The following is a 104,884-nucleotide window of genomic DNA, read 5'->3' as shown; positions in this document are numbered from 1 at the left end:
CGCGTGACGCAGCACCGGAAAGTCAGCCGCAGCCCGGGGAGCCGGGCACACGGGGCACCTTCTCGGCTCCCTGCTCCCACACCTGGCCCACACCGTCCCTGGGAGGAGGAGGAGGAGGATGCATCCCCAGGGATGCTCCCCAGGCAGGCGTTTCCATGAGGGTGCCTTAGCCTTTCTTGGTTGATGGGAGATAACTGTGGGAGTGGGGGGACACAGCTGCCAGGAAAGGAGCAGCTCTGTTTTCTCATATCTCCATGCTGCTGAGTCTGAGGCAATGAAAAGTGGGATGGGAAAAGCAGGGGCAGGAATGTGTCTGGCAGCTTTGGGGAATAAGCAGCGACCTTCCTGCAAACCCTGGGGGAGCCTCATGAAAGGGCACCGGGGGGGAGGCGGATGCATGTCTTCCACCCCCTTCCAGGACATCTGCTAGCTGGTGCCGGCAGCAGGCACTTTCCTCCCACCTGGAGGACTGCAGCCCATGACCTCCCCGAGCCTCCAGGAGTCATTTCTGCACAGCCCAGCTGCTGCCTGCATCTTTCCCCAGCACCTCTTTTCCAAGGGATGCTTCTCTGCTTTCCTATCCTGGTTTAAAAGTGCTAAAATCCTGGGAGCCAGCGTGAGCGGAGAGGAGGGATGGCTGGAAAGGGGTGGCAGCTTGCAGGGGGAGGCTGCGAAACGCCTGAGCTCTGACAGTTACCCTTTTGCAACCACGCTGGGAGGCAAAGCCCTGCGCACAGCAGTGCTCAGCTGGGCACACGTGTGCGTGGTGACACGTGTCTCTGCACAGCAGTGCCGGTGTGGCCGTGACACCGGACAGCGCAGGCACGTTGCGCGTGGCAAGAGGGGTGTTTGCACAGCAGAGCACACGGGGGGGGGGGGCGGGGGGGGCACGACAAAAGAGGCCTGTGCGCGGCGGCGCGGGCGCGTGCACGCCAAGAGAGGCGCGTGCACGGCGGGGCACGCGTGGGCGCGGCCGCGTCCCCACGAGGCGGCGGTGCTGCCCCCCTCCCCCCCCCCCGGGCAAGAGCCGCCCGCTCTCCGCCCCCGGGCCGCCCCCGCGGGCCATCGCCGCCGCCCGCCCCGCCGCACTACAACTCCCGGGGCGCCCCGCGCCGCGCGTCACCGCGCCCGCCCGCACCGAGCCGCGCCGAGCCGAGCCGAGCCGAGCCGAGCCGGGACGCGACGGGACGGGACGGGACGGGACGCGACGGGACGGGACGGGACGGCGCCCGCACCGCACCGCACCGCAGCGCCGCGATGCAGGTGAGGCTGCCGGTGCGGGCCGGGCCGAGGGCGCAGCGGGCAGCCGGGCCGGGGCCGCTGCACCGGGGTGGGGGCGGTGGTGGCAGCGGCGGAGGCTGCCCGGGCTCGGCCGCCCCCCCTCGCACACGCGCCCCGACGGCGCGCACGTCCCGTTCCCCCGCCCTGGCGCCGCGGCTCCCCGGGCTGGCGACGGGGCGGCGGCGAGGGCCATGACACCCCCGTCGCCCCCCCGCCGCGCTCCTGCCGCCCGTCGCCTTGGGGGGGGGGTGTCTTTGGCCATCAGGTGCGCCCCAAAACCGAGGGCGAGGGCTGTAACCCAGCCGTGAGGAGGGCCGGGGGCCCGCCGCTGCTCTGCTGCCTTGAATTCCCGTAACCTGCTGGTGGGAGCTGAAGTCCAGGCCGGTTTGCTATTACTCAAGGGAATTTTGGTTAAAACAGCGTTGTAACTTTTAACTAATGTCATTGTAGCTTGCAGCTAATATCATTGTAACTTGTAAAAAGTGCCAGGGAGGGGGGTAATGTGGATGGGAACCGAGGTGGTGCTTCTTCAGCAGCGGCTTAAAACAATTCGGTACAGGAAAGGGAGGGAGGGAGGCTGCCACCGCTGCCCCTCGCACCGAAAATTTGGTTTCCTGATTGCTCTTCTCAGCCGTCCCAAGCTTCCTCAGTTGATATTTATGAAAACAATACGTTAATCGCATTTCCTCTAATTCCTGTTGAACCAGCCGCCCCTAGCAAGATTTGCTTCGTTTATCGGCTGGAGAGGGTTTATTCCCAGCCCCTTCCCGGACGGCGCTGCTTGGCCTCTGGCAAGGCCCTTCCTCCTCTCTTGTTTACTGCTGGGGCTGGGGAGGGGAAGTGACAGCACATCTGCTTCGCTTAAATCAGCCCTTTCCAACTCCGCCGCTTTGCGCCCGAATCGCCGTGCAAACGAGCAGTGTTTAAAGGCTGCAGCCCCGTAATTCCCTTTGCCCGTCAGCGCCGCCCGTCTCCCTGCGAGGAGCCTCGCTCCGTCCGGTTCCTGTTTTGCCCCGTGCTTCGCCTCCGCGGCGGGGCTGGCGTTGCGCGAGAGCCTGCAAGCAGAAGCGGCCCCGGCAAGCTGAACGCGGCTTGTGTTGTTTGCCTGCCCCTCGCCCCCTCGCCCCGCCGCGTCCCCACCCCGGCGGCTCTCTCGTCGCCTACGCGGAGGCTGCTGCGGGCACGGAGCTACGGCAGAAACTCGCAGCGGGAGCTCCAGTCTTGCCACACGCCTTAAATCATCGCCTGCAGCAGTCTTACTTCATTTACTGAGCTCAGCCATGGGCTGATGTTGGCAGCTACCGTGTCTCGGCTGCTCCCAGATCCGCTGGCGCAGGCCCCCGCAGCTGCGTCCCTGCAAAGTCCGGAGGGTGGCTTGCACCGTGGGCTGCGTGGGCTCACAGGAGCCTCCCTGGGCATGGGGACACCTTCCCAGGCCGTTCCCCGTGCAGGGCTGTGGCTCCGAGCTGGCCACCATAGCCACAATGATGTCAAGCTACCAATGCTTTTTTGCAAATTTGAGGTCCGCTTTATGCACTGAGTCAGGCTGGTCCCGAGATGCAGGGCCCAGATGTCCCCGATGAACCGGAGCAGCTGGTCAGCCTCGCTGTGGGATGCACCAGCCAGGCGCTGGGGCTACGCAGCTCCACCACGGATGGACCAGACCAAGGTGCTCCAAGCGAGCAGTACTCTTCACTTGGTAGCAAAGAGCCACCCCAAACGGCGGTGGATTAAGCCATTCAATGGCTCTGTTGTGCACAAGAGCAGGTGCAGCGTAGGACGTTTTCCAGCAGCCTTGTTTACATGTATAAATACATGCAACGCTCCGAGGAGACGCCTAGATCGAGCCTTAGACAGCTGCCTGCTGAGTCGGTGCTGCGCGAGTGCCACTTGCAAGGTGGTGAGGACAGGCCCCAGTCCTGCTGCCCGATATTCCTTGGTCTGCGGTCGTACCTTACAGAGTATCGCCCTGGCAGCTTAGCTCACCTCTTGCAAAGGGGGATATTTTTTAGGACTTAACCCTCTTGACCTTCGCATGTCCTGTCTCGCACAGCTGGGTGTTGGCCGCAATCAGCGTGGCTGTTGTCTCCCTAAAAATTGCAGTATAGCGTCGCTTTAGGGACAGCCCACGTGGATGCACTGCTGTGTAACAGCAGAGCCTTAGGTTGCTGGATGGGGTTAAGCCTTGCTCCCCCCGCGGGGAAGCAAGGGAGCCTTCGCCAAGGAGGCTTTGAGGTATGTTGCCCCAACCTGGCTGCTGAGTCAGCAGCGTGCCTGTGCAAGCATCTCCAACCTGCACGGGGCCAAGCCGGCTCCCCATCCACCTAAGAGAGGAGAGAAATGAGGGGTTGTTGGCCCAAGGAGCATCGTTTTGGCCTCACAAGCGTGCTGGGTACCCAAAGGCACAAGGCTGAACTGCCTGGCCTTGCGCCGGGGCTAGAGGAACTGGCTTCGGGCTGCAGCAAGGTCTTCAGCAAATCACCTCTGTTCCTGCTTCCCTAAAACAGTGCTACCGCCTCATTGCACAGCACTGGAGATCAATGGGTGAAGCATGCAAAGCAGAAATATAGTCTCGTTTAAAGGCTAATTATCATAAATCTGTTGCCAAAGGAAGCTTGAAAGTGTGAGCCAATTGCACCTGCTAATATACTTTGGGTAATGTGTGGCCAGAGCGTATAATTAGAGCCCGTTTGCAGCATGAGTACCTCTGTTTATTGGATGATATTTCTGGCTCAGGCAGGTCCCCATGTCTCCCATGCACGTCTGGCTCATCTGCTCGTGTCAGTAACTCTGCAGTTATATGCGGGAAGAACCAGGTCTCTCTTGCAAAAGAAGGGTAGTGCCTCCATCGAGATGACTAACTTGGACTAGATCTGGCAGAGAAATTCTTCCTAGGGGGAGGGTAGGATTAGAGATCCTCCACCACCACCTCTGTGTTTTAGCCGGCATTAAGTACAGACCTGTGCTGAGCCCTCACTAGGCTCTTTACATGGAGAGATTTGCCAAAGGGAGGATAAAAACCCAGAACACGTTTTTGTGGCAAAGAAAACAAGAGTTGACAGTTGTGGTCTCAGCTCTGTAGGTGGTTTAGCTAGAGAAGAGCCGTGGGCTAATACTTTCACCTCCTATTTCAGCATGATAAATCTCTTTTCACCTTCAGACACACTGTAAAATGGTTCAAAACAGGGTTTGGTCACCGACTAAAAGCAAATATCACATGCACGTTCTTAACCTTCCCTTAAATGCCTGCTTTGGGTCATTTGGATACCTCCTTCGACCAATCCCAAGAGAGAATCCAGTGGTGTCACTGGCCAAAGGGGATTTGATATCTTCGTAGGTCTTGGGCAGACCCCATGTAAGACAGAACAGCAGCAACCTTATTTCTAGGTTGGAGAGAAACACCATTGGGACTGATATGTCCTTTGCCAGGGAGTTTTCCCTGGAAGAGCCGCCTCTGTTCTGGTAAAGTCAGGCAGTTACGTGTTTGGCTTCAGATGAAGTAGCTTGTCAAGGCAATGCAAGAAAAACTTGTGCAAATAGAGGCACGCACAGGGTTCCCGGGCTTCTGCTTTAACCACAAGCCAGTTTTGCTTTAGGCTTCAGACAGCACCCACCAGCCTCTGCGTCTCTCCCACATACTTATCATTTCAGGCCTTCTGAAGTCCTATCACCATGTGCCGGTTAGTAAAGTCTTGGGTTCATGTCACTGGGGAGAACTCAGGCTTTTTCTTGCCAGTCTAGACATATGCTGAAAGAGCTGCTGGAGGTACAAATGGTCCTGCTGGAAGTCAGTGTTACCATGCCCAGTTTGCACGGCCGAGATTTTCAGTCAGCTCAGGCAGTTCAGCTGACCCACTTCTGTTGAGGAAGATGTGTGCACACAGTAGCATCTCCGAGCCACCAAAGTTCCTCATATGATTTCAGGAACTGGACAAAAATTGCACAATTTGGCAAAACCCCAGCTCACCATCACCACCCCTTCTGGCCCTGTCACATCCACGTGCCTTCTTCTGGCTGGCAGGGGAGAGCTTCCTGCCAGCACTTTGTGTGTTCCACTGCAATCGCGGCATGGCCTCGGGTTTTTCCCAGTCTCAGTTGTGGACCCGGTGCTTTCCTCTGCCTGCCTGTTCTCACGGAGAAGAGCACCACCCTGGAGACCCTTCCTACACCTGGTGACCCAAAGGGCAGCAGGGTTGCAGGCTCAGGACAGGCTATCAGGGGTGTTGAGCGGAGCAGGCTGGCTGCCACCTAAAAGCCTCCAACCGCTATTCCTTCTTTGAGCAATTCGGTTGATTGACCCTCCCAGTAAAGGCCCGTGTGGCAGATAGGTTAGCCTTCAAATGCACGAGATGGGGCAGAAAATGAGCAACATCCAGGTTTCGTGGCTGCATCAGCGTACTTACAAAGCCCGAGCATTACCTACAGCCTCCTCCTGCCCCGAGGCTCTCTTGGACTGGATTGACACTCATAAAAGCTCCAAAGCTGGTGAGCGCCAAGGGCATCGTCTTCCACATTCCCCATGCGCAGCTCGTTACAGTGACCTTTCTAGGCCTGGCTTTTTGCAGTGGGAAGCCACTGCTGCAGAGCCACTGGTTTCCAACACCCTCGGAGAGCCCAGCGCGTTCCCTAACTCTCGCCTCCGCGCCCCTGCGCGAGGCAGCGTCGCAGCCTCAGATGCTCTCCGAGACCATGCGCAGCTCAAAGCCGAGCAGCGCTGGAATTTGCCCTTTGCAGTTTTCAGCTCAAAGAAGCAAACCTCATTTAAAAGAAAAAGAGAAAAAGAAGAAGAAACCTTGCACTGTGATTCAGCAAAAGTTGCACGTTCTTCATGTGGTTTGTGAACATGAAAAGGCCGGTCCCCAGCCGGGAATGCCAAACCTGCAGAAGGAGGGCAGACAATGGTGGTGGAGCTTGGCAGTGTTGCTTGGCCATTTGCTTCTGCTATGGGGCACCACCTCCATCACCTGACTCACACACAGGCAGTTTTTGGTTCACACTTTTAACCACGTAGTTATGGGGCTTCCTCACACCAGGTAGCCACACGCTGGGCTTAGAAAGCAGCTTTGTACCACAGTCTCTGCTGGTAGAGCTAGCCAGGGTTAGGGCCAGGTTGGCGTGGATGAACAGAGGCTCCCAAATCCCAGACTTTGTGCTGGAGACAAGGAACATGTTGCTCTGAGTTTTTCCATCTTTCACCATGAGTCGGTTACATGCTATGAGAGGTGCTGGAGAACCCTTGGAGAACAGCGGGGTGGTGATTGCATTGTCCAGCTGAAGATCTAGGAGACTCAGACAGGGGTCCTCATTTTCCCCAGACTCTGGGCGATGGTGAGGAGCTCACTTAGCAGCTCTGCTCCCCTTGTGCAGAGCCCGGGGTGGTGACACAGTGAGCGGGGTGGAAACAGCTGCTGGCGAGGAAATCCAGATGCAGCCCAACCCTTTCTTGGCCTTCAGGTGCCTTTTCTGTCCAGTAGCCCAGCTGTGGGTAAGCCGACGTCCCCCTCTGATACAAAACACTCAAAAAAGCTGCTGCACCACTTCTGCTGCTTAGTGCGCTTGCAACGCTTGTCTAGAGCAGGAGCTCAGCAGTGCCGGAGGAGGGGGACATTGCTCCTCCATCACCCTGAGCCTCGTTCCTAGCATTCCCTTTTCTCCACATCTCTTCCAGATGTCCTTCTTCTTCTCGGACGAGGTGGTGCTGCTCTTTGACTTCTGGAGCGTCCATAGCCCCACAGGTAGGCCATGAGCCCCAGCGCAGTGGGGTGAAAGAGCTCTCCCCATGCCGTCCCGAGCTGGCGGGTGCTGCCCACAGCACGCGGCGCCCAGCGAGGAGCCCTCCTCACCTGCCGTCAGGGTCGTGGCAGGCGCTCCCCGGTGCGTTGGGATGGCACCAAACGTTATTCGGAACTGCAGGTCCAGTCCTGCAAAACCCTGAATGAACAAGAAAACCTCCTACACGCAAAATGTATGCAATCTTTTTTCTAATGAGAAATGGATTTACAACTGAGGCCAAACTGTTCTTTTTGGAGAAAATAATGATGTTGATTAGCTTGTCCGCTCCAGGACCCAAACTAAGCTTTGAAACCAAGTCTCCCATTCACTCAGTGGCATAAGAAAGTCTCAGCTTCTCATTTCCTTTTGTCTTCTTTTTTTTTTTAATCTTTTCTCCCAAAGTCATATTTTAACCACCATCTTCATGCCGAGTTATACACAGATACTTTGTTTTCCAGAGCAGCCTTCTCCCCAAACGCTTCTTAGAAATGGAGAGGGTGGTGGCTCGAATTTGCCTTAATACCCTGGTTTCCAACACTACAAAGCTGCTGCCCGTTGCTCTAGCCCAGTCTCTGATCTCAAGAGTGCTCCGGGAGCCTCCATTCCCTCCATCCTACCCAACGACTTGCCCAAGCGCTCAGCACCAGATCCCGGCCCCTTCGCCCCACAGCGCTGCATAGGAGGGTCCTATCACACCAAGCATTTTGAAGGACCAGGCTGCCAGAGCCAGCTTGCTCTGCTGCATCCCTTCAAACTCACCTTCCAGCCTCCGTCCGGTGGGCGATGGGTAGCCAAGGAGTTTTTCTCTTGCAGGGATGGTGCTCTCCGTGCTGGTCATCCTGCTGCTCTCCGTGCTTTATGAAACTGTGAAGATCGGCAAGGCCAAGGTGCTGCACCGGACGATGCTGTCCATCCCGCACAGCCTCAGCCAGGAGTCCTTGGCAGAGCAGGACGAGGGGACCGTCGACACCAGCCACGGGCAGCACGGCACCACGCAGGGCAGGTAACGCACGCCTGGGAGCGGGCTTTCGCCTTGCTAGTGGTCCCGTGGGCAGGGGCCAAAGGGCTTTACAGGGGAGAGAGCCACCACGCTGAACTGGAGACGGGGTGTACAGCCCTGAGCCAGCATAATAGACCAGAAACCCTGTGAACACGCACCTATGGATGAATATGCTCCCGGGAAGGAAGCATCTTTATAGCCTCAGCACCTTGTCCTGGAGGAGTGTCCCAGCTCTTCCAGACAGCGATACAGGGGAAGGCGCCCCAGGAATTTTTCTGCTGTATTGAATGCTCACAGCCCCCCAGTAGGCACCGTGGGCACGGTGGGAAGGACAGGAGCACCACGTCTGCGTGGCACAGGGACAGGCACTGCTCTGCCGGTGCGTTGGCTCAGGCTCACCAAGCAAGGCTGGCCCAGGAGTCTCCCTTCCAGCACAAGCTGTTTGAGTCAAGACCTGGGTTTTTCATTTTGTATTTAATCCCAGACGATGCCTGAGGCTCCTCTTAATGCCAGCTCGTTAATAACATGCTGCTCATTAATTCAGCCCGTAGAAATGGGTTTCTATTTGCACCGCCGTTTGCAGCCTCACAGTTTGGTTCCTGGGCCCTGATCCCTCTCTGCACACTGCAAACAACCTCCCAGGCACTCGGGGTTGCCAACTGTGGGACAGCGTCGTCCCCTTGCTAACGGGGCTTTGCTTCCTCCCCAAACAGGTGGTTTCTGTACCACGTCAGCCAGACACTGCTCCACGTGATACAGGTGGTGGTGGGTTACATGGTGATGCTGGCTGTCATGTCCTACAACGCCTGGATCTTCCTCGGTGTGATCGTGGGCTCCGCACTTGGTTACTTCGTGGTGTTCCCACTGCTCAACATGGGCTAGATGGGCTGGGAGTTGTCCCCGTGTCACTGCTGTGGGGATGCAGCCCTCCTGCTGGGAACATGGCTGATAACGCTGGAGGACATGCTCAAGGCCTCCGCCGCGGCAAGTGAGCTGAGGTCAAGAGGAAATGCGACGTCTTGTCTTCTACTTTTCTGAAATAGCTGCTGTCACTTCTGCTGGGTCTGTCCTTGTCCCCTTGCTGTGCAGAACAGCAGCCCAAGGACCTCCTGCTGCAACCCTTGCTGCCAGCAGGACTGAGGTGGGGAGGGAGGCTCAGGGGGAGAAAAAATCCCAGCTGAACTGCCTGCCACTGCTCTGCTGCACTGCCACACTCCCTCCCCACCACCCGTGCTGGCCTCAGCCACGTGGCCATCCCTATCTTGGGGCCCTTTAGCCGTGGGACAGAGGGAGCAACTGCAGCTCAGGGTGCAGGTTGAGTGGGTGATGAGTCTGGCTGGCTCTTGGATGCTCAGTTTATCTTTATAAGATGCTCAGGGAAGGAGAAGCTTGGGGAGAGGCAAGGGAGGGGGGATGGCATGCCAACATCCCCCTGCGCAGCGTGGTCCTGCCACCAACCCCCTTCACACTGTGCCTTTTGGGGTCCCGGAGAGCAAGCCGTGCACAAGCATGCCCAGATGCACATAGCACTGCGGGCAGAGACGTGGGTGGACCCCGACTCACCTCTGCACTTCATTTTTAGCACTTTCAGGGATTGGGTCAATGTAGCCGAAGATGAGCTGCCGTCGCTGGTGCGTGCGTCTGCACCGACGCGTCCAGCACAGCAATGCCGATGCAACAGACTGCTGCTGGGTGCCTCTTGCTTCCTTCTAGAGATGCCCGTTTTAATAAAAGCACCTCAACACTTTGGCTCCTGGTTTGTGTTCGTGCTGCGTGGATGTCACCTCCAGAGATGCTGCAGGGATGCCACAGAGACGTGACACAGCACCCAGGCGATGCTGCCCCCAGCCACATCCTTCTGCACCTGGCCAGGGTCTGAGGTGCCGTCCCCTCCCCGGCGGGTCCCACCACCGGGGTGCCCATAGGTGCTGCCTTGCATGAAGGGCAACCAGCACAGCACAGCACAGCACGCAGGGGCTCGTGGCCTCAGCCCCTGTGCTCCTGACATGCTCTGGGACTTTGCATGAAACAGCCCCATTTGCCCTTGGATGAGTTTTGCATGAGCCCTGGAGCCATAGAAATTGCCCCCGATGCCAGCCCCAACCGTGCACCTCCATCTCACAGCCCTGCACCCGGAGTGAGCCGTTCAGGAACAAGCACAGTCTCCTCTGACTTTAAATAAAGCTTTTTTTCCTTTTATTAATTATTATAAGCATATTTTTAAACATTTGTATAACATTCTTAATAAAATATCTTGGAAGAGACAGGGTTTTTTTAAGTTCCCAAAGCAAGGCACTTTGGGGGGCCTCCCCAAGTGGTTTAGACTGGGCGTCCCCCGTTCAAAGACAGAAACAACGGCACTTAAAATACACGCAGAAGTCGAGATTATCTGCAGCAGGGGGAAGAGCTGGGCTCCCGGTCCATACGCCGCGCACACATCCGTGGTCTCAGCAGCCCACTCACGAGTCTTGCCAAGTCCCGTCAACTACCTCTCACATGCTTTAAGCACATCTGCATGGAGTTTGTGTCCAAATATCCTCTCTCCTTCCCCCACTTGTGAATCTCACCCGTGGCAGCGGCCCTGGGGCGAGCTGCTCTGGGGGCAGACCCGTTCCCTGCAATGCCCCACCTGCAGCTGGAGACTGGCCTGAGAGCCCTTTCCAGGAGCAAATCCATTTTTTCTCTCTGTGGTTCGAGGACATTTCACGTGCGTGAGGTCCCCGAAGGGCAGAGTGCAGCACGAGGAGCTTTGCCCGCACGGAGGGGTCGTTGGCCCATCCTATAAAAACTACCGGCTGGCTCCATTTGGGCACCCGCTGGGCACCAGAGCTGGCTGCCTCCTAAATGCTTCCCCCAAACAAATCTCTGATAAAGGCACTGCACCTCGGCCCAAACACCACTGCAGATGGCAAAACCTGCAAGCCGCAGAGGGCCCAGGAGAAATTCATCTTTGCAAGGCGCCAGGGAGCTCCGCTGGATGAGAGCCACGATCTCATCCATGGAAAGGCTGCATATCCCAGGCAAGAAACGCGTGGAGAGACCGAACCCGGGGCCACCCACGGCAGCCCAGTCCTGCCAGGCAAGGCTGGCGAAGCGACACCTTCCCCCACAAGAAAGCTTTTATGTTAGACTTTAGCTGCTGGAAAACCCTAGGCGCAGGCCTTGGGGCGAGCTGGGGGCACCAGCCCCGCTCCCGGGAAAGGGCAGCCTCGGCGCAGGGGGCTGCTGCGCGCCGTGGCCCGGCCACCTCCCACAGCGCTCCTAGAGCCGCGATTAGAGCTTGTTGCTGTTTCGCCAGTCACCGGACACACTCCTCCCTCCGACCCACGCTTCCACCACCCTCCTGGCCTCCTCTGTGCTCCCGCCAGACCTTTCGTCTCCCCCGATCGCTCTCTGCAAAGCCTCTCACTACCCTACCAGCACCTGTAGACCCCTCTGCCAGGCTTTTCATCTACCTCCTGCAGCCTCCTCTCCCATCAGCGCTATTCAAGGGAGAACGAAGTTGTCCGTGAAACGCCTTCCTTTGGGCATGGGTGCTTCAAAGCTCCCCAGCAAGCTGGGTCCCGGAGCGTCCCTGCCAGGCTGCCGGTGCAGGGAGGCTCCCAGGAAAAAAACCTCATGGATTTGGGCAGGGGAAGAGCCAAAGGTGAGCTCCTGCCCATCCTGGGGTGAGGGACAGGTTTGGCCCGGCCAGGGCCCGGCGTGCCAAGCAGACCACGTGGCCGGCCAGGGCAAGACACCAGGCGCCTGGGCAGCACCCTGCAAAGCCAGCCCAGCCCCGGGCTCCCATCCTGCTGCCAAAGTGGGTCTCATTCCCACCTCCTGGCAGCCCCTGGCACTGGGGCTCAGTCAAGGGATGCAGATAAAGCATCTCTGCAGTAGGAAAGAAGAAAATAGCACAGAAGAAGGATAGAGCAGAGTGCAGAGGGTGCCCTATATTGAGCTGGGGGCCTCTGGGGAGAGCCCCCCAGCCTGACCCAATGAGTCCACTTGGTTCTGGCCAGCCACACACAGCAGCAGAGACTCCCTCCTCAGTTAGGCAGTAATGTCTTGGTGTTTCCCATCCCCTCCCTCTCCCAGAGCCCTGGGCTCCAACCCCGAGAACGCAGTAGGTCCTAGCGCCGTGGCCGGACCAGCCTACAAGCATCCCCACCCTCCCCCCAAGCCCCCGGCATCACCGAGGCCAGTCCGCCCTTGGCGCCCCGGGACGTGCCCGCGCGGGGGCAGCCGGGCTAGAACTCAGTCTGCACCGCCTCGCCGCTCTCCGTCGTGCCCACGCTGCCCGTGGCGGCCGGCTCGGCGGGCTCCGGGCTGCGCTCCCTGCCCAATGCTGACACCTCCTCTCCTGTCTCCTTGTCGCTGGGTTTGTGGCTGTCTGCATTGGCCTGGTGCTCTGCCGATGAGGGAGAGGGCTCGGCGAGGGACGTGGGCGCTGATGGCACGGCACAGCACACCCCTGTCCCCGTGCTGGCTGGGCCCTCGGGGGTGGCATCACGCAGGGCAGAGCTCTCTGCAGAAGTGGCTTCCTGGGACCCTTCTGCTGCTGGCTCCTTGGAGGCACCGCTCTCCTGGGTGACAACGGTACCGTTCGTCAGCCGTTCCTCTGCCTCGACATCAGCAGGGCCTGCGGGTTCCTTGAGAACCTCCTTCTCCAGCATTTCCCGGATCTCCTTCACACTGTCAGGAGAGCCTCGTGTTGCCTGAGGGGCCAACTCCTCCGGCTCGTGCTCCTCTTGGGAGGTCTGGTGCATCAGCGCTTCGGTGCCAGACTCATAAGGCAGGGCCCCCTCGTCGTCTTGGATGACTGACACCACTTGCTTCGCCCTGCGGCGCTTGTCGGCGGCCGGCTCGGCGTCGGACTGGCTGCTGTACTCCTCTCCCCAGTCGATGGGGATGCCCTCACCCAGCAAGTGGAGGTTGGGATCGCTGTTGTGCATCACCATGCTGTCGCGGTATAGGTTGTGCTTCCTCTGCACGGCCGCCTCCTTCACAGCTGGGACAGCACGGAGAGAGGCATCAGATTAGCTGCCTACACAGGGCAGTGCTTGAGGGGCCCCCGGGCAGCCCCCAGGTGGGGCAGGGCCCCTCCTGGCCTTCCTAGCATGCAGGGTGGGTGCAGGAGAAGGTACCCGCGGCTGGGTGCCACCTCTGCGGCTGGCTCACAGCCCAGCCGGCACTCAGCCCAGGCAGCTGTGGCCAGCTGCGGTCGCTGCGATGAACAGGGTGAAAGAGGCTCGGGGAGAGATTTGGGAGCACGCTCTGTCTCTAACGCAAAACGCATGAGATGCCCACAGGAGATACAAAGGGCACGGAGTAACTGGCAGAGGGAAACATGGCGGTACACAGTGTGGGAAGATGGAGGCAGCAGCCCCAAGTGCCTTGGCATGGGGAAACGGGCAGGACTTGGCAGATGGCCCCAAGCAGGGAAGGAGACAGAAGGCAGGGGGTTGGGAGGATGGAGTGAATGTTTCCACCAGGCCTGGATGGGGGCAGGCCATTACAGTAGGATGGATTTGAGCTGGATGAGTATTTGGGCTGCCCAGATGGAAAAGAGAGGACATCATCTTCCACTCTTATAGCTCTTAGGAGGGGCAGATCTGAAACCACTTTGGAAGTAGGGGACCAAAAGGACCTGCCACAGCACCTGGCTTTGGGCACTGAGGCAATGCTGGCAGCAGTACGCAAGCAGGCACAAGTTGCCTGTCCCCAGGGATCAGCACCAACAAGGGAGCAGAGCTGTGCTCGGCTCTGCTGGCTGGACAGAGCTCTGACTGCTCACCCAGCACCCAGCACAGGGACCTCCTGCTCCTACACCATCAAGCAAGGGCATGTCTCACTCACACAGCACTCAGCATGGACCTCCCGCTCATACAGCACCCAGCACAGGGACCTCCTGCTCGTATGGTTCTCAGTACAAGCCCTCCAGGAGCTCCAGATGCCGCTAAACCCAGAGCTACATGGGTTCACAAACACTCGGCAGCCTCTCCACCCAGCATCCACTAACCACACCGGGGTGCAGGGATGCTGAAGGCCCTCCACATCCCTTCCCAAGGCAGTGGGGAGCTGAGCAGGGTTCAGGCTTCCCCACCACCCTGGAGCTACAGGGCCCTACCTTGCATGATGTCTTTCATCACTGACTGCAGCACAACCTCCTCATAAGTGTTCTCCACAAGGATAAAGCTGGCAAAGTCCTCAAAGATCAGCTCTTGGAACTTGGCTAACTCCTGCCGCAGAGAAGAGGTGAATCAGATTTTTGCCTGCCCAGCAGATCCAGTGACATCTGCCTCGGAGCATGGCCACAATGCTGGGCTTTAACCCACCAGGGCCGGGGAATACCACCCTCCCAATGGGCATGGCCATGGCCTTTAAGCTACCCCAAAGAACAATAAGCAGCAAATCTGGGTTAGCTGGGCGCAAGGTGGGGGGTCCTCTGAAATGCACCATCAAGGCAATTCAGTTACCTGATTATATATAGTCTTCCATGTTCAACTTTCCCACTCCTTTCCTACCTCTGACCAACTTAAGCCCAGTGAGGTCAAGGAGGAGGAAGAGATCAGGCCCATCCTTGGAGAGAGAGGGATGGTCAGCCCTGGTGCCCCTCCACAGTGGGGTCCTCTTTGGCTCTTACCCCCTTGCAGGTTGGTGCCAGCTTTTTCAGCAGGAAGGGGATGGTGATCTGGAGCAGCGCTTCCCTGAAGAACTTCTTCCGCACAGTGCTGCTGTCATAGTCATATTTCTGCGGGGCAAGCAAGAGGGCAGGATTGGGTTAATGCTGTGGGAAACAGTGCTGGCAGAGGCAGGTCTCACCCAGGACCATGCTGCCTCAAGGCTGTGTGCTAGCAGCTCCAGCTGCATCCATGCATTTAGGATCCATGGCCAGCAACGAGGCCCTGATGGAGGAGCCTGAATCACAAACCCCTGGATTTTGGCCCCCAACCCCTTCTCTCAGGAGCGTGTGGGTTCCTCTGCCTCTTGCTCTCCCACCCCTCATCTGTTTAGTTCTCAGGGGCATTTGAGCCAGGCAGCACCTGGCTCCTCCATCTCTTTTCTCCAGAAGCGTTTGGGCCAGTGTGAAACTGGAGTGGCTTTTACATTGACATATGCATGTAGTCAGAGGGGATCGAAGGCATCTGGTTCCTCCTCAAAGCTTTCCTACCCACCTGCCCCAAATCTCAGCAAAATACGTAACAGTCTCAATATACAGAACAGTTTTCTCAGAAAACTTGTGTTATAATCAGAAATGTGACTCTTGACCTCTTTCCCAGGCTCCCAGCCCTCTGATGAAGGCCACCTCTCGAGAAGGCACCCATACACCACAGGAACAGCCCACGATCTACCACTCTGCCACTTTCCTGCCCACCTCACCTTGAGCACCCGCTCGAGGATGCGCTGGATTGACTTGCACAAGTCGTCTTTGCCCTGAAGCTTTCCCAGCTCCTGATGGAGGAGGGTCTCGAACGTGTGCACAGCGTCGTCCATTTGCTATGACAAGAGGCATACCATCAGTACTGGGAAGGGACCCCAAAGGTGGCCAGCCATGGCGGGGGGGGGGGGGGGGGGCCTCCTTTGGGGCACCGTGATGCCAAGACAAGCCTTTACACTGGCAAGGCCCACAACATCCTGGTGTAGCATCTGTACCCTCCACCTTGAGGACCATGTGGGGAACCAAGAGGGCTGGGGCTGGGCATCAGCTTGGGGGCCGTTGGCTCAGCTACCTTCAGCAAGCCCTGGGCGCTATGGTCTGGTACACTGATCCCAGCCTGCTCACCAGCATCTCCCAGCACCACATGCATCCTTGGGGGATGCTCGGTGCACCCACCACCCCTGGGCCCGCAGACCTGTCCCAGCAGCAGTCCTGGCCCCTTACCCTTCTGCTGCCTTGGTCCACCCAAAAGTGCTGATGTGGGGGATGGAGGGTGCCCAAAGCTGGTTCACATCCCCTCTCTGGACCCTGCTCCAGGTTTAGCTGGGCTTGGCCCCATAGGTGGGCTACTGGCCTTGCTAGTGCCAGTGGGCTCAGAGGTAGGTCAAATGGGTCAGCAGTGCTGTGACAGGTTTCTTTGCCCAAGGGTGGGCACTGATGCCACACCGCAAGGGTGGCCCACACTGTTGTACATCCCTGGGCTCTCTCCTTGCAAGTGATAGACTCCCCTGCATGGCACGGGCTCCCCTGCTTGTGCTCCACACCACAGGGGACAGCCAGATCTGGCACACGCCGTGCAGGGCAGCTGGGTGGTAATGGCATGAAGGGCCTTCAGATGGATACAAATCCCAGTCAGATCTCTGCCTAGGCAGAGAGTTTGACCAGCCTGGTCTCCACATACATGGCTCACCACTGTGCCTCCCCTCGTGACTTCCCCAACCCCTCTGCTCTCAAACCCTAGGAAGACACAAGAGGACAGTGTAAGGCAGGACCACAACTGGTCACCAGGTGAAGCAGCTGTCCCCATCCTACCTGTCTCATGTGGATCTGGGCCCTCTGCTTGAAGACAGATGTGCTGGAGACATCAAACCGTTGCTGAAGACCCTCCAGTTTCAGCTGGTCCATCTTCTCATAGCATGACTGCATCTTGACAGGGTGGAAGGCCAGGTGCGAAAGCTTCTCCATGTACTAGGGACAGAACCACAGCTCAGCAAGCAATCAGGACAGCCTCTTTGCATGCTGGGGGCCATCCCCAACACCAGGCATGGCAGCCTGGACTGCCACAGGTCAAGCCCATGTCTCCAGTAAGCTGGGGACCTGAACCTATTTGCTGCCAGTAAAGACAGTCCGGTGACTCTGGGCTCCTTCACCAAAGCTGTAGGTGGACATTGGTGGTGCAAGGAGGTCCTCTGGGACCAACAAGAAAGCAGGGAAAGGGGTGGAGGTTTCTCTGCTTATGGCTCAGAGGGGCAACAGCACAAACTCCCCTCCCTCCACCACCTGCCGTGCTTGAGCCCCCTTGTCAGATGGGCTTGGTCCTGCTGCATGACCTGGCAATGCCATTCCCATCTTCTAGGAACACTTCCCGCATCTGCCAGCACTGCCAGGGGGCTATGGGCTTCACCCCTATGGGGAACTATTTTCTCTGCCTTGGGTCCCACAGTTCATCCCACAGTGCAGTCCTCACTGGGCATGGCAGCAGGACTGCCCCTCCACTCCTGAGCCCTGTCCTGCCATCCAGCAAGAAGCCTCCCCAGGCCTCACCTCTACCAGTTTCTCCGGGCCGCCCTCGTTGACAATGTTCATGTTCATGTCCGTGACCTCCTTGAAGAACACCTCCCGCACCTCGGCAAAGCCCTGGCTCGTGGGGGTCATCAGAGCCTCCAGGATGGAAGAGATGTGGGGCTGGACATGGTTACGGACACAGATCTCCGCTTTGGGGAGGACGAATGCTGGGCAGAGAGCAGGGGTAAGAATGGCAAGTCTCCTCCTCTGCCCTTTCAGCTTGGAGCCCTCAGACAATCCAGGCCCTAATCAACCCAGAGCATGGGGTCTGCCCCCTCTCCCCAAACCATTCTAGGAGAGGATCAATCTGCGCTTCCCCCAGATTTACGTGGAAACTCAAGGTGTTCTTGCAGATGACCTTCCAGTCCATATTAAATCTGTTCCACCCCCCACTGCTCTGGTTTGGGGTCACTACCCACCTTGTCTCTCAGCTCCTGGGTCCCTGCTCTTCCTGCAGCCCAGAAGTGCAAATCTTGTGCATGCACCTTGGCCACTCCAGCTCCTGGCCTCTCCTCCTGAGGCTCTATGTTCTGCTGTACTGCCTGATCCCACTTGCTATGCCAACATGAGTCATGCTCCACCCCAGAAACAGCTGCATATTGGTAAAATAGTTTTCACATCATACTGGCAACTGTTCGCATATATACAGCCCATCTATGCCTGCCACAGCCTCCAAGAGTTTGGAGGGCCCTCTCCCTCTAGGGCTGTACCTCGGATCTTGCTGGCCAAGTGCTCCTTTGAAGTGATGATCTGGTCCATGTCTGTACGGATGGTGCTCTCCATCTGGGGACGTTCCAGTTCACATTTGGTCACCATTGCATCATACTGGGCCTTTGTCTGGTCATAGACCATCCTGTAGACAGCATCCGAGATCTAGAGAGACAGACACTGTCAGCATGCCATCTCACGCATCCTGCTGCAGCCCAGCGACCATCACCATTAGCTTCCCTATAGGTAGTGAGATGCAGTGAGGGAACATACATCATTCTCCTGACCAGACCCATCCTTGCAGCCTGGCAGTAGGTCTTCCAGGTCAGGGATTCCCAAGCTGGGCAAGATGAAGCCCCGAGGATGCATAAGCCACTTTAAAGAGGTACCTGACCAGCACAGAGCTGGGCGCTGCCACCATCGGCAGAAAGGGCTGCAAACCTGCCCTGCCTCCAGCAGAGAAAGGCCATGGGATGCTCCAGGTCTGGGTAGCGGAGAACCTGGCCCCATTTGAAAGCTGTGGATTGAATTTAGCCCAGCAGAGCCCAAACATTCAGTAATTCTGTGTGGTCTTGTCCGATTCCTGCCCTGAACCCAGCCAGAAGTTTGGGGGCTGTTACTGATGCATGCAGTGGTTCTGGTCCAGCATTGAGCCCAGAGAAGCACCCCCAGAGCCCCCCAGAGCCCCCCACAGGTATGGGGACATAGCCATGGGTACTACAGGAACTGCACTCCCAGAGAGGATGCGTCCCTGCTGCTATACACTGCTGCTCTGGCGGCACAGCACCCTTCTCCATTTGGGCATCAGACACGTGAGTTTGCAGTTAGATGCCAGCCAAATCCCCCAGATAAAGCTGGTCCCCAACGGAGGACCCCACAGCCTCCTTGCACTCGTCACCGACTGCAGCGGCTCGCTGAGGCCTCGCAGGAGTTTGCAGCCAAACTCTGAAATTTTAGGGCCGGCAGGAGGCAGACCTGCTCCTCCCCTCTGTCTCTCGGGCTCCCAAGTTTTCCAGCAATAATCCAGAGCTGCACTGTTAAGACCAAAGCTACCAAAAGGGCAGCATTTGTGTATTTTCAGGCTGCTTCAATGGAACTTTGTTATGAGCCTTGCAGAAATTTTTCTATTGGCTTTAGGCTTTTAATAGGCAATTCTGAAGAGCATTTGCTCTTTCGCAAGGTTTATGATGGGCTGGATTTAGCCTGCCCTGGTCTAAAAATGGCTTGCTAAATATAGCCAGGACAGGCCGCGTCGCTGGCTTTGCCCGGGGCGTGTGTTTCCTAGCGCTTGTGTCCCTCGCCCAGGGGACTCGCCAGCACCGCAGACGTGCGTGGCGGAGCTGGCACGCTGGAAATGGCTGTTTACACTGCCACAACAGGGAGCTTTTAAAAACCAGCAGCAAAGAATAAGGACTGCTTCTTTTGCCGCGGCCCGGAGAGGGGGCGAAGCAGGGTGTGACGCTGAGTCAGCCGCCAGCAGGAAACCGGGCAGGCTCCGAGCGCCGAGTCCCGGCGGCGAGAGGAGAAAGGCGTGCTCGCCAGAGGCTCGCCAGCGGCCCCGGGACCAGCCCTGCCTCCCGGGGCATCCCCAGAGCACAGCCAGCCACGGGAAGGAAATCCCATCTCCCCTCCGTCCCGCCGGACCTCCGGTGCGGCAGCTCCCGTGCAGCGTGATCCCGCACCTGGATCCAGGTCCTCTGCCGCTCCTGCGTCTTGCCCTTCAGCCTCGGACCGATGGCACTCTTCAGCTCCGGGGCCAGCTCCTCCATCACCAGGTTACTCAGGATCTGCGAGGGCCAAGGCAGGGAGCCGTTAGTGACCCTGACCTGCCACCCCCGTCTCCCATCCCCAAAGCCACTTCCCGGTGGCTCGGGGCTGGTGTTGGGCCAGAGGAGGAGGTGGGCCCTCACCTGGGTTTCGTTGCCGCACAGCATGTCCCAGGTGCCGTACTGCTCCTTCGACTGGCGGTACATGCGGACGGCGTCCGTAAAGGCTGGAGCCTCCACTTTGGAGTCCTCAGAGATCCCTGGGGGAGGACGGGAGGGCAGCGGGTGAGCGAGCATGGCGGGGAAAATGGGCCTCTTTCTTTGCATGCCCCACGGCACGGGGGCCAGCCGCCTACGGCACCTCCAGCCCACCATCGCAGAGCGTTCCCCACTTCCCCCACACCCTCACGGGAGCCTGGGGCTGCCGCTGGGGCGGGGAGGACTCGTGTCCAAAGCCCCGGCTCTGACCAGGCAGGGTGAGCGGCAGAGCCTGCCCCAGTCCCACCAGCAGCTGCGTGGGCTCCCGCTTTGTCCAGAGAAGCACCACCGCGGAGCTGGATGCAGGACAGGAAAGCACCCAAGAGTGCCGGCTCGGCCAGACCGGGGGGATCAGCAAGCCCCAGCGGCGCAGCTTGACCGAGGGCTTGGCAGACTGGGGGCTCGGCGAGCCCCGGTGGTGCGTCAGGACCTGGGGGATCAGTGAGCCCCGAGAGCACGGCGGGACCAGGGGCGCTGCAAGCCCTGACGGTGCATTGGGACCTGGGGGCTCGGCGAGCCCCACTGGTGTGGCGGCATGGAGCAGGCTGGAGGAAGGGAGACCTACGGGAAGCGGTGCAATTTGGAAGGAAGAGGAAAGTGGTTGAAAGGAGTCAGGGATGAGTCACGGCCAGCGCACTGTTCCTGGAGCCAGCCTCGTGGGGAGGCGTATTGTGCTCCAGCCGATTTCACTCCCACCGAGATTTCATTGCCATGATTCACCGCGACACGGCTCACGGCTCAGCCCACGGCGGGCTGGGGCCGCCGGCACACGGAGGGGGTCGGGCATCCCCCCCCCCCCACCTTCCCCAAAGGTCTGCAGCCCCATCAGCAGGATAAAGCCCAAAGGGAAACAGGACCCGCCAGGAGGAGGGAGCAGCATGCTGGGGATCCGCTGTGATAGCTGGAGACCAAAGAGAAGAGGAGGAGGAGGAGGAGGAAGAGATGGTGCCAACCTTTCCTGAGCTACTTCGCCACGTGACAGCTCAAGCTCAAAGACAACGGGGTGGCAGACAGACAGGACAGCCTGGCTCAGCAGAGCCTGCTATTAAATGCCCCACGCACACTCCTGCCTCGCCCCCGGCCCGTCTGGGGTCCAGCTGCTGAACCGCGCGCCAGCCAGCCAGAAACGGTCACCGCTGCGTAACGGTGAGGTTTAAGCCCAGGGCAGAGGCTGAGCAAGTGCAGCCAGAGCTCGGGATCCCTCGCCACCCCTGGGCTGCAGCAGCCGCCGGTCTCTGCCCCACATATGCTGGGGCACGCGTGAGAGTTGCCCCTCGGAGCAACGACAGCGAAGGCACGAGGCGCATCCCCGTCAGCCACGTCCGTGGAACAGCGACGGCTCAACGCACGAGACCCCCCAGCAAGCTGGAGCAGACGGCGCCTTAGGGAGATCCAGCCAAAGGTGTCTTCTCCCTTTCCCAAGAAAGGCAGGGCCCCTGGTTTATTTAGCAGATCTTTTCCAACACACACAGATTTCTCTAAGGCGATTATATTTGACTCTAAGCCTAAGCAGCTTTTCCTAAGGGGCAGCTTAATACATGGGGAAAAAAACAGATGAGAAAGTTGAAGTCTGACCCTTTCTAAACGCTCGGCTGGCTGCAGCGTGAGCCCGAGCAGGGCCGTGCTTTCAGGAGCCCCTGTGGGCGAGCAGTAAGTATTTATCCTGCAGCAGCTCCTTGGAGCTCGTCTCCAGCTCCAGGCACAGTGTCGGTCTGGACAGGACCACCTGGCCACCGGCTTGACCTCGCATCAGAGCCACAGCAGCCATCCCATGTCTGCTGGGCTGCGCGGAAAGCAGGCAGGGCTGGCCCCGAGCGGCCACCTGGTCAGCCCCACCAGCAAGTAGGTCACTCATCCTTGGCACGGACCTGCCACAGGCACGAGGACTCAGCCCGGCTGCAGGGATCTGTCCTTGCTCATGTGCCCTGCCCCACCGATAAGGGCTGGGGCTGCCAAATGATAGCATTTCCTGCAAGGAGCCACTATACCGTTTCAAAGGGCACGTTCCAAGTGTTTCCTTATTAATATATTGCTGATAAAGCACTGCCCTGAGCCCACCTTGCCTGGGGTATGATGCGAACGCCCAAGCCTGGACTCTACCTTTGCAAGGCTCTCAAGCCACCAAGGCAACGGTGCGACATGTGCCAGAAATACCTAACGCCAGAGGGTGATGTTAGACTGCACCTTTTTTTTTTTTTTTTTTTTTAAGGTTGACCCCACTCAGAACTAATCTTGTCTCGCCGGGGAAATGGTCCTGAAGAAGAGATGCGAGTTCAAAGCCACTTTTGCCCAAAACACAGCTAAACTGGGCACCCTGCCTGCAATACGGGCAAAGAGCCCCGGAGGCCCCACCGGGCACTTAATGGGAACTGGGCACCGGCGCAGGGAGCGGCAATGAAGCAAACGGGGTGGGCGCTGCTCCAGCCCCACGCGCCGGTGCCATGGCGCCGTTTAGGACAAGGGACCGTTTCAGAGCAACGGGACCAGCCGAGGACAGGGGTGTCGCAGGCACCCAGGCCTGGCTGAGGGTGAGTCCAGGCTTGATACGCCCTGTTTGAGTAGCACTGATCCTCCAGAGCCAAGGAGCACGTGCCACGGTCCCTCAAGGATGCTCTGTTACAGAAATACAGATGCTTAAAAAGGAAGGTGAAAATTCCCACACTAATCACGAGCACAGACAAAAACAGAAACTCTAGTTTGGAAAAAAAAAAAAAAGAGAAAACAAAACAAAAAAATCTTTCATTGGATTTGAAACACTATCTTCAACCTTGGAAAAACAATGACAGGCAGAAATCTGTATTTTGAAAGGGAAGAAAGATCTCCCAAAGAAAAACAGTCTGTAAAAGTCAAAAAACCCCACCAGAGCTGATCCTTTCCTAGGAAACAGCCCGTTTCTGTAACTCTTTCCATCTCAAATTGAGAAGGAGAAAAAGTAAAAAAAAAAATGATTTAACAGCCCAGCTCCTGGCTGGAAGCAGGGCCTGGCACCTGGGAGCCCCAAAGCCAGGAAACACTGCAAGGGGCTTCCCGGCAGCACACCTCTCGTTTCGCCCACTGCAGAGCCTGGGCAGCCGGGGAGGAAAAGGGGAGGAAAAAAAAAAAAAATCAATAAATTGTCTCTTTGTTACTACCAGAGACTGATTCCTCCTTTATTAGGAGCTCCCAACTGGGGGGGGCCTGGAAATGCCACCTTGCTCTGCCCGCTGCCCCGGCGGCTCTCCCTCGGCAGCGACGCGCGGGGACGCAGCCGCCGGGGGACGCGCGGTGGCATGCAGGCGCGAGTGCCATGCTGTCGCTTTTTGCTCCCCGAAGAGCAGCTCTGGGGCTGCCCCCAGCTCCTGGCAGCGAAGGATGCGCTGGCCCTGAGCAGTGTTCATCACCAGCGCCGTCTTGCCCAGGAAACTTCTACGTGCCGTCCTGCACCCCGGAGACGCTTCGGCCTCATCCCCGAAACGACGGCCGCGGCTAAGCAGGAAAGTCACGTTTTTCTTGCCAGAGTATCAGTGATGTGGGAGGATGGGTCTGCCTCCACCCTGGCCGTTTGGAGACCGGCATCCTCCCGGCATCCCGCCGCCCTTGCTGCCACCCTGCTCGCTGCTCGGAGCTCACGGGTGGCACAGCAGCACCCTCGCAGCCGCTGCCGGAGCCCACCCACCCATCGCTGGCAGGCAGTCTCCACCGGGATAGACAGTGCAGATGGCTTGCAGAGCATGGGAGGAGGAAGAGCAGGACAGTGGCCTGGAGTTTTGATGAGTTAATTACCAAATATTTTCTGCCCGGGGGTGGAAAATAGTCATTAGATTGCCCTGCGCTGGCGCCTCTTAGCCGGCTGCAGAAAGGGCTGGCAGCCACGAGTGACAGCCCGTAATTAAAGCCGGGCAGCCCTGGCACTCCGATCGGCACCGTGCTCTTCGGGGGCAGCGGGACGAAGCCTCGCACCGAGACGGTGGGTCGCGCCAAGCGGCTGGGAGCTCTCGGCCTCCCGTGGGAGCTGAGCGAGGCTCCCACGCACGCCTCTGCTCAGGCTCCTGGGCTGAGGATGAGGAGCGGAGATGCCCGACAGCTCCCAGCCATGCAGTCCCCGTTCAGTTCCTCCTCTCCACTGCTCAACTGTCCCCCTTCGGCCCCAAAGCCCACCAGCTGAAGGACTTTCTGCATCCTTTCCCGAGCAGGACGCCCACTGCAGAGGCTCCCAACAACGGTGCAAGAGCGGGCCGTCCTCTCCCCACCCGGGCGCCGTCTCAGAGTTGCAAGCCCTCTCCATCCCTTCTCCACCATCCGCCACCGGCCTGCGCCGCCTCACCGTTGTTGCAGTGCCGCACGCAGTCCTGGAAGACGGCCCGCCACTTCTCCTGCTCCTTCCCCGTCATCACACAGAAGTAGTAATGCCGGGCGTAGGGGTGCCAGAGGATGAGGGGGAACTGGGTGGGACACTTCAGGATTGGGGTGTTCCCAGACTTGGGTGTCGCACCTGCAGGGGGAAAGGACACATTGAAGAGCAGGGCTGTGCTCCAGGAGGGGGAAGTTGCAGGATCTGTGGGATTTTCCATCGCGAGCCCTGTGCTGTGGAAACCTGCGCTGCCAAGTTGGACGCTGCTCGTATCACGCCAGGCTGGGGAGGGATTACAGCCACCAGGCAGGGAGTGCTGGGCGTCCCAGTGCACAGCCAGTCCTGAGCAGTGGGGAGCAGTGGTGCTCCCAGGGGTGCCCATGTGAACCTGTACACCCTCCTGCCTTCCCACTTACCATCCTCCTGGAGATACCACCTCCCTGACCTTTGGTAAATGGCATTCATTTGGCCTTGGCATGCATTTAAAAGGCAGCTCCCTCAAGAGAAGGCCTACAAGCATGTCTTGAAAATATTTCCTCCCTTGGCCCAATCAGAAGTGATGTGGCTCACATCACCTTCTTCTGGTCAAGGACTGTCCTGGGAGATTGCCTAGCAAAAGAGCAGTGATGACAGCCCAAAACCAAGGGATGGTTTCATCTTTTCTATGAAAGTGCAGCCACTGACCACAGGGAGGCTGAAAGGCCCCTTTGGCACACGTCAGAGCTGGCCAAGAAGCCCAAGGGCTTCCCCTGGCTGCCACATGGTAGACGGCGGAGGAGCGGGCAGTCCTGTTCCCAACCCATCTGGCATCCCTGGATTTTATTAGAAGCGGAGTGTCCTGACGGATGCAGCCACAAGGGAAGGGCGTGCAGACATCTGGAAGGCTTAGCATCCTTATTAAAGGAAAAGCCAACAAACTCGAAGCAGATTTCCTGCTGGGGAGTTAACAAGCCTCTTCCTCAAATTGTCAAGGTCAAGAGCAGGCTCGGGGGAACAGGAGGATTTGCGCCTCAGCGTTTGCAGGACAAGGGTCCTTTCACTGTGATGGATTGGGAGGCACGGCTCCCTGGGGCTACCGGAGACACAGGACATCCTGCAGGAGGAACACGTGAGACCCCCTCGTCTCCTTCCCAGAGCTGAGCTCTCCCATGCCTCATCCCATGGGGCAAAAGAAGTGCAAAGAGCCTAGCTCCTCCAAAAAGCAAATGGGAAGTGAAACAGAAAAACCCATCACGTAACCACATCACTGTTTCAGCACTCATGGCCTGATCCAGGAGTGTTTTGCTGAGGTTCTGCCCGGACTCACACATGGGTTCCTGCCCCGGCTCCCGACACAGCCCCGCTTACGGTGCAGGCCAGGCTGGGTCTGTGCAAACACTTTGCAGCGTCGCTGGGAGGTCACTGAACCGGCTGGGTTTTGGAGGAAACGTCTCACAGCGAACACAAAGGGCTCTCTGCCCTCCATGAGCTGTTTCAGCAGATTCCTGCCCGGCTCCCTTGGGGCTGCCCCGTCCTTTCGGAAAGGCATTTACGCCTCTGTTAACACTGCCCAGGATGTGATCGCACGGCGCAGGAGGAGCAGCGTATCCCCGCCCTGCCCCCAACCCCGAAAGCAAGGGTGGGCGTTTCAACAGCACCAGCCACTTCCACTACTCCTTTCTCCCCATCCCTCTTACTCCTTTTAGCAGGGAAAACTCAGTGGAGCAGAGAGAGATCAAGAGCAAGAGCTCCCCGCTCTCATCCCTTAGGGATGCGCAGCATCCGGGACACGGGCAGAACGGGCTGTGGGCCAGCACGGGAGTGTGGAAGATCCTCAAGCTCCAGCATCCCTCCTCACCTGGCAGGAGATAGAGGCCACCTACCAGGCAGGCTGCTGTTAACCAGCTCCAGGTACTGGTCAAGGGAGGTGAGGATCTTGTAGCCAGCGCTGTTCACCAGCACGCGGGGCTGCAGCACTCGGTCATAGGCCTGGGGGGGAAAAAAACCAGTCATTTTTTGGGGGGGGACAACTGAGAGCAGAGCCATGTTGTCACAGCTATGCTAGGGTCCAGAGGGGTGGTCCCATGGCTTTGTGCCCTTGCCCAGGAAGGCAGGGCTTCATTCGGATGTCCGAAGAAAGCAGCCGAAACCCCAGCTGTGCCAGGTGCAGCACTTCAGCCCGCTTGGGCTGGAGCGTGGGAAGGGCCAGTGGAGCAGAAGAGCTCTTTGAACGGCCTTTGCCAAGCGCTCCTTGACAGAAGGAGATCTGCTTCATGAGGCGCATGAGAGCCCACATCAAAACCAGGCTGTCTGCAGGGTCTGGGTTCAAGGACATGACCTTGCTGAGCAGGCCCTCCGTGTCCCCAGGCAGCAAGGCCACCCTGTGAACCCCACAAGGAGGGAGCAAGATGAAGGGCCACCGGCAAATCAGAGCAGAGAGGGAGTCCTCACCAGTTTGTTCTCATACAGCACCAAGCCATAGTTGTGCGGGACTACGCAGAAGCGGTTCCTCCACTTCTTGGTCTCCTCAATGTACTGGAAGAGGTTGCCCGAGTAGATGACATGGTCCTCCAGTGGGACCTGCAGGGAGGAGAGAGCACAGTGAGAGCGGGCTGCAGGAGGAAGAGGAGGGGAGCTGGGGAACACGTGGGACTGTCCTGTTGGGTGCTGCAGCCCTGCATGGGAAGGTCAGCAGCACCCACCTCGTGCATCTCAGAAGGATGAAGGGCACAAAGCAAGATGTGGGGACACCAGAACTTGGCCACAGGAAGGCCTGGGTATGTTTATGGTGGTTTGGCTCCTCTCATGGAGGCCTGGGGTTTTCTCAGGGAGGACTGATCCACACTAGATGTATGCTGAGGGTCCCTGAGCTCCTGATTGGATTAACTCCTATTACATCTCAAATTTAGGTGCCTAAATAGGTGCATCTGTGGCTCAAGACAACACTGGGAGGATTACTACAAGTACAGCCCTAGAAAAACTCTGAGTGGCTGCTCAAACATCAGCAGTAAAGTCACATGCAGCATTTTTCCACTGTGAAGGTGGTCAAACCTCCTTCCTTGAAGAAATCCAAAGCTCAGCTAGACGTGTCCTGAGCAACCTGATCTAACTTGCAGACTAGTCCTGCTTTGAGTGGGAGGTTGTACCAGAGACCTCCAGAAGTCCTTTCTAACCTAAATTATGCTGTGATTTATGCTTGGGGAGGGAGGTAGCTTGCACATTATTGCTCCATAGTGACCATCAGTCTGAAGGTACCACTGGGGTATGTGTCAGCAGCAAGCTGTAGAAGGCAAGAATCAAGTCCTGCCCTAGCATGCTACCTAGATAGGACAGGAAAGGGGAAAAGCAAAAAAGCCATTTTGCAACAGGCAATGCTTAAATGCTCGAGATTTCATGGAAGGCAAGTGACAAATAGGCTGAGGATATCCCACATCCTTGAACATGCAGAAGCCACCCTGGGCCAAGCAGCCTCTCACCAGCTTTCCAGTGTTTTTTGGCCTGCACGCAGGCAGCGTTTATGCTGTCTCAAACACATGCTTGCTGAATGAGCCAAGAATTTGTCCCAAGAATTTTTATGATCCCTGGAACATAAACAAGGCCCAAGAGCTCTCGTGAGGGTCTGAGCAGTCGATGGCCAGCTCTCCTGCAATGCCCATCCACCACAAGGATCAGCACCTGGGAGGGACCAAACAGGACTTGGGCTCCCCACCATGCCACAACGCTACCCCAAAGGGGAGCGTGGTGCACCTAACACAAGCAGAGATCCTCACGCAGGAGAGATTTTCCTCTCCTCTTTTCTTTCCAGACAGGCTCAAATGTAGCTGTTGTCAACTTCAAGCCCTACAGCCAGCTCAAAGGCAGGGCTGGCATACACAGACAATCCAGGCACCTCATTTGCTTCTCCAAAACCCGGACCACTTCACTAACCAATATATCCTTCTGTTTAAGAGAGAGCTGATAGAAACCTGGTTTAGTAAAAAAGACTCACAGCATCTTTCCACTCCCTCTCTTCTTCCAAAGCACTTGCAAAGAATAAAGGCAGCAGGTAGAAGAAAGTGTGAAGCAGATCCCGCAGGAGGTAGTGAGCAATGAGTTAATGCCAAGAGTCCTAACCCAAAGGCCACCAAGAGGGATAGAGACAGCGAAGGCAGTTAGGGGCCATGAAAGACGAGGTGGGAGAGGACCTGGAGGTGGCAGCTGGCACCCAGTGCTGCATGGGGAAGGGTAGCTGTCACAGGCAGCCCTCCCTCCGGTGCCAGCTCCAAGAGTCCCCCATCAGCATCTCACAGGGCAGCACAATTACCAGCCAAACACGGAGAACTAGCCCCTATAACCAAGTTCCAAAACCACTGCCCTCCAAGGCCAGCCTTGACCCCAAGGCAGGAAAAGCTATAAAGACTGGCTTGGTTAAACAAAATAAAACAAAGCCCAGGCTGAGGCTTGATGAGGGGTCTAAGGGACCCTTGGCTCAGGAGTCCATGCTCTCACTCACTGGAGTCTCCAAATCACAGCAAGAAGGGCACTGCCATGACAGCCCACAGTCCTGCCAGTCAGCCTGGGGGTTAAAAAGCAGGATTGAAGAGGTGTTGCCCTCAAACCGCAGGCATCAGCCTGACCACAGGTAGAAACTGGCTGGACATGGAAGGGCTCAGCACCTGCAACGGCAGGACTCATCCAGAGTCTCCAGCCTACAGAGTCCACCAGGAGGCCAAGCAGGGACCAGAGAGTTGAGATAAATGCAAGTTATTTCACTGAGGGCTGGCTGGGCAGTTGTCCTCAGCAGGCAGACAGTATTGCAAGTAAGAGAGTCAAGAGTTTACATTCTGCAGAGCTGAGGATCAGCTGTAAAATGCCTTTAAAAAGCATAGATATTTGGCTTTGGAGTCTGCAAGCAGCCAGAGGGCAGCGGCTTTGCCCTCCCGCAGCTCCCAGCTAACAGGCTCAGCGCCGCAGCCTGGCAGATTGCAGAGCTCCCTCAGCACAGCGGCACAGCAGCTCACTCGCACACCTGGCGCAGGAGATGCGGAGGTGGCTGCACACCCACTCCCTCTGCGCATCCCTCTCTTGCACACCCTTCTTGCAAGGAGGGGGCAGTTAGGTGGAATTACCCACCCCGAGAAAATATTTGGGGCATGAAGGTACACACCAAATTGCTAGGAAGGGAAGGGAAGGGAAGGGAGGCAACCAGGTGAGCGTGCTGACGGAGGGCCTTGGACCGCCTGGATCGACCACACCATGTATGAGGACCTGGCGTGGGGGAGAGCCACCACCTCCACATCCTGTTTGATATCATTAAGTCAGCAGCAAGATCTGGGTCTAGATATATTTGTTTTGGTACTTGGCCAGGAGCAGCAGAGAAGTTTGTTACCAAAAAAAAGGATGCTCTGTGATTATTTTTCAGAGGCCCATGAGGATCTCAGAGCATTTTGCAAGTATGACGTCCTACTCTGCCCCAAGAGCTGTCCCCACTTTGCATCAGTTTGCAGAGGCAAGGGTCTGGTTCAGCAGCTTGCCCAAAGCCACTACAAACAAGGCACTTGTCCAATTCCCAGCTTTGCACCTCTGAAGACCCAAATCCTACTCCAAACACCGCAACAGGTGTGAATGGTCGTGGTGAACAGCAACCAAGCTAGATGCAAAAATGCACACCTGGGCTGGCTAAGGGTAAAAAGCCCTGCTAGAGAGACTAAAGGCAGACGCATTTATTCCTTGCACTTTCTGATCACTGCTGCTTCTTGTTGGCGTTTTAGGAGCCCCTACCATGCTTTAGGCCTGTGGCCAGCTGCACTCCATCCCAGAGTGGGGCTGTCCCTGAGCACAGAGTCCCCATAGGGATGTCAGTTAGTCATTCCCTCCCCTGGTAAGAGAAAAAGAACAAACCCCAACCAACCAAACAAAAAACAAAAAACCCGTACCCACGACAGATGACTTCTGCCCACGGACAAACAGTATACTACTCTTCATCTTTTTGACATCTATGACTTTTTCAGCAAATTAGGGGAGTGCAGAGCCAAGCTGAGATGAGATGATCTCTCCAGGTCCTTAGAATCCATGGTTGTGACATCCTACACAAATGTAGTTCCTCTCCATCCCAGGACCTGCCCCAAGTCCCAGGGGTGCCATCGACCCTCATATGAACTTAAAAGCTCATTCTCTCTCCTCTCCCCACCTCTTTCCTCCCAGTGTCCACCTCCAGCACTGGTGCAGGCTCACCTCACTAGTCCACCGTGCCCCATTCCCCAGGAACACCACGGCACTGGCAGGCTGCCCGGCCATGCACGGAGCCAGCTCTGAGCTGAATGGGCTCAGATTGCTCCTTTGGGTGCTGGGCAGGAAGAAGGGAGGCTCTGCTTCTGACAATGCTTCCCGGAAAGGCTTGACTGTCCCTCAGCAATCAGAGCATCCTGGCAGGGCAGGTCAAGTCAGTGACAACCTTGCTTGCGCCAGCATGGCCGCTGAACCTTGCGGGAACCAAACTGCACAAACATGGGCAACGTTCTTGGCGCCACTCATCCACTGGGCACTGAGCACAGGATAACTCATCCCACTGGGAATGCCAAGACTGCCAAGAAGTCGATCCCAGGTCTGGTTGGGGGTGGCCAGAGTGGAAACAACCAAAGTCACAGCTGAGTCCTCCACCTTACCAAGCGCAGGAGGAGGATGCTCAGTCTCCCCACATTAGGGACTTGCCGTTACTTGCATTCCTAAGGACGTAGCCCCAACTTTGTCTTCACTACTTGGCAAATCCCTTCTGCATTCCCAGGCCGAGCTGAAGGCTTTGAGGCTCTGTAGCAGAGGAGGGGGGAGCAGACGAGACTTCTTGCGACAGCTTGGCCGTGGAATGTCCTATTTATATACTCTTGTTTTAAAGAGTTGCACCGCGTCCCTGACCTTGCTGACTTGCTTCCATTTGTCATACATTCCTGAACTGCTTGATGGAGTTTTTTATGAAACAAGCAACCTTTAGAAGGAGGTACCTCTCCAGAGAAGGTTGAATTCATCTGCCAAATTGTGATGAACCCAATGAAAGTCTTGTTGTGGACACTGGGCTCCCTGTTCCTACTCAGGAACTTTTACCTCCACACCTTTATTATTTTGCTTGACACACCCAGGGCCCGGGCAGGCACAGACACACTGTCCGATCTTGCAACATCTATACTGGGTCAGAACAGGCCAGTACCCGTCACCGCAGGCTGCACTGCTCTGGCCTGTTGCATTGCTGAGGCTGGAGCTCCCTGGGCACATTTCAGAAGAACAGGGGCATGGGTTAGGTGGTCCCCTTCCCAAAAAACATGGTGGATACGCATTCACACAGGTTGGCCTTGAAGACAGCCACAGCGAACATACAAGGTTCAAGTCTGATCCCACTGATGCAATCTTTAGATTTCTCAAAAATACTGTAAACTCCGAACAAAAGCAGAAACGAACCCAAATTGGTAATCACACCTCCTCCAGCCTGGTCTGAACGTGCCTTTACAAATAAACTCTGGTGTGCTGAGGGATGCAAGAGCCACAACAGGGCTGCTGAGAACACGTGGACCATTTAGCTGACTATGCAGCACATTTAGCCCTAGAAATGGGCCACAGATTTTGCAAAAAGAAAGACACAAGCAGGCACAAAGGTCACTGCGGTGGTAGGGGGAATGGCCATAACAAATCCTGGGGTACTCGACTCTCTAGATGAACACCCAGCCGGTGTTCATCCATCCAGCCAATGTACACCCACCCTGCTCCCCCACAACCATGCGTCCCTTACCCAGGAGAGGGTTCAGGGGAATTCAGTTGCATCCCTCCTTTCCTCAGGCATGCAGCAGTCAGGAGAAGCCTATGTGCATGGTGACTCAGTGGGAATGAGCACAGGAACAAGGCTCGGAGAGGTGCCAGCCATTTCGCTATAATGCCATCTATCAGCGAGAGCTTTCTCATCGCTGAGGGCAGGACTCCCGTGTGCTAGATGCTGTAAGGTGTTGCCTCTCTGCCCCTTACAGGGCTCATAGGACCTACTCTAAGGCAAGTCTGAGAACATGGTGACTTGGGATCATTTCCACCCAGGAAATGCAGGTCCACCTGAAGCACTGGATTCTCTGCACCAGCCACACACTGGACTCCAGGAAACTCAGGCACATGATAGCATCAGTGATGGTTAAAAAGTCTCTTGGCACTACTAGTGTTCCCATCTGTAGTTGTAATGAAGGGAAACATAAGAGGAGAGACAGCAGCAGGGGTAAGAAAAGCTCCCCCCAAGGGCACCTGGGACATCCAGTCCCTGGCTACATCCTTGCTCCTTCTCCTCTAGCACCTTGCTGCTTCAGAAGTCAGCTCACATTCCACTATGAAAACCTCAGCAGTGCTTACCCTGATTTCTAATAGCTCCATTTGTGCAAGCTGTTCACCACTAACTCCAAAAACATTCCAGTCAGGCCCATTCCAGGGTGAAGTGCTAAGGACAGAGGGAAGCGGCAAGAAGAGAAGTTCCCAGCTGAGATCAGAAACTGCCCCCAGAGACTTCAAAAAACCAGCAAATACAAGGAGGCTGCTGCAGGCCAGCCAACAACAGCTGAGAAGAAGGATCCTGTCTCAACACTGTGGCCTTGAGGAAGCAGGAGGGGTCAGTGCTGTGGGAGAGCTGAAGACACAATATTATGGGTTTGCAGCACCGTTCCCCGGATGGACACTGCTAGCGAGCCATGCTCTGGAAAACAGAGGTGCATCCAAGACCCCTGAGGAGTTAATAAGGAGGAACCTGCAGCCACCAGTCACTAGGGTGAATGAAGAAGCTCTACTGCATTGTAAAAAGAACAAGGGACCAGCAGTCATCTGGGACCAGACATGTTTTCACTTTGATCGTTAAGGACAGCCTTGAATACGTAGGCATCCTGCAGCCTCTGTCTGTGCTCCTTCACCACTGGAAAAGCACCTGTCCATGTCGGCTCCTTCAGAGTATTTATGAACCCCTTATTTCCCTTCAGGCCTCCTTTATGAGCTTGAACTCGTGCTGTTCCCCTCGCAACTCTTGCACAGTTCCTATGTGCTTGGGCACTGCCTTCATGCTCACCCTCCATCATGTGCTTCATTGCTTTTGTGCAATTCCTTTCCAATTTTCAGGTCATTGCAAAGCTCCCAGGAGAGCAACAGTAAACTGTAGTGTAGCAAGAGGAAGTCGGGAGGTGCCCAGTCTTGCCACTAGCTCAGCCTGGCAAGGAGGAACTGAACGCTATAATCCAGCGGCTTATACAGTGCAATGCGGTGCATGACTCGGGAGCTCATTTTTAATTTGAGGGTGCATTTTATTTCCTGCTGGTAAAAAGCCAGTCAGTCGACACCTAGGGCAGAGTGGATGCTCTTTTCCAAGCACTGGTGAGAAATCAAAGCAAATCCTACCAGTTCTAATTATAGGCCCAGGAGAAACGATCTCCCTTTCCTCTTCTAACCAATGGCTTCCCATCACGCACAGCCTGAGAACCTGTCGCCGGCTCTCTGTTGAAGCTCCTGCTCCCTTCCTCTTCCCAGAGAGGAAGTGTGAACAGCCAGCAGTATGGCAACTCCACTGAACCAGCAAGGGAAAAAAACAAAAAGTAGCTGCTAGCAAGAAACCACAGCATGGCCACAGTCCAGCACTTGAGTTCATCTCCCTTTGGTCCTAGCTGGGAGGCAGAAGAGGAGGGCTTGGTCTCCAGTAACGCAACCTCAAGCAATAACCACCACTGGGGAGACATCTGCAGACTTTCCCACTGCTTTTTGCACAAGAAACACAACTGCTTGTGACAGAAACTTCAAACCACCTTCCCTTTAGGGCCCCAGCTGCACCTAGAGGAGCAGAGAAGAGAGCCCAGCACGCGCCCGCAGTCCCGTGAGAGCCGACAGCCCCGCTCACACTGCTGCTCTCAGCTTTTTATCGGGCACAAGCAAGTCCCAGGAACTTCTTATCAGCCAGAAGTGCCTTCAGCAAGCCCTGTCATTAAACACACAAATTAACTTTGAGCTACAGCCAAAAGCCGGCCTCACCCCCGGTTGCTGGGTGTGCGTGTTGCACTGATCTGAAAAGAAAATCTCTCCCAGGGAGCCACACGTGGAGCTCGGTGCTTTGGCAGCCGGCAGTCTCCAGCCTCCCTGCCGCGGGCTTTCCCAACACGGGAGCACCCAGTGCCGCTCCCGCAGCAGCGGGAAGGGTTTCGCCGCCAGCTCCCACCGTGGCACCTAACCCCCCCCCGACAGGCCCGTGAGCACCGCGGCCCCGCACGCCGAGGCGGACATCCCCCGTGCCGCGGGGGAGGCAACAGTCTGCACTCACCGGGCACGGGGAGAGAGCTGCCGGCCGGCAGGAGGAGGAAGGAGCGGAGCCTTCAGCCCTGCGCAGGGGCCTGAGGCCGGCTGCGGGCTTGGAGGAGCCGTGCCCTTACCTTGCGGTGCAGCAGCTGCGACTGCGGCCCGCCGTTGCCTTCGATTTCATAGCGGACGCTGTTGAAGAGCGCTACTCCGTACTGCTCCTTGTAGCACCGGCAGAACTCGTCCAGCACCTTCCCGGTCTTCTCTGCAAGAGGAGAGCGGAGCGGCGTTAAGGCAGGGGTGTCATGGCCCCCCAGCACCAGACCTTCTCCCCCACCTTCCCGGTCACCTCCAGCTGCTTTGGCTTCACGCGTAGGATCGACAAACCTGCCCCTTTGCAGCACGGGGGGAATTTCAACCTGCTAAAGCCCTCCCCAGCCCATCAACGCAGCGACAGCAGCTCGTGGGGCAGAGCCCAGAGCTTCGTTAGGAGATAGGTCCTAGCTCTAACCATTACGAGTATTCAGCAGTTTGCTGGGCAACAGCCAAGCGTCAGCGAGGAGCAGGCAGAGAGGCTCTCTGGAAAGGATGGAGGCTTGACCGCAGGGGGGACGGGGAACGTGCCCCAGCGTTACAGGGGCGTCACTTGGGGCTGCCTTGGCTCCAGGGGTTACCCAAGAGCTTGGCAATGGCTGAAGGTGAGACGGGTCTCACCTGCTACGCCACAAGTGGCTTGTCCAGGGCACCCGGGGTGAAGGGACCTGCCACCTGCAATCCCCCCCTTCCCAGCCCTGTTTGCCTATCTCATCCTTCAGCGGGAAGGGGAACAACCTCCCAGGCATGTTTTGGAGGCTCTGGTCCCTCAGGCTGAGACTCCGCCAAGATCCACATGGCCCTGGGACAATGCTGACACTTGGTCCCCTTGTGCATGGCTTGGTTCGACCCTGTGCACCCAACCCTGCTCGTTCCTGGGGAGCAGCGGCAATCAAGGCACGTGGTCCAGCAGCTTTCTGTGCAACGTTCCCCATCGCTGGGGCCTGGGGATGCCCCATGGAGGCCTGCTGGGCTGGCTGATGCCACATGCAGGGCAGATCTGTGTCCTCCAGCCCTGGAGCGCTCACCCAACCTGCTGTCAGGAGCCACCGACCTCCTGGTCCCGTGTTTGCTCAGGGACCTCCAGCCCACACCGGGACCCTACAATGTTTTCCCGGAGCCTCTGCACTGTGTGAGGAGCAGTGATGGAGCATTGTCCCCAGCCCGGCACGTCTCTTGCCCTCGGGAAGGAAAGGTTTTCTGCCCATCTCCATGTCACTGCTGGGCCTCTCTCTCCCCAGGCCCTGCTGGCAGAGCTTCCCGCATCGGCTTCTGCCACGGCGCCTTTCCCGGGCCCCGAGCACCTCGGCCTCGGCATGAAGCGCCCCGGGGGCAGGACAACGTGGGCACCTTCAGCGGGGCTCTGGCATCTCTTAACGAAGCGTGAAGGTGCCTTGCGCCAATGTTTGTCCTGGCTAATTAGCGAGGCCGAGGGCTGCGCCGCCTGCGCCTCCCACGGGGCCGAGCTGACGAGCTTAACGAGCCTGGGGGAAGGGACGGAGAGACACAGATGTCCCCAGAGCTTGGTCATCTCCCAGCAGAGCCGCAGGTCCCAGGCCCGTGGGCTGCAGCCAGCGTGGAGCCCCTGCTCCAAAACCACCCGCACCCCACTGGGGCCGTCGCCTCCCACTCGGGCACGTGACTCGCCAGCGTCCCCCTGTGCCATCTCCTGCCTCTTCTTGCTCGCGCGAGCTGCTGGGAAGGGACGTGGAAGGATCCAGGCAGCTTTGGGCTCCGCCGTCCCTATCTCCATAGGGAAACACGGCCGTGCTGGCAGCCCCTGCCCCGCCGATCCCCGAGCCAAGGCAGACCGCGTGAGCCCTGCAGAGCTGCTATAGATGGCGGGGCATGGGGGGAGGCACCAGCCTGCTGTGGGACAGCCTAATCCCGGATCATAAATTTGGACGCCTTCCCCCTTCCCAGTAAGAGCCTCCGAACACCTTCCCGCTGCCCTCGGGCCCGTGGGAGCAGGGTTCAGCGCAGGGCCGCGACTGATGCTGCTGCCCTCTGCCCTCCGCGGCCAGCCCAGGGACTAACTCAGTGTTAGCAGAGTCTTTTTTTGGCGTTTAATGCTAATGCCTCAGATTCCTCTGCGAGGCAGGAAATTCCTGACATTAAGCTTATTCCGGCAATACTAACAGGCCGCGCGGCGCTTCCTGCACATTGTGCAGCTCCGCGCCTCCGTTCAGCTGCGCGGGTCCGCTCGAGGCAGGAGGAAGGACTTCCTCCGGCATCGCCTCCGAGAGCAGGGGGAAACGCGGGCCCCCCAGCCCGAGAATCGCAGTGGGACCTCGCCAAAACACCCGGGATCCTCCCGCGCCCCCACGAGCGACGTCCCACGGAGGAACCGGGGAGCTTCAAGCTCTGCAGCCAAACCCACGCGGGGGGAGCGCATGTGGCGGGATCAGTCTCGGGTCAGAGCCAGAAGGCGGCTGGGCATCGTGTTTGGACTCTCTCAAAGAGGCAGCGCAGAAGCCGTGCAAGCCCCCAGGCTCGTAGTAGACTTTGGAGCCTCCTGCCCGCTCTCTGCAGCTCTGCGGGAAGCCAAGAGCGGCCCACGCGGCCCAGCCCCATGCGCCAGGAAAGGCTGGTGGGAGCCAGCCAGAGCCGCCGTGCCCCGGAGAGCTGGAGATGCTCCAAGAAAGCCTCTTTGCAGCATCCCTGCGCTGTCACCCACGAGCAGCTGTGCAGCCCCCGAATGCTCCTACCCCGGGATTTGCATTTTTTTTCCCCGTCCCCAGCTCCAGCAAGCCTGCATGGAGGTGGCAAGATCCCACCTTCAGGGAAAGCCCAGAGGTGGGAGAGTCCAAGACCCTGCAGCAGTCGCACCGGGTCTGCGGGTTGGTCTTAACATCACCCCCGCGCGGCACCGACCGCCTGCGCAGCTGTGCTGGAGCGGCGGAGACCAGCCGAGATCGGCCAGCCCAAACCCTGCTCTCCCCCGGCACGTCCCGCCACGGCGGCATCCTCCACCGTGTCCAGCGTGGGGCTGGGAGACGGGCTGGGGGGGCACAGCAAACCCCCCATAGAGGGGCCGGGGCAGCCCCCAGTACGGACGGGGCACGCAGGGCTCCGGCTCCGGCTGGCGGTGCCCCGCAGGGAAGTCCGGAGGGCTCAGCCCCGGCTTCTCCCCCCGCCTCGAGGAGGGACAGGGCGGGCAGCGGAGCCGAAAAGCGCCTCTCGCGCCCCGCGGCAGGGGAAGAGGCAGAGTTTGGGCAGCTGCCGACTAGGTCCCACGGTGACGGCTGCTTTTAGAGCTGCTTACGCATTACCCACGTCGCCGAGCCACCTGGATTTAAAGCTAAGAGCAGAGCTGACCAGCACCAGAAATGAGCCGTTTTCCCCACAAGCACTTGCAGGATAAATCACTGAACCCCCCATCCAAGCTTTCACGTCGATTAAAAAGAGAAAAAAAAAAAAAAAAAAAAAGGTAAAAAAATCCATGCACACACACAGAGGAAAATACCAAGCGAAAATCCCCCACTCTCTAAATTTTCCCACCAGAAAACCGCAGGAGCCCAGACATCCTCCTGGGACCCAAGCTACAACCAGGCAGGGGAAGCGTCTCCTGCACCCGGCGATTTAAGTCCCCAGCGCAGGACATGGGTGACGGGGACGCCTCCTCCGCGCGCCCGAGCCCGGCGCGCAGGAATTCGGAGCAGCCGCCAGCATCCCGGCAGGCGGCTTGGCGAGGTCCCGCGCCGCCCGCGCGTGGGCAGGCCGGAAGCAGCCGCTTCCAGCAAGCGTGGCAGCCTGCCCCACGCGGCATGCCGGGGCCGCCCGGGCGTCCCGCGGGGAAAACCCCCTCTCCAAGCCTCCCCGGGCTCTAATGGCTCGGGGAGAGATTGCCAGCAGAAAGGTTTCCCGAAGCTTTCTTTGGCACGAGGGACCTTTATTTTGAATTTCTCGTTCAACTTTGCCCCAGAGAGCGTGAAAGGGAAAGAATTCAAGTTGCCTGCAACTATTTCAAACCCTTCAGTCTTTCCCAGAGACGGGGCGATAGGAGGCGGCAGGAATGCTCTATCGGCATCCTCATGGCGGAAGCCGGGGCGATGCTGGGTGCACGAAACCAGACAAAACATGCACACGAGCTCTGCGCGGGCCCTGGCGCAGCGCGGCGCTTGCAGCGGGAGCCAAAAGCCTCTTCCAGCCGCAGCCGCCCACCACGCCGAGGGGCTGCGCGAGGGGCGAAGCGAAGGACCAGCTTGCTCCAGCATGGTGCAAATCCTGAATTTACCCCAGTGAAGAGCTGGGAGCAGCACAGGAAAAAATTGCCACGCGATCGTAACGGCTGGGAGCAGGTAGCTGGGCGCCAGATGAGATAGTGACAAAACGGTGGCGAAGGACCACATGCAACTTTCCCCTCCCCACCGATGCTTTGCCGCATTCGTTTTTCAAGCGAGGTGGCAGCAGCCAGCTCTGAAGACCCACAGGCACGTTGCACTTGGGTGGGAAGTGAGCATTGCCTGAGACCATAGCAGGACGGTCCACAGCTCCAGCATCCCTCCAGGACACCCCAGTCTGGTCCTTCCCGCTGGGGCTCAGCAGCAGCTTGCATCTCACCCAGCGCTTCCCTCCCGAGCAGGGCTAAGGGGACATTTCGGGGCTCAGCTGCCACCCAAACCGCTCCCTCCCAGGCGGGTCTGCTCTCCTCCCGGATCACCGGCGGATCTGACAGCGCCGGCACCGCGCGGCTGGTTCTGCGCCTGCACCGACAGCCCCAGGCCGCTCGCGCGTGGGGCTCTCGCAGGGTTTTGGCCCAGAGCGGCAGGAGAGCTGGCAAGGCGCGAGGCTCCCCCAGCATCCCCGGGCCTCTCGCCGGGGACCAGAAAGGCAACGCCTGGCTCGGCGCAGCAGCCCGGCCGCGCTGGGACGTCGACCGCCCGGAGCGGGCTTCAGCCGCGGCCCCCAGGCAGATCCCGAGCCGGTCCCAACGCCGGTGCGCTCCCAGCGCAAGGGACGCGGTGCCAGGGAGCGCCGGCACGGAGGGCACGGCGGCAAGGTCAGGGAGGAGGTGGAGGAGGTGGCGCCGGGGCAGGAGAATCGCCTGGGTTTAAGAAACACATTTTGCATGCCAAAGAATGAGAAGCCTGCTCGTACGAGCAGAGAAATTCCTCACCCTTATTTTGGCGTTTTCTAGTGGAAAAAAATAGTCTGTTGTTACTCCATTTGCTAGTGTCCACTAGGTACTTCTGTTGCAGCTTGCAGTCTGCAAAAATCTATTATTTTGGCTGGAGCTTTGGGCAGCGATGTTGACAGCTAAGATTTAGGAGGGCATTTTGAAGTTTAATTTCCTTTCAGTTCATGGGAAAAAAGAGCTCTAGCTCCCAGCAGTCAAGACAGCTTAGTCACTCATTCTTCACTGATTAACGATGGGGCCAATTAGGAGTCCTTAAGCAAATGGAAAAGCAAAAGTCAATTACTTGCAGATATTGAAACAAAAGATTCACAGTCAAATATCCAAGACAACTAAATCTTAGCCAGCTCCAGCAGTTTAGCGCCCCAGAAAGCCACGTTACCCTTCTGGATATTTATGCCTGGTGGGCAGAAGGAAGCAGGCAGGGGATGCGTTGCGGAGGCCCGCAGCTCCGTGCCAGGAGCTCCCCTTGAATTTCCTTTTGCTGCCCTGCTAGCACAGGGCTGGCAGCACCCTTCACCCGTGCTCCGTGCTGGCAGCAAACCCTGTCCCCTGCTGTCGTCACCTGCCTCGCATGCTTCAAGTCCTTAAAAACCCCAGCTCCTGGGGTAAACGATGCTGCGGAGCCTCTGCCTTCATTACAAAACGTCTGTGCAGGAAGGGGTGTGAATCATGACCCTCCACTCATGAATAACGTCTTTTGGATTGCAAGTTAAGAATCAAACCTTCTCCTTCCCTCTTCTCACCCCCACCCCCTCTTGTTGCTTATGAGAAGAAAGGCTGTAATTAGTGCAACCTAAAGTCGAAGACATTCATGGTCTGTAACATTGCCAGCAAGCCCCATCTGCGGTGCGACGACCCCGGGACGTGTGACAACTCCTCCCCCCGACTCAGTCCCCCGAGATCCACGAGCCGCCTGCTCACAGCTCCAGCGCAGACTCTGCCCTGCGCCGCGGCCACCAGCTGTGCCTGCTTTCCGGCCTCTATAGATATCTCAGGGTTTGCTCTTGGGAAGCGTCTTTGTCCGCACACTTCCAGGGCCGCCGGGAAGAGGTGCCTCTTCCAGCGAGCAGAGCCTCAGGCAGGCAGCTGGGTTTTGGCTCAACGGCCGACTCCCCACAGACATGAGGGGCCAGAAGCGCTTCAGCACTCATGCACTTGCCTCCTGCCATTTAGACCAGCTGATCCCAAGCTGCGAGGCCAGACAGGATGCACAGCTCAAGCCACTATGCGATGTCGACCCCGTGCAGAATTTGCTTGGGTTTTTCTGTGACCTCGCTCAAACCAGAAGCAAGGGGAGGTGCATGGACACACTCGAGAGTCTGGAGGAGGTGGGCCAAAGGCACCACTGGTTCAGCAGTGGCATGGAGAGGTGATGTAAGGAGAAACTGGACTTAGCAGATTTAGACAACTAACAATGAGATAGTTAAGTTTTGCTCAAGAAAAAGAGGTTGGGAAATCTGTGCTTTAGATCACAGCAGATGCTCTGAAAGCCTCTCCCGTCCTATGGGCTGGTCCAGGCAGCTGGACTTTGCCTTTCAGACACACATGCAAACACAGACCAACAGCAGCACCTCCTCTGTGTGGTGCTTAGTGCATCAGGACCTGGCTAAGAGACCCCATCTGGGCCAGCATCCCACGGCAGGTGCCTCCAAGGTCCCTTCCCAGCAGCCTTCCGATGGCTGCAGAAGTCAGAGACCACAACTGAATTTTGTGCAGAGGCAGGAAACATGTAAGGTGCTCCCAAATACTTGGAAGGAGCCATCCTGCCCTTTCTCTGCCCTTTAAGAGGCTGAACATAAACCCCCAAGCCATCACCTTGCAGTGCTGTGGATTGCCAGATAGGTCAGACAGCTGACCCCTCCTTGGTTGGGCAATCAAGGCCACCCACAAGCTATCTTCCCTCTATCCGGCAGCTTTGGCTATGCATCTGGCCAAGAGCTAAAGGAATTTTTGGAAAGCCAGAGGATGTGTGGCAGTCCAGAAGCTTACACTGGAGCCCACACAGGCATCTCAGCTCCAGAAAGCTCACAGTGTGCTTTCCCCCAGGCCTCAAGCCAGCAGAGAGGAGCCCCAGCGTCAGCCACCATCCTAGAGCAGCATAAACCAGATCCTCGTCTCCTGCTAGTGGGCAATGGCGAAACAAGAGGGCAGAGGAGTTTGGCCTCCACGTCCTCCACCCATTCTTAGGTGCCAAGTCTTGTCCTGTCCCCCCTGCTTGAATCCCAGTGAGGAGTGCACATCCCAGCTGTGACTAGGCTGTGGAGGCATGCGGTTCAGCTTGCTTCCACCCCTCCAAGCAGCAAACGCCCCTATCTGGGTGCGGGTGCAGACACCCACGGGAAAGAGTTTCAGCAAGTCAGGTGCATACAACAGCAGAGGGACTTTCCTTCACAGGGTGGTGACGGGTCCCCAGTCTCCTTTAGACTCCGCTTTCCCATAGGTCCCAAACGCAAGCTTTGCTCTAGGACCCAAGGCTGGAGCACACACGTGCGTGGTGCTTACCCGGAGCAGATCAGAGGTCCGGACCCACAGGAGAGTTTGGACCTGCTTCCCAACATAATGGCCATGCATCCCTCCTTTATGCAGAAATCCCTGAGCTCCTGGGCACTGTAGGCTTCCCCCATTGCTCTGAGCACCACCAGACTGGTCCCCACTCACACCAAACGCAACCCGGCTCTGCAAACCCCCACCTACGGCCCGGCGCTCTGCGCTTTGCAACCGGCCGAATGCAGGAGCGCCTCTCCTGTTGCAGCCCTGGGTTGCTCGGCTGAAGCAGGCTCCAGCAAGTCGCTCCTGTTCCTTGATAGCAAGGCAGGACTGAGGCAAGTTGTCAGCGGTAAGTAGTTTGTGGTTGGAGCCAGGTGTCAAACAGCACCCGCTAATGCTAACGCCCCTGTCTCTGCCAGGGCTGGGACTCCTGCTGAGCCTCCCAATAGCACCTTTAATCAGAGACTTCATCTATTCCTCTGCCTCCGGGTTTCCCCTCCTTCGCTACAGAAGCATCCTGATGAGTAAGACTCACGTGGCGTTTTGCAGGCTGCGATAAACGGGCTCTACAGCAAGCCAGCTTTCACACGAAGGGGAGAGAAAGGGCTCCGTGTTTCGCAGGGGTGGGACAGACATGCCAAGAGCAGGCTGGGCACAACGGCAGGACTGGCTTTTGGGAGCTAGGAGGGACGAGTTCAGGTTTGTGTCTTCCAGGGTCCACCCTGCCTTTGCAAGGGGAGGGTCCGTAAGGCACCCAGCTGTTTCCTGCATCGCCTCACACGTCCTGCACCTGCAGTGATGCTCCAGCCGGCACTGAAAGGCCACCAGGGCCAGGAGGACGCTGCTGCCCCCCGAGCCAGCGCTGCCACAGACTCGCAGGAACGCCAAGGTCAACAGCTCGCAAGAGAGACTAATGACTGCAATTTGCTCTCTCCGGCTGACACTCTGCTCCCTTGAGGACACCCTAGAAGAGCGATGAAGAACAAGCAGGCAATGCAGGTTTGTTTTTTCTCCCCGAGACCAGCAGAAGCTGAATCATAACCGAGGACTGCAAAGCCCGCTGGGCAAGAGGCCTCTTCGAGGCAAAACGAGCCAAGAGAGGTAGTTTCTGCCCACCTCCTGTACCAGTTACGCAACAGCAGCAGAGCACAACTACCAGAAACCATGGCCAAGCCCGAAACAGCGACAGAACAGGTATGGGCCTCCGGTTACCTGGGAAGGGAATAAACTCTTCAGAGGCCTGGGCACCGGCTATGCGGGTACCACTGCCAAAGGCATATGCAGCTCCTCTCCTCGCTTACTTGAGCTAGCTCAAGGTCTGCCCAGAGCAGCACCACAGCGGGAGGTAGGTCTCACCGTCAGAAAAACTCAAAACATCACGGCAAGCTGCTGAAGTAGAAAAGCACGAGGCAAGAATGGGTTTTGCCTGGCGTGGGTGCATTTTGCCCCTTAAAGCATCTCCAATACCCCGAGCGCCCCTATACACGCAGATCAGAAAGCAGCCCTAGGCCTCGCTGCCCCTGCAAGCAGAGCCATCCCCAGCTCCGGCATCCCTCAGACCAGAGCCAAGGAAAAAAGCAAAATGCCATGAACCAGCCCTCCCTGCTCCAGGTCTAGCCAGACCCGCAGAGAAGCAGCATCGGCTCCAGCTGTGGCGGCCCGTCCCTGGGAAGCCCAGGCTCAAGGGCTGGGGACCAGCGGCAGCTCCTTCCCCTGCACCGCTGTACCCTTCCCAGTTAAATGTTCCTATACACGGTGTCCTGGGCTCAGCGTGCAGAATGGTACTGCTCAGGTTATTCTGGCAGCGGCCCCTTCCCCTTCCTATCACCAGGCAAAAAAGCGCCACTGACAGGAAGGGTAAGAGCTGGATCTCCACCGCTTTGAGACTCGCAGTTCTTGCGGTTGTGCCCAATACGGGCAACTTGTCCCTCTGGGACTGCAGCGGCAACGAGACCCAGGGCTCCTGGTTTGCTCTTACACTGCAGCACTTTTTCCAGAAAACGCCTTCCTGGTAGCAACTCAGGTTGCAGAAAGCCCTGCCAGCAGGAGTACGTGGACAGAGCCCATTTTCTTCATTACCCTTGAAATCACGTGAAAATGAGAATGATGCTTTAAATAGCCCAGGCCACGGCTGGCAGAGTCAGCGGGTTTGGCAGCAGGGCGCTCAGATCCTGCACAGTCACCACCACGCCGCGCCAGGCCGCTGCACTCAGCAACCGGGATGGCTCCCGGGACAACGACCCGTCCCAGGGCATTTCCACACGGACACCTGGGAAAGGGCAGCAGGCCAGCAGCCTCCTCCTGCCCGAGGCCTCGCCAGGAGCAGGGGAGCAGCCAGATATTAGCAGGATCGTTCAAAAGGACAAATCTGCACGTGCACAGCCGTGCCAAGGGAAAACCAAGGCTGGGATCCCTCAGCCTCGCTTCATCCAGGCTTGGCAAGGCAGGACTTCTTTGCTCCCTGGAGAAGGACCTATTGCTTGTGCCTCGGGGTTGGGTGGCTGGGACTTTGGAAACAGCCGAGTTTGCATACGGCCAGGACAACAGTGGCCACCGAGCTGTCCCCACCTCGCAGCCATGGCAGGAAGGTTTCCTGGCCCCGCACCTTGGAGCATCGCTCCCAGGGAGGCTGCCAGCTCGAGGGAGGATGGGACAGCCCCGGACCCACACTCGCTCCACACCGGGGTTGCCCATGGCAGGTCTTGGCTCCTGTCCTGTGCTCAGCCCCAGCACCAGGAGGAGCATCGTTTCCCCATCATGTGGGTCCTGCTGCCTCAGGCTCATACCCAAGGATGGGAGGAGGCTGGATGCAGCCGGATCCACACTGCTGCTACAGCAACATGCACCGGGAAAGGCCTCCGGCTGCTGCGATGCTGCCGCCCTTCCCAGGCATGCATGTGATGGTCCCCTGCGTCCCCACGAGCAGCCCTCGCTGCACGGCCCGGCGATGGCTCCAAAACATCTCCAGGCCCCAGGTGGTCTCTCTGAAGGGACTTCCGCAGCGTGAGGCTTTTCAACGTAGCGCAGCACTTGGGGTAACGACAAGCTTCTGCGGACTGGTAAGGGACCAGCGGTCTGGGCAAGACGAGCATCTCCTCCGACATCTGGAGCCCTAGGGGGCTCGCAGGGGGGACAGTCCCCGTAGCCAGTGGGGACACAGTGGCATGCTGCCTGCGCACCCCGGGAGGGCACAGCTCTGAGACATGCTGCCCTGGCAATGGCCGGGGTGGGTGACCGTGGCCGAGCTTTGCCCCTGCCCCACAGCACCGCATTTACCCCAGTGGAGGAGGAGAGGCCACCTCCATGACCTACAACAGTTTCTCCTGCACCGAGAGCACGGCCATCACCGTATCGCGTATTGATGCTCCTCCGAGCATCCCTTGCAGACAGCGCCCAGCAGGGGGAAGGGGCATCGCTCCTCCCGGAGGATGCAGCCCTGGGCAAGGAGCAGAGCAAAGATCCTGCCCGACTCAACCTCCTCCGAGCACGTCCCTGCAAACCGCCTGGCCGAGCCGCGGAACGCCGGCGCCCGGAGGGCAGGCCCCGCCTGGGAGCCTCGGCAGAGCTGCTCTTCTGATGAAAAGGCGAGCTGAGGCTGTAAATTACAACCCTTCCAAACAGGTTAGGGGAGCGAGACACCAAAGCCCAGCAAGCCGCACCAAGGCCCACCTACGCCCAAACCCTCGCGACTCCTGTTGCTTGGCCTAGGGATTTGCAAACGAAGCCAGCTCCAGGTCCGGCCAGCAGCAGAGAGAGACTTCCACAACACAGACACCTATTCCCACCCCATGATCCTTAATTCTTTTATCACCTGGGCATCACCTCCTCATATCCCCTCAAAGACGCCCAATAAACTGAGGTTGGAGATGTCCTTTCCCCTCTCCTGACTCAGCAGGATCTCAGGCGGGCAGGAAAGGGGTAAAGTTTAAGGGAAACAGAGAAGTATGGCAAGGTTACTGCTCCTCTGTATAAAGGTGTGTTTAACCACAGCTATGGCAAGGGAGCAGAGCTCCCGCGAAGGACTCCTTGGCCCTCCAGAGAGCCAGTCCCTGCTGCTGGTGGCCGGGATGAGCGGGCTTCCCCTTTTGCAGTGCAGGTGAGCAGCAGTAAAGCCCCGGGCTGGGGATTCGGAGCTGCCCCACGGCTGCATCCCCACGAGGTGCACTCCAGCACCACCAACACTGGTGACTGCCTTGGAGCTCTCCTGGGCATCTCCCCCAAAGCTGCTAGAAGACAAACGAGACAGCGCAGGGATTCCTGCTCACTTCCCCCTTCCCCGTGGCTCAGATGTCCCTGCCTCCGGGCAGGGAACATCAAGCTGGTGCTTGCTCAGGGCAATTGGACCTCCCGGCTGACCTGGGAGCAGATATCAGAGCCCTGGCTGCAGGATTGGTATCACCTGGAATACGGCCGGTTGCCAGGACCTTCTCTCTCCTTGTCACATCCCCAGGAATGCCAAAGCGAGGCAGGGTCCCTCACCCCGGGCATCAGTCACTGCCTCCTACCACCCAAAACATCCCCAAGGCTCTGAGCATCCCCTCCCAGGGCGGAAGCACCCCCAGGGCTAGCGGTACCCAACAGTTGAGCTGTTCCAGCCCAAAGCAGATGCCAAACCACACTCGCAACCCGGGGGAGTTTGGAGCGCACAGTCTGACACAACCCAACGGGAGCAGTCAGCCAAAACTTCTCTTCAGACCACATCCCGTTTTGTAAGCCCACATCCCAAAGTCCCTTTCACCAGATGCATTTCTCAGGGAACAGTTATTCCCGGCCTGCTGTTATTTAAATATATGGGGGAGAGGGGAAGGTGTCTTTGAAACCCAAGCCTTCCCCCAAGAAGCCCCCTGGATTGACGGAAGGTAGGATCATGAGAAGGAGACGAGAACAGCAGCTGGGAACACGGCACATGAACCGCCGGACTAAAACCTCATTGAGGGGAGGGAATTTTCCCCCCAGGCCAAAAAAGACAAAAACCTCATTGAATCAGAGCCCTTTGGCCCGTCTCCGGCGCGTCGCCCGCACCCGTGACGAGCTCTCGCCTGGCTCACTTCCCCTGGCCAGTCTGCTGGGGAGGCCTGAGTCACCGGCGGCCGGAGGAAAAGCACAGCCGCCGAGCAGGGCCTGGCCATTTCGAGACGGGTGAGAGAGGGGAAAACCTGCTCGCAGCGGTGTCGGGGGAGAGGAGTCCTCCCTGCCGCCACGCGCACGGCTCCCGCGGCCGGGGAGCGACGGCGACCTCCGGCGAGGCGGTGACGGCCGGCCGGGGGAGCGCTGCGCACGGCCGCGTTTGCAGAGCAACGGGGAGCGAAGGAGGCGAGCGGACACCCCGGGGGGGCCCTGCCTCTGCTGAGGAGGAGGAGGAGGAGGAGGGATGGCGGCCCCGAGGACCGCGCTCGCCCGGACGGGGCAGCAAAGGACGCGGCGGGGTGCCCCGGCTCACTGCGGCAGCCCTCGCCGGGGGCCGCAGGACACCGCGGGTGCCCGGCTCCACGGTGCTCCCGGGGCGATTCCCGGCAGCAGAGGTGGGCGGGAACGGCCTCCCCCGAAGCCGGCAGCTGCTCCCGCAGCCCCGGCCCCTCGCCGCCGCGCCGTGGCCCGCAAGGACAAAGCCAAGGGCAGCCGGGCTGCACCGGCCCCTTCGCCAAGCGCCCCGGGGAGCCTCGCGCCTCGGCCGGCCGCTGTGACACGACGCGCCGAGCCGCGAGGGGCCGGGGAGGCTGGCGATGGCTCCGCGGCCACGTTCGGCAAAGCCGCAGGGGAAGGAGTTAATCACTAATTTAGCCGGTCAATGATTAGCGAGCAGGGAATGGCTGCTGGTGGGGGGGGGGGGAGGGGGGGGGAAGGTGCCCAGACTCCAGCAGCCCCAAAATGGATGGCATCGACGGATCTGTCCTCACGGCCTGGCACGTCTCCGCCTCCAGCCCTTGCGGTTTACACCTCGGAGAGGCGAAGAATGGACGGAAGCCGATTTCCAGCAAGATAAACGGAGCAACGACGACAGGGCCCCCCCCCTCGCCCGGCCGCGGCTCCCGCGCGCAAACAGGAGAGGCGGCAGCGCGCTCCCAGCCCGGGGCTCTGCCCGCCCGGGCGGCCTCAGCCCGAGGGCACGGCCGGGGAGCCGCCACGGGATGCCCGACCTCCTCTTCCCCGTGCCGGGGCCGCGGGGCGAGCGGAGCTCTCGGCTGGCCCCGCGCATCCTGTTTACGCCAGGCCAACGCCAGCGGAGTCTCCTCCCGGCTCGGCCGCGCGCCGGCGGCGCCCCATTGCCAAGCGCCGACTTTCCCACGCCAACCACCTCCCTCCGGCCCGGCCTTCCCGCGCTGCCTCGCGCTGCTCCGGGCTTCCCACCTCGCCACGGCTCTCCGGGAAGACAAGGAGCCAGCCTCGGCCGGCCACCACCCGGCCTGGGCTCAAGGCGCAAGGGGAGGCAATTCGGGAAAGGGCCACCAAGGAGGAGGCTGGTGCCACCAGTCGGGTGGGCAAAGGGCACCCGCTTCGCCCCACGCATCGGGACTGCTCCGGCAGAGCCCAGCCATGCCCGGGGGGTTGCAAACTGCCCCTCGGCTACCCACGCCTCCCGGAGGGCAGCCAAGGTCGCTTGTCCCAAATCCCGGCGTTGTTGTGCACGCAGGAGCGCAGCCTGGAGCGGAGGTCACCGAGGGCTGCTGGGCCGCTGCCAGCACCGCCGGGCTTCCCCCACCGAGGGCACGCGGCGCGCTGGGGACGGGGTGCCGAGCAAGGCCTTAGGCCAGGAGCTTCCTCCGAGGCCTGAGAAACATCTGCAGCTGAGGAGCAACAGCTGGCAGGGGGAGGCGCGGGACCAGCCGCGAGGGCTGACGCTACCCCGCTGGCCATGCTGCCACCAGCTCTGCTCTCTGGGCATCTCAGAGCATCGCACCGGGGTCAGCGAGGGCTCGTCTCCAAAACGAGCTTCGGCACAGCGGGCGCGAAAAGGGAACGCAACGGCTGAGGCTGAGCAACGCGCTGACGACCAGAGCAAGGTCAACCCGCGTCGCAAGAGAGGCTGCGCAAGGCGCGCCGCTCAGCAGGCCCCGGCGAGACGCAGCCTCGGAGGGCACCAAGGAGGTGCTGCGACCTCTCCGCGTCGCGACGGGCCGAGCCGCGCTGGGGCCGTCCCCTGCCAGGCCCCGGCTCTCGCTCCGGGAAGACGCGGGGACGCCCTGAACCCTCAGCGCCATCTTCTCCCCCCACCTCCCTCCGTTTGGGGGATCTCGGCATCAAGGCTGCGCTGGGGCAACAGTACCAGGATCCGGCAGCGGCAGCCCAAGGGCAGATCGTCGTCCCGCTTCAACAGCTCAGCGCCGGCGTCGCCGAGCTCGGGAGCTCTCCCGCGCTGCCGGCAGCCCCCGAAGGGTTAAGCTCCAGCCGGCAGTTTAGGGTTTCAGGAATTTGAATCTCCGCTCAGTTAATTTCCATGCAGAAAACACAAACTCCTTCACGTGGGCCTGACTCAGCTCCCGGCATGAGCATCCCCCCCGCAAGAGCCGGGGTTTTCCCCGCGGTGCTTTGCGAGGCGACGCGGGCGCAGGAGGCGAGCACCGGGCTTGGCAGCGGAGCGCCCGCTCGGCGCCGCCTTCCCAACGGCGAGCCGTCGTCCCGGCCAGCGACCGAAGAGAGCGGCACAGAGCAGCCCGAAAGAGGGTTTGTGCCTGATAAAAGCGAAACGCTGCGGCTGATCCAGAAGAGCGGCGTGTGCGTGTTTTCCCCTCTCGTAAGGGCCCGGCGAGACCGAAACCGAGGAAAACCTGATGCATCAAACTGGGGTGGGGGGGTAGGGGGGCTAAGGGCCGAGAGACTTCTCCCTTCTTACATTCCCATCTAGGAAAAAGCTCACGTAACCCTGGTGCATCCAACCAGCCTACGCGCAGCCCTCGCCCCCTTTACCTCCTGGTCCGAAGGCCCCATTTCTGCTCAGGGGCCTTATCGCGATTTAGATTAAGTTTATCTTGAGCCAGCTGGGGAACAAACACAAAGCGGAGGCCAGCCTTAAATGCCTGCCCGGGCTCTTTGTTCCCCTTTATCAACGAGCTACACCCACGTCCAACCAGCTCTGCTCCGCGTTTAGACAAGGCTCGCTGCAGTTAACTAGGGGCAGGACAGAGATCACTGGGTTACTCCGGGGCTCCGACTGTCCAAACTACGTGCAGACTAATTAACACCTTCAAAAAAAAAATAATAATAATAAAAAAAAAATCAGACCCAGCCTAGATCCATGGCACGGGTCAAAAGGGGAGGGTCGCGCTTTGCAAAAGAACATCTGCTGCCACCGATGCTCTGCTCGTTGCACAGGCTGCAGCCCCAGCGGGTGCTGCACGGCTCCGTAGCTGGCAGAGCTGGAGATGATCTAAGCAACTGTTTGCCCTCTGACTAATGTTCTTCTCGGGAAGGGTGAGGAGGGGGGGGGCTGAGCAGGAGGAAGGGATGAGACAGCAGAGCCTCGGAGGAGAAACCAGATGGGCCCAGGCCTGAACTGGTTGATCCCCTGTTGCAGTGTCTTTGCCACGCATGGCTCTGCCCCAGGATGAGTCAGAGGAGCCCGTTGTGCCAAGCCAGCTTCGACGCAGATGGCATCGCTGCCGGACGGCATGTCGGCAGGCTGAGGAAGTCTCCGCCAGGGCACCAAAGCCCAGCCCCCTGCAACAGGGTGCAACAAGGCTGCCAGAGCCAGTCTTGGGGAGAAAGGGGAGCTCCTGCCGGCTCCAAGACCTGCTGCATGGGCTGGGGCAATGGGTGCTGAGCCATAGCGGGGTTTGCATGCTGCTCACGGTGGACAGCTGCAGGCGGGCTCTGCAGGCAGCCACCAAGGGGCTCAGAGCCCACAAGGTTGGTTTGGGCTATGGGCCACCCCTGGGGCCAGGCTGCCGTTGGGGGCACAGCTCGCTGCTTCCCCGCACCCAAGGGCTGCCTTCCCGAGAGGGACACCAGCGCCCCGTTAGCTGGAGCACTGCAGCTTTCCCCCAGCGCCTCTGGAGATGCGGCGCCGCAGAGCCAGCTGGACAAAGACCCCCGGTGTCCTTCCTTCCCCCTGGAGGAGGTGCTCCCCCACACGGACACGGGGTGCTGCCCCCCAGAGCTGCACCTACCTTGTCTCAGAGCACCTAATCCGGAGCTGCCGCACCCAACCGTGGTAGTTTCGTAACGCCAATCCCCTCCCAGCCAAAAGCAAATAAACCTGCTAAAGCTGAGTTTTGCCCAACACATCCACAGAAGGATCTAAAGCAGACCATGGGATCCACCGGGAGAAAAAATAAAACAAGAAATGAAGCAGCTTCCCCTTGGCCTAGGAGCAGTCGAAACCCCCAACGGTGTTCTCAACCACGCTTTGGACACTGTGCCGGCACAGCAACGAGCATCAGGGAGCTTCAGAGGGGAGAGAGGGCTTGCAAAGCCTTCACCTGCCGCTTCTGGTGTGGCAGCAGGTCCCCTCCCCACTGCAGCGCTCCCAGCCCCGGGGGCCCCTGCCCCCTCTGAAGCGGCTCGCGTACATTCGTGGTGCGTCCGCCACGACCCGTGGGAACCCAGCAAAGGCAATCTGCAAGTAGGTCAGCGCAAGGCAGATTTCAGACGCTTGGATTATCTGCACCCTCCAGACAAGCGGCCATCCAGGAAGTCGAATCCCGGGGACCAGCTCTACTCCTCCGGTTCGAGGTGGCATCCAGCCCAGCCAAGAGAGGGACTGGAGTCCTGCTACGTGACTGCCTGTGTTTTTCCACGGTGTGGATGCCTGTCTCCCGCTGCTCCCCAGGAACACGGCCGCTCTGGAACTGCGTGTAAGGAATGTGCATTTGAATAACAAACAGCATTCAGAGCCTTTGAATCTCTCCCGAAAAGCTGGTCATGGCCGGACTGAGCCCAGGTACGGGTGAGCTGGAGCAACACATTCAGGATTCCTCGGAAACGGAGTCCTCTTGCACCAAAGGCATGTGAAGCACCTGCCTTAACCAGGGGCTTTCCTGCACCAGATAAGCCCAGCTGCATGATGGGGGCAAGAGGAAATATCCCTGTCCTCCCTAGGAACATCCCTCTCAGCTCTGCCTGATCTGGGCAAGACCTTCCTGCTCCCATCACAGCCACTCCCTGGAGGCCCAGGATATAAAACCAGAAGAGGTGCTGGCATGATGAGCTGATGAGGAGGGGTAGTAAGCGTCTCGCCATCCTATCTCACCAGCCTTGCCTTTGGGGCTGGTGCTCTACAGCCATGGTCTACACATACCCATGAGAGCACTCAGAGCATCTCCACAGAGCAGCTCAGGGACCTCCTGCCTGATGGTGGGTGGGTGTCTCACCCAGATTTTCATAACCCACCAGTGATCACCCAGCATCAAGCCAAGCAAGAGCAGAGCTGTGCTCTTCCAGACGTGACTGATGATGGCAGCATCAAGATATTTCAGAGTGAGAATGGCACAGCCCTTCCTTCCCCAGGCTCGGAAGGCAGCCTGATCCCAGGTCAGCCAACTCCAAGCCCCGATGGGAGATACCACCCCAGACCTAGCACTGGAACAGCAGCGGTGCACAGCTGGGGACAGAGGACCAGCCAGCCTGCCACCAGTTCACCTACGATAACCCTGTGCATCCCTTGTCCCTACAGGGTCCCAAGGGCCCAGGTAGCACCAACAAGCCAGGCTGGCGAAGGGCTGCCATCCCTCAGGAGCACAAAATGCTCTCACCCCCTGGTTTGTGCTTCACTGAGAGGTGCTGCCCCCGCAGCAGGGTGGGAACCAGCATGATCCCTCTCCAGATAAGGCCCTGCTCTGCCACCAGCACCGGACTTTCGGGATCATTGCTTCAGTTCAAGCATGGCGCATGTGGCTGAGTCAACGCTGCAATGCAAGCAATGCTGCGCTACGGCGTCGCGTGCTGTTAGCGGCTTCCTTTGGTCACCCATACCCGAGGCCCTTTGGCACTTGGGAAATCACTGGTCACTTCTCCAGGGCCAAATGCTAGAGGGGTCGCAGGACCCTCCAGGTCCCTGGGCCAGGAGAATATCTGCCAGACATGTTTTGGGGAGCAGCCCAGCCAAGCACTCCACGCAGGTCCCTATATCTCCTGGGCTCCAAGCAAACTCCAGCATCTCTCCCCCTCCAAGTCTTACACACTCCAGGTGTCAGGGACAGTGACAGGCCCAGGAGGAGGTTTAAGGTCTTTCCTCTGAGACATCATGGCAATCGCTTCTGCCAGCAGAGCAGCACCAGAGCTCGCAGGCAGCACCTGCATCCTCTGCCTTCCCCACAGCAGGACGAGCAGGCTGCCCCCCTTCCTCCCTCGCGCACTTAATCCCGGAGAGAAGATCTCAACCTGGCACGCTTTTCCATCTGCTGAGCTGGCCTGTGCCAGCAGGAAACCCAATCCAGCGCTGGGGGAGGAGACAAAACAAAGACTTTTATGTACATCAGAAAAGAGGTATTTGAACAAAAACAACCCTGCGCCTGTTTTCAGCTCTGTCACAGGCCTTGGTGCTGGAGATTTTCCTATTCCCTGTCCTACCTGCTGCTCATCTGATTCCCAGGGAAGACAGAGCCCTCTCAGATTTCGCTCTCCAGAGCCGGCCACGGAGCTCCTGGGCACAGCCAGTCCCCTCTGCCCGGCGTCCCAACCCGACCCCGCGCACATGCAATGGGCAGGAGCTTCCCCCCACGCTTGCTCCCCTCCTCGCACTTTCGGCGTCAGTGGTGAGGCCCCAGCTGACGTGCACACAGCACCTCGGGGCCGGCTGGCCCACGGCAGAGCCCTGGGGAAGCAGCTCAGCCCCGTTTCCCAAGCCTCCCGCACAAAGCCGAGGCACGCGGCGAGGGAGGGAGAGGCTCCAGCGTTCCCACAACAAGGTGCTTGTTCGGGACGTGCCCTCCCAGGCCGAGGAGGCTCAGCCAGCAAATCCAGAAGCGCAACATCCTCCTCATTAACCGGAGCGAGCCCCGGGCTGGCAGGGCGGCGCGCGACAGCGGGGACCGAGAGGGCGAGCACAGCGCGCCTCCCAGCCCGCATGGCATCGACCCCGTGCTTGCAGCTGGCAAGCTGGACGGGTGCAGAGCATCATCAGCCCCTTCCTCACTCCAGGAGGAAAAGCAGCAGCCGGCAGGTCACAGCCTTTCCCAGGCAGCAGCCGGTCTCCCTCCACAAAGACAAGGTTCCCACCTGGCCTCAGTCGTGGTCCAGCACAAGCTGGGGATGGAGAAGGGGCTCTGGATACTTCCCACAGCTGGACTTCCCTGGCTCCTCATGAAATGGTGCCTGGTGGCCAGGCCCTCCTGTTCTGCCACCTCCCCACGCGGTGGCACTGAGGACACCACAGCTTTGGGCCGTGTACCTTCACAGAGGGAAAGCCCCCGAGGGGCATCACTTCTAGCACTGACCAGAGGTGGCAAAGGTGAGAGTGGGCCAGGACAGGCATCTTGGGGGGCTCCGCTCAACTGGGCTCTGCTGCAGCGAGAGCCACCCCTGTCGTGGGGTGAAGGAGGTCCTGCCCCATGTCCCCTCCAGGTTAAGCCTGGGACAGGCGTGCAGGACGGCATCCCTGCATCTCTCAGGAACACCAGGCGGCTGGGGACAGAAGGAACCAAGCCTGAAACTCAGCTGAGAGTCCTCCTCAGGCCCTCGGGTCAGTCCAGGTATAGAAAAGCACCCAGCACACCAGGATCCCCCGGCATTGCAATATCAGACACCCCGATCCCCTTTTGGAGACCAAGCAAGGGGACCACAGCCCAGGGAAGGGGTTTCCCAAGCCTTTGCCTCCCTCCTGCCCCATAAATCACTGCAGTGGCTGGCTTTGAGCCCCGATACCTCTTCAGAACCCCCTTGAGAGCTCTCCACCACCCCCTCCCCGGGATCAATGGGCTCCCGTTCACCTGCCCAAGCCCGTGGCAGGGTGGAACAAGCCACTTGCTCTGGCCTCCTGCCTGCCTCTGGAAGAGGTGCCACACAGGGACAGTCACCGAGACGTCCATCACCCCAGAGCACAGGGACGGGCCCTGGAGCCTTGTGCTTCACACCAGCACCCCTTGTCTGCACGGATGGTGCATCCCACGGAGAAACCCTGTAACCGGATTCTTGCGCAGAGCATGACAGGGGCCTGGTCCAAGGCGGCAATGAAGGAATGGGATCTGGAGCCACCCTTCCCATTTCCAGCCCTATTACAGCATCCCATAATGAGCCTCTGTTTCACAACCAGCCAGACGCTGTTCTCACCCTACTCCCGATAAGCACAAGCAGCTGCTGCCATGGGAAGATGATGAGAGGCAAGGCATGACCCAAAAAGCTGTACGCTGCTCCCAGACAGGGGTCCCAGCTCCCGGGAAGCCAGATGTGCACCAGGTCTCCCAGAAGAGGGATAAGCACCTGCTTGGCCCCTGTGGCAAGGTGACACCGGCTCCAGTCCCACAGCCTGAGTTTCAGAAAGCCTCACTGCACATCCCCAGCTAACCTCAGCCTTTGGTGGTATCGCCTGCACCCCTCACGCCCCGCTGATGCCAGGGTCCAAGATGCCCAACCCATGGTGCCAGCGGGGCACTTTGCTACAGTTTGTCACATGGACGAGGCTGGTGACACTGCGCGAGCAGCCCTGTCCCCTCCCGAGCCCGGCCCTTGGATGCACCAAGCACCGGTGGCACTGCCCCGCGCCGCACGCAGCGGCCGGTGCCAGCGGAGCCGGCACGGGAGGCAAGGCCAGAGCAGAACCACTCATTGCAAACAGGCTTCCTCCTCCTGAGCCTTCTGCAGTGCTGGAAGGGGAGGAAGGAATAAAACTCCACCTTTTCCCCCTTTTTAAAGGGAAAGGGCAGCAGCATCCAGCGCAGGCCCCTGCTCCGGCTGGCGGGGCACAGTGCCCTCCCTAGTCCCCATGGTGGGGATCTCCCCCTCACCAGCACCAGGGCTCCCAGCACCACTGCTGAGGGCTCAGACCCCCCTGGATCCGGGCGATCCGGGCCCAGGGCTGGACGTCCACATCAGCCAGACCCAGGCCCAGTGCAGAACAGGCGAGGAGCGGAGGGAGCCAGCGCTGCTGTTCCAGCTTGCTCCAAGCAAGTGAGGCCTGAAACCAGGCTCCAGGGAGCCAGGACCGACCCTTGCTCCAGCCCCGGCACCAGCGCACCTCCGGCGCGGGCTTTGACTAAGCACTGGCTGAGGGAGGGGAGCATCAGGCGCCCTGCAGGAGACGGGTTATCGGCCCCACCAGGGAGGGAAGGCAGCGCGAGCCAGGAGCAGGCTTTTCCCCAGGGCTCGGCACGGGTGCGCAGGCAGGGCCAGGAGGGCTGCCGCCTCCTCCTGCCCACGTGGGAAGGGACCCACCAGGCCGATGGCACAAGAGGCCCCTGCAACCCCAGCGTGGAGCCGCCAGGTTTCCCCTGCCCCGACACGCTGCCTCTGCGCCAGCCCCGTGCCCAAACACGACGGCTGCTGCGTAAGCCCCAGCTTGCCAGAACCAGCCAGTGCCCTTTGGCGGGAGGTCCCGACGTGCCACGGGAGTTAGTTACTTCTTTCCACCATGAAAGAAGAGCCACGCTTCATTAAGGGAAACCTCTCGACCTCCCCAAATGCACAGCACGTTTCACAGCTGATCCAGGACATCCCAGGGCTTTGTCCAACTCAAAGCCCCACATCGTGCCCCAGTCGAGGACGGTCGAACCTGTGGAAGGTCACAGCTTTGTCACGCTGGCCAAGGAGGCTTTGCTCACACCAGCTCGCTGCATCAATCCACCATCCTGAGGTTGGTTTGGGGTTTGAGCCCGAGTTGCTGCCTCAAAGCCAAGCCTGGGGCCTGTCACCCCCAGCAACAGCCTCCCATGCTGGCTGGAGATAATCTGCAACCAGCTCTAGGAAACGAGCGTCACGTTCAAGGAAGCCGCAGAGAGCCCCTTCCTGCCCCCGCAGCGAGCCCCGGCTGAGTCACGGCTAGTCGATCCCTCTGCCCCGGCAGCCGGGCAGCCTTCAGCAACCTCCTCGGGCCTCCCCAAGGCATCCTGCAGCGAGCCGGCTTTACCGGGCAGCTCCGGACCAAACCCCGCGACCTCTCCCGGCAGCACAGAGCAGAGCTCCCCGGGTGCCTGCCTCGAGCCCATCGCTGCAGCCAGATCGGAGGGGATCGCACCCCAACGCAGGCCCAGCTGTGCGGCAGGGCTCAGCCCTCGATATTTTACTCTCTTGTTGCTCCCCAGCTGGCGTACGAAATCCCACCCTGCCTGTCCCAGGAAGGGCTGAGGGCTGGGACGAGCCTTATTTGAGCATAAAGGCTGCAAGTTCAGCATGGATGGGGAGGCCCAGCATCACCTTCGCCACAGCTGTGTGGGCTGGTGCCTGCAGGAAGCCCAGCCCTGTCCCTCCCTGAATTAACAGCTGGTTTATTTAGCAATTCCCAGGCTGGCGACTCAGGGGTTGCCAGAACGATGTGTGAGCTCACTGGGACCCTCCCTGTGCTGCCTCCCACTTCCCCATTCTTCTGGTCACAGAGGCACCCAGCATCTCCGCAGCCTTTGCCCTGGTCCCTCGCAGCCCCGGCCCATGGCCACCACCAGCAGCACAGAGCCGGGCAGCGTTGCAGCTCTGTCTGCCCGGGCCCCAGCTCCTCCCAGCACACCAGACCGCTGGGTTCATGAGCTGGCGACAGCACAGCCGCACACAATTCGTTATTTGGATAGGGCAGCACGGCCCACATGCATAGGGCACGAAGCGCAGCAACTGGTCTGCAGGACACCAAGTCCTCTGGCTCCACATCCATGACATCCTCCACCCCAGCCCCTAGTGCTCCGGGCAGGGAAGGCAACTGTGTAAAAAACCAAGGCACTCGGCAATACCACTTCTTGCATGGGAACCTTGGCATGATACTCCATTCCGGCCACCCCTGCGCTTGGCCGACGACGGCCACACGCCAGCCCACACTTCAGTTGGGGACCCTTGCGCAAGGCAGGTGGAGACAGTCCCTGCTCCAGCCAGTGGAGCAAGTCAGGAGCAACTACCAACCCACAGAGGAGAGGAAGAAGAGGAGGGCAGCCAAAGAATGTTGGCAAACAGGCTTTGGTGACTCAGGCCAAGACGATGTCCAACAGTACCTTCCCCATGCTGGAGGCCGCTGTGCTGAAGCAGGGCAGCAGAAGGAAGTGCTGACCAGCTCCTCTGTCACCGCAGCTCCCCAGGTCTGCATGTGGTCGCCGAGACCCCGAAGAGCAAGGGTGGCAGGGAGCTGGGGGCAGCACTGCCCGAAAACCACCCTGGCTTAAATCATGGCACCCCCAGCAATGGCAGAGCGCTGTGGTTGCCCTGTGAGCACCAGGGCAGCTGGGAGCCCTGGCCGGGACTCGCCGGCGCTGTGTCAGGGATGCTGCTTGCACGTCTGCTCAGCCTGCAAGAGCACAGGGTGCAGATCTGCCTCTCCCGCTCTGCAGGCGGCGGGTGCAGCACGTCGGACGAGGCTGAGCCCCTGCCAGCGAGGACCACGCTCCCAAAGCAGAGGGAGAAAAGACCCTGGTACTGAGCCACCAGCACACAAGACGTGCTCGCTCAACTAGTGGGCATCAGGCTCACCACAGCCACCTCCGCGCAGGCAGAGACGGGGCATGGGACCCGCTCAGCGTGGCTTTTACTCCAGAGGTTTCCACGCAGAGGGGGCTGCACAGCGTGGTGAGGCCTGTCATCTCCTTCCTCCCGTTTTTAGCCCACCTGCAGGCTCCGATCTGCTGAGCTCTCTGCTGCCCAGCAGGGATGAAGGAATGACCAGGCTGTCACCAAGCTCCCCAGCGGCGATGCTGCTCCCGGGCTCGCTTTCCGCCCAGCCTGGTGTAACAGGGCTGCGGCCGTGACGAGCTGAGCAAAGGATTTGGGGTCAAGAGAGCTCCTGTCTCTGCTGCATGGACAGGTCATGTCAGCCCGGCAGCCGGCCACGCTTCTCTGGTCTCCCCTGTTCCCAAGCAGGGGGGACAGCTGGCAACTCCAGCTCCAGCCCCCGAGTCTCCCCATGGAGGGCGGACTGGACAGCGGTCCCCATCCGAGCGCACGGCTCCCCGTCACAGGGGGGGGAAGAGCAAAGCACGAGCCCGGGGCAGGACGGCAGCTCTCCGCGCCAGAGCTACGCTGCCGCGGCAGGCGGGAGCCGACGGCCTCAGCCCGGGAACCGCCGGGGCGCGCACGGCTTTCCGGGGAGGACGCCAGCTCCTCGAGGGCTCTGCGTAAACCCAGCCAGTCCCGGCACTTGGGAATTGGCTAACGACGCCGCGTCTTACGACAGCCCGGCGCTGCTGCCTGCAAGTGTTGCAGACAACTCGACAACTCATTAGAAGCCATCGGGGCAGCGGCGCGCAGAGCTGGCCGAGCCCTGCAGAGCCCCCCTCCCCTCTCCAACTGCGGTTTGGGTGCTGGCAGGAGTGGCGGCAGCGAAGAACAGGCCCGGCTAGAAGGAAAACCCTGCGTTTTAGCTGCTGGGCTGTTTTGCATGCCTGACAGCAAGTCGTGCCTTGCCTGTTTGGTTACGGCCCCTCCCATCTCCGCAGGTTTTTTACCCAGCGAGCAGCCCAGCTCGCAAAGCAGAGGTGTTTATTTAAACCAGTGGGCTCCAGCCTTTCCCAGTGGGTGGGCCCAGCGAGGTTTCCCAGTACAGGTCCTCCCCACACACGCCGAACTTTCGGAGCTGTAGCTTGGCACACAACATGTACAAGCACGATCTCCACAATCCTATTTCACAGGCCTCTGAAAAATCATCTGTGGTTCCCGGGACCCCCCGAGCAGGGGCTGAAACCCACGGGTGGAACAGCTTGGTCCCCAACAAGGTGAAACCGTTCGGTCTTGCCTTGCAGAAACCTACATTTCTGGCCCAGCAGAGAGACAGGTTCCTGCATAGCAAAATCCAGCTGAATCTCAGACTTGCTTTTCCTTGTTATATTTCAAGGACTCTTTAGGAGTAAGACCACAGGCTTGAACGTGGAGTGGTCTCCTTACAGAGAATCAGTGAGTTAAAGGAGATATGGGATGTGCTTTGGACCTGAACGTGCTGGAGAGAGACAGTATTTCAACACAGTGTTTAGCGAAGACACAAGCCGGCTTAGCCGTGTCCTCCTGCAGACGGGGAGATTAGACAAGTCTAGCTTTAACTATGCAATAATGAAAACCAACAGCTTATTAAAAGCTCTCCTTGAAAGCCTGCAAACCTGCTGGAGTCCCGCTGAGCCGCATACCACGCAAGCATTCCTGCAAGCCGGCTGGAGGAAGGCTCAGCCTGGCCAGCGGGACGACGCTCCACCGTAAGCAGCAAGTCGGCAAGTCCTCCGCACTCAGCAACCCAACGGCGTGAGTCGGGGCAGGAGCCTTTGATACTGCGGCAGCTGTAATACGCCATTCCTGGAGCTGTACCTTGGCACACACAGTGTTTCTTATGGTTCACAGCCCCAATTAGAAAGTCCTTGAGAATAAGGACTTCAGAGCCATTCACGTTGCTTTATGATGGACACGGAGAAAAGATGTGGCAGAGCCACCTCTAAAACCCTAAAACTTTCCAAGCACCTGAGCTCGCTGTAAGGCACGCAAGGTCCTATATTCAGCCACGATCCTCTGTGCCACCTGACTTTGGGGGGAGCAGGGGGGAGATTTGCTTAACTGAGCAAAGAAGAGGGTTTTCTGCAGGCTCAATTGGCCTGGGAAGCCTGCGAAAGAAAGGGCTTGGAGGTCAAGTCCCGCCACTTGGGAGCCGCGGGGAGCGAAGGCGCCCACATCGCAAGTGACAAAACCCGGCCCGAGGAGGGCAGGCAGGAACAGAGCCCGAGGCACAGCGCCTCGCTGGCGGGGTGACCCCCCTCGCCAGCGGGGTGACCCCCCTCGCCGGGGTCAGACGAGTGACTGCAGGCACCGATTAGCAGCCCTCCCCTCCCTCAGCCGTCCCCTCCGCTGTTGCTTCGCACAAAACCGTGACTGTACAGAAGCTATAATCCCACGTTCAGCAAATCCCAGGCAGGACTAATCAGACATCCTGCTCTCAAGGCCGGAGGCACTTTAGGGCAGACGCTGCGGCCCGGGACGGCCGGAGGAGGGACGGGGCTTTCAAAGACCACATTGTCACCCTCGCGGGATCCTGCTCTCCCCACGGCAGCAGCGGGACTGCTGTGTCCTGCCCGTGCCGGGGCAGAGCCAAGGCACCCCAGGAGTGTGACCAGATGGTCCTTCACCCCGAGCCCTTGGGGGCTTCTCCAGGGATCCCCCCCAGTGCAGGGAGGGAGGAGGAAGTTCAGCTCTGGGCCCAGCATCAGCAAACCCCTCCGAGGCCGTGTTGTCTGTGGTTTCCCTGCTGGCGTACAGGACCCGGCTTGCCAGCATCTCCCTCCCCTTCCCTACCCGCAGCCTGGGAGAAGCTCAGCGTATTAACACGCTCTTCGTCCCTGGAGCCAACACAAACACCCCCGCACAACCGAGCCTTTCACTTGGGAGGCAGACAGACACCTTGTGTGTCCCCCCTGCCTTGCGCAGACAGGCGGCTTCCAGCAAAGGGACGGGGAGGAGGCGAAGCACAGGGGAACTGCAACGTGGTACGTTGGCAGGAAAAGTTTCAAGGCTGCTTCAAGTCTGCTCACCGCCGGCAGGGAGGCGAAGGCAGGCAGGGAGGGGGCTCCCGAGATGCCCAGCCGGGGCGGGGGGGTGCGAAGGCTCTGCGCCCCCACGGTTCAACAGAGGGGACGGGCAGAGCGCAAAGCGCTGGCTCGGCCCCCCCAGCCGGCGGCTACAGGGGAAACTTTACCCCCCCCCCTTGCTGCGGAGCCCAGCTCGCCCAGGCCGGCCGGGCCGCGGGGGGGGGGGCAGGGAGAGGGGGGCAGCGGCGGGCGCTCACCTGCGATGTGCTGGCGGCGGCCCTCGTCCAGGTGCGTGGAGACCACATCTCCCATGGCGACGCGAGCGGCGGCGCCCGGCGGCGGCGAGCGCAGCGCAGCGGGGCAGAGCGCAGCGGGGCGTCCCGGGGCGCGGAGCGGAGCGCGGCCGCGGCGGGACGCGACGCGACGCGACGGGTCGGGGCGGGCAGGCGGCGTCGGCCCGCGGCCGGGTCAGGCAGCGCGGCGCCCCATGGGCAGCGCCAGCCCCAGCTCTGGCGGCGCGGGCGGCCGCGGCTGGGAGCGCGCAGCGCGGAGCCTCCCCCGGACCCTCCCTCCGCGCCGCCCGGCCGCGCCCCGCGCAGGAGCGATGCCAGCGCCGCCGCCGCCGCCTGCGGGCTGGGGAGCGCGGCCGGCTCGGCGCACCTGGGCCCCCCCGCCCCGTCCCCTCCCGTCCCGTCCCGTCCCGTCCCCCGCTAACGAGCTGCTTTTAGGGGCTCGGGGGCGGCCGCATCCGCGGGGGGACAAGGGAGCCCATCCTCGGGAGAGGGGCGCGTCCGTGCCGCTGCGCGGAGTGGGCCGTGGGCTGCGCTCAGTGCTGGGGAGTGTCGCCCCCCCCCCCCCCCCGCCTTCCCACACACACCCCCCCACCCGCGGCGATCCCCAAACGCGCGGGAGCGCCGCTGTGCCCCGCACACGCTGCCAGCGCCGCAGCCAGCTCGTACGGCCGGGGCGCTGCTGGCGCCAGTCAAACCAGCTCTGTCTTGGCACCGGCTCCCGCTTCTGACATTGCTTCACGGGGCGATTGCAACACGGGCTCCTCCCTTCCTACCTGCGCGCTCTCGCCCAAGTCCTCGTAAACCTCAACCTTGAGCTCCTGTCGGTGCCAAGGTGCGCCTCGCAGGGGAGGGAGGCCGTGGGAGCCGGGCGCTCCGGCAGCACCGAGTGGGAGGGCGGGAGAGGGGCGCCTCTCCCGCCTGAGGCCTCTGGGCCGCTTTGCTCATGTGCAAGTTTAGGGTGGAAAAACACAAGCTGCGTCAAAATGCTCCCTGGCCACGGATGCTGGAACTGGAGCTGCTCGACCCCACTCTCCCTCTTCCCTGGGGGCTGGTAAAGCTGGGAGGGTGCCAGCACCTCCCAGATTGACCAGCGTCACCTGGAATCTGGAGGGAAGGGGACACGCAGGGCACACTCAGACTGGCACCACTGGAACCACTAACAACCCTCCGCTAGTCAATCCAGGCAAATCCTCCCTTGCGCACACATCACCGGGGCTGCAGATTGCCTGGCCGGGCTCATGGGGCAACGCTGCGTAGCGGAAGGGATCGGTTCCCAGGCCCTCCTTGACCTCAGGCTGCTCAACGGGGCTCTGGTGACCAGGGTTAAGAGCGAAGCAGCCAGGGCTTGTGAGCTGGAGGAAGCGGTGGAAAAGCTCCTCCTTCCTTTGCTGTTGCTGCGGCTCCTTTCAGCTCCCTCCTGAGAGCAACAGGCGGAAACAGTCGTCGCAGGATCCTCCGCTTGCTGGCTGGGCAGGATCCTGGAGCCGGAGGAAGGGCTGTGTGCTCATCTGTCCTCATACCCCTGGGCACAGAGAGCAGCCAGGGGTGTGACCAAGGGAGGAAGAGGAGGAGGCAGAGGAGGACGAGGCGGTGCCACCAGAAAGTTCAGGCTCTCCCCTGCTGCAGGGCATCTTAAGGGAACTGCTGCCGTGCTCCCGAGGTGGAACATGCCTTGGCATCGCTCTGGTTCCCAGCGGTTTTCAGACCACAGAGACCCCAGGCTGGGCTGGGCCAAGCTCCGCTCAACCGCAGCCAGGTTGTTACAACCCAGCCCGGGTGGAAATGGCTCTGAGGTTGTGCTGCGAGGCTTTTTCTGGGCTGCCCTGTTTACCCCGAGGCGGGAGGGAGGAGTGGAGGTGGCCAGCGGAGGAGCTCGCTGTGTGCGTGAAGCATCCTGTTTATGCAGCCTGAAATAGCTCCTCTTGGCCTGCTGCAGGCTGCCAGGCTCAGGGGACCGGCAGGCTGCTCACACCTCTCCCTGCCGCCAAAACCAGCCCAAAACAGCACCCACCGCCCGCCTGGCACCAACACCCGCCGCGCTGAGCGGGCAGCACGCGCAGGGGTGCTGCCGAGCCGGGATCTCCCAGCAGATCGGCACGTGGACGCTGCTCGGACCATCCATTCCCCTAGGGCGGTGAGGGACGTGGGTGCTCCCCCGGGAAGGTTTTGGGGAGACCAAGCCCTCAGCACGAGGCTGAGGAGCGGGCAGGACGTTGGCTGGTGTTTTCCAAGCCGTGTCAGGGCCAACCCTGCTCGAGGCGTGCAGGATCCGGCCGCACGTTGTGCTGGCGCGGCACAGCCGTGCTGGGAGGACGCCCGGAGCGCCCGAGCCACGGGGTGGCCAAGCGCCCGTCCCCAGGGTCCTCTGCAGCGTGTGCCCACCGGCTCAGCCGCCCCCAGGGTGCCGGCGTCTCCGGACGGGCCGGCGGCAGCGGAAAGCGCAGATGCGGGCTCGGCGCGCGGGAACCACGTTCCCGGGGGAAGGGCCGGCGGTTTCCAGCGTTGCTGTCTTCTGGGCTGCACCATAGACGCACCCCCTAAAACCATAATTTCTGGGAGTAATTTAAGGCAATCGAAATCTTTTGCCTCGATAGTGTTCAGACTTGTCAACATCAGCAGCTCTTGTTTTTACACATTTCTGGCCGCTCAAGGTCATTTCAGATGGAAAGTCATTTCAAAACCAGAAGATTTACCTTTTTCTCCTGGAAATGCCCCATAAGAATGCTCTACCCTTACCAACATGCTTGTTTTCAGCTTGTTTCCCTGACCAAAATGTTGAAATCAACAGATTCTCATGGGAAATTTGGTTTCAGCAAAATCTCATTTCCAACAGAAAATTGTTCCACTGGAGGCTTTTAAACACTTTCTCTAGCACTGATCCCCGAGGAGTCTAGCTCTGAATTCATTCAAAAATCTAGTTTACCGGAGTTACAGACTGTCTGGATATTTAAAAGGTGGGGGAAATACATTCCCCTCCCCACGAAAAAAAAAAAAAAAAAGAATAAAATGTAAACATCTACAATAACAGCTTCATTATTAGCAAAATTTATTTATAAAAAAAGAACCATATAACGTATAATTTAGGTAGTGCACAAGAGTCCTGCTAAGGAGATGAAAAAAGTGCTAAAAAAAAATTCCTATTCTTGAAAAATCAGTCCGCCGAAGCACTGCAGCGCTGCGTGTGGAGCCACTCTCCTGCCCCTTTGGACTGTTGACGTATTCCTTAAATAGGAAAGGAAAACTAATTAAGAGGTCAAAACCAGAAAGCAGCGATGTTGTTGATTTGTAAACAGGAAGGTTATATCTGTAGGAAGCAGAAATAGCACGTAAGTAGAGCCTGGACGCCCCGGTGCAGACGCAGGGGACATTTATGTGTCTAGGAAAACCACCTGAAGGTGAACGCACCAGCCCTGCACCATCCGTCATCGTGACCCAACGCCCGCTTAGCACCCGGCCCGCCGCCGGCTGGCACGCGGACGTGCTCCACGGCTTCATCCTCGGGGGGTTAAAATAAAGACGCTCCATCTGAAAGCCTTTTCCATGACGGGAAGGGTTTTGGAGGCTCCGGGTCCAGCAGCAGCAGCACTTCAGCAGCTTCTCCGCAGCTTCCCGCGCGTCCAGGTGGCGAGGAAATGGGTCCCCTGCGTTTCTGGGCAGGGTTTCCTCCGCGCTGGGCGCTCCGCTCGGTGCCGGAGGATGAGAGGAAGGGGCAGAGCAGCCCCGCTTGGCCCCCGGGGAAGATCTGGGGGCAGCAGCAGTTGGGAAATACCGCTTTTCCCAGGAGAAGAGCAGAGAGAGGGTCGTTAGTCCGGTGCCTGACGAAGAGGGTGCGTGCGGGTGGGCGTCCGCCGCCTCCACGCTCCCCCCGTAACACCCGAAATCCGGTCTAGCAGGAGGTTGGACACCTCCGGGGGGTTTTGGTCTCCCTGTACCGACCAGGCAGCGGGGCAGGGGAGGGAGGCTGCGGAGGGAACGGAGCCGCGTAGCCCGGCGGTTGTTAGACGTCGGAGAAGCCACCCCGCGCTTGCCCGCGTGCACCAATTCGTGGGAGAGGCAGCTGCTTTGGTGCTGTTAGGTAGCGAACTGCTTGGTTTTTGCTTTTCCCCATTTTCCTTCTCCGTCCTTCTCTTCCATCTCACCTCTAGGGAAAAATAAAATAAAGGAGGAGAAACAGAGAAGGAAGCAGACAGATCCTTCTCTCTGAAACGGTTTAATAAACTTTTTCTTTCCCCAGCTTCTTGCTCTAGAACCAAATACTAATGGACTTTTTCTGTTTTTTGGGTTTGGGTTTTTTTTCTCCCCATTAAGAATAACACTGCCCTCTCCCTGCCTGCTCCTGCTCGTATCTGGGAAGCAAGTGGTTAGTGCGGAGCCAGCTCCGACCCGGTCGGGGTGCTGTGCCCAGGACGTGCAGCCGACCCGTCCCTTGGGCTGATTAGGGACTTAAGAAGAAACGTCCCGAACAGCACCACCGGCATTTCCGACGGCGCCGCGCTGCGCTGGGCTTGCGGCAGTCGCTGATGCCGTCACCCCGGAGGAGAAACCTTCCCGTTCGGGAGCTGCCTCCTCCTCCCTGGAGGTTTTTTCCACCTCCGGCACTGCAAGCCCAAGCAAGCCCGTGGGAGAGGCCGTAACGCACCGCTTGCCCCATGATGCCTTTTAACGCCATGGGCAAGCTCCACGGTCCGGTTGCAATTTGGCGTGGACGTGGCCGGCATCATGGCCGGCAGACGCCAGCGTCGCCCCGCTCTCCTTCCCGGGTCCCTCCCGGCCCCGCTGCCGGGGCTGGAGCAGCTCTCGTGGGCCGAGGTGCCCTGGGCGCTGGGTTCAGCTCCTACGTGATAGACGGTCTCGGAGCCGAACGGGCGCACCGGTTACCGGAGGGGAGCCCCACGCAGCGCTTCCCGAACAAGGGGGATGCCGAGAAGCCTTTGCCAAAGCCGCCTCCGTGTTTGCCAGCCCCTTGGGGCGCCCTGCGCTTGGGCTGCAACCCCCAGCCCGGCGCGGCCCCCTCCCCTTCCCCTCCGCTTGGACACAACACGGATATGGATTTTTTTTTTAAAAAAATTACACTGTGATTAAGAGTCTAATCGTTGCAGCTAATTACATATCGCTAAACAGATGTAAATAGTGCTTATCTGTCTGGAGCGGGCTGAATTATCTGTTGGACAAACTAGCTTCTAAATCAAGGCATTTGCCGTCGGACGCAGCCTGGGAGAATAAATGATGTCACGGTTTCAGCCAGCTGTCTGGGAATGTGGCTACCGCAGCAGCGGGCCCAGAGAGGCCTGGAATCAGCAGAGCGCCTCTGCCTCTCTCCTCCTGGATTTTCCACGCGGCCGTTAGCCCGGGGTAAAACCTGAGCTCCCGGCAGTGGCACCTACAGCAGGCTGCTCCTGATCGCTCGCCGCCTCTAGGACTTGCCGAACGACTGCAACCGTTAAATGCGGGCGTGCTTGCGGGCCGAGGCTTTTAGCGCAGTAAATATTTATTTCCCTTTCTCTGCGCATGAGAAGCAACCGTCGGCGTTTTCCTTCAACTCTCGCTGACCCCAGGCGCCGAGGATCTGTTTCCACCGCAGCCCGGCTCGGCAGGGAAACCCGATCGCGCTGGCTGATGAGCGCGGGGATGCGTTCGAGGGCAGGAGGCGCAGCCCGGGGGGGGGGGGGGGGGCCTCGCGGGGCGCCCTGCCGCAGCCGCAGCCCCTCGCAGCCACGGCTGCTCGGGATAGCAGTGAAACTCTCCGCCGACGAGGCCGAAGGCACGCTGCAAGCGCTGCGCCCCGCCGAACCGCGGCTCCTGGGACCGGCCCCGCGCGGCTTTCGCACCCTGCTGCGCCCGCGCTTGCAGCGGGATCGTTGCAGCGGGATTTACCGCGCCGGGGCAGGCGCTGCGTGATAATGCCACGATTAAGCAGCGCTGAATCAGGGCTACCGCAGCGCCGGCTTTTGCTGAATCAGGGACGGCGCCCGGGCAGGATCAATAACCTCCCAGCTTCAGCTGCCGCTCCGGCACGGAGCCCTCGGAGAGGGCTGTCTCGCGGAGAGCCCTCTTTGGAAGGCAGCTCCCAGCCTGGAAGCAAGTTTGCGCCCTGAAAAAAAGAAATGCAAGTCCCACTGGGCTGCGTCTCAGGCTGCCCTGGGTCGGGGCTCGCTGGCGTTGCGTGCGTGCTCCATCCCCGCCGCCGGGCTGGCTGCCGGCCGAGCCGGTCCGCCCGGAGCCGGTGGACCTGCTTGCTGGCCTGAGCAGGGGAGCAAAGGGGTGCAGAAAGGTACCGGCGGCAGGCGGGGGGCTGCAAACCCCTCCGGGAGGCTCACACGCAGAGCAGCCCACGTGGCGAGCACCCCACGGCCGGGCCACGGGCGAGGGGGCAGAATGAGCCCTGGGTGGGGATGGCCACGACCAGCAGGACGGGGCGGCCCAGAGCCCACGGGAGCCCTGGGCCAGCGGTGACCCGGAGCCTCCCCGGCTCCCGGTGCTTGCGGCGGGCACCGGTGCAGGAGCTGAGGGTGGCTCGTGTGGACCACCATTCCCCTCTGCTGGTCGGGACTGGGATAACTGGTCCCCAGCAGCCTGGCCTGGCTGGGAGCGGTGGGCCGGTCTCCTGCGCTGGTCGGGGCACAGGCAGGGACACATCACGCTGGAGGCTGCTGAGCACCAAACACCCGTAAACACCTGGACGTGTTTAAACATCTTGGCCCTGGCGGATTTTCCAGGTGGGGATGAGGCCAGGATGTGGCCTTGCTGTGGGGTGCTGCAAAGAGTGGCTTTTTTTTAACCCGTGGGTTATGCCCTGATCTGAAACCCTGGCCACGGATGGGCATCACCTCCTTGCAAGGCCTGGTGCAGGGTCACAGCAGCCACCGCTCCGGCGTTTGGACCAGGGAACGGAAAAGTGGGGGTTTTTTTGTATGGAGCAATTTTGAGCAACATGTAATGGTGGGACAACCCAAAGCACCTCCTGGCCCCCCTGTGCCCCGCTTTACACCCAGAGCATCCTGGCTGCCCACCGCAGCGCTCGGGGCAGCATGGCCCCCTGCCCACCAGGCTGCCGCTGCGTGATGCCGGCTGGGACCATGGGCACACGGAGGGCTGCGAGACCGGCAGCCTCCTCCGAAGCCAGAGCTAGTGGCACACTTGGAAGGAGCGTGCGGGTGCGGGTGTCCGTGCGCACCTGGGGGAGTCCCAGCTCCCCCTCGCTGGAGGAGGAGGCGCCTGGCAAGGATTCATGCCCCTGCGGAGAAGGCTCGGAGGTGTCTGCAGAGCACCTGAGGCCGAGGGGGCTGCCGCTGCCGTGGCGTTCGCAGCAGCTCCGCCGGCACCCCAACGCCGCAGCCTGCCCCCTCCCATCTCCTCGCCCTCTTGCCCCACGTCTCGCCTGCTGCCAGGGACGTATGGAAAGCCAGCAGCATCAGCAGCAAGGTTCACTAGCTCAGCCCGTCTGGGCTGCCGAGAGCTGCAACCCGCCTGCTCATGCTGGGCCGGGAGGCTCCTAAGGAGATGAGCAGGAACCAGCTCTCCTCTTGGTGCCCGCTCCAGCCTCTGCAGGGGCACCACCCCGAATCGTGCCCCAAAGGGAGATGAAGAGAGCAAAGAGCTGAAACGCCAGGCACCAGCCCCGGCTGGTCAGACCACCACCATCCTGATGGAATTACCGACAAATCTTATTATCTTCATTATTTTGCATTGACACTTTCCGTCACATCTAAGGACGCCTAAGTGCTTTCAGCTGCTCAGTCGCAGTCCTGCCACCCACCAGCAAAGCCAGACTGCTCTTCCTTATTGACAGCAGAGGAAACAGAGGCCCAGGGCCTGGGGTCACAAAGCAGCCCGGCGGCAGACCTGGACAGAAGCCCTGAGGGCTCAGAAGCCCCTGATCCCCTGCAAAATCCCTGTCTAGTCACACAGCTCCCCCTTAAGGCGTCCCAAAGGACAGGGACCTTACACGTCAGCTCACTCCACCACCCCTCACTGCCTTCAGCAAAAACCACCAGCCGCACAGAGGTGTTTAACCAACGATCAGCCCGGCGCTCTGCAGCTCCTGGGGACACCTGCAGTGCGTGAAGCTGTGCCCTCTCTGTCCCTGCAACGCCTTCCCTCCAGACACGTTCCTGACCCCCGGGCAAGTCAAGGCATTTGGCAGGGAGCTGATGGCTTCCTTGGTGTCTGATGAGAAGTTCTCAAACATTTTGGTTCACCTTCACCAATTTGCCTTTGCCTGTGATGAAAATGTGATGGAAATCCCATCACAGTTTCATACTGCCTAAGGATGTATCCTATCAGAGCAGAAACCAACAGCAAGCATTAGCTTGCAGAGGAAGCCTTTAGGGATTTTTGGCCATGTGATTCTGGAGGAGAGGACATCCCCAGGGGCCACGCATTTTTGCAGACTCTTACCCCACCTGCGAGCCAGCAGCCCCTGGGCAGAAGAGGCCATCGGAGAGGGCACACCAATACGCTCACTCACAGCTGCCCTGCCAGGTCATGTGCCGGCCAAGATCCCAAACGCAGGCCCTTTGGGACGTTAGAGACCAGATCTTGCTGGTCTTACGCTGGCAAAACTCTTGCTGGAGTCAACAAAGGTTTGGTACTGCGTGTGCTTGAGCAAGACTGCAGGGGCTGAGCTTTAAGCTCTTCCCTAAGGACACCTGTTCACATCCCAAAATCCCTGGGAATGTAGCTCAGGAGAGACTGTCTCCTCCTCTCCCCAAAAGTATCTCACTTCAGCTATCCCCAGGGCAGTGCTCATCTCCCACCACCTGGCCACGAGAAAAGGTGACAGAGATTGCAGCAGTCTTGCAACGACAGATTTCAGGGTAGCTGGTATTCGCCTTCAAGGCCCAGCTCCAGGACTCAGGGGATTATGAGACATCTCCATTTCTTCCAATTAAATATATTTCTAGCATCTCGACTGTTTTCAGCTAGACTGCGAGCTGTGGGGATTGAAAATCCCTGCCCAGATGCTTTAGGAGGGGATCAACAAGGATGGATCTGAATTTGACCCGTGGGTGAGTCAGACTGCAATGCTACTCGGGAAAGCATCTCCCACATCTGCTCCCTTTCCTTTCCATAGACAGTCTCAATCTTGTCTTTCAGGAAAACCCGCTTTAGCAGCTCGCTTCAATTTCTTGACCCTGAAAATGATCCCTCCTCTTGGCTCTGAGCTTCCTCCGTTATTTAGGCAGAGCTAAATCGGCGACGCTACCTTAGTGAACATACGGGGCCTGGGCTTCTCACGGGGAACAGGCTAATGCTCATAGGCAGATGCTAAGCACATGCTGACAAGTCACTGCTAAAATCTCAGCCACCAGATCCGTGCGCTACTGACCACCCTGATTTATGTCACTTGAACCGAAACAGCACAGAACCGAGGGTAAGAGCTACCGGTACCTCACTCTGTCCACCCTGATGTTCCTTATTAGTCCTACGGTGAAACCAGCAATAACAAAATACTGCTATTTTTTTTCCTTATCCAGCTGTGCACAGCTTGTTGCATGCAGCAAAAATGCACTTGCTCTGGCTCAGATGTCCTGGGGATTTCCAGGCTGCATGCCATCGACTCCTCATCTGGAGCCCATTGCAGAAGAGGGAAAGGTTCCTGTGGATTTTAAGTGCTTAAGGCCTGTATCCAGCAGCCTGCAGTCCCTGTTTAAAGAGCCATTTTGCACCACAGCAAGTCTCCTAGAGCGTGATCCAGCCGCCAAACCCCATCTAACCCTGAAGTCAACAGGCTCCCAGATTTCAGGTGTGTCGGTGGTTTGCTAGCGGTTCTCCCCCTTTCGATGGGAATGGGGGGAGCCTTTCCTTCAGGAAAGCAATGCCGAAGGATCCTTCCCAGAAGTAGCGCTCTCTCCACCCCACCATCTGCAGGACTTTTCAGCCCCCACCTTCCTGGCACTCGCTGCCAAGATCGCCGTTCTCGCCAGCCTGGCACCCCGGCCCTTGCCCTGGAAGCCAGGGCGCACACACAGCCCATGGTTTGGGACTGCCAAAGTTTTGCTGTTGATTTTTTTGGCACAGGGCAAGTGTCGCTGCCTGTTTATTTATTTATTTAGTCTGCCAGCTGTGTCTGTGCACGCAGATGCAAAGGATGCAAGAGAACCACCTGGATGCCAGGTCTCTGAGAGCAGACGGGGCGGGTTTCACATTGCCGGCATCCTCTGACCACCTGGGCCTTCAGGGCATGGAGGGCCCAGCTCACCTGCAGGTCTGTACATGGTCTGTATTTTTGCCTACAAATGATGCTTGGGTTGACCAGGCAGCTTGACGGAGAGACAGGAAAGCAATATAAATACCTCCCTATTAAATAGCATGCTGGTATTTATAGCCTGTGGTTGGCAGTGAGTTCAGCGGCTCTGATAAACTAAACTCCAGCTTATTTTTAACAAAGCATTTAAGAGACCAGGTTTTGCAACAAGGAATCAATATGCATGTCAGTGTGACCTCAGGCTGCTGGTAAGCTAAGCAGGACCCACAGCAAATGCCCCTCTTCCCCTTTAAATTCTCCCTTGCTGCCCTGTGTCCCCAAGCGCCTCCCTGTCCTGGCCTCATCTCTGAAGGACGGGGTGAATAAGCACCCCATGACAGTAGCTGGGAACGGGGAGCAGTTTTCCATGCCATTTTTGTGGCGTGGAAACACAACAATCCCCTTTTCCTCTAAAACATCTTCTCTGCTGAAAGCTTGCCAAAAACCAGGCGCCGCCGTTCAAGGATCGCTACAGCATCACCCCAGGCCAACGCAAGTAGCAGCAAAGCCCTGGGACCGGGTGTTGAGCAGGTATTTATGTAGATGGATATATAGGTACCCGAGGGGGCGGCCTCCCTTGAAGCACTTTGCCATTGTAACAAGCTCTGTGCTAGCGTTGCTTTGTTTTCCTACCTTGTTTCCCACTTTTCTGTCTTCACCCTGTTACACCGTGCCCAGGCCTGGAAGGGGGAATAAAATCCCAGCGGCAGGGCCTTCGAGAGCCGGCTCACGGCCACCGCAGCGGCTGGCAGCTCCTACGCACACACGGCACCTAAGACAACAGCAAGGCAGGAAATCCATCGAGCTACGGCAGTGCTCACACGTAACGAGCCCGGCGTGCCAGGTGTCGTACGAACGCACAGCCTTTGCCCCAAGATTTACAGCCCAAACACAGCCTGCAAAGGCAGACTTGTCCACGCCAACCACACGTGGGTGGCAGCAGGAAGAACCTGGGTGTTTCCATCCCCTGCCTCAGAGAAGCAGCCCTTGGCTGCCAAAACAAGCCCGAGACACCTTGGGAAGCGCTTCCCTGGGTTTCCCACCGCGGGGGCCACGCTCCCCCTCCCCGCACATGTCCTCCTCTGCTGGGGGAGGCTTTCGGACAGGGCCACTCACCGCCCCGACCCGTGGAGAGGGGCTGCCCGTGCAAAGCCCATGCCCCAGCTCTGCGGGGGGGTTCAGTCCTACAACCCTCCGGTGGGGAGGGGGGTGAAGGGGGAGGCAGGACTTTGCTCGGGGATGGCAGAATAAGCCCAAAGGTGCCGGGCTGCTTCCTGGGGGGACGATATGGGGGTGCCCAGGGCGAGGGTGCCGGGGCGCGGTGCCCGGCGCTGCGCGGTGCCCGGTGCGGGGGCTCTCGGCGCTGCGCGGTGCCCGGTGCGGGGGCTCCCGGTGCGGGGGCTCTCGGCGCTGCGCGGTGCCCGGCGCGGGGGCTCCCGGTGCGCGGTGCCCGGTGCCCGGCGCGGGGGCTATCGGTGCGCGGTGCCCGGCGCGGGGGCTATTGGTGCGCGGTGCGGGGGCTCCCGGTGCGCGGTGCCCGGCGCTGCGCGGTGCCCGGTGCGGGGGCTATCGGTGCGCGGTGCCCGGTGCCCGGTGCGGGGGCTCCCGGTGCGCGGTGCCCGGCGCTGCGCGGCGCGGCGGGCGGGCGCTGCGCTGCGGCGCGGGGCGGCCCCGGCGAGGCCGGGGGCGGGCGCGGAGCTGACGTGCCCGTCCCGCCCCCGCCGTCTCCCCTCCCCTCCGCGCAGTCAGCTGAGAGCCCCGCCGCGGCCACCGGATCCCGGTGTCCCCCCCCTTCCCCTCCTCTTCCCCCCCCCAATATTATTGTGCCGCCGCGGGGAGCAGCGGGGAGAGGCGCCGCCGCTCCTGCCGCCCGCCGCCGCGCCCGTGCGTTTCCTTCCTCCCCCCGCCAAGTCCTTCCCCCCCCCGCCGCGGACCCCCCCCCGGCAAGGCGACATGGCCCCCATCGGACTCAAGGCTGTGGTCGGCGAAAGTAAGATCCGCGTCTGGCCGCGCTGTTTGCGCCGCGGGGGGGATGCGGGGCGCGGGCGGATGGGGCGGGAGGGGGGAGACTGAAAAACCGAAACTGACCAGGCTGGGGGGGGTGCGGGGGGGTCCCCGCCGTGAAACTGACCAGCCTCTGGCTCTTTTTCTCCGCGGGGAAACGGGCGAGGACGGGGGATATTGCGGATGCGCAATACGGACCCTCGGTGGCAGGATCAACGCCCAGCGCGGGGGGGCCCTCGGAGCAAGCGGCAAGACACGGGCAGAGCGTGCCGGGCGGGGGGGCACCGCCGGCATGCGGGGGCTGCTTTTTCTGTATTTTTTTTTCTTTTCGTGTGTGTATGTGTGTGTGTGTGTGTTGAGGCTGTTGGGATTTTTCTGCAGTGCTGAGGGGAGGGGAGGGGAAGGGGGGGGCGGTGGAAAAGGTGGGGGGTGAGAAAAGGGAAGCGAGAGGCGCTCGATTCCCCCTCCCCGCATCTGGCTCCTAAATGGGCGGCCGGCGAGCCGCAGTCACCCCATCAGAGCATAATCAGGAAATCCTACTCGGGCCCCCCCGGGGGTCTGAGTCCGGGGGGGGGGCCGGGGGGGGGCCGGGATGTCCGGTTGGGCAGAGATACCCATCGCTAGCGCCGTTACGATGAAAGGCCGGGCGCCTCGCGGCTTTGTCTGCAGCAAATCCTGCTTTAATGGTGATTTTTCCGGACGCGTCTTTGCGCCCCCGCCGCAGACCGCGCCGCTGATCCGGGGGCGGCGGCGCCCCGAGCCCCCAGCGCGGCCGCCCGGGGCCGGGGGACGCGGCGAGGCGGCCCGGGCCCCCCCGGCCGGCGGGACGCGGCGCCCGGCGCAGCGCGGGGCGCAATTTCCGGGGGTTTCTGTGCCCTTTGGGTCGCGATCCGCGGTGCTATTTTTGGCACCGACTCGCCGCTGAGCTCCGGGCTTGGGAGGGGAAGGGGAGGTGAGAATGGAGAAGCTTCGGGTTTGCTTCCTTCTTCCCCCTTCTGTTGCAAGATGATATTTTCAGCGTCTTGGTGTGTGTGTCTGTGTGTGTGTGTGTGCGGGGGGGGGATCCTCCTAAACGGCCGGGGCTGGAGGGGAATGGCTCCGTTCCCTAGAGCAAAATTAAAGCAAAAAAACTCGGCATAAAAATAACTAAATAAAGAGCAGAAATGGCAGGAACCGGTGGAAACTTCCCCCGGGCTCCCTGCAGCCATGAAAAGCCTTTCCCGCTCCCCCCTCCTCTTGCATGAATTATTTCCGTGGCATCGTGGCCAGCCGGGGTCGGTTCTCCTTGGGGGGGGGGGGGGGAGTGACTGGGAGAAATCCCTGTGGCTGAGATGGCTCCGGCTGCAGAGAGCTGCTGCTTTGTGCAGCGAGAAGGGGAGTTAAACCCTCCCGCACAGGCTGCAGATGGTGCGGCCGGAGCTGGTGGTGTGATCGGGTGGGTGGTGATGGGGAGGGAGGGGGATCCCACTGGATTTATGTCCTGCTTTGTTCCCAGTCATCACCTGCCCGGGGAGCCCTGCGCCATCCCCACGTGCCCCCCGCTCAGCACCCTCGGATGCTGCATTGGGGATCAGATCTGAGCCAGCTGCAAAATAAAAGGGAAAAGGCAGGAAAATGTCCTGTCGTTTCTCTACTGCAGGATTGTCTTTGGGGAGGGGGAGGGCTGGCTCTTGTGCTTCGCTGGGTTTCTTCTTGAGGGGCTAGTCCCCTCCCCACGGCAGGACGCAGGGAAGAACTGGGATGGGGAGAGAGGCTGCCCCTAGCCCAGCTGTGCAGGGTTGGGGGAGCTGGACCAGCCAGCTGTGCTCCCCCAGGCAAGATCCCCATCCTGCTCGCACAGCGTGTTGCTTGGTAGAGAGGGGACAGAGACCAGCACCACTGCATGTCCCTTGTTTTCATTCATTGTCTTTCCGCACTGAAATATGCTGGGAAAAATCACTTGTGTGCATGCGCACATACGCATGTGCACACACACACACACACACGCACACTGGTTCAGGCCAGCATCATGGAAATCTGACTCAACCCTTCCCTTCAGGGTTCGATAACGAACTGCTATGTTATTCCCTAAAAATACTGTTTCAGATTGAAGATGATAACCAGTAGCAGGGCACCAGTGTGACGACGGGGCTATCTGGGAAGCGTGGCTATCTGGAAGGAGAGGGCAGGGTTTCCACCTTGCGCAGGCAAAATGCTGCATAGGATGGAGGGACCTGTGCCCTCGGTGGAGGACCTCACACAGTTCAGCCCAGCCCACCCCTCCCTCCAGTGTACCTGGGGCTTGAGATGCTCCTCGGACACTTGCGCTGGAAGCTTCTAGTCCTGACAGGTTAGTTCCTGGTTTGAGTTGCCCTGCTGGAGCTGCTCCCCCAGTGTTAGGACTGGCTTGCAGGGTACCTAGACTTCCTACCCTGGGGTCCAATTCAGCTATTGCAAGAGTTTCCCCAGGTCTCCTTCACTGCACCGTGCTGCCCTTGGGCAGGGATTCCCCTAAGGTTTATTTGTATGGGAAGGAGATGTTTCCTAAGGAGCAAGATGTCCTAGCCTGGGCCCTGGGACTCGTGGCCCTAGGGCAGGACATGTCTGCTGGGGTTTCCTCCTGATGGAGGGAAAGGAAGGATGCTGCTGTGTTGCCATGGTTCCCTCTGCCAGGCCCCACCTCCAGAGCTGCATTCTGCCCTGGCTTCCCTCCAGGCCAGGATTATTCTTCTGACCAGCTGGTGTCATAACAAGACATATTTCAGAAGCCCCTGAGGTGCTGGGAGTAGGTGGGCAGGAGGGTGAGGTGGGAGAGCATCACAAGAGCCCTGTGTACAAGGCAGAATCTGGTTGTCGCCCCCTGAGAGCCATGGGGCACATGCCAGGCAGGGCTGTCCCTGCGTCTCCCCCACAGTATCCGAGTGACTGTGGCTGCATCTCTCCCTGGGGCTTGCTTTTCTTATGACCAGGGTCAGAGTTTTCAAGAGCACTCTTGGCTCTTGAAGGACCTACCTCCGAACAAGGTCCTTCTGGTGTCCTCTGCTCCCACTCTGTGGCCACCTCCCAGGGAACTCTGCTGGAAAGCCAGTTCCTTTATTTTGGTGCCTAGTTGGAAAAATATGGGAGCTGGTTCCACCGCTGAACACTCCAATCCCCCAGTCTTCACCTCACCCCCCAATGCGGACATTCCTCCCATCCTCTCTTGCTCTGGAACCACACATGCCCAACAGCCCCTTGCAAGCCCAGGACCTCCTTGGTTCTCTGCACAGGCTCCCACAAGCTTCCCCTGCCCAGGTCAGTGCCCTCTCTCCTGCAGCACCTCTGCAGCGGAGAAGAGAAGGATGGGTTTACTTCATTGAACTGTCTCCAGTGAGTCAAGGCTGGCCGTGCTACAGGGGCAATGTTTGTACAGCGCCTGGCACAACGGGGTTCTGGTGCAAGACACAAGCTCCTGGCTGCACTGGTAACCAGAGCATATGAGTGTGTACTGGTGTACGGAGCCCCCGGACACGTTCACCGGCAAGAGGAGAGACACCTCCCCGAGGGCTTCCTTGTCGTCATGTTGCCATTACTAACAAGTGGGAGATGCAAACCAGCCCCCAGGATAATCCTGCTGGGGAGCAACACGGCTTCCTGCTCTTTTCCAGAGACAACAAGAAAACACCTTTCCCCCAGGACACCAGCTGATCCCTCCCACACAGCATCTTCATGCCAGCTCTCTCCCAGGCACCCGTCTCTATACAGCCTCCAGCAGAACTGATCTGCACCCGGGCACCTGCCTGCCTGCCAAGCAGGACCCAGGCAGGGTTTTGAAAGGCCCGTTCTGCCTCCTGTTGATGCCACCACTTCCACCAGGCCTATGGGGGCGTTCAGTCACGTCATGCTCGGCCCGAGGGTGAACAGCAAGACAAGGTGCAAAAGGCCAGGTTTCCTGTACCGCCTGCTCCAAGACCACCCTCAGAACCACACCAAGGAGCTCCATGATTAAATCATCCCTGGACAAGATCTGACGGGGGCCAGCAGCCCCCACGTACTACACTCGCGCTGCCCACACCTCCGGCACAGGCTAACCAGCTGGCTTAAACTCCTGCTACTAAGGCTCTACTGTGTCATTCGGTGCCCGTCTGTAGCTCTTGGGGGTGAGGGCAGCTGTGTCCCCAGGCAGGGAAGCAATGGCACAGGTACCCCGGGCACGTGCTGACCTGCACACGCTGTGCTGCACCTCCCCAGGCCAGGGAGGAGGCACCAGCAGGCTGCTGGGCTTGCTGCCAGTCTCAGGATGCAGCCAGGGGCCCCGGGGACCTGCCGCCTGGTTGCCAGTGCATGACTCACCTGGGCTGCCTGGGGCACCGCAGGGCTCCTGTCGCCCCCACGTGCCCTTCTTTCAGCAGCGGGGCACTCAGAAGGCCACGTACTGCCTGCTGAGGGTGCTCCGGGTCTGTCTCAGGGCCCAGGTTATGAGGCTTGTGTGCTGCCCCAGAGCCAAGTTTGGCAACGTCTCTGCCGAGCGGAGGAGGAGGAGGTTGCGGCGAAGGGTGCAGGGCTGGGCAGGCTTGGTGAGAACGCAGCATCGGTGAGGGAGGGAGGACTGCAGCCGCCTCTGTACCAGGGGCAGAGCCTCCAGCCCCGCTGGTGAAGCACATTGGTAGCGAGGAGGGACTGTCTGCCCCGTCCCCCATGGGTGGCAGCAGACCCTGAAGCCTTCCGACGGTCCAAGGGCAGCCCACGTGCCTGGCCCCCTCCTTGGGGCTGCACCTCTGCAGCCCGGTGGAGGTCTCCAGGGACCTGCATCTCTGGGCTGTGGACCACTCTGGGGCCCAAGAAATACTTGTCAGTGGACTACAGAAGGTAACCAAGAATAACAAACCTCACTTTGGCAGGTCTACATCCACCCTCTGATGTCTGCACTGCCAGTTAAAGAAGGTTGAAAAAGCCACTGACCTGGAGAACTTAGACACTTTCCCTTTTTTTTTTAAAAAAAAAAAAGTAAGAGCTGGATCTAATGCCCCTGCACCTATGAGGAAAAATGTCCCAGGAGAGATTTCCTCTCTCTTCCAACAAAATCCATGCATTTAAAAAGAGATTCATGGAGTCACATGGCTTTTAGTTGCATGCTGAGAAGCAAATGCTATGTCCACTAACTAATGGTGCTGGAAGGAACTTAACTATTGCATTTCAGAGAGTGAACAAATAGACCAGGTTCGGGAGGCGTGTTAATTTGTTGGCCTCCACGCATGCCCATGTGCAGACACAAACGCCCACACATGTGTGTACGCACACACATCGACACAAATGCTTTAAGGTGTTTTTATGCAGCCCATCAGATGGTTTTACATTGTGCCACCAAGGGAGCAGCAAAAACGACTCAGAATTTGACCCGTTCAGCTGCACAGCAGCTGCCGTCTGCCTTGTCCCTGGCCCCAGCCCCAGCCAGAGTTCCACTGAGGCCCAGCCTGAAGAGCCCTTGTTTGTTGGCACTTTGCTGGAGAACCCACTCAAAGTCCTGGCTACACCCATAGAAGGGGTCTGGGCAGTCCTTACCCTCAGGAAAGAGTCACCTCCCCTCCAAGACGTTGTAACACGCCGCCTGTGTGGTCCTACCACAGGAAAACTCTTCGTTCCTCTCAGCACTCCACTTAGCTCAAAGCACTGTTGACATTGGCTCCGCCGATGGCACCCAGGACCGCTGACACAGCCAGGTACAACATCTCCATTGGAGGGTGGAAATACCTGGTGGAAGAGGACAAGCATTAGTTGTGGGTGTTGCCTTCAAAAAGAGCCTGACTCCGATCTGTGGCCCAGCTGATTACAGCCAGGAGGAAAGAGTCTATTCACCTCCCAGATCCTTTTGCAGACCAGAGGAAATTGTGTCAGGAGTAACGCCCACAGTGAATTTCTTGCAAATTTTATCCCATTTCTTCATGAGGGATTTGTGGGTGTGATCATGCATTTCATTTTCCTTATTTCCTTTTGGTTCTGTTACCAAGTTTCTAAAGAGTTCAAGATCTCAGGTCTCTGTCCCACTTCCCTCTAGGCATTGCCAGTACTGTGAAGGCTTTATGTGATTTTGGCATGCAGGTATGAATATGCACATCCTTTATGAGATCTGTGCAAATAGGAACAAAACAGTTAATCACAGGTTACTATGATTACCGTGACTAATCCTTGAAGCTAGATACCTAGTGGTGATGCGATGCTGAGCTATTTTGTTAACAGGGCACACCCTGGAGTAGCACAAAGTGTTGCTTGGCACTGATTCAACATGTTGCGTTTCACCACTAGCTGTGGGGGACATGTGTGGTCATAATGCTGACGGTATGGATGTGAAAATGCCAAAATGCACCTCATCTGGGGTTGGAGATTCTGCCCATGAGGGACTTACTGCAGCTGAAGGTGCGTTGGAGGGCAGATCCAATGACAACATAATGAAGGAATCCTCCAGAAAGGGTGGGGTCTTCCACATGAGTATCAGGAGCAATCCAGTTTGAAAAAATAGGTGTTCAGGACTCTAACTGCTGGAGTGATGTTGGAGAATTGCTGGTTTTATGGGCACAGTGGTCTCCAGACTCAAATCATCCCATTAAAGTTGAAATGGCTCTTAGCTGCAGTGATGGACGCCAGCTGGGCTTTGCCTCCTGTAAATGAGATTATTATCTATGCCCTAACCGTGGTCATTGCCTCCCTGCAGTCCTCTCGCCTGTGGAGCCTGTTTTAGTTAGGGCACATTTGGGGAATGGTACACTGGCACCTAGAGATCCTGGACTGAGGACATTTCTAAGGTAGATGCGTGGTCCACTGTATTCAAATGCAGTTGTACCCATGTAACATCTACACTGTCTCGAGCAATTAGTCAATGAACCAGCAAAAAGCAGTTGCCAAGCCAACTCAAACCCGAACATGTTTGTCTTGGAGATTCATCGTGACAGTTTTTTAAAAGACGTGGCTCTAGAGCTAACCTCACTGTGAATTTCTGTGATCCAGCTTTCCTGGATCCCGAAATGGAGGACATGTGAGGAGGCTGAAAGGCCTGAGCCCTGCCTGTGACAGAGAGAGGAGCCCACAGTTAGGGCCATCCATCTCCTGTAGGACCTTGGGCAATTCATATAGTCTTCGCCCGTCCATAAAGCTGACTCCATCTTCCCTTTCCTTGTTGGACCAACGTGTGTAATCTATGAGGCCCTGGGATGTGGCAAAAAAGCAGGTCTGAGAGGTGTCTCAGCCATTTCTGACCAGCAGGAGTTTGGCCTCGTGCATTGCTTATTGAGGGAAGTACTTGACCATCACTGCTCCGAGCCCTGGAGAGTGAGTCTCTGGCACTGGCCAGGCTTGGGTCAGCATTAAAACCAAAATATTCACTAGCTACAGCATCCCTTACTCATCCTGGTGCTCCAGGATCGGGCAGCGGCAAAGACAAGGCTTTACTGCTTCCACTGCCTATTCACTTACTCTTTGGAGCTGCTCGTTAGGTTTCAGGCTCTTTCTGAAGCAGGGTAACAAGCCTGGGACATCCCGAAATGAATCCTTCTCAGGGCAGTCTGCACTTGATCACAGCTTTGTCAATGCCTACATGCGACAGGCACAAACGACGGTAGGGTTAGGCCCTGTTCCTCCAGAACCAGATTGAGACAACAGGCCAACTGCTTTTGCAGTGAGCAAGCAAGGGGCCCAGCCAGCCTGTTATAAATAACGTGGGCTAAGCCTCTTGGACTGACCTATGGGCCCTAGTCCTACTAGGCCACTGTGTCACCAGCTTCTGGCCCTATTTGAGAATGATGCAGTGGGTCATTTTCATGCCACACGTCACCCCAGAACAAAGCTTACTGAGAGAGGTGGCAGGTTGCAGGAGCTGGTTGCTCTTGAATGAGTTTGTCTGCCTGAGCCTTTCCTGGATTACACTCTTAGGACCATATTACTCAAGAGCACTGGAGGTCCTCTGTTCATGGGTGAGATGTACTTCCTTGTCCATAGGCACTGGCAACTTTTTCACATTAGAGAGGGAAGTCCAGAGCTGCCTGTATTGTCTTTTCTTGGTAGAAACTGTAATTAAAATTATTCCCGCCTGAAGGAAACAGTTACAGCATGGTAGGTCTAGACAAGTGAGGTGCTGAGGCACTGGATTAGACATACATATGTATTTTTTCCCTGAAACTTGGTTATCTCCAAGACGAGAAGCTTGAGTTGCGAGTGTCACCAACAGGCTCCCTGATGTTAGAGTCCCAGAGCTCTGGTTGATCCGACCATTCGGTGAGGCAAGCTGGCTGCTCTATTATCCGACCTGCTGATGCAGGTATGGTGAAAGCACCAGGGCAGTGTCCAGGCTTGATTTGAAGATTTCAGGGAATGGAGGCGCTGCCTTTCCCCCAGGTGTCTCTTGCCTGACCCACTGCATCTCTGAGTGCAGAACCGGCTCAAGGGTGCCTTATCTGGTACTGCTCATCCTGGATAGCTCGTATTCATTGGCATCCCTTCTCCTGATTAGATGTGCCCTTGCCAGTGCGGCTTCTTAGAAATTGTCCTGCTCTCTGAGGATGTATTGGGGTGTCACCTCAGCCCTGGCCTTGGCAAAGCCTTGTTTGTCACCCATGCTCTCACCTCCCAGCCTCCAGCCCCAGCACCACCAGGAGCAACGTCCTGGTGAGCCTCTCCATTGGCGGAGCTGCCAATGAGGAAGAGCAGTGTGAACAGGGATGCGGAACAGCACGGGCCAGAGCCAGTCTAACCCGCCGAGAGGCAACACGCAGCTAGGACACACGGACAAACACAAGGCCCTCATTTAGCGTGGCACGGGGACCTCCCCGCACACCAGCCTGCTCACCCCATGCTCCGTACAGGTGATGAGGCCTGGGCTCTGCTCACCTCCTGCCCAGCTTCCCAGCCTTGTGTCCTGGCTGGGACACAACCCCGCTCCACTGCCAGCCACCACATTAGCCAAAACAGCCTTGAAAACACCCTGACTGCAGCCAGAGAGCAGCTCTACCGTGGTGGCCCGCACTGTTGCACTTCAAGATCCCATCTTCCCCCTTTCTGTGCCATCCCTGGTCACCCCCAGTGTTTAGCTTTGCCCTCTTGGTCTACCCAGAAGACCATTAACAGACCACTCTTCCCTAACCAGGGATTTAATGCCCGCTGCAATGACACCTGCAAGGTGTGGGCTATGGACAGGTCTCCAGAAATGATACTGGAATCTCAGGCTTTTGCTAGGGCTTCTCTCTCATTCTCTTACAGGCTTTGGCAGGGTCCCAGAGCCTCTTTCGAGGATGCTCTGTGGACCTGCCTCTCCTGATCCTGCACTGCGTCTGAGCTGGCTATTGCAGCTTCTTGACTTTGCAACCAGATCTCGCCCTCTCACAGTCAAGGCAAGGTCAATTCATTTAGGGAATGTGGCTTCCTCCAGGTCCTAAGCCCAGGCACAGGCTGGGCTGGCATGGCTCATGCCAGGATAACTCTGCAGCAGGCTGAGACCTGGGCCTGGCTCTCAGCGCTGCTGGTGCCTGCCCTGGGCTCACCTCCGAACCTTGGATGGTAGCACTGAAAACGCAAAGCCCATAGAGGCAGGTCTCAAAGATGCCCGATTTCCTCTCTGGGAAGCTCATACATTGGCATCAGGGTCAGGCCAGGAGGATGCAACAGCACTTTGTGATGGGAGGGAAGGGAGACCAGCAGTGGGAGAGCGAGTAGCAGCTCTGCAAAGGGTCAGCCTAAGCTTAAATGTGCAAATTGAGAGTTGTCCTGCGCACAGCCAGGCTGATGCTCCACCCTGGAAGCAGACGCAGCCAGCTCAGTGCACACATGCACACGCACTGACTTTCAATCTGCTAGTCCTGACCGGACGCAACAGCCCGCACAGGCACTGCAAAAGCTTTTGTCCACTTATTGCAACACCCCAAATTTCCCCAGCCCTCCCCGAGGGTGCAGCTCGGTGCAGCCCATTCGAGGCGCCCTCGTCCCCATGCCGCCGGAGGCTGTGCTGGGGATCAGGCGACTGCGTGCCGCAGAGCTGCATCTCTCCTCTCTCCCCAAGGTCAGTCCGTGCCTGCTGCCGAGGGGACGCCACGGCTCCCTGGGCAGCGAGGGCCCCTCCTGCGCAGGCACACGTGGCCGGGAGACCGGCTCTGAGCGGGGACCGTCCCCGTGGACCCCCAGCTCCAGGGCTGGGAAGGAGACGTGGGGTTTAGCCTAGCTCAGGCTGGGGCAGCCCTGTGCAGCAGGGTCAGGGCTGGCACCTGGCTTGCCGGAGGCAGCAGCGCAGCCGGAGCTGGGGAGACCCGTCACGCCGGCCCCTGAAGCCAAGGGGCACTGCGAAGCCACCAGCAGCTGTGCCCCCCAAGCAGACCCCCGCGTTCGGCTGCTGGGCGCTCTCCCTTCCTGGGACGGCTGCTTGTGTCCCAGAGAGGACAGAGTCCCTGGAAAGCCAGGCTCCGGGAAGGACGAAATGGCTCCTGCCTGCTGCTGCCCTCAGGCAAGGAGAAGAGGAGGGCACGTAGCCCTCGCCCTGCAAGTAGCCGCCCTCTCGCCCTGCCCGTAGGGTTTTCGGGATAAGGATGTTCGGTGCCCCAGGCACCTGCAGGGCGCTCAGGATGAGGATGCTGTGTCCCCTTGCACCCCTGCCTGGGGCACCGAGCATCCTTATCCCGAAAACCCTACGGGCTCTGCAAATTGAAGTTACAGTGGCCACACGCACCCCAGGGCCACGGGTGAAAAGCACTGGTCGAGAAAGATGCAGAGCTAGTGGGAATATCTGCACCTAAGACATCGTCCCTTGTGGCCCTTGGCTCTGGGACACTTGTCCCCAGTCTCCTTCCTTCCTTCTTCTCCCTTCTCTGGAGCTCTCGCAGCCTTGGAGGAGGCCTTTCCCTTCCCCCGGTTGGTATTTTCTCCTGAAAATAGGCTCCCTGCTCACCAGCTCCTTGGCTTGGCCGCTGCTGTTTAATAGCAGTTGTTTCAGTTGCCCCCGAAGTTCTTGGTGTCGGACCGAGGGCTTGAAGGATGCGTGGATGCTGCTTTGTAAACAGCATTGCTATTCCTGGATCACGGCTCAAGGGAAAGAGCCAAATATGAGTAATGAAATGCAAAAAAGAGCTATGCTGGCAGGATCAGGAAATGTTTGTCGCTCCAGGGCGGCTTTCTCGAGCTAAGTGAACCTTGCCCCAGGACGGCGCCGCGTTCCTGGCCCTCCTGAGCTCGGCGTGCGCCCACAGCATTGCTCATGGGCAGCAACGCAGACCAGGGAGCCACTGAGTGGCGAGTGCCACCACATCGGCACGTGCGCGTGGGTTCATATCCGTGCGGTGGGGACAGCAGGAGGGGTCCTGGGGACCTTCCTTCCTGGCACGAGCAAAGGAGCAGGACCCAGGGCGCTGCAAGGCACCTCCTGCCCCCTGGCACTCCGCCGTCCTCCTCTTGGCCTGGTGGCTGGTGCCTGAGCTGAGCTGCCCCGGGCATGGGGCTCCCGGCGGGACCCAACGCACGGGCAGCCTTCGTGGCTGGCTCCTGCCTGCAGCTGAGCAAAATTCCAGGTTAATGCGGCACTTTTTTTGCTGCTTTTTGGTGACCTGGATTCACGTGGGCATCGCACACAGGTGCAACCAGCTGCCTTTCCGTGCCAGCAGCATCCAGCCAGGGCACTCACCGGATGGCTGCACCCCATCACCGCAGCTCTTCCTTCCAGTTACTCCCACCCCACCACGGCACGACCCCCTGTGCCGACGCAGAGCCCAAGGGTTGTCCCCAAGGCCAGGCAGGACCTCAGATCTGCGGCCAACATCCTTCTGGGCTTGTTCCAAGGCGGATCTCATTAGGAAGGACCTGGTTGTGCAGCAGTAGAAACAGGCACCTCGGAGTTTTTCAGTGAGACAGGCAGAGCTGCAATATTCATGGACTCCTGATTTTTCCTTGCTGGCACCAGTTTCCCCCAGTGCCGCCGCTCTGCTCGCTGTGGGCAGCTCGGGAGGTGCTGGCCTCCTTGGCTGTCTCCTTCAGCCCGTAAAAACACCGTGGGATGTCCGTGGCCGGGCGGTAGCGCAGTAAAGCAGCCCCGCGCGCTCCCGAAGCTCAGCCCGTTCATACGCAGAGGGCTCAGACCTCCGTGTCTGCCCCCCTCTAAAAACGCACGCGTCCCTCCCCAGGACGGGTGGCAGCCAGGGCTGAGCTGACGGCACCGTGCAAGGGTCTCATGGGAGGCAGGACGAGCAGGAGCGAAAAGCCCTCGGACCTTACATCAAAGACTTGCTCCTTTGGGGAACTTCCTTCCCCCAAATAAGGACCTGTTTGGCTGCAAAACGGCCTCCGCCTGTTGGTGACAGGCCCTGGTAGGACCCCCACGGCCGCGGTGCCTCCGAGCACTGGGGTGTCACCTGGGCACGGAGGGGACGCACAGAGCGGCGAAGGCAGCGACGGGTGCCCCAGCCACCCCGGGCAGCGGTGACCACCTCCTGCTGCTGCCTCCCTGCTTGGTGCCCCCAAAAGGCCCAGTTTTGGGGCATTTCAAGAAAAGCTCAGCCCTTAGAGATGAGCTCTCCTCGGGCCACGGCACATCTGCAGGTGCTGAGCTCTGGCTTCCTCCACCCTCCAGCCTTGTCCCAAAAAGAGACAAATTTAGGCCCAAAACCACACCATAAAAAGCCAAGTCGAGCTTTCCCTGTGGGATCAGCATCCTTGGGATTGCTTCCGTGGGGGAACCGTTCCCAAGGGCAAGCCTGGCAGGGTCAGACCCTCACCAACAGCCTCCCCAAACCTTGCGTTTTTCTCATTTAGAAACATTTCCTTGTACCTACAGCATGATGGATCCTTAATTGGGCATTTGTGTTCCTATCCCTGGGACTGCGGGGGGCTGGAGCAAAACCCTCCGGGAGGGATGGGAGAGAGAAGGCGCAGAGCTGAAGATGCGTCGCAGCTGCCTGCGGACGCAGGCGCTTTCCCTGCGGTTTGGCCGCGCGGCCGGCCAGCGCATCCGGGCGCTGCAAGGAGACGCCGGTGCATTTAGCAGGGGAAAAAGGGGTCCCTCCAAGGATCTGGGGCCCCTGTTCCTTCTCGTGTCCCCGCACACAGATGTCCAGGCAGCACATCGGGCTGCCTTTGCTCCCTTGCTGTATGCCCCAAAGTCCCACGCCGGGGACAGCGCCGTCACCCCTTTCGCCTGGCAGCTTCCTGCCAAAATGCTCCCGGGGTGGGACCGCCGGGGCCAAGTGCAGCCGCAGCCGCGAGCGGAGGCGGATGTGGAGCCGCGGGCTCCACGGCGAGGAGGAGGAGGAGCGGGAGGGCAGCCAAGCGCGGTGCTGAAAGCAGCGATAAGCCGCTTGGGCAGGGCGGGAGGGCAACCCGGAGCACCCTGCCGGCAGGCCAGGTCGCCCAGGCAAACCTCCACCTTGCCAAGGCTCGAATGTCCCCTCCAGCCCCAAAAGGTGACCTCCATCCTGCTGTCTGGGCCACCCTGCGCTCGGCCAGCCTGGAAACCTTCCCACCCGCTGCCGGCTCGTGCACACGCCAAGGCACGGGCTCCCCGTGCACCCCGATCCCCTGGGAGCCTCGCACCCGCCAGGGCTGGCACCCCCGGCCCCGCAAACCCCGAGCGGGGCAGAAGCGGGGGCCTATGGCCCGGGTGGCCCCAAACCCAAGGCGTCCCCAGGCGTGCAGGTCCCCGGGGCTGCCACCCCTCCCGCTGTGCAAGGTAGGCAGAGCCGGGCGGTGAAATGGGATTGCCGGGGATTACAAGGAAAAGGCTCAGGCTGCCTGATTCTCGTTTCTAAAAGGAGCCCTTAAGCCACTGTTGTTTTTCTGGCGCTTCGGATTAGCCCCCGGGCGCGCGGGGTGGCTCGAGGCTCCCCAGAAGAGACCTTCCTTTCCACCCTGGTGCCCGTCCTGCTGCCGCGGGGATGCGCGCTCGAGTCCTGCCTGCTGCTCCCTGCGTTACGCGAGCTCGGCTCCCGCCGGCTCAGTTTATAAGTGCAGAGCACAAGACAAAAACGGGTGCTGGCGGGTGACACCCCCTCCCCAGGCCCCCACGAACGCCCTTAGCCACCTCCCCATGCTGTGCCCCGGGAAAGGTGCTGGCGGATGGGGGCTCGCCATGGCCCCCTGCACCGGCGCTGACTTGCCGGCTCCATCCCCACCACCGTGGCCGGGGTCGGGGGATCCCGGGGTCCAGGGCTGCAGAGCAGCTAGGAGATCTCGGGGAGCTGGCCCGAAATAACAACCCTGTTCTCCCTCTCTTGCAGAGATTATGCACGATGTGATCCGGAAAGTGAAGAAGAAGGGCGAATGGAAGGTGAGTGGATGCAGTGGAGCCAAGAGGGACCCCGGAGGGGCCGGAAGAGGAGGAGGAGGAGGAGGAGGGTGGAGAGGCAAGAGCAGAGTGGGGTGGGGAGGAGGAAGCTGGGCAGGGGGAAGGTGCTGTCGGGTTTATCCGCATTGCTGCTGGGAGCCTACGGCCAAAAGCCAGAGCGGAGGGGCGCTTCCCTCAGCCTTTGCTGCCGGGAGCGCTGCCCCATCCCACGCCTCCCCGCCGGCTGCCCGCCAGCCCCACAGCTCCCCGCTCACGCCGCTCTCCCCAGGTGCTGGTGGTGGACCAGCTCAGCATGCGCATGCTGTCCTCCTGCTGCAAAATGACCGACATCATGACGGAGGGCATAACAAGTGAGTACCGCCGCTCCTGGCCCCTTCGCAGGCCAGCCCCAACCCGCTTGGATCTGAGCCGTCTCTCGCAAACCTTGCTGCATGAAGGACAAAATATCCCTCCACAGCAGGGGAGCCGTGAGGATTGCTCCATTCACAGCTGTGCAGTAGCATGGCTGAGGGGGGTCAGACATCTCCATGGACATGTCACTGCTCAGGGCACCGGCACGGCCCTAAACCAGCTCCGTCCCACTCTAGATGGCAGGACGCTGCCTTCTATCACGCACGGCCGACTGTCTAGGTCTTGTGCTGGGCTGCTTTACAGGCTTCCCTGCTTGCCTGCTGGGGCTAGAGAAGCCCGAACATCTTGTCTCTTGGCAGTGGTTCAGTCCACGGAGACTGGGCATATGAGGAGGAGACCAGGTGTCGTTTTATGTCAGCCCTATAAATAGCTCCCCGCAGCACTCAGAAAGGAGCCAGCAGATCTGGGGATGTTCAAAGCCGTGGGGGTTTGCCCCAACCTCAACCTGGGTACCTTAGACCCGCACCAGCCTAGGGCTCGGTTTGCCTTTTCCTGTGGTTTTGTAGCAGGGAATTAGCTGGGATGGCTCCCCATTTCCCAGGCAAGACACGGAAACCAAGGCCTCGGTGGGTGCAGACAAGCCCTCTGCGGTGATACGAGAGCTGCCCGCGGTGGCAGCAGAGGGGTCTGGAGGGAGCTTTGGAGCAACCACTTGGAGCAAGGCACATGCGGCAGGTCTTCACGTACAGCCCCGACACCTCTGGCTTCCAGCAGAGACTGCCGGAAGCAGTGGCTACCGGCACAGTCCTAACAACAGGGACCAGAGCATCACCCTCGAGTGGTCCCCTTTAGCAGAGGGACTTGAGAAGAGATCAGAGCAATCACAGCGCTGGGGCCTGCAAACAAATCAGCCAACCTACCCGGGGGAAGCCCTTCCAGGCATCCACACAAACGGCCCCAAATCTGGAGGTGCCCCAGCCACTCCTGTAGGGCCTTGCAGGGCTGGGATGGGATGGGGACACCCCCCACCCAGCTCCGCGTGGGCAGGGGTGAGTGCTTGGGGATGTTTTGGGAACCAAGGGCTTGGGAGGGCTGGTACTTTCCCCTGCGGGAGCTGCCATAACCACATCTGGCCCCCATGGACCCTAGCGTGGGCGAGGTGGGCTACGCACCGCTGCCTGTGCCCAGACTGGTCCCTGGCACAGCCCCTGTGTTTCCTCCCTAGTCGTGGAAGATATCAACAAGCGCCGGGAGCCGCTCCCCAGCCTGGAGGCCGTCTATCTCATCACGCCCTCCGAGAAGGTGAGTATCTCGTGGGAGGGTGCTGGGGGCATGTGTTTGGCTCTGGGAGGTGGGAGCGATGCCCAGGCTAGGAAGGGGCAGCCTTGGGAAATGACTCTGCTTCAGCAAGCGTAACGGCGCAGATGGGGCAGTGCCTTCAGCCCAAGCCCTCTTAGATGTGCAAAACCATGAGCGAAGGATCAGAGGCGCAAACTATGTCCAAAGGGGAGGCAGAGCCCTGGGTGCAGGATGCTGCTGCTAGCTGGTTGTCACAGCAGAGCTTCAACTCGAATGGCCTGCAACAAAGTCCTTCCTTGCCACCCAGGGACATAAAAACAACCTCTCTTAGCGCAGTTGCCCCTCGCCTGCTACTCAATACTGCTCCATGCAGAGGAGATCCCCACTCCGGGCCTGGAGCAGGTTCCCCATAGGGCAGCGCTGCACAGTCCCCCAGTACCCCCAGCTTGTGGGTCTCGCAAACCCGGCCAGGCTCATGCCCAGGAGATCCTGCCAAAACACCGGCAGTGCCCAGGTGAATCCGTGAGGGCAGCCCAGAGCCCCAGGATGGCACGGCCGGGATTTGAGAGCCAGCTCAGGGTTACGCAGCTGCCGCTAATGCAGCAAGTCGTGCCCAGCTCAGCCGGTTCCTTCTCTCTTGCAGTCCATCCACTCCCTCATCAACGACTTCAAGGACCCCCCAACCTCCAAGTACAGAGCAGCCCACGTCTTCTTCACTGACTGTGAGTATCTGCAGGGCCACTGCTCCCCACTGCCTCGGCAGCAATGCCCCCTAATTCCCCGCTGGCACCTCCAGGGTAAGAAAAAAGGAGAAAGAGCAAACACCAAGCAGGTCCTGCAAGAGAGTGGTAGCCTCTTTATGCAGGACAGGACCCAAAAATGGGAGCCCTGCCAGGGAAGCTGGCACGTCCGCCCTCTGAGGCAAAAACGTCCTCATATGGGCCAAATGCTGCTGCAGGTAATTCAAGCGATCCATGCTCTGGGCAGGCAGCCACGTGATCTACCAAGGCCTTGATGTTAGGGAAGTTCTCTTGAAATTGAGCCTTTGCTCATGCTTATGGTGCTGCTGCTTCTTGCAGCTTCTTGCAGGAGCTGCTGAACGAACCAGAGCCAAGCTCACCCGGTGTGCACGACCCCAGGGCTCGATGGGGTTAATTTGTGTCCCAAGGACCTGGGTCCTTCATGTGTTGCATTCATGGTTTGGCATTAGCGTGAGCCTTCTCCCAAACTTCCTCTTTACCACTGCTGGGAGCTTTTGTGCTTTTTGCACTTTAACCCAAATCCAGCCAGCTCGGTCCCTGGATCTGTGGAGCTTTTCTTGTTGGACAGGGGCTGGGACTCGGGGACGCAGTGGGACGGTCTCTTCTGTGCCGGAGGGGACTGAGGAGGTGCTGCCCAGCTCCAGCACAGTGGGGATGCCCGGCCCACACGCTCACAGACACAGCTGGATTTACCCATGCCAAATGGGGATCCAAGCTCCCTTGCCGTGTCCAGGTGCAAATCTGGAGTGACAGCCCCTCCAAAGACATCCGCATGGAAACCAAGAGACAGGAAAGGCTGTATCACTAAAACTCAAACGAGAAAGCAGAGACAGAGGGGCACAAGTGGCCCCAAGTGCCAGGGGCCGTGTGAGCCTGCAGCCCCAGAGGGAGGGTGCGTCAGCCCACGGACCCCCGCGGGGTCCCCATCCTCCGTGGCACGGGTGCTCCTGCAGCCACTGTCCCCCAGGCACCTCGCTCTGGGACCGACAGTGGGGCAAAGCCCCCCGGACCCCGCTGGCGGTGTCGCCCTCGCCGCGCCAGCCGCCCCGTGCCCTGAGCGCTGCTCTGCTCCTCTCCTTCCAGCCTGCCCCGACGCCCTCTTCAACGAGCTGGTGAAATCCCGCGCCGCGAAGGTGGTCAAAACCCTGACGGAGATCAACATTGCCTTCCTCCCGTCCGAGTCGCAGGTGAGTCCCCGGCGGGGACCCGGCCCTCCTGGGCAGCCCGGGGAACGGGACAGGCGGGGGATGCTCGCCCCGCTCCCCGGCGCATCGAGGCCTGTGAACTCGCTGCAGAACCGCTGGCCCCAGGGCTGGCGCTTTACCTCCCGCTCCGCTCTCTCCTTCCTGTCTCCTCCGATTATTTCCCGAGGCTGATCCGCTGCTGCGGATTTAGCGGCACACCGTGCTCTGGCCCGGCACTAGCAGCCTGCATTGGCTGGCTCTGTGACCCCCCCAGCGTGGCCGCTCAGCCAAGGGCACCGGGGGGGCCGGGCCGCGGGCCATCTGCTGCCCAAGAGGCTCTTCCTTGGGCCAGAGGAGGTGGGAACGGGCACTGGGGAGGAACAGATGGCGCTTGACTGTTTGGTGCCGTTAACCCCTTACGCAGCAAGGGTCTGCCTCCCTGGAAGAGCACGTGGAGGATGACTCTTGGCAGCCCCATGCACTGCAAAACTGGCACCTGCTCTTCACTGGTAGGGTGGCCAGGGAGCAACGTGTCCCTGCTCCTCCTCAGTGCAGACAGCACCTGGTTGCCTGCCCGGGCGCAGATACCTGCTCCGTGCAAGGGCTGGGAGGGTCTCCTGACCCTGGAGCTCACCCCCAGGGTGCCTTGCAGCGTGCACGTGCGTAGGGGACCGAGACACGGAGCAGCAGCTAGGGGGGAGTCAGGGCTGTCACGTGCAGAGGGCACCAAGCAGAGAGCAGACACCCAGAGTGGCTCCTTTCTCAAGCATCGCTGGACTCACCGGGTGTCAGGACCCGGGGTTCGACCGGGGCCATTTGCAGGGACATGTATCTGGGCTTGAATCCGGTTTTCAAAAGCTCCAGAGTGTCCTGTGATGCCCACCACATCCTTGCCCCCGCACCGTTACAGCCGCTGGATGGACCTGACACCAGGGCACGGGGAAAGGTGCTTTCCCCCCCGGCATGAACTGGCTGATGGGGCTGCTCTGGCTGAACCTCAGCCAGTTTTCTTGGTCCCCTGGATGTCCCCAGCAGCGTCTCTCCTTTAACCTCCCTCCTGCTTTATTTCTGCCTTCCCAGGTTTACTCCCTGGATTCTGCCGACTCCTTCCAAAGCTTTTACAGCCCCCACAAGGCTCAGATGAAGAACCCGATCCTGGAGCGCCTGGCAGAGCAGATTGCCACACTGTGCGCCACGCTGAAGGAGTACCCGGCGGTGCGGTACAGAGGGTAAGGGCAGCGCTGGTCCACAGTACCCCCCAAAGGAGGTATCCCTATTTCCATCTTCCCCTTAGAGCTATTTTAGCTCTCCTCTTGCTGGACCCCATGAATCCTCCCTTTCACAGATCCTGCCCACCAGCACTGTCTGCAGTCCCAGCACTAGCTAAGGCACTGGAGATAGGTGGTACCAGTCTGGAGGAAGGCAGATGGTAGGATGGACAGAAACACCCATGCTAAATTTAAGAACAGGTTTTGATTCAGATGATGCTGTGTAGAGCTGGGGTGTTTGGGAGCCTGAAATCCATGTGGCCACCCCGTGATCTAAGCTAGCAGAGGGACATCTAGTACTGTCCCTGCCTGTAGCAGACCAAAGCAAAGTGGGGCACCAAATTCCCCAAGGAGAACTGGAAAGCGACGACAAGATGTGCTCAGATCCCCTTTCTCCCATAAGCCAAGGCCATCGCACAGGGCAAACAAGCAGGTCCTCCTGGTCCCTCACCCACCTTGCACAGCCTTTGCCAGTGCTAGTTGTCTGCCCTAGGACTCCTGGGCTGCGGCGAGGGCAGGAGCAGGGACCTGACATACCCTTCCTGTCTTCTCCAGAGATTACAAAGACAACGCCATGCTGGCCCAGCTCATCCAGGACAAGCTGGATGCCTACAAGGCTGATGACCCCACCATGGGCGAGGTGAGTAGGGACAGCACTGGCAGGCCCTTCCGGGGAAGGCACCAGGGCTCCAAGGCTTGGCTGGTATTTTATCCCTAAAGTCCGGTTCAAGCTCTGCCACACAGCCGGGCTGCAAGCGGAGCCTGCCCTGTCTCTGATGGTCTGGCAGCTCCATTAGGGCTAGATGAGCAGCACTGACCCAGCCCTTGCTGAACTGTCAGTGGGCTCCCCCGTGATGAGCACACAGGTGCAGGATAGTTGTAGATACCCCCCAAGGGGTATAACACTGACAGAGGGCTAGAACATAGCCCTGGCTTCACCCCACCAACTGCGGGCGCTGGAGGGCCCCCAGCTCTCCTGCTGACAGCTCTCCCCTCTGGGTCTGCAGGGTCCGGACAAGGCTCGCTCCCAGCTCCTCATCTTGGATCGGGGCTTCGACCCTGTTTCCCCAGTACTGCATGAACTGACCTTCCAGGCGATGAGCTACGACCTGCTGCCCATCGAGAACGACGTCTACAAGTGAGTGTGGCAGTGCCACCCCCCAGCCCCAGGAGCGTGAACAACTGCCGAGGGAGCCCAGGGGAATCAAACACTTGAGCAGGAATTCGAAGCTGAGACACAAAGTTTGAGCCTCCAGCTCAGCCGGTTTGCTCTGCCACACAAGTCATTGAACAGGAGAAATCACTATGACATGCACAGTCTGGCAGATGTTATATTGGCCAAGAGGAAGGCAGGATTTAGTACAAAAGGAGCATTTCTAACCTTTAACCCTTTGCCCTTTCCCAGTTATAGTCTAAACAGGTACAAGAAGGCGAGACACGAAACCAAGCTGAAATAACTTGACCCAGCTCACTGGCAGAGCTAAGAGCAAACCTCCCAGTGCCTCCTCTGGAGCCTGGTCTGTGTGCAGCACGCTCCTGCTTTCCCTCCCCTTGGAGACAGCATAGCTTAGCAAGTTGCCACCCATGACCACGCTGCTGGAGCTGCCTGTGCTTCAGCTCCCGTCCTAAGTAGCAACTGCACGTTCTCCTGCTGTTCCACAAGTTCTTGCCCCTCTTACTCATTGCATGTTATTATATTATAAGGGGAGCGTGCGCCCTGCAAACCCCATTCCCCTCCATGACGCTTCCTGCTCTCTTCCCCAGGTACGAGACAAGTGGCATTGGAGAAGCCCGGGTGAAGGAGGTTCTCCTGGATGAGGACGATGACCTTTGGGTCACCTTACGCCACAAACACATCGCAGAGGTGTCCCAGTAAGTGTCCCTGCAGGCAATTTGATGCCTGTCCAAACCCCACACTGAGGAGTGAAGGGAGACGGGAAAAGCAGAGTGGGTGGGAGAGGATTTCAGTACTGCCACCCAACTCACAGCAAGCCAGGCCACCAGCCCCACTGCTAACCCAGCTGGGGTGCTCTCCCCATGGCTCTGCCTGCACCCACTGCCCAGGAGAGTGGCCTATCGCTGCCTGCACAGCAAGGCTGAGCACATCCTGCAAGTGAAGGCAGGACGCAGGAAGGGCAAACGCATTGGGGTGTGCCCCGATGCCTTGGGCCTGGAGGTTCTGGACCACATAGTGTGAGAAGGGTCAGCAGCGCCGCAGTTGGTGGCATGCTGACTGCTGTGTCCTCCTCTTCTCCCCAGGGAGGTGACCCGATCCCTGAAAGAATTTTCTTCAAGCAAGAGGATGAACACGGGCGACAAGGTGACCTTACTGCTTGCATTGAGCTGGGCTTTAGCGCCTCCCTAGAGTGGGGTCCAGGCAGCCCCAGGGACTCAGCCACATGCCAGGACAGGTTGAGGCCTTGCATGGATGCCTGATGCATAGCTCCACGACGGGCCAAGCACACACAGTTCCCTGCTGGCCCTAGCCAGTCGTGGGAGCAACTCCGTGGCCGCGGAGCAGCCAGGGGTATTTGAGCACATTCAGATGCTGCTTCACCTTATCCTATGCATGGGGCTGAGGAAACAGGGAAGGGACTTCTAGAGACTGTAGCAAGCAGGATGGTGGTGGCCTGGTGATTGAGTTGTTCTGCTTTGGGAAAGCACCAAGCTGAGGGGCATCGGTTTGCACCCGAGCACAGAGGTCCATGCATGCCTTGACAGTGCTCCTTCTGCTTCTGGCCAGTTCCTCTCTGGAGACACCAAGTTCTAGGTAGTGAGGAGATTGTGTCAAAAACAGAATGTAAGAACAGCCAGAAACTGAAAACATCATCTCAGCCTCAGCCAAGTGCACAGGCAAGGTCCCCAGGAGGGTCCTGGGGGGTATGTTCTCCAGGGATTCCCTCCCCTTTTCTCTAGTTTCTGCAGCTAAAGTTCTTCTCCCTGCTCCTCAGACTCATCACCAGCTGATGAAACACAGCACTATCACAGCAGGCATCACCAAAACCCCCAAGAGACAGCGAACTGCATTTGGACAGGAGTCCTTGGCAGAGTTGTCCCCTTCTTTGTCCCTCTCTGCTAACTGTCCCACTCACAGCCATAAGTCCATGGCGGGTAAGTGACTGTGTCTCCTCCCGTTGCAGACCACCATGAGAGACCTGTCCCAGATGCTGAAGAAGATGCCACAGTACCAGAAGGAGCTCAGCAAGGTAAAACAAATAAGAAAATGTGTCCATGGAGAGCAGACGGTGCCTGAGCAACCTACACAAGGGATGTCCAGAGGCAGCTTTCCCCAGGCCACTTCAGCAGGTCTCCAGCCATGAACAGGGGCTGGCAAGGGGCACCATCCCCCCACAGCCAACATGGGCTGACACGCACAGCATGGGGCACACTCGGTTCTGGGCTAAGGCCCAGGCTGGCAAGCTGGGGGCGGTGGTAAGGGGACCTTTGGCTGCTCCCAATGCCACTAGGGTGTCTGCACTGCTTGTGTCTCCCCAGTACTCTACTCACCTGCACCTGGCTGAAGACTGCATGAAGCACTACCAAGGCACAGTGGATAAGCTCTGCCGAGTTGAACAGGTACCAGATTCCCTGGCTTCCACCTCCCCCTACCTCCAACCAGGGAGAACTGGGCCAAATGCTCGTGCCTGACCTCATAGCGCTGGCACTGAGCCCAGGGCAAAGCAGTGATCACTGCGTGCGTTCTCTGCAGGACCTGGCCATGGGCACTGATGCTGAAGGTGAAAAGATCAAGGACCCCATGAGGGCTATCGTCCCCATCCTGCTGGATGGGAACGTCAGCACCTATGACAAGATCCGCATCATCTTGCTCTACATCTTCCTGAAGAACGGTGAGGAGGAGAGAGCTCAGCAGGCAGGACAGGGAGGTGGGCTGGGGGGAGAAGGTGAAAGGGATGGAGAGTGAGCAAGAAGAAATGCAGGCAGCTCCCTCCGGCACAGAGCTCAGTGTTTGACCAAGATAAGCCGAATGGAAAGGCACAGCCCCAGTTCATCACCAGAGTCTCTGAGGTGGTTCCGCACTCCTCAAATGTCCTAACAAACCACACTGAAAACTTGGAGTCCCTTATGTGCACAGACACGCACAGGCAACTGCACATGAGACCGGAGCAGACTCAGACCACCATCTAACAGAGCTCTCCATCCCCATCAGTATGTCCTGTCCACTCTGAGGCCTCCGAGTGCTTCCCAGCAGGGCTCACCCCCCACGCAGGAGGGTCACGGGGATGGAGTGACTGGTGCAAATTCACTCTGCAGCACAAGGGCAGAACCGGGAACAGACCTGGCTGAGTTCACATTGCTCCCCACAGAGTCAAAAGGTGGCAGAAAATGAGAATTTGTGTATAAGCTTAATAGATGTATTCTTCTCCAAAGGATGGGAGGCTCCTGTGGGGTGGAAAACACAGGGAAAGGTAGGATCAGAGCAGCAGAAAGCTGCCTGGTGTCCACTGAGCGCTCCCTGGCTGACAACAGGATGGGTGTCCCAAGGTGTGGATAGAGGGGTTGTGTCCCTGCTCAGATGCATTTCATGGGAAGATGCTGTTTCCCTTTTTGCATTTCCAGGTATCACTGAGGAAAACCTGAACAAGCTGATCCAGCACGCTCAGATCCCTGCAGAGGACAGCGAGATCATCACCAACATGGCCCACCTTGGGGTGCCCATCATCACAGACGTGAGTGTCCAACTCCCTTTGCCCACAGTCCTCCTTGGGTCTAGGGAGAGCCACCAGGACCCTGTAGCACCGACTCTAGGTGTGACTTTTTGCTATGGGAACCACTTCTCTGCCTGGAAGCCATCAAGGCCCCCCAGAGCATTTCCTACAGGGTCTCTCTGACCCCACGGCATGGGCTCAGCCCCAGAGGCACAGGGACCGCGTCCCGGTGCAAGGCCCACAGGAGCCACTGTGGCTCAGGGTGTCTCTTGCTGTTTGTGCCCAGTCCACCCTGCGCCGCCGGAGCAAGCCGGAGCGGAAGGAGCGGATCAGCGAGCAGACCTACCAGCTCTCCCGATGGACCCCTGTTATTAAGGACATCATGGAGGTGAGTCAGCAAGGAGGGGGAACAGAGCGGGGGCCTCAGCACGCCCAGGAAGAGACCTGCAGAGAGCAAGGTGCTTCCAACTCACGGCATCACTCCCAAAACGGGCCCTAAAAGGCGCTTGCAACAGGAGTCCCGCAGCCTCCTCTCTAATTTCTCCAGGCCTTCGTGGCCCTGCAGCGCCCACGGGAGGAGAGAGTTTTCTTTACAGTTTTAGCAAGGCTGTGATGATTTGTGGTGCAGCATGTCCCACCCTACCTGGAGCGCCCTTCCCCTCGCGCTACTGCTGACCCTCCGCTTGCACGCTGGGCCCCAGGCTGGGATGCCCACTCTGTATCCGTACGGCACCCAGCGCACAGGCGAGCTGGCAGCTCCCGAGCATCACTGCAGCACGAGCAAACAACCCAGGTGCTTCTTGTGCCATGCGGTGCGTTAGAACGGGGCACACCTGGGCTATATCCTCACCCAGCGCCACTCGCACCCCTGAGCGAACAGACACGCGCAGCACCGCTGCCCCAGGCACAGGCACAATCCTGCCGCTTCGCCTCCTCAGCGCCAATATTGGCATCCAGCATCCAGCCGAGTGCTGCACTCAGGTAGCGCCAGACAGAGACAGAAAATGATCTTCAGGTGTCGCCTTCCTCTGCACCCCCTTCTTCTCTCGGCCACCCCTTGAGGACCAGAGCAGCCTCACGGGGTTTGCCTAGAGCCGGGCACATCACAGGCAATGATGCTGACATGGGCATTTTCCACCTGATCTGACAGGCAGACAGACCCCAGCACCACATTTTGGGAGCATTTCTGCAGCTTAGCGCCATCCTGACGGCACCGATTACGAGTTCAACCCAAACTCCCTTCATTACAGTCTAGGCAGCCTGCTAACCACAGACCTGGGGGTGCCTCCCTGGAGCACATGTAACACCAGCTGGGCTCTTGCCTTCCCCCACCAAAGTCCAGGCAAACTCTCCCACCACCTTTGCTGCTCCAGAGCACTCCTAAAAACTATCACCCCCATCACCAAGGTCAGAGGGGACTGCCTAGGGCATCCCAGTCTCATGAACATCTTGCAGATGGCCTTAACCCTCCACCATTAGCACCAAGAAAGAAATGCCACTTTCCTTACCCCTTCACCAAATGCTCAGCTGCAGCCGTGTGTCATAGATACAAAGCTTCCAACTCTTCCCAGGCCACTGAAATTCTGCTCAGGCTACTGAAATCCTCCTCAGAAGAAACAAAAATTGCCATCCTTCTCCTTGCCCTACCTTGCTGGACCTCCCCGTGGTCAGGGCGAGCCTCAGCCCATGCCCCGTGGTGCAGGTCCCTGGCTCTGCCTCTGCCCCACAGGGAAACCAGCACCATCTCCCTCCTCCCAAGTGCACAGTATTACAGGAATTTAACCAAATTGTTGCAAAAAGTAGGACCATGCAAATGTATGCAAATGTATGCAAATGTATGTAAATAAAGCCCAGTCCAGCTGGGTTCTCTGTGCTGTGGGGCTGCGTTGTGGAGGTGGGACAGGGAGCAGGATGCCCCCGAGCTGGGACAGGGGGCTGTGCACGGCGCCTGGCTCCTCGCTGAATCCTCGCTCGGGGTTTTTTCTCCCTCCAGGACGCTATCGATGACAAGCTGGACACCAAGCACTACCCTTATATCTCCACCCGCTCCTCTGCCTCCTTCAGCACCACTGCCGTCAGGTGGGTCCCAGCTCTCCCTGCTGAAACGCGGCAGCCCGACCTCCCCCCTTCCGGCCTCTGCAGGGCCGATAAGCCTCCGGCTGAGACTCCAGCCGTCGGGCTGAACGCCAGCACAAATATCACCTTTAGCATCCAGCCCCTACCTGCCCGGAGGGGTCCTACCCTTCTGCAGGCTGCCGAGGCCAAAAACGAGCCCCTTGTACAGAAGGGAAAACTGAGGCGGGCGTAGATTAAATGACTCACCCGAGGTTAGCGGGGAGGATTGAAGTGCTCACTCTTGCCTTGCTCTTCAGGGGGCACCCGGTGCATCTCCCACCCTCCTCCCCAAGCTTGGCCCCCCAGCCGGTCCCTCTCTGCCGTTACGGCTCGCGGCAGCGAAGGCGGAGGCTGCCCGGGCTGTTCCCCCTCACCCCTCTGCTCTCTTCCCTCCCCAGTGCCCGCTACGGTCACTGGCACAAGAACAAGGCGCCCGGCGAGTACCGAAGCGGCCCCCGCCTCATCATCTTCATCCTGGGCGGCGTGAGCATGAACGAAATGCGCTGCGCCTACGAGGTGACGCAAGCCAGCGGCAAGTGGGAGGTGCTAATAGGTGAGTGGGGGGCGCCGGGACGCCGCGCACCCGCCGCCGCGCTCGCCGCCTCATCCCACGCTCCGCTCCGCCGCCCCGCTCCCAGCGCGGCTTCCCGCGGCCGGCGGCAAGCCCACAAAATCCAGCCTCCAGATGACTGCATGAGCAGGACCGACGCGGAAAGGTCTTCTCCTGGTGTCACTCCTGCGCCCCGCTGTCCCCCCCCCCGGCACAGGCCGTGCCTCTCCGCCTGTCCTCGCCACCTCCTAGGTCCCTTCTTCCTCTCCCCGGCTGGTTTTGCTCCCCGCCGTTCCGACTGAGCTGGGCGAGAGGGAAGGGAGTTTGCATCCTGAAGTGATCCGGTTGCTCCCTCTGATGGCACTCTCTTCCTAGAGGTTATCAAAGAAAGGGAGAGAGAAAGAAAGAAAGAAAGAAAGGCGTGGGAGCTGGCACACCAGCCAGGACAACCTGCTGCTGCAGGCCTGGGCGTTCGCTGTTGGAGGGGCTGGATGACACACACCGCGTGTGCAGCGGTCGGATGTGCATCGCGTGTGCAGCCTGCCATGCATCGCGTGTGCAGCACTGCGGTGCATCGCGTGTGCGGCAGTCTGACACGCGTGGCGTGTGCAGTCGGACGTGCAATGCGTGCACGGTCCATGCATCGTGCGCGCAGGGTCCAGCCATACTTAGCGGGAAGGGCCGTGGGTCAGGCGCAAAGCGCAGGGGCAGCGTGGCGAGGTGGAAGCGCTGCCTGGTGCTAGCAGGGGCTTTTAGGCACCCACATTCCCTGGGGGGTCCCACCGCGGGGCTGGGCGCGGGGTGCACAGCTGGACACGCACCACGTGGTGCTGCTGCAGCTCACCCGGGGCAGGATGAGGCCAGCGCCCCGGGCAGCCCCTCGCCGCCACCTCATCTGCTCACCGGATTTTCCCCCTCCCCCTGACCCGACGTCCGTGGAGAGGCTCCCGCCACCGCCATCCCCGCTGGGGTGGCACCGGCAGCCGCCCAGGCGCGTGCGTGCCGGTGGGGGCCGCCGCACGAGCCCGCCGCACCGCGCCGCGCCGGGGGATGCATGCCGCGTTGCCCCGCTCTCTCGCCCGCCATCGCCATCGCCAGCGCACCGCGGCGGGCGCCGCGGGCCGCCGCCGCCCCGCAGTCAGCCCACCTCTGTTCTCCCGCAGGTGCTACTCACATTCTCACTCCCACCAAATTTCTCATGGACCTGAGGCACCCCGACTTCAGGGACTCCACTAGGGTCTCATTTGAGGATCAGGCTCCAGCAATGGAGTGAGCCAAAGCAACCAAGTAAAGGCAGCCTACTAAAGAAAAAGAAACTCTTCCTCCCCGAAGGGTTTTCTTTGATTCTCCTCTTCCTCCTTTCTTTAATTATTGTTTTTCGGCTCTCTCCTTTCAGTTTTCTTTTTCCTTTTCGGTTCTCTGACGGGAAAATGCTTGCGGTTCGCCCTCCCGGTCCGAAACGCGCCCAGCGCTGCCTTCATCCACCCCGCGCCATGTGGTTCTCTTGGCCGGACCCCTCCTGCCATCAGTAGCTGCCGCGTGGTGCCAGCGAGGCCGCGCAGCGGGCCGGGGGTCCCGGCTCGCCGGGGGAGATGCCGGAGAGGGGTGTAAGGGGGAAGCCCCCCGCGGGCCGGAGGGCCCTGTTAGGCAGCGCGGGGCTGGACGTGGCCCGCAACGTGGGGGCCGCGGGCCCGGCCGAGCAGCGGGGCGCTGGGGCGAGCGGGGCGGCGTGGGCAGCCCCTCGCTGCCGGCCCTGCCGCCGCGCCCGGACAGCGCCGAGCACCGGCGCCAGCTCCCGGGAGGAAGCGGGCCGAGGTCGGGAACGCCGCGATCGCTGCCGTCCCGGCTGTCGGGGGGGGCCCGTGCGGCCCGGGGCACGGGGGGGGGCTGCGGGGGGGCGCGTTTGGCGAGCGGTTCGGCCGGCTGCATGTCCGCGCAGCAGCGCTCGGTGGCTTTGCCCCCCCCTCCCCCCCCCCCGGGGCGCTCCCGGCGGCGGGGGGGCGGCGCGGGAGGGCTCAGCAGGGGGGTGCAGGAGACCCCCCCCATCCCCCCCCCCCAATTCCGCCGCTTCCCGGCCTCTCCCGCCGCCTCCCGCCTCCCCCCCGCCGGGGATGCCGCTTGCAGCCGGAGCGGCACCGCCCGCCTCCTCCGCGGCCGCCGCCGCCCCGTGCAGCGCCCGCACCGCCCGTCCCCGTCCCCTCGGCGTCTCCCCTCGCACGGCCGCCGCCCGCCGCCGCGTTGCGTTGGGTCGGGTCGGGGGCGGCGTTTGCGACGGCGACGGGGCGCCGGGGCCTGGCCGCCCGGGGGGGCCGCGGCTGGCGCTGACGCCCGGCCGTCGCCCCCCCCCCCCCCGCCCCTCCTCTGCCTCCCGCAGGGTCCACGCACATCCTCACCCCACAGAAGCTGCTGGACACGCTGAAGAAACTGAATAAAACAGAGGAGGAGAGCAGCAGTTAAAACGAAGCGCAGCGAGCGACGCGCGACGCCGACTCCCCCCCCCCCCCCCCCCCCGTCCCACCCGGGACCGACCCGGGAGCGTCACTTTGCCGAACCACGACGCCGCGTCCCCAGCCCCGGCCGAGCTTTCTCTCTTGTTCTTGTGTTGAAAAACCCCATTCATCCCCCCCCCCCCTTTCACCTTCCCCATCTCTCATTTTAACCAAAGGGAGGGGACAACGCAGAAGAAAATCATATTAATAATAACGATGCATCGTGTTTAAAAGAAGAAAAGAAAAAAATATCTATCTATCTATATATATATAGCTATCCGAAACCAAGATCTCATTTCCGAGTAACCCATCTGCTCATCGCTAGAGACCGGCGCCGACAACAAAAAATAAGAAACAAACAAAAAAAAACACTCTGCAAATTTTTTGTTCCTCGTTTGGGTTTTTCGTACGGATGGACGGATGCGCCTCAGTTGTTCCTGGCTCTGTGATCCCGTACCGTGCCCAGCCGCAAGCAGGAGCGCGCCTTTGGTAGAGCTCTTGCCGTTGCTGCTGCCCGCGCTTCCTCTCGCGCCCTCCCGCCCTCCCTCCCTCCCTTCGCGGGCGGCGGGTCGGGGCGCAGGGGCCGTCTCGCCCGTGTCGCCCTTCTGTGTTTCGTGCCGGAGTCTGCTCGGTTGAGGCTCGCTCCCCTCCCCGCCGTTCCCGGCTCCCCAACCCTCCCAGGCCCCAGCCAGATGTTGGGTGCACATCTGGACGGCGGTGGCAGCCTCTCGCTTTGCATGTGTCGGCGGGAGGTGTCTGCACGCCACGCCGCCGCCGCCGGACCCCGCGAGAAGACCTGGGCAAAAAGGGACCAGAACGGTCAAAACCTGAAGAAGGGCCCCGTTTCCTTGCACTGTTTGGCTGCTCCTCTGCCTCGCCAGCTGCCTGCAGCACCAGCCTTTCCCACCCTTCTTCAGTTTGCTGTAGCCCTTAAAAGAAATATATATATACAAACACATATATACATATATATATATATATATATACACACGCACATATATATATATATATTTATATATATATATGAGCAAGATGTGGTTCTTTTTCATGGTGCGGGGTCCAAGGAGCTCTCTCCGCTTGCAACACCTGCCTGCAGAAGCCCCGTGCGACGAAGCCGCCACCGCTGCCGCCACCGCTCCCGGCAGTGGCAGCCCCGTCCCGCAGCCCCCGCCGGCCCCACCGGCCGGCCCCGCTCTCGTCGTCCCGTGGTGAAACGTTTCTGACCGTGGAAGTGGCCGAACGCCCCCCCCAGCCCCTCCTCTCCCCCCCCCCCCGGCCCGGGCCCCCTCTCACAGCGGACTGTGTGTATATTAATTAATGTGTCTCGTGAAGTTCTTACAAGCTTGGTGTATAGTGATTTAACCAAACCTCCTTTGGTTTTGTTTCGTTTTGTTTTCTTTTTTTTACATTCAAGGATTTCCCCTTCCTTTCCCCCGCCTCTAGATGCACTGCAATATTTTGGGGTCATTCGCTTCGTTCTCTTCTGTTCCCTTCCGGTCTGAAGGCAGTGACCCCATTTCCTCCCCCCAAATCTCTCTCTCTTGCCTCAT

At 59.5% G+C, this 104,884-nt stretch overlaps 3 protein-coding genes across 8 annotated transcripts; 2 read left to right on the top strand and 1 right to left on the bottom strand.

The window, feature by feature from the left end:
* The first annotated feature begins 1,189 nt into the window (after nt 1-1,189).
* Nucleotides 1,190-10,138, top strand: SLC31A2 (solute carrier family 31 member 2). 4 transcript variants are annotated; one of them, XR_010886120.1, is made up of 5 exons: nt 1,190-1,263; nt 6,950-7,016; nt 7,867-8,056; nt 8,767-9,041; nt 9,636-9,802. XR_010886120.1 is itself a non-coding variant. In XM_067308829.1 (4 exons), exons 1-4 carry the CDS (start codon nt 1,258-1,260, stop codon nt 9,871-9,873), a joined length of 501 nt encoding a protein of 166 aa, XP_067164930.1. In that variant the 5' UTR covers nt 1,190-1,257; the 3' UTR covers nt 9,874-10,138. The 4 variants fall into 4 exon arrangements, 2 of the variants coding, with proteins under 2 accessions (XP_067164930.1, XP_067164931.1); XR_010886119.1 differs by having other exon boundaries at nt 8,767-9,194; nt 9,636-9,681; XM_067308829.1 differs by lacking the exon at nt 8,767-9,041 and having other exon boundaries at nt 9,636-10,138.
* Nucleotides 10,139-10,222: 84 nt separating this feature from the next.
* On the bottom strand, nt 10,223-62,221 carry NIBAN2 (niban apoptosis regulator 2). Its single transcript, XM_067308828.1, has 14 exons — nt 62,105-62,221; nt 34,703-34,833; nt 26,754-26,882; nt 26,186-26,291; nt 24,297-24,464; nt 19,880-19,995; nt 19,652-19,756; nt 17,972-18,134; nt 17,241-17,428; nt 16,509-16,664; nt 15,419-15,535; nt 14,682-14,789; nt 14,166-14,277; nt 10,223-13,046 (listed from the first exon to the last, which is right to left on the bottom strand). Exons 1-14 carry the CDS (start codon nt 62,157-62,159, stop codon nt 12,286-12,288), a joined length of 2,415 nt encoding a protein of 804 aa, XP_067164929.1. The 5' UTR covers nt 62,160-62,221; the 3' UTR covers nt 10,223-12,285.
* Nucleotides 62,222-74,313: 12,092 nt separating this feature from the next.
* LOC106495439 (syntaxin-binding protein 1) lies at nt 74,314-104,593 on the top strand. 3 transcript variants are annotated; one of them, XM_067308986.1, is made up of 20 exons: nt 74,314-74,376; nt 88,583-88,632; nt 88,919-89,000; nt 90,227-90,303; nt 90,944-91,022; nt 92,145-92,248; nt 93,326-93,474; nt 94,069-94,153; nt 94,521-94,651; nt 95,278-95,385; nt 95,773-95,833; nt 96,654-96,719; nt 97,009-97,089; nt 97,223-97,361; nt 98,092-98,201; nt 98,467-98,568; nt 100,174-100,259; nt 100,694-100,848; nt 102,009-102,132; nt 103,220-103,303. In XM_067308986.1, exons 1-19 carry the CDS (start codon nt 74,340-74,342, stop codon nt 102,116-102,118), a joined length of 1,812 nt encoding a protein of 603 aa, XP_067165087.1. In that variant the 5' UTR covers nt 74,314-74,339; the 3' UTR covers nt 102,119-102,132; nt 103,220-103,303. The 3 variants fall into 3 exon arrangements, with proteins under 3 accessions (XP_067165087.1, XP_067165088.1, XP_067165089.1); XM_067308987.1 differs by lacking the exon at nt 102,009-102,132 and having other exon boundaries at nt 103,220-104,593; XM_067308988.1 differs by lacking the exon at nt 98,467-98,568.
* The last annotated feature ends 291 nt before the right edge of the window (nt 104,594-104,884 follow it).

Source organism: Apteryx mantelli, chromosome 21 (genome assembly GCF_036417845.1).
Source record: "Apteryx mantelli isolate bAptMan1 chromosome 21, bAptMan1.hap1, whole genome shotgun sequence".
Classification (NCBI taxonomy): domain Eukaryota; kingdom Metazoa; phylum Chordata; class Aves; order Apterygiformes; family Apterygidae; genus Apteryx; species Apteryx mantelli.
Note: the sequence above shows the minus strand (reverse complement) of the source record. Positions and strands in the feature narration are given on the sequence as shown.

Bases quoted from the DNA above. Each gene is read 5' to 3' on its own strand.
- SLC31A2 (XM_067308829.1), top strand. The intron at 7,017-7,866 runs GTAGGCCATGAG...TTTCTCTTGCAG, and splicing joins GAGCGTCCATAGCCCCACAG to GGATGGTGCTCTCCGTGCTG. The intron at 8,057-9,635 runs GTAACGCACGCC...CTTCATTTTTAG, and splicing joins CACGGCACCACGCAGGGCAG to CACTTTCAGGGATTGGGTCA.
- NIBAN2 (XM_067308828.1), bottom strand. From the start codon at position 62,159: ATGGGAGATGTGGTCTCCACGCACCTGGACGAGGGCCGCCGCCAGCAC. The intron at 34,834-62,104 runs GTGAGCGCCCGC...CTCCTCTTGCAG, and splicing joins CCGCCGCCAGCACATCGCAG to AGAAGACCGGGAAGGTGCTG. The intron at 19,996-24,296 runs GTGAGGCGGCGC...GTCCTCCCCCAG, and splicing joins CGTGCGGCACTGCAACAACG to GGATCTCTGAGGACTCCAAA.
- LOC106495439 (XM_067308986.1), top strand. From the start codon at position 74,340: ATGGCCCCCATCGGACTCAAGGCTGTGGTCGGCGAAA. The intron at 97,090-97,222 runs GTACCAGATTCC...CGTTCTCTGCAG, and splicing joins AGCTCTGCCGAGTTGAACAG to GACCTGGCCATGGGCACTGA. The intron at 97,362-98,091 runs GTGAGGAGGAGA...TTGCATTTCCAG, and splicing joins CTACATCTTCCTGAAGAACG to GTATCACTGAGGAAAACCTG.